The sequence below is a fragment of the Elgaria multicarinata genome, chromosome 13, assembly GCF_023053635.1.
Source record: "Elgaria multicarinata webbii isolate HBS135686 ecotype San Diego chromosome 13, rElgMul1.1.pri, whole genome shotgun sequence".
Lineage (NCBI taxonomy): Eukaryota > Metazoa > Chordata > Lepidosauria > Squamata > Anguidae > Elgaria > Elgaria multicarinata.
In genome coordinates, this window is record NC_086183.1 from 1,950,352 (window position 1) to 2,063,144 (window position 112,793).

At 46.7% G+C, this 112,793-nt stretch overlaps 2 protein-coding genes across 5 annotated transcripts; both read right to left on the bottom strand.

Annotated features, from left to right (window-relative positions):
* Positions 1-16,219: 16,219 nt before the first annotated feature.
* Positions 16,220-32,213, bottom strand: TMEM39B (transmembrane protein 39B). 2 transcript variants are annotated; one of them, XM_063140848.1, is made up of 9 exons: positions 32,079-32,213; positions 28,976-29,164; positions 26,407-26,626; positions 25,776-25,859; positions 24,732-24,886; positions 23,150-23,486; positions 22,086-22,273; positions 19,024-19,144; positions 16,220-16,751 (listed from the first exon to the last, which is right to left on the bottom strand). In XM_063140848.1, the coding sequence occupies exons 2-9, from the start codon at positions 29,101-29,103 to the stop codon at positions 16,515-16,517; spliced, it is 1,470 nt and encodes a 489-aa protein (XP_062996918.1). In that variant the 5' UTR covers positions 29,104-29,164; positions 32,079-32,213; the 3' UTR covers positions 16,220-16,514. The 2 variants fall into 2 exon arrangements, with proteins under 2 accessions (XP_062996918.1, XP_062996917.1); XM_063140847.1 differs by having other exon boundaries at positions 25,767-25,859.
* Positions 32,214-34,846: 2,633 nt separating this feature from the next.
* On the bottom strand, positions 34,847-78,774 carry KHDRBS1 (KH RNA binding domain containing, signal transduction associated 1). 3 transcript variants are annotated; one of them, XR_010026097.1, is made up of 12 exons: positions 78,266-78,773; positions 62,989-63,113; positions 59,090-59,206; positions 57,838-57,984; positions 54,991-55,124; positions 54,820-54,849; positions 53,569-53,782; positions 52,541-52,608; positions 51,987-52,045; positions 41,892-42,084; positions 38,994-39,044; positions 34,847-35,352 (listed from the first exon to the last, which is right to left on the bottom strand). XR_010026097.1 is itself a non-coding variant. In XM_063140682.1 (10 exons), the coding sequence occupies exons 1-10, from the start codon at positions 78,591-78,593 to the stop codon at positions 41,987-41,989; spliced, it is 1,320 nt and encodes a 439-aa protein (XP_062996752.1). In that variant the 5' UTR covers positions 78,594-78,773; the 3' UTR covers positions 40,689-41,986. The 3 variants fall into 3 exon arrangements, 2 of the variants coding, with proteins under 2 accessions (XP_062996752.1, XP_062996753.1); XM_063140682.1 differs by lacking the exons at positions 34,847-35,352; positions 38,994-39,044 and having other exon boundaries at positions 40,689-42,084; XM_063140683.1 differs by lacking the exons at positions 34,847-35,352; positions 38,994-39,044; positions 54,820-54,849 and having other exon boundaries at positions 40,689-42,084; positions 78,266-78,774.
* Between the last annotated feature and the right edge of the window lie 34,019 nt (positions 78,775-112,793).

Consider the following 112,793-nt stretch of genomic DNA (forward strand, 5'->3'; position numbering starts at 1 on the left):
TATCCCATTTTATCTGTAATCTTTTCCTCCCTGAAACTAAAAAGCCCCAAACGCGGTCCTTGTACAGAATGTGTCGCTATAAGTGCGTTATACATTACAACTCCAGGTCTAATGTGTTAAATGTTGTTACTGATTATTCTTCTAGGAGATGGAGGCCGGGAAGAGAAGAGCCCCGAGCCCCTGCCCCTCTTTTCCTTTCATTGGCAGCATTTCTGTCGGGGGATGTAATATTTCATAGTGCTTTTGTATCCAAGGGGCTTCATGTGCATCATGCCGTTAATCCCCCTTCTCTCGTGTCCTGTTGCATTTGGACAAAAGAAAATTAACTGGGAGAGGCAGAAACTGCTTGGATCAAGGGCTTTTCTGGAGCAGCAAAAGGAGGCAGAAGAGAAATACTGGCGCTGTGTGTGTACATGCGCGCTTGTCTGGCAGGAGAAGGGATGTGAAAAGCCTAAGGTGGGTGGATTCTTCAGTGTGAAGTGAAGACTAGGGAGGGAAACAGGGTTGTGAATTAAAGGCTTAAGGCCTGTTTGTTTAACCGACAAGAGCTTTATTCACACGGGATAATAAGTAGGGGTGTGCACGAACCCCCCCCCCCCCGCTCCGCTTCTCTTCCAGATCCGCGATTTGCGGATCGGGCCGCTTCACTCCGCCCCCGCTCCGCCTATGTCTGCTCCGCTCCGCTGCTCCAGATCCGGATCAGAGCTCCGTTTCCCCCCCCATAGGCTTGCATTAAGCTAAAAAAGTATACAACTTTTTTTCTGTTAAAGTTAGAAACCTCAAGTTTGGCACCATGACACCTCATGGATGTATACACATGCACGCCAAGACTCAAGGCAATCCCATCATCCCCTGATTTTGGGGGAATTTATGAAAATCGGGCACCCCATTCACACCCCTTTCGATAGCTCCGTCAATTTGCATGTTAGAAACCTCAAACTCGCCACCATGATAGCTTATCCAGGGATACACATGCATGCCAAGACTCAAGGCAGTCCCATCATCCCCTGATTTTTGGGGAATTTATGAAAATCGGGCACCCCATTCACACCCCTTTCGATAGCTCCATCAATTTGCATGTTAGAAACCTCAAACTCCGCACCATGACAGCTTATCCAGGGATACACATGCACGCCAAGACTCAAGGCAGTCCCATCATCCCCTGATTTTTGGGGAATTTATGAAAATTGGGCACCCCATTCACACCCCTTTCGATAGCTCCGTCAATTTGCATGTTAGAAACCTCAAACTCGCCACCATGATAGCTTATCCAGGGACACACAGGCACGCCAAGACTCAAGGCAGTCCCATCATCCCCTGATTTTGGGGGAATTTATGAAAATCGGGCACCCCATTCACACCCCTTTCGATAGCTCCGTCAATTTGCATGTTAGAAACCTCAAACTCGCCACCATGACAGCTTATCCAGGGATACACATGCACGCCAAGACTCAAGGCAGTCCCATCATCCCCTGATTTTGGGGGAATTTATGAAAATCGGGCACCCCATTCACACCCCTTTCGATAGCTCCGTCAATTTGCATGTTAGAAACCTCAAACTCGCCACCATGACAGCTTATCCAGGGATACACATGCACGCCAAGACTCAAGGCATTCCCATCATCCCCTGATTTTGGGGGAATTTATGAAAATCGGGCACCCCATTCACACCCCTTTCGATAGCTCCGTCAATTTGCATGTTAGAAACTTCAAACTCACCACCATGACAGCTTATCCAGGGATATACATACACGCCAAGACTCAAGGCAGTCCCATCATCCCCTGATTTTTGGGGAATTTATGAAAATCGGACACCCCATTTGCAGACATGGGCTGTTCTCCGACGGTTTGATAGATAAAAAAAATTGAAGCGGGCACCCTCCCAGATGCCACCATAATACTAATTATTATATTATGTATAAGAATATAATACTAATACTAATAATAATATGTATAAGAATATTACTAATACTATATGTAGGGAAATGGGACAAGAAGTGTGTATGCTTTGCCCAAACAGGATTTGAAATGCTCAATCTGTGGCTGTTGCACTTCACAAACAGTGCACACAGCACACTCACACAATAACACAGTCACACACACAGTCCAAGTAACAGAGAGAAGAAATAGAGAATAATATTTTTTTTTTTTGGTATTTTTTTGTATTTAGAAGAAAGAAGGAAGATGAAACACAGTCAGGCTTTAAGAGAGGGAAGGGGGGGGGAACCAAACAAACAAACACTCCAAAATTTAAAAATAAAGTTTACATTAAATCAAAGTAAGGGAAAAACACAGAGCAAACTAAGTAAAAAGTCAGAAAGAAGCAAACAAACACACACACACGCCAAGCTAAATCTAATCTATCTCCAAACACAGCAGCAGCACCTAACTAACTCCTGACAGCTCAAAGCTCTGAGGGTGCCTCTGCCTTAGTCCCCCCCTCCAACGCTGGGATTGGAGGATGCTTCATGAGATGATCAATTCTCATCAGGATTGGGAGTTGAATGTGCCTGTCATCGCTTCAAAAAAAACACCACCCCGCCGGTTTACCCGCTGTCCCTGTTTGTTTACCCGACTTTTCCAAAAATTCTAGCAAGCGAACCGCAGCACACAGAGAGCTGAGAGTAGGCTCAAAATGACCCCCATCCATGACTCTCTAAGCACAATAAGTTTCAGAAAGATAGCTTAAAAAACAACACAGTTATCCCCGATTCTTTTCCGCAATGCAATCCTATGGGCGAAATTTTTCAAAATGGCGATTGGATCGCTCCGCGTAAAGGGAAGCACTCCACCAATGGCCGCTTCTCTTCGCCTTGCTTCTACGGGTCCCCGGTCCGCTTCTACTCCGCCTCTGGGCAAGGCGGAGCAAGCCAATTCGCTTCTGATTCGCCGCTTCTAATCGGAGCGGAGCACATCCCTAATAATAAGCAGCACAGAGCTGGTTTCAGCACCAGCAAAGCATCACATGGATGAGATGAGCTGGGGAGGGTGTGTACCAGGACCAGAGGGCAGGATGTGGCTGGTCTTCTCCAATGGACGGGCTGGAGACTGAGCTAGACTCAAGAAAGCGGACCACACTGGACAGGCTCTTGGCCAAACTGCACCCTTCACAAAACATTGAATCGCTTTTCTAAATTGATTGTGCACAGTGAATCAGTCGTTTCCCCAAATTGTCTAATATAAGCTCAGAAAATCTTCATAAGGCCTTTTGCATCTTGGCTGGCTACACTGCTTAATTATTAATATTTTTTAAGTGTTGGGATTTAAGTTGCTGTACCCTCTGATCTGGAAGAGGCCCTGAATTTGAATGCCAGATGTGTGTGTGGCTCTTATGCTTATGCAAAAGACACGCTGCACATGCCCAGAGGAAAACGTGCTGTTATTATCTTTCCTGTCTCAGACCTGAGCTCTCTCACTGATAGAGGGTTTCAGGGTTTACATGGCCTGGCTCAAATTTCTCTCCTTTGAGCCTATCTCACACATTCCTGACTGAACAGTCAAGAGATGGCTCGGCGGTGTGAATGTGGGCCACTGGAGTTCCTCACAGCAAAGTCATCGTCCCAGACCCTGCCCTTCTTCCTGATTGAGTCAGTTCACACGTTGGTGGCCAGTCATCAAGTTGGTGTGTGAACTGGCCTCACAGTGAGGCCTCTCTGGCACAAACCATCTTTGCTATTGAGGTAGATGCTCGGGAGGACAGGAGGCCTGTGCCTTTAGTAGCTGAGTACCAGAGGGTACACAGAATAAAACTGCCAGGATCATACTGCTTTTACACAAATCTGTGCTGTGACCACACTTGGAATACTAAGTACAGTTCTGGGGGCTGTCTTCACAGTGCTGGGGTGCCACCACCTTTCTTTTCAACCCTGTGCTTTCCCTCCCCTGGGGCAGCATCAGCTAATCCTGACGCCGAGGAGGGAGTGCAAGTTTCTGGGAGGCCATCCAAGTCCTGGAGCCACCCCCAGCCGCTTCCTGGTGGAAGGCGGCCAGCTACTGGTCGCCTTCCACCAGGCTCCACCCCCGGATTAACCACAGATTCCTACTGGTCGCCTTCCACCAGGCTCCACCCCCAGATTAACCACAGATTCCTACTGGTTGCCTTCCACCAGGCTCCACCCCCGGATTAACCACAGATTCCTATTGGTTGCCTTCCACCAGGCTCCTCCCCCGGATTAACCACAGATTCCTACTGGTTGCCTTCCACCAGGCTCCACCCCTGGATTAACCACAGATTGGCCCCAGAGCAACATTTCATGGCAGAAGCGCTGTGTTAATGTTGCTCCCTTTGAAAAAGTCACGGTAAATCCCCAAAATTTTCAAAGTGCAGCATTGTGGGGAAGCCCCACGGTGGCTGCGAACCTACGCCTATGTCATCTAACCAACACGGTGCAGTTCCACCGCCACCGTTGGGCTTTCCCCACGTATAGACAGCCCCCTGGTCACCATGATAGAGGCAGGGAGAGATTTCATCTTGCCTAAGAATGTAATGTGCCAAGGGTTAAAGATGGCTTCTCTGCCAAAGGGTGGCTGCAGGTGGCTACATGCCAGATTTGCATTCCTTAATGGTGGACATCATGTGCTAGCAGACAAAGGGGAAAACTTTCAAACCAATGGAGCATCGAATGTAACCTATGACTCATTGAGATTGTGCACCTTAACTTGAAAATTGAATGTAACTTCACTTGCTAACCCCGTCCTGACCAATCAAGGGGTTAGAAAGAAACTAACACCCCCTGTGTAATCAGAGCACATATAGACTGCAAGATTCCTTTGTTCTGGGTGCCTCCATTTTGTAGAACCGGAGAGCACCCCCATACTGCAGTATTGGAAGTAAACGGATTAAGAGCATTCTCCAGCCTTGTGTGTTTGATTGGCTATTAACGCGCCTGGGTAGCGGGCCTTTAACCCGATTGAGCGGCAACAACCATACCCCAATATATATATATATATATATATATATAGTAGAGCTGGAAAAGGGGCAGCTAAAATGACCAAGGGGCTGGAACATTTTCCCTGTGGGAAAAGAGCACAACATATGGGATTGTTTAGCTTGGAAAAAAGGAGGCTCATGATAGAAGTATACAAAATTACGCATGGTGTGGAAAATGTGGACAGCGAAATATTTATCTTCCTCTTGCAAACTACTAGAAGCCAGGGTCATCCTATGAAGCTGATTGGTGGGAGATTCAGGACAGATAAAAGGAAGGACTTCTTCACACAGCGCAAAGTTAAACTCTGGAATTCAATACCACAAGATGTAGTGAAGGCTACCAATTTGGATGGCTTTAAAAATGGGTTGGATAAATTCCTGGAGGCTATCAGTGGCTAGTAGCCCTGATGGTTATGTGCTACCTCCAGTATCAGAGGCAGTAAGCCTGTATACACCAGTGGCTGGGGAACATGGGTGGGAGGGGGCTGTTGCACTTGCGCCTTGCTTGTGGGTTCCTGGTCAACAGCTGGCTGGCCCTGAAACCTCAAGTGTCACAGCGCCCTTTTCTTCTCTCCGCCTTACGGGGGAATCTTTTCCTTCCCTTCATCTCTGCCTCTCTCCAGCTGACAGCGTTCTCCCCCCACCCAGGCCATATTTGCATGAGGCAGGAAGAGGGGTGGGCTACGGCGGCCATGGTAGGGGGAGCCTGACGGCAGCGGTTCCCATGGGGACCCTGGTAACCTTTCCCTTTGGTTTCCACGGCAACCATTCAGGGGCTTAGAAAGCTTCCTCATCCCCTCCCCTCCTTCTCTCCCGTGCGGGACCTCCACGCCCTGGCGCAGAGACGGTGGCTGAGCTTGGCGCAATGGCTGGGCGTTGCCGAACAGCCACACTAGAGGCGCGCGATTGGGGCGGGATGAGAGGAAGGCCCGGGACAGCCTGGCGCACGACCGGAAAGGGGCAGTGCTGAAAGCCACGCACTTTCCGTCGGCTCACCTCTGGGCCGCCGCTCCCCTGAGCGCTGGAGGAACTTGGCCAGAGGCGCAGCGCGGGTGAAGCCAGACACTGCCGTTGTGATCCAGCCGGGAGAGATCCGCCAACTTGACAGTCTTTCTGAATTTTAAAAAGCTATAAAGACTGACCTCTTCCTGCAGGCCTACCCAGTCCAATTCTAAGATGTCTGGCTGTTATTTTAATAATGTATTAGTTTTATACGTTTTTAATCAGTTTTATGTATTTTATAGTATTTTTGTATTTAATGTTGTTCCCCACCTTGATCCAGAGGGAGAGGTGGGGAAGAAATATTATTATTATTATTATTATTATTATTATTATTATTATTATTATTATTATTGATCAGCAGGAACTGGTGGGGCCTAAAAGCACTCGACTTTGGATGGAAAGCCCCCCCTCCCTTCCCCAAATGTAGCATTAGGATGCCGTTGAGCACCAGGAATGGCAGGAAGAATGAGCCCGCGGTGCAGGGGTGGGCGATGCGGAAAGAGACAGGAGGGTCTCAGTCAAATAGGGGGGCGGGAAGGAGGGATGGGGGGGCTTCCCCAGCTTGGTGCCCTCCATATAGATGTGCTGGACTACAGTGATGATCATCCCCAGTGAACGACTATGCTGGCTGAGGATGTAGTCTGTCATATCTGCCCAGAGGGCACCAGGCTGGGGATTGCTCAGAAGAGGGATATGGAAGTGGGACGGAAGTGGCAGAGACGTGAGGGGGAATAGCAGTGAAGGGCTGGACAGAGTTGCCCCTTTACTCCCACCGTTTCCTAGGTGGGCGTATTATTAATCCTCCTCCTCCTCCTCCTCCTCGTTCCTTCCCTCTTTCCTCCTCCTGCTGCTTCGGGTCCCAGCCCAATGAGGTCACATGTTATGATTCAATTATCCAGGTTTTCTGATCTGAAAAGCATAACCTGTTTGTTTTCTGCAGAGGGTGTTTTGGTTCCTTGTCACAAGAGGAGACGCTCCTCGTTCTCCGACCAAGGAAAATGGAGAAAGATACGATAGGATATGAATGGTGGCAAAAGAGGCTGGCGTCATAGTTGGTTCATGAGTCACAGAGAGGCTCCTCAGAATATGGATCAGTTTAAAGAGAGCAGGCGAGCCAGGCACATGCCCAGCGGGCCCAGAGGGCCAGGATGCCTCCCTTAGAGACACACATTTCTCAGAAAGAGAGAGAGACACTCACAGGCATTTTAGCGGTTGGTTGGCTGGTTGATGTTCCCTGCATCCTGATCTCCACTGGCTGCCAAAGCATTGGAACACTCGCAAAGGGGGTGACCTGGTTCGCACGTAACGAGAAGCTACAGCGGGTGAATCTTCCTGCGGGGATTTTTGGTGCAGCAGTGACTGCCATTGAATATTCAAGACACGGCACGGGCACGCCACAGCTTGTCGTCATGGGCCAACCCAGGCCACAGCTAGACCTAAGGTTTATCCTGGGATCCTCCAGGGTTCGCCCCTGCCTGAGCACTGGATCCCCTGTGTGTCACCCAGATGAACAGGTTTGACCCCTGGACAATCCAGGGATAAACCTTACGTCTAGCTATGGCCCCAAAGAGGGAGGGTTGATGGGGTGATTGACAAGCCAGCCAGAGCCCATGGGGCTGTTTTAGGGTTGCAGGTGTCAACCAGCCCAACATCCCACCCTCGCTGGGTTCGTGTCTAATGAGAAGCTATGGCATGTTCCCATTGCGCTCTGAATTCTCAAAATGGTGGCTGCCGTTGCCACGACACACCCTGCAGGAAAATTCAACCCTGGTGGCTTCTTAATATGTGGGAACTGAGCCAGTGACAGAATTAAAAACAAAAAATAGTGAGTGAGGAGGGAAGTTTAAGTCGATTAAGGCAGTAAAGAGCCTTGCCAAAAGATCCCTAATTTCCTTGGCATGGGGACAGTACCATGCACCCAAACTCCCCAAAATAGCTTGTCGCACACAAGCTGAAGTTCACCTGACCTGGTCATTCGGAGGTCTCTGCAAAGACATCCCAGCAGCCTCTCTTTAAAACCCAAACAAAGTCTCCTCGTTTGCTCGCCTCTGCTCTGCTTCACCAGACCCGCCTAGTGGCAGCTTTGGCGTCCTTGCTTACCAAGTGGCAGGAAAGTGAAATTCATGTTGCACCTGAACCCCTCCTGTAATTGCTCCAGTGAGCTATATTTAGCCGGCTGGCTGGGAGGAAGGTGGGAGTGGAGGCCAGATGCCGGAGCTGCTGCGGCACAGTTATTCCACTCTCTGAAGCTGCACTGCCAAGGGGTGAAGAAAGCACCCACCCACACACACCTTGATCTTCCCTTCCCAGAGAAGATGGCAGTTAGGAGCCCAACACCTGTCCAGTTAGGAGGTAGTGGAAAGATGGTTGCCAACCAGCAGTGCAATTGTGCTTTTAACAACCGCTCAGTGCTGGGCAAAGCCTTGAGCTGGTGATCTCTGCACATTGAACTGATGATTTCTTTGTTTTGACAACCTGAGATGGAGACGCACTATTAGCTGGGTTTTTGCCAGGTTGTCTTTGCCATCAGAGGGTTATTCCACAAGGCAGAACATGAATTGAGCCGGGCAGGATTGGCTGCAGAGGGGAAGGGGAAGTAACCACAGGGAGAAAGGTGACATATTTGCCTCTAAATAGGTTGGCTCAGGCTGGTGCCCTCCAGAAGTGTTCAGCTACAACTCTTGGGCTAGTAGCTATCTGCCATCTGTAGCCAGCCTGACACCTTACACTTGTGATCCAAGCCTTAGCCATTGACTCATCGGCAGTGATAGCACGGGATGTTCACAAATATTCTAGTCAAACCTTTTCCAACCCTGGTGCCTTCCAGATGTTTTGGACTTCCAACTCTCATCAGCCATAGCGGGAATGCTGGGAGTTGTAGTCCCAACACATCTGGAGGGCCCCAAGTTGGGAAGGGCTGTCCAGCCACTTTAATAAATAATACTGCTTCTGTGATAGCAATGAAGGTGAGGTGGCAGAAATCACATGGGGGGCTGTGGGAAGGAAGTGAACTATCGAGGGAGGCTGGAAGATTGTGGCCGAGAAAGCCAAGGAAACCACAGGGCCAAAATGCTAGGATCAGCCCCAGAATCTTGAATTTCCCATGCCACCCACTGGGGGTTTCTGAGTTACTCCAGATGTGGGGGCTTAGCTAGAGAGGGATGTTGTCTTCCCTCATTGCAGCCAGCCTGAAACCTCTGGATTTTGAGGGGGCACATCAAAGCCTCCCCCTACTCTGCCCCACCAACGTATCTCTTGTTAAAAACAAATTTCTGCCAGCGCAGGGCCAGCCAGTTGGGAGTCTTGAATAGAAATGAAGTCTGCATTGGAAGGGACAAGGACGCCACCATAGATCTGCAGCCCTTCCAGGCAGGTTTTTTAAAAAATAAGGTACAGCATCTACCAAGGCAGCAGTTTTATGAATTAATTAATCGTCTGGCACAAGTCATGCTTGTTTCAGGAAAGAATCAGTGCAGCCCTGCATGGAAGGAGCGGAGAGTACAACAGGGTTTCCTCACAGCATCCAAATGCAGATGGTTCTGCTGCCCAGGTAACCTGATGCACAGAAAGAGAGGTCTCTTTGCTTTTTTGATAGTTGGGTCAGAAGATGGTTCCAGCATCTCGGCCCAGCCTCTGTGAAGGATCTCGAATCACCCCATAAGGATGCAGACTAGGATAGCCGAAGCCTGAGAAATTTCCAGCTCATGGTTCAGCACAGCTGATGTTACACCTTCTTCCCCCAAGCGGACTATAAATTAACTCTTTCCCCTCTGGGGTTTCCCACAGTCTGGCCCTCTGCTACAAATCCGAGCATGTGGGACCACGTTCAAGGAAAGATTCCACATATGGTGAGCAAGGAGTTGAAGAACCGGTCGGCTCAGTCCGACTTCAGAGGAGAGGCAAGTCCCTTCTTCCTCTCCTCCTGCAAAGCTTGGCCCGGCACCAGGGATTCCGATAAAGGCTTTACTTACAAAGTCAGAAGCTCTTGTCTGGGGAGGGGAGCCGGCAGCAAGAGGGGAAATCCTTGGACAGAAACTGGCAGCAGCAGCACCTCAGAGTGCCTGTGGGGCTTGCTGCCATCATGAGACTGACATGCCGTTTCAAGCGCAAGGTGGGCTGACAAGTCTGCCTGGGAACGAGGAGTGGTAGCAGCAAGCAGCCATCAAAAATGACGGCTTGCACTGTTGAACCACAGGAATACGCCATCCCCAGGGCAGGCCTCCAGGGGCTAGGGAATGGCTAGGGGCGGTGGGGCTGGCCTGGAGGCCCTTTCTCTAAGTGCTGCCGATGGCCACTTTGTGATGAAGAAAAGGCATTCTGTACGTACCTCAGAGGCACTTTTTCACAGGCCCATGAGTTGCACCCTGAGCATTGTAAATAAGTCATGGGAGGGAGCTCAGCTCTAATTAGCACAGTACCAACAAAGGCTCACTGTTTCATTTTTGTAAACCGCTCAGAGAGCTTTGGCTATGGGGCAGAATTATTATTATTATTATTATTATTATTATTATTATTATTATTATTATTATTATTATTTCCCTTTTCTGGTGGATTGTTTGATGATGGGGGAAAGCAGTAATATCACCTGTGGCCTATGAGTCACCTGCAAACCCAGCAGTAGCCACTGGCTGATCTTCACTGATGGCATGGAATGTCTACTGATATTCCACGTCTTCCTGCTTCTCCTTTCTCCAACCCAAACTCTTCAACACTACCGTTTTTCCACCACCTTCTCTGATCTTCATTGACTTTAGGGACACACTCATGAGTGTGTGTGTGTGTGTGTGTGTGTGTGTGTGTATTTCCCTTCCTGGGTCGATGAAGGATGGCAGAATGATGCAGCCAGCCTCCCTCCATCAGTGAGTCTCCTGCAGAGACAGACGCAGTGCTTTGGTGCCCACTAGTGCCAGCATTCAGGAGGGACCTCTGGCTGGCAGGAAGCTGTGGACAATTTTGGCATTGCTTTCACAACCTCGTAGGCATCTTCCCTGTATGTGAGCAGGAGGAGAATTTCCCAGGGGATCACATTTCTGTGTCAGAACTGAGGGCCAACAAGCCCAAAGGTTCCAACGATCCCTTTAACAAAGTATTTTAAAAAACAAACAAACTACCTTCCACATATGCCTAAATCATTTTGTAATCACGTCAGATTTTTCAGGTAGTCCTGAAAAGGGGGGCAAGAACAGGGCTCATGGGGTTGCAGACTCTGCTACATTGATCATTGGCAAACGTGGTATTTGGGGGCTCTGTTACCTAAACCTTTTGGTGTGTAAAAGCACATGAAAATTCATATTTTTAACAAATTGGCCAGATTGGTTGGCCTTCTGAGTATGCATCCTCCCCCAACCCATCCACTCACCCCTCACTCTCTGACACACAGAAGAACTGCTATGTTCAGACACAGTGTATCTGCAAGTCCTGGTGACAAATAACAGAAGAGTTCTATTAAAAGGTTCCTAATGTATCAAATGACTTATGATAAGAAACTCTGGGATGGGTTCAAAACCAACAAGGACTCTTTGGAACGATGCTAATGTTTCATACAGTAGTCGTAACTATGAAAATGTCACGTGGAAAGGATTAAACATAATACAAATAACTGAATGCAGATTAGGATAGGTGGATTATTTGTTAACCGCGTTAACTCTGCTGTATTGGTGTAGTTATATATTGCTCTATGACCTGGGGATGATTTATTATGTTTGAACGCTTTGACTTTTGACCTTGCCACTGCATGTATGAGTATGCCCGCACACAGAAGAGATCAGCTGTCCTCAACCTGGTGTCCTCCAGATGTTTGTACAACTCCAAGCAATCCTGCCCATTGGTCAAGCTATCTGGGGCTGATGTGAGCTCATGGGCCCTGCTTGGAGGTCTTGAGCATTGATCCTGGATCCTTCCATGTGCAACATAGGTGCGTCTACCACTGAGCTACGGCCACCTTTTTGGATCTTGGCTACAATTTCTTTGCTGTTCACTGTGGCCAGTCATGTATTCCATTGCAGAATCCTGCATCACTCACTGCAGATTTGGGATTAACCTGCCCCTCTGCTTTCAAAATAAGCAGACTTGGTTCACACGTGTTTGGATGTCCTTTGATTACATTATCCTTGACAACTGGTAGCTGAATGTGGGAATCGACTCCCGTGAAAATGATTGTTTGGGAGGCAATATAGAAGTTTTACCCGTGGTGTTAATTCTGCAATAATCTATTCATATCTGCAAGTCGCTACCAGTTGCTGCACTCAAGTGATTCTCATGCATACACGAATGAGCCCACGGTGTAATTATGTCTCAAGAAGAGTGTGTGGCCCATATTCCTTTTACAGAACAAACAGTCCCCTCCAAAAGGGATGCTTCCAAAATTATCATCTGAATTTTATTTCAGATTTTAGAGTTCCAATGTCCTGGATTTGTTGCCAAAGTGGAATTGAAGCATTAGGAATCCTCCATTCTAAATTTTGTAGAGAGTGGTGTGTGCTGTTTTGCCCAGCTGTTTTACATTCCTTCAGTTCATTTATCTCTAAACATTTTAAAAAAGCCATCAAGTTACTTGCATGTGGCATTCTATCAATATTTAGGAGCTCATGCCCATATGTACCAAACACAAGAATCTCAAAAAAATCTGATGCAATTATATATAAACAACTGCTATCAAGACCGCTTTCTTGCAGTGTTTTACCAATGTGTACATGAGTGTCGGTAACAGAGAGAGAGAGAGAGAGAGAGAGAGATGTCTGTGAATGGAAAGCAAAGGGAAATCCCACATCCTCCAATGCTTGAATTAAATTTGGAAATTTTCTTTGTTAAACCAGAGTGAAATGAAGTACAGAGCAAACTTCTGAACAATAAAGGAGTAAGGGGAACTTGTTCATCTTTCATTGACCCATATGTAGGATTAGGGCTTCCAAAGGGATGTGGGTGATTCCAAGCAGGTTTCAAATTAGGAATGCCTTGATCTAAAAATAAAGGTAATCCCACCCCCCACCCCCCAAAATCCCTATTCAGTATGGTGGTGGTGTTTTGCCAACAGAAAGGAAGCCCTCTCTCCTTGAGGTGCTTTAGTGTTGCCAAAAAGGGAGACAAAACTTTCTGAAAGCTCAAGGGATGGGCTTCTGCTTTTGCTATGCTATTAGCCAAAGGCTTCACCTCCCAGTTGGTAGTTGTGGTAAGGCAGTCTTACCTAGAAAACCATTAAATGGCTGAAGGGTTAGTGGAGGAACAGGACCCCAAAGTCTGGAGGGACACAGCCTCAGCAGGTTGGGCTCATGTTGATTATCATAGAAATATTTTGGCACTCCGTGGTTGCTATAAAAACAGCCAACGCCTTCTCTCTGCCAGCACCCATGAGCCGCTGGCTGCTACTTTCATCTCGAAGAACCTGCTGGATATTCCTAGCCGGGGCACCCGCAGAGAGCTCCCAAACCTTGACTCTCTCCTCTTTCCACAAGCCTAGATTCTCTCCTCCTTGCACACACAGGAATGCACAGGCATTTCTGTTACGCTTGACAATGGGTAGCAGTTGTGAACCAATCGCACTGGAAAGCATTGTGTGTTGAAAGACTTCTCTGTGGTGTTAGACCTGGGACAGACCATTCACATGTGCAAGCCATCCCTTGATGAGGCAGTCAGCAGCACGTGCATCTGCAAATTAAGCTCACACATCCTTTTCTTCCCGAAATAATGTTCTTCAAAAATCATACATAGGCCCCAAGGTTTTCTTCCACAGCCAAGGCTTGCCAGGGCTTAGCCCTGGAATTGGCATTTGATACCAGCGTTCAGGGCTGGCAGATAAAAACAGAAATGCATACTCTGGGCATATGCAGAACACATAACAGTCTGTCATTTCTTTTAGCAGTTTAGACCAAAGGACTTTTTCCCCAGGCAGTTTTCTAGGCAGGCTTGAGCTCAAGCACCTTTCTGGAAACAAAAATTAGCAGCCGACAAGGCGGCCAAAATTGGAACACGACCCCATCATTGGGCATCAAGTGTATTTGCCACAGGCCACTGAAGTGTAAAACAGCTGGCAGGGAAAAGGCTGCTAAGGGTATTTTCATTGCTCTTATGGCGTTATCAAACAGGAATGCTCCCTTGGGAACCTACTTACTCCTTGCCGTTACACCAACAATTTTTGAAATCCGCACAGTGACTGTGTTAGCAGGATAAGCGCACCTCCATGCACCCCCCTCCCCCAATTTGCAGCAAGGGCTCAGCCCTGGGAGTTTCTAGCACCAGGCCTCAGCTGTGCAACCAGTGTGGCTTCTGGGAATAGACCGCATCCCATGTCCTCACTGATGACGGTGATCTGCCCTCCCTTCTGGGGTTAGAGGGCAGAACTTGCAGGCAGCCTTGACCCCAGCACCTCTCACATCAGAAATGAAGAGCCGCTACCCGTGGTTTAGCAGAAGAACGGGGGCGGAGAGTGGGAGGCACCATTGCTGAGCATCCCTTTGAAGGAATGGCATACCAAGCATTTCACCTCACCATCTGGCTGGCTGGCAGGCAGGCAGGCAGGCAGGCAGGCACCTGCTTGAACAGCAAAGCAGCACCACAGGAAAGGCCCAGGCCGCAGGTGCCCTGAGCAGGTTTTCCGCCTGTCCTGCTGGGGTTAAGGCACGGTGGCACTGCAAAACCGTGTATGGCCGGCTCAAATCAGTGCTAAGGGCAACAGCCAACTCTCTCCTTGGAAGAACATTCCTCTCTGTGAAATAAACAGGTCTATTAAATATTTAATCTCTGGGTAAGGCTTTTCTTATTTCATTTGCAATAATCTTGCCAGGTCCAGATGGCACACTGGTGGCCCAGATAGCCATCAGTCGTCCTCTGAGCAGTAGGGAGAGCGCAAAGCTCTCGGATGCAAGAGGCGGGGGGCTGCAACTCAGCGGTGCCAGCCCCTCCACCCTCACCCCCACCCCCGTGACGAGCCCAGGATGAACCGCAGGCGGCCAAGGTGCGGCTGGAAAGAACACTTGCCCTGCACCATCGCCTACAAAGCGCCAGCAGGCAAAGACGGCTGAGCCAAGCAGCTGCGGCTTGGGGAGCATCAAAGTACCCAAAGGTGGCAGAAGACAAAATTGAGGAGACCAAAACCCACGTTCCTAGCTTCGGTGCCAAAAGCAGCAGCTCTCTGCTGCAATCTTCAGCCGCTGCCTCGCCTGTGCTCGATGCTGTGCCATGGAGCAGGATAGATGCAAGCTGGGGCACCCTGAAGCTTGGCCCCGGATTTTGTCAGCACCCCCTCTCCCAGAGGGCTGTCAGTTCATGGATATAACGTGGAACTGACTCCCTCCGTACCTCTGACCATGCAAAGACCGCCTCTGCATCCCTGTGGACAAACCGGCGTTAGATTCCATCCCACTTCCAGCTCTCGAGGAATCCACCGGCACTTTTGTTGAATGGACAAGAGGGCTGGTTGGCAAACAGCCGTTAGGCGCCCTCAGCCCCAAACTCTTTGTAGAAATCGGCATCAAGCAAGAGGTTTCTCTCTCCGTGTGTGTGTGTGTGTGTGTGGATCCCGGCAACACTGGCTTCTAGAATGAAAGAAGAGCGGGTGGGGTAGGGGCGTAGACTCGCCACAAGGCCAGGAGACCTTCCCCGTCACCCCACTCCCAGGTCGCTCAGTTCCAAGCAGTCTCCTGCACAGAAGGGCACATCCATGAACCGAGGCAGGATATGCACAACCCTTCTCTAAGGACTTGAGTTTTATAAACCTCCTGCAGTTCCTCTCCATAGTAATATTGTCTCAGCTCCCCCTCTGCAATTGTCCTCTTATTTCATAAAGCTCACCTACCACCACCACCCCCTCCTCGAGATTTTAGTTGCCCTTTTCTCTAATTTCTCAAGTCCCGTTAAGTTTGGAGGCTCTTCCGGGCAGATTAATACTGTGTTTGCCAAGATTACTCAGCAAAGTGCCACGCATGCTCAAGCCTCGCGCGGAAGAGTGGCAATGCGCACGTCGGAGCACATTTCGACGGTTAAAACAGCTTCACCTCCACTGACTCCTTACGAAAGCTATTGTCAGGCCAGCAGCACGATTACACTCGCCAGAGGGAGAAGTGGCTGGCCTCAGCCCGTGAGAGGGTTTGCAGCAGAGGCAAGAGCAGACATGCGCATGCCCCAGGGCCGCACTCTGCTGCCTCACTGCACCAGCAGTCAGGAGGCCTCCTGACTTCGAGGCAATGACCTTAAAACCTTAGGATTCAAGCCCAGCGCCCCGCTCAGCAGCCGGAAACGCTCTCCGCTCTTGCTGCTTGCTCCCACTATTCAACAAACCAGACTGAAAGCAGCTGGGAGTACAAAAATAAGATATTTTCCTTATCATAGCAATTATCAAAGAAAAACAAACAGAACAAGAACAAAAGCAGTGGTAAAAAAAGATATCCAAAGCTCAGGGCCGGCCTGGCTGCCCCGCTCCTCACGCGCTCTGCCCCAGCATCCTCCGGGACACCGCAAGGCCTCCTGGGAACACTACTCAGGCAGCACAGGGCGGGCGCCTGGGGTGTCAGAAATGTCTCCAGCAGCCCCCGCAATGCTTTGAGATGGTTGGCTTGCTTTCCCTGTGTGTGTCGTAAGTGCAGCTCCTTCAGTTTAGCTTCTGATCCGTCTCTCTGGTAGTGGAATACGAGTAAGCTTTCCCCAACACCAACCGGTCCCGCAGGAGCTTGAAGAAGGCGTAGTAGTTGCTGAAGAGGATCAGGGCCAGGGAGATGGTCTGGTGCCACTTCTCAGACACAATCAGGGAGTACAGCTGGTAGAAGATGACAGCCCCTTCAAGGAGAATCAGGATGTTCAAGATCCGCAGGGGTTTGCTGAAAAAGAACTGGAAGGCCGAGAGGGCACTCCACGTGAGATGTTTACGGTCTACAGGGAACAGCCCACACTTTGGCCCACAAGAGGACTAGAAACTTGCAATTCTATTTTTAAAAGATAAAAATGCTTTCTGAGGAACGTGCAGGCCTGCTTACGTAACCCTCAAGTGATATGCAGACGATGCACATGCTGCAGCACTTCAAAAACGAAACCAGTGACCACCACCATGTACCACTGTGGAATGGAGCCTCCAAAGGAGAAAGATTAAAGAGGCAATGTTTGCTTATCACAGCTAAAAGCTGATGTCAATATAAAGGCTGAGACAAAACAAGCCATGATGTTTATTAATGCAGCTTGATCAGCTGTTGAATAGAAGTATTGATTGTTAATCTTTGTCCCCGCCTTGAGGTTTGGCCTAGTCCTCATTGGTAGTAAGCGGAATTGCAGCATACTTATTTGTGACTGAAGCTGGTTTTTATACTGAAACATTTCAGATTTTAAAATCTGTTTATATGTGTGCGTGCTTAAAAAAATTTTAAAGCTATATTTAAAAAAATAATCTATAAAAGTTTGTAAACTGGGTGTGCTACTTGTGATCCTTGTTTCGTTACTTAACATTACCTTTTTATATCTGGAGAGTTAATGCAGTGATTTTCAAAAAGTTTCAACAACGGTAGACAAACATCTCTGACAGACCCCTTAACAACCCCCTGCTGATCTTCCTCTGCAACACGCCGCTGCAGAAAGCTCTCAGGTGTTTTCTAAGCAGTGTTCTTTGTTCATGTGAGGCAAACAGTGCTGGTATTAAACCTTTAAAGCCGTACATGGCCTGTGACCCCGCTGCTGTCCACACTGAACCCGCGGGAGCTTTAATATCAGTCCCAAGTGGATATTCAATTGGCAGTTAGCAAGGACACTGCCTTCTAGGGGGTAGCATCACACTTTTTGGAAATGTATTCATTTAAAGGCTTTTTTATTCCACTCTTCAGCCAAAACGGCTGCCAAAGCAGCTTACATACTGTCAGTTAATCAAGACTGATATTTGATCTCATTTGACATTCAATTTCTGCTGCTTTAACAGAGGAATAGCATAATACTGGCTGGAGTGCTGCTCTGTGTTTACACCTTGATATATTTTAGATTGTATTCTTAGTATGTTCTTCCTAATAAAATATCTTACTATCAAATTTTATTCTGGCTGGGGGGGGGGAGGGGAGTCGTACATGTATAAGCTATTTTGATTACCTGGATAAAAAAATAAAAGGAAATACATAATCATAGGCAGCAAGTGGCCCCAGATGTGCTCCAGATCACAGGCCCCAGATTCCTCTACGACACACATGGGTTCCATGGCAGACATTCAAGGGTTTGGTTCATGGACAAATTGATACGGAAAAGGTTCTCTGAGGGTACGAAGTTGGAAAGCCATTGCGCTTTGATACATTTGCACTCACAACAGCTCACTCTTCCATCCCGTTCTATGTATGGACAGTTGCAAAGACAAGATTTGAAGCCGAGTCCCTGAAAGAGACAAGCCAATCTCTTTCTCCACTGAGTACCCCCAGCTTTCAAACGACAAAGGCTTTTCCAAGCTGGTATATATTAAAGGCCCCATTTATGACAGGCACCAATCCAGCAAGCGGGCAGAGCGATGGAAATTAAGTAAACCCATGCACTTGGGCCTGCTCTCATTTGGTTGCAGAACAAGGCTCTTTTGAAGAGACTTCTAGGCAGACCACATCATGCACCAGGGAATGAATGTGGTATAGTGGTTAGAGCATTCGCCTCAGAATGGGGACGTGCAAGTTCCAATACTCACAGCCCACAAGGTGCTCTTGGAGCAGCTGTCCTGACACATGTCACAGGGGGTGTTGTGAGAATAAAATGGGCAGGAACCATGTATTTATCTATTTAATTAATTTTATTTATTATTACATTTATATTCTGCCTTTTTTTCCTCCAAGGAACCCAAGGTGGCGTACATAATCCTCCTCTCCATTTTATCCTCACAACAACCCTGTGAGGTAGGTTGGGCTGAGAGTCTGTGACTGGCCCAAAGTCCCCCAGTGGGTTTCCATGGCCAAGTGGGGCCTAGAACCCAGATCCCCCAACTCCCAGTCCAACACTTTAGCCACTCCACCACACTGGTTCTGCAAGCTCCTTGGACAAGGAAAGCTGGGCTAGAAATGGTGTCCATTCATTCATTCATTCATACACACACACACACACACACACACACACACACACGCCCTGTCAGTGTAACAAAAAGGGCAAAAACTTACATGAAACCGGAAGTGGGAGGAGTCAGAAGGCACAGCCACGTTGTAGTGGCCCACGGCTTTGTACACATTTTTGCTGTGCTTCACCAGCACCCCCTGTGGCCACATGCACTCCTCAGTCCACCTGCAAAATAAACAGAAAGGGACCAGACATGGGAGGGGAAGGGCAGGTTGAAGGTTCTGGTACTTGTGTACAAAGCCTTAAACAACTTGGGACCAGGATACCCGAAACCACACCTTCCCCCTTACCCACCTGCCCAGTCTCTGAGGGCATCAGCTCCTGGTCCTCCACATGGACCTATGGCCCGAATGAAGTCCAGCAGAAGAGCCTTCAGTGCGGTGGCCCCCTTTCTTTGGAACGCCCTGCCATTGGAAGTCAGGCTGGTGCCTCTTAAAAACACCTCTATTCCAGGAAGTATTCCTTAACTAACCTGCCATGGTTTTTATTGGCATTCTGTGTGCATGATTTTATTTTTTAAAAAAATATTGTGTTTTATTCCTTTTATCTTAGTACTATTTTATCTCTTACAGTTCAGTACTCTGTAATCTGTTTAGATATGGAGTGGGATATAAATGTTGTAAATAAATAAAAAACATAAGAGGGGAAAGTGGGATGGTGACGGCAGCAGCAGCAGCAGCAGCTGTTTAGAAGGCTGAAGACTTGAGCTCATCTCAAGGGTTGCTGATGGGCAATGGATGGGATTGCGGTGGACTGCGGTACAGCAACCTGCGTTATTTCAGAGGAATAGGCAGATCTGCCTCCTACAGTGGCCAGCTTTTTTTTATTGGCCTTGCTCCAGTGATGGGCTTCCAAGCAGCAACTGGCTAGCTTGACAAAAGCAGGAAAAGGTACCTTTACGCAGCTCATCGGTATCTTGTTAAAAGCACAGGATCCAGGCCAGGCCAAACACTGGCAACCTGATTTTGCCACCCCACTCTCCTCGGCTACTGCTTAACATGATCAGCAATCCCAGGTTGAAAGAGAGGTGGCTACTAGGGGTGTGCAAAGTGGGTCTTCTCTGCCTTGAAATTCGATCTGGAGCTCCGTAGGAGTGAGTCTCTGCCTTGATTTTGGAGGGGGGCCCTCCCCCTCTCTCCGCCTCGTGAAATTGGTATTAACATAAATGCTTACAGTTCCCTCATTTTTAAAGATACAGAGATAAAACTTGGCACAGTGATAGGTCTTGAGGGCTTTAGCCCCACCAAGTTTGAACCAAATTGGTTCATGCTTTGATTTTTTAGGAATTTTTAACAAAAATTAAAATTAACAAAAATGCTTGCATCTGCATAATTTTTATATAGACATGAAACATGGCAAAGTGATAGCTCCACCAAGTTTGAATTAGATTGGTTTATGCCTTGATTTTTTAGGAAGTGTTTTTTTTAATTCCCCACTCCAGCCTTCTCCAACCTGGTGCCCTCCAGATCTATTCGACAGATGTCCCCCCCGCCTCAGCCCAGCCACTGAAATAAAGAGCCTGCCAAGCTTTCTCACTCACCAGCCAGCCCAGCAACACTTTCACACTGTGGAAATGTGGATGATTGACTTCTACGAGTCCAAGCAGAAACGCGCTCCCTCCCTCCCTCCACCCCCAGAATCAGCAGCCACTTAGTGTTTCCCACTTCCCTGATGGGGGGAGAACTCTGCTGTGGCTATTCCTATTGGTTAGCCACAGAAGTCAATATCAAAGCTACCCCTCACCCCACTCAGCAGCTTCCAAATATGGAGATACACACACACATAGAGCAAGATAATTCCAGAGACTTTAGAAGCTCCGATTGGGCACGTCTCCGCTCTGATATTAATCAATGGGTTTGGAAGCGGCCCACCTCCGCTCTGGAAGACTGAATACTCTGCCGATGTTTGCGGTTACCAGATAATTCTGGGGCGGAGTGCACACCCCTAGTGGTTACTCATTTACTTTCACCAGGGCTTGCGTCCCTGTCTTCTAGTTTGGTTCCGCCTCACTGACTGGCACCTTCAACAAGGCAGATGCTGAACGAAGCTGGAAGGGGTGTTAGTCCCAGGATAACCGGTGGCATAGGCCAGTGGCTTTCAAACTGTGTACTGGGAACCCCCTGTGATCTCTGGATGCTCAGCAAGGGTTCCCAGTCAATGGGGAGAACAGTCATAGCAGGGAATCATCCATGAAAGGCAGCCTGCCTAGGACTCCCTGGCTGTTCTAGGACAACCTCCCACTTCACGCAGAGCGATGGGGAGACCAAACTCGGTTGGCTTTACGTAAAGGGATTCTGGAATACCCTCGAGCACTCCGCAGCAGACAGGCAGAAATCCCTGGGCAGAGAAATGGACCTAAAGAGGGAGGGCCATCAGCAGAAAGCCTTAAAATGATTGGAGCCAGCAATGCAAGGGGAACCTCCGTGCTGTGCGATACCAGAGACTATGCAGGCGCTGGGAGGAGGAGCTGCTCCACTCAGCAGTGCCAGCCGAGTCCACTCCTGAAGCGTGTGCCACCCCCAAGAGGATGATGCAGACGGCCACATGAAGACGCCTGCTCCCCACAGCCTGGCTGAGTTCCTTTCTCTGTGCATCTCTTAGCATGGAGAACAGAAAAACAGGGGAGGGGGCAAGGACGTCAGTGAAGGCCCTGATGGGCCATCCGGCCTCCTACATAAAACTGGTTCCCCACCCTCGGGGTAAGCAACAGCAAGAGGAAAAATTCCTGCAATGAAGCATATAAGTGACGGACTTTTCACACAACCATTCAGGGTTTCATAGCCCCTGTAAACGTCATTGAACCAGTTTTATAAAGAGGTGATGCTCAGGGTGGGAGTCATGAAAACATGAAGAGCCCTGATGCTGGATCAGACCGAGAGTCCATCTAGTCCAGCATGCTGTTCCCATAGTGGCCCACCTGCTGCCCACAAGAAACCCATACGCAGGGTAGGAGTTCAACAGTACCCTCCTGCCCATGTTCCCCAGCAACTAGTGCATACAGGCTTACTGCCTCTGCTACTGGGGGTGGCATAGAGGAATCAGGACTAGGAGTCACTGATTGCCGCCTCCTCCGTGATAAGGCTGCCGTGCCCAGAGGGCTGCTTACTGATGCTGCAGCACGTTGGAGCACAGTGCTGGGTCGACCTTCTGCCAGCAGCCCAGATGTGCTGCAGCTTTGTGGAGGAGGTCGCAGTAGCGGGCGGGAAGCAGGTGCTGCATGAGGATGACGGAGGTGCTGATGGAGACCAAGAGAAACAGCTCACAGGACCACCGCTTGTCATAATACTGAGTATTCTTTGGAAAGGAAAGGAGAGAGAGAGAGAGCGCTCAGGATGGAGGGCTGCACCTTTGGAGCTGGACTGTCCCATCCACCATGTGAGGCAATCCAAAGTTGCACCTGAACCTAGGTGCAAGGCAGCCAAAATGTTCTAGAGTCAACTTGAGCAACTTCAAAGGCTGTTCTGTTCCACAGACAGTGATATTGGGGGCTAGTATGTATCAAAAGGCAACGCATTTCATTTGAAATACATTTGATTCTATGATGATTTGGAGGGGGTCCTCAAAGCAGAACTGAACCAGGTCTCTGGATTGCCACATGCAAGCAGGTGAGCAGCTACTCATGGCTGTTCCAGGAAAGGGTGGACCAGCATCCTGTTTCCAGCAGCCAGCCTGACACCTTGGAGCATCACGAACACAGAATGACCGGGGGGGGGGGGGGCTTCACCTGTTGCCTGTCCCCACCCTCTGGGATGCAGCACATGGAGTTCCCATTGAGCGCTTTTAACTAATAGTTGCCGGAAGATCTATTCTTCATACCTTTCTCTGTTCCAAACAGAACCTCAGGCCTGGGGTGGGTGTTCAAATCCAATCCTTCAGGATTCCCCAGATGGCCACACCCACCTACCCCTGAACCGCTTGGCGGTTTCCTAGCTTCTGTGCAGCTTTCCCCTACCCCAATTCTAAAATGCCTCCTCCTAAGACATCGTTACTGGCAGGAAGAACTTTCAGCTAAAACATGCTGGTATTTCGGATATTTTGACCCCCTCGCTTTTGCCTTTGCCTCTCATTCGGCCCTTGGGCTACAGAGGCTCAACACCCTGCTCCAACTAACCAAGCAAAGGCCCCTCGGTTCTGCGTTGCAGAGGCACAACCCGCCGCTCACTCACATACCTTCACAAACCAGACGGGCACAAACGCCACGTAGTAGGCGCTGAGCATGGAGCTCACCAGCACCTCCTTCATGCGCCAGTTGAAGTCCATCTTCAGATACGCCACCTCATTGCGGATCAGATCCGGGGAGAGGCAGCAGGCGTGGGTGGGCATGGCCTCCATGCCGTACAGCTGCCGGGTGTGCTGCTTCCAGGTCTCCTTGAGAACCGACAGATAGTCCTTACCTCTTGAGCCGACGTCGGCAGTGTCACGAGGGCCGATGTTGGCCACTTGGGGGAAGAGGCCAGTCTTGCGGACGTCACAGTTCAGCTGCAGGAAGGGGACGTACATGCCGAACCTGGGAGGAGGCGAGGAGAGCAGTCCCCAAATTGCCTGTTTGTTTAGCACCATTCATGCCCGTGGCAGGTTACAAAGGACCCGAGGAGCTGACAGTCGAGGAAACGATGCAAGGGAGAGCACAGCCAGGGAAAGGCAGGGAAACAGGCGCAAGCCACACCGCCCTGAACACACCTGATCTCGTGAGCTAAGCAGGGTCGGGCCTGGCTGGTACTTGGGAGACCGCCTGGGAATTGCGTTTTTGATTCCTGCATTGAACAGGAGGAGGTTGGACTCAATGGCCTTATAGGCCCCTCCCAACTCTACTGTTCTATGGTTCTATGAAAGGGGGGGGAGAGAAAACACAGTGAACGGTTATGCCTACAGAGGCTGAGTTGCAGCGGGACAGAGGCAGGCACCTGTGGCATTCTGGACGGTGTGGCCTTCAACTCTCATCATCCCTCCGCATGGGTTCCATTGATGGGAGCTGCAGACCCTCCAGGTGTTTTGGCCTACAGGCTCCCTACCCCCAGCCCAAAAAGGGAATGGGGATCAGGGGGTTGAGCCCATGGCTTCAGAGAAGGAGGACGTTGATGATAGTTCTTTTTTTAAACTCTGGATGTTTTTTCTGTGGAATGCTCAAGGTGATGTGCAGCAACCCTATTCGTAGGCAGCGACCACCTGTGCAAGGTCCAATGGTGACCTGGCAGGGCCTGTGGAGAAGCAGGGCCTCCCCTGCCGGACTCTTCCCCAGAACAAGGGGACGCCCCACGGAACAGAAAGTGGCCCTTACGAGGGGAGGTGCTCGAGAGCCATCCTTTTGAAGGTAGAGAGGCTACTGGAGAGCAGTACAGGCCCTTCATGGGAGGAGGTAAGAAGGGGACACTTGGAGGGGGCAAAGCACTTCACTCAGCCACAGTGTCAAGGACCAACAGCTTGCAGGCCATGCAGGCAGCTTTTGCTCAAGCAACTCCAAGAAAAGGTACTCCTACCATAGCTAAGGAGGTGGAAGTGGGCTCTTATTTATAGAGAGCCAACGCACAGACTTGGTGGTTTTCATAAAAATGGAAGCCAAAGAAAAGGCCCTGTCTCCAAAGAGGTTACTATCTAAATTTTGACTGAGTGTAGGGGAGGAAAGGGAGCCAAAGGGAATAGGAGAAGGATAGGCAAACATGCTTTGCAATCTAGCCACGGGACCATTTTGTTTTGAGGCTTCAAAGTTTGCCTCCCCTGAGACAAGAAACTGAAATGCAAATAAGATACTCACGGATAACATAAGAACAAGAGGTTGAGGAGTGAATACGTCCTGAAGAGGTGAATTATGGATCGGCACAAGCTCCAAGCTGCCCCAGTAAGGACGGCAAAGCGAGTGACCACCAGGAAAATGGACCGCGGCAGGGAGACTTTGCCAGTATGAGAAGCCTGGGAGGGCAAAGAGCAGGAGCAAGAGAGGGAAATCAATGCCCCCGCCCCCTCCAGGGAAAAATCAGCACTGCCCCCCCCCCCCCCGATTCCCAGGTGTTGGTTTCACCTCCAGAGTCCTGGGGCTGTGATTCGGGGGTGAAGTCCCACTGGATTCAAAGGGCCTCAGTTCTGAATAAACATGTTTAGGGTTGCACTGCAGTGGCTTAAGCCAGACATTCTCTAGAGAGTGCCCCCCTCCACCCAAAGCCTCCCCATACCCATTAAGAGAGAGGTATTCACTCCTGACCCCAGATGATACTTTACACCAGTGTGCATAACTATATATATAGATGGGGTGGGGGCAGGGGGCAGGCAGCCCTCCATGGGTTGCATGATGCCAGTGGATGCAGTCACGTCACTGGCCTGCTCAGTTCAGCCTTTCTCCATGCCTGTCTCTGCATGCAGAGGCTCTGCCAACACTGGGAGCAGCAGATCCACCCCCTGGCACCACCCAAGTCCCTGGCGGCAGCTTAGTCCGCTGCCACTTGCATCCCTGCTGTGATGCCTGACTTGAGGTCACAGTGGGGATTCCTCCAGGGCTTGGAGGCCTGGCGGAAGCCATGGCTTTGTGGGTGCCCTTGCTTTACATGACGGGGTGGAGAGGGACTTTTGAAACTCCAGCCCTCCAAAAGCTCACCAGTGCCTGTCCCTGCTTGCTCATGAGGAGCAGGTAATGGACACAATCCCCCTGTGAAAGCCCCACTGCAATGAAGGGCAGCTGCAAAGGAGCACCGTTGTGCTTGACCTGTCAAACAAAAGCCCAGCCAGCACAGGCCGAAATGCAGGACGCGAGTTCCCCACCCCCATGCTGGTGGGGTGAGGGGCTCCAGGCCTCTACCTCCTTCACCTCCTTCACGATCGCACCAATCAACCTCCTTGCCAGCACAATGGTCGTCACTGCCAGGACATTGAAGTCAATGAGATGAAAATTCTGCAGGAAGGGGGGAAAAATCTGGTTGGCCCATAAGTAGTGAACTTGCAAGAAAACCATTAAAAAAATCAGTAGGATGGGGCTTCCAGGACCTACTGGAACACATTTGAAAACAAATTCCAGGAGATGGAGCCCACAAGCGGACCAAAGCCTTGCAGTTTCTTAAAGATGAAGAAATTACTCATTCTAAGTCTTGTGCTAGTCTGCTTCTCTCAGCTGTATATTCCACCTGGTCTTTTGCTTGAATTAAAACTCAGCTCTTACCCACAGATATTAAATTAAGAAGCAATTGTCTCATGTTTCTGTTCCCTTTATGGACAGATCTCTTGGCAAATGAGTTGTAATGCTGTGTTCAGGCAACAGCTGGCACTACAGAGCCCTCATATATAAGCTGTTCTAGGAAGCACAAGGAATTCCTTATTAGGAAAGCACAGAGAATTTTTGATAGCGTTTTAATGTTATTTTGTGTATGTCTTAATACTTTACTGGCTTTATGATTGTGCTTTTGTGAGCTTGCAAACGGGCAGCAAGATATAAAGATACCCACCAATGAGGTATGGGAGGGAGGATGAGACGGTGGGTACCACCACACCGTTTTGTAGATGTTGATATAGTGGACAAAGAGAGCAATAAGGTGGCAGAAGAAGAGCTGGAGTTCAAACAAGATGCTCCTCTCGATGGGCAGCTCTGGGATCTTGCAGTGCTGAAGGGGAACCACTGTCTGAGTCGCCAGAGGAGGGCTGGAAAGACCTGTCCCTGAACCACTCCTGCACCAGGGGTGTGGGGAGAAAGGAAGAGTCAACTTAGGAAGAGTCACAAACATTCAGGTGCAACAGCCCCAGAAATTAACTTCAAATTGCTAACATGAACCGCCTACAGGTCACCCCATTCCTCTGGTCCATAAGCATTCTCTGCTTCCATTTTCCCTCTGCCCCCACAATGCCCTTTTCTGGGACAAGAGGGTGCTTTGAAGCAATCGTCCTGCTTGCATAAACAACAATAATAATGGTAACAGTTAATCACTTGACTCATTTGCGTGGTGCCTTTCCAAAATGCAAGGCAGCTCCCAAAACCATTCTAACCAAGAAAGTCACGTTCAGCAACACAGCAGCATATGGCCCTTCATTAGACTAGAAAAACATCCTGCTCTTTGCTTAGAGCTGCCTTTTAAGACACCCTGGAAACATCAACAGCTCAGAATACCTGTGTAAATTAAGGAGTTTGACATCACACCAACTTGTATCAGTGGCACTGGTTACCCATTCATTTCTAAGCTCAATTTAAAGCGCTAGTACTAACCCTGAAAGCCCTGAACACTCTGGGACCAGGTTACGTAAAGGAGCAGCTTCACCCATATGACCCTGAGTAAGCCCCATTTTCAACCTCAGAAGCCCCGCTCTTGGGCTTGCCACTATGGTCAATCAGGTAGGCAGGTACCAGAAACAGGAACTTTTCAGTGGTGGCTCCACATCCACAGACTCTCCTCCCCCAAGAATTTGACACCTTTAAATGGACCCTAAAGACTTTTTACACCTTTACTATACGTCACCTTGTGAGGACCTTCCTTAAAAGACTGGAAATGAATAAATAAAATAATTAACAATAAGCCAAACATTTTCTAAAATAGGTGTGTTTTGCTTTATAGGTAAGGGAAGAACAAGTCCTAACCTCAAAAAAGGCAATTTCACAGCCCCAGGGCAATCACCGTAAAGACCCTAGAGGGTGATGTGAGGTGAAACGTTTTTCAAAACAGCAAAATCTCCAGCGCTTTCTTTTTTCACAGAAAATTTTCCATTTCAAACTATCTTTAGTTACAATGAATGGATGCCAATTACAAATGCAATATTAGGCAAGATTGGGAGCTTCAAAGTTGTAATAAATGTTTTTCAGCTGATTATTCCTGGCAAATATGTGAGAGAATATATCTGTCATTGTTTTGTAAGTGTGTGTGTGTATGTGGGGGGAAATAAAGCAATAAACTGTTTTTTCAGGACCGATTATGGATTTTAATGACTGTACAGGCTGTACAAGTTGAAAGATGAGTGTTTGTCAGCATGTCATGCAGAGCTTTTGGGTCACTAAAATGTATTAGTATATCAACAAATTTTCAGCACTCTGGAATCTGTGTTAGATAATTGAGTGGTATATAAATATTGTTAATAATAATAATAATAAGAAGAAGAAGCAGCAGCAGCAGCAGCAGCAGCATAGGAACATTTTCTAGGAAAAAAATAAATTCAAAAGTTTTACCAGAAAACCCACATCACTACTCCATACTGTTAATATTCCCACTTTGCAGTAAACAGGATTTGGGACCAGCTCGAAGAGGGCAGTGCGAGGGCAGACTCTCGTGGGGAGCGCCTGTCTTTCATAAACACTGAGCATTCATAGTCTTTTTGAAACCTGAAAGCATTTCATACAGATTATCTGGAGAAGCGAACACCTTTGTAGGTCAGGTCATTATTCCGTAACCCAGATGGAGGAGAAGGTTGAGTGACCGTGGCTCGCCCAAGACCACCCACTGCAGGGCTGGGAAAGCACTGGCCCAGTGGCGAAATCCAGTCGTGTGTGTAAATCTGGCTCTCCAGTGTTCCCAGATGGCCAAGCGCCCTTCCACTGGGCCAAACACATTTCCAATGGGCCCACCCTTGGACCTCCTTTCCCTCAACCACCAATCATTTGCTTTTGTGCAGTTCTTTCTACATTCTAAAAACTTGAAATGCCTCTGCTAAGACTTATTGATAGTAAGAGCCTTAAGCATTTTGGGCCTTTCGCCTCCAGCCCTGAACACCACTGGAATGAGGCTGCTAAAGGCTTCTCCAAAATTGGATCTGGTCCTCAGGCTGAGGTTCCCCACCCGTGACCTAGCGGGTTTGCTGCTGGGGTGGGATTTGAACCAAGGACTTCATTTGACTCTCTGAGCCACTGTGTCACTCCACTTTTCAAGAGCTGTATGGTAGAATCTACTGCTTAACAAAATATTGGAGATACAAACTAGCGAATGGATGTGTTTTACTAGGTCAACTTTGGCTTATGTAGGAGTAGGAAAGGTTTTATATTTGACAGAACTCTTGATCAAATAGAGTGCCCTAATAGCCCCTGGGGTTTGTGCCCACCTGGTTCGTGAACGCACGCTGGTGACTGAAGAACTGGTGGAATGGCCGGTTCCCCCTGTGGCTCCAGTCTCGCAGAGAGGATTGCGGCAGTAGGACGTCCGGTTAGGTCCCCTTCTTCCCCCTGCCATAACCACCGACAGTCAAAGAACGTCGGTGTCTCTCCTCAAATTATTCTTTTGGTTCTAAGCACTGGAAATGAAAGCTTGGTTAGGTCTGGATCATCTGAGCAATTCCCAAGTTATCTCAAAACACCATGCAGCCTGAGTTCCTGTTCAGGGAAATAGGCAGGAGCAGGATGTACGCTTTAAAAATATATAAATAAAATTCCTAGAGAGCAAGCCGCTCATTTGAAATTTGGTCATACACAGACACTGGACTTTGGTATGTACAAAGTGCTCCACAAACACCATCTCTGTCACCTTCGTAAGAATCCTGAACGGTGGGCTGATGTGCTTTTCCTATATTGTAGATGCAGGGCTGAGAGCCAAAGGCTGCTTAGAGGCCTTATGGCAAAGGAAAGTGCGGGATGAGGCGCTTTCTAGCTCATTGTTCAGTCTCTTTGAGCGCAATCCTATGGGATCCACCCTGGGTGCTTGTAAGCCTACAAACTCGGAGGCTTACGCAGAGGATACTCTAGCATTTTTTGCCCGTCTAGGGGAGGCTTTGAGGAGGGGGAAGGAAGGAGGCAGGGGCAGCCACGTCGTATGGCTTGTCACTCTGGTCTCCTCCCCTCTCTGGCCCCAGGAATGTCCCTTTCCCCCCTTTCTGTTTTCCAAGGGCGGAGAGGTGGCCTGTGTGGTTCTCTCTGCACCAACTATGAGGGGGAGGGGAGCGTGGTTTCTGGGCTCAAAGCTCAAAGCCCTGTCTCCAAGCCCGGAAAGCAAAACATCCTATGTCCCCAGATGCTATCTAGGGGACACAGGATTGCTCCCTCTGCCACTATGTTACATGAGCGCCTTCACACATCCATCATGCCCATAGCAAAGAGAGATGCACATGACACAGGGACTAACAGGTGAACCTCTTTGGTGTCCCCCTTTCTCACAGATGTGTGCGCCGGACTTTTGAAATATAAATGTTAAAATTTCTAGCATATGCCTAGGAACACTTGTTTGTGTTGCCTACAAGTGTTGTGTTGGTGCCTTGAGGTCAAAGCTCTGTCTGACAATTCCACTTTGGCTCCCAGGAACCTCACTTTCTCCCCCTAAGCCCTAGTTCTTGCAGGGCAAGTTATGTGTCGGGTTGAACAAGAAGCAGTGATGTAACAGGTAAATATTGAGTTGGTGTTCAAACTTTACTGAGAAAGAATGCAACCGTGTTTGAAATGTGTAGACACCTGGCACTTTAATAAACCTTTTACTAATAATATTATTGTAGAAGATTACTTGGTTCCGCCCTTGCCTTTGGCTATTTTTTACTCCCCTATGGGTTTTTCCTTATTTTCGCACTCAATCTTTACTCAGCCATAAAGTAAACTGAGTGACTGACTAACCTACTTCTCAAGAGTTCTTGTGAGAAAACAATGGGAGAAATGCTGTTGGTGGAAAATGAAGAAAGATCTATATGTACATTACCTTGAGCTTTTTTGGAGGAAAGGTGCCAAATAATTAATATTTATTCTTATTCATTTCCAAACACTTTTATCCCACTTGACAATTTACAAGAAAATACCCCGAAGCAGCTTAAAATGCACAATGCAATACAAAAATCTCAACGGCAGTAACATTTTTGTACAAAAATGCTTAGTAGCAACACAACAAGATGCCCTCTTAAAAGGGTCTCCTCAAAGCACGATGGCAGAAAAGGTGTTTTGAGCGGAAGGAGCCAGGCAAGGAGGGACTTCCATGATTGTGCACCGCAGACCTGCCTGCCTGCCCCTGCGGAGGAAGAACCCGGCGCAGTTCCTCCAACGGTAGGGTGACTATATGAAGAGGACAGGGCTCTTGTACCTTTAACAGTTGCATTGAAAAGGGAATTTCAGCAGGTGTCATTTGTATATATGGAGAACCTGGTGAAATTTCCTCTTCATCACAACACTTAAAGCTGCAGGTGCCCTGCCCATTTTTAAATCTGGTCACAGTATAGCTCCTGCAGCTTTAACTGTTGTGATGAAGAGGAAATTTCACCAGGTGCAACATGCATACAAATGACACCTGCTGAAATTCCTTTTTCTATGCAACTGTTAAAGATCCAGGAGCCCTGTCCTCCTTTTCATATGGTCACCCTATCCAACGGGGACCTCAGCAAAACACTTGCCCTTATCATCCGAGGGCGCTTTGTAAGCCCCGCTGGATCCCTTTTCGTGAGTGCCAGATTTTGACCTTGTGCCTCGGGGCGTCCCCAAGTGGAGCCCCTCCCGGCCGTGGAGGAAGGGAAGCAGCAGCGCCAGCTGCGCCTGGGGACACCCACTCCGGGTGCAGGAGTCGCCCCCCTCTCTCTCTCTCTCTCGCCCGGCGGCTTCGGCGTCTCGCCCTTCCCTCTGGGCACAGTCCCGTCCCTTGGCCCCGCGTGGGCTCTTCGCCTCCGCACACTCCAGGGGAAGGCGAAGGGCCGCAGCGCAGAGCCAGAGCGCCGGATGCAAAAGGCCCCGCGCTCAGCCCAGGCAGGCAGCGCTGGGGAGGAGGCCCCCCCGCACGCACGCACGCACGCACGCGCCCCGCCGGCCTTAGGAGAGCCGCCGCCCCTCGGGGGAGCCCCGTCTCCCCCCCCCTGCTGCCCCTCCAGGTATCCTGGGCTGCAACTCCCAGCATCCCCGGCCACTGGCCACAGGGGCTGAGGATGATGGGAACGGAAGCCCAAAACGTCTGGAGAGCAGCAGGTGGGGGCGGGGCGCACCAGCGGTCCTCCGAGCAACCGTAAAGAAAGAAGGCGCGAGGCCGGGGCGGACGGGTGGCGGGGGAAGGGGGCGCCCCGGGCCGCCAACAGAAGCGGAAGACGGGCCGGAGCGAGGCCCGGGGTGGGGGGGAGGGGGGAGCGAAGGCCGCGGGCGGTGGGGGGGTTCGCGGGCGGATCTCCGAGGGCTAGGCGGGGGGTGGAAGGTCCACGGAGAGGGAGGGGGCACACGCGGAAGCCCCGGGCCCGGCCCGGCCCTCGTTCTCCTCACCCATCTCCGGCAGGCAGAGCTCGGCGTCAGGCGGCGGCGGCGGCGGCGGCTCCGTAAGCCGCGGGGAACAAGATGGCGGGCGGGGCCTCGCGCTCGGGGGAGGCGGCCACGGCGGCCGCTCGAGGACAAAAGGCCTGGCGGCGCGCAGCGCCTTCGCGCGGGGCGGGGCGGGCTGCACGTGGGAACGCTCTGGGCCCGCCTGGCCTCCAGGCGGAGGCAGGCGCCGTCTTCCCGCCCATGGGGGCCCCGAGAGGATGGGGCCGGGAAGCCGCCTCGCCCTGAGCCGGAGCCCCGCGTGGCCCTCGCTGCCCAGCATCGTCGGCACAGCAATGCGGCCGGAACGCGAGCCGCCCAGAGAGCTTCGGCTGCGGGGCGGCCTAGGAATGGAACAAGCCAACCAACCTGCCGCCTTCTGCAGGCTCCCGGGCCCTTCCCCAGCAGTCGGGGACTGCGCTGCCCGCTAGGCCCCGCCGCCCGTGGCAAAACCTCCGGAGTCGCCAGGCTGTGAGGAAGGGGCCGAAGGGGAGGGGGCGCTCCGTGGCAGAGCAGCCGCTTGGCCCGCAGAAGGGGCGGGGGCGGGCTTGGGCTTGAGGCCGGGCAGCCTCTCCCAACGGGCTGCGAGAACTGCCTGGAGCCCTGCAAAGCCACCGCTGCCAGTCCGTGTGGACAAGCTTGGGTTTGATGCACCAGGAGTCAGCCGCTTCCTATGAAGCCCGCAAGCAGCCAGAGGAAGGGGGGTCAGTTTCCCCCTCCGAAGTCGGTGTGCTTCTAAGATACACTGCCTCCAGAACGTGCAGGATCCATTCCGTGGTCAGGAGTAACAGCCCTCGATGGCGTGTGAAGCTGTGTCCCTTAGGAGTCCTTCGTACTTTGAAAGGCCTTTTTAATATTAACATCCCCAGATTGTTAGGGCTTGGGAGAGCGCAGGGGGGCAACAGCAAAGGGGAATGGTGCATTTCCCCTACTGGCCTGCCCACCCCTCTGTTGTCGGCCTCCATAGTGAACATCCACCACTTCACTCTTAACACTGACACTTGTATAGACGTTTTCACAACTCACTTCCAATAATGGCTATCCCAATGAAGATATTTTACATACTCCACAACTTTTCACCCCTTGAATAATTTCTCACCCCATTTTACGCCCTGCCACTTTTCCAGTCTATTTTATACACTGCAGGTGGGAATCCTATGCCTGCAGAGACAGAAAAAAGTCCCATAACTCTCAGACTACTAAGGAGGGCCCTTTCAGTGATGGCACCTCTGTTGTGGAATGCCATCCTCAGAGGAGTTGGCTTGCCGTTTACACAACTGTATTTTTCATTTATTCATTATATTTATATCCTGCGTTTTCTCCAAGGCAGACATGAGCCTCCTCTTTATTTTGTTATCCTCAGAGCCCTGTGAGGTAGTTTACAGTCAGTAATTGGCTCAAAGTCATCCAGTGAGCTCCATGGCCAAGTGGAGACTAGAAACAAGGCCCAGTCCAGCACTGTAATCACTAGACCATACTGCCACCTGTAAAGACTTTATTTTCCCAAGTCTTTCTGTTTATTTAAAAATGTATTTTAGTGCTTTTAGACCTTGGACACTATGATTTATTTTGATGCTTTTTAAACTGTTTAATATTTTTAAAATATATTTTATGATTTAAATGTTCTCTGTACACCACCCAGATAACTTGCTAATGGGTAGTATAAAATGTTTAATAAAAAATAGAGGGTAGCAGGCTCCTTAGGCTCAGTACTTCATTTCTAAAATGAGACCTTGAGGCTCAGGACTGGAAGCCATCATGCCTTCAACAGCAGGAGCCCTGAGGCCAAATTTATGCTTAGAAAATAAATTCTGCATGTAGTTAGAAGCATTGCATTGCATTTTCCAGAGCTGAACATTGCTATTCAAAATGTTTTAGGCTGATCCATGGCACAAAATAAACCATCTTCACCTATCTTTTAGGAACTTGTTTTGAGGACTGCTCTCTTGCCAGATCATTTGGATTTACTTTGGCCAAGAATTTCAAGCCAAAGTTTATCTGATAATTAGGACTCAGTGAACCAGTCAGGATGCAACTTCTGTTGTTTCCCCACAAACTTATCCTTGAAGACAGCCAAAAGGTTCAAGGAGATAACACTTTCAAAGCTGTAACTACATTTTCAAGAGCACATCACAGGAATTTTTAAATACGTAACACCAAACACACACAAAACCACCACCACTAAACCACACCTGCATTAAAACCACATGTTTAAAGTGTGGCTATTACTATAACTCAAAATAGTGTTTTCTTTTTAGTAGTGGGAAGGGAAGAGAAATTATGATGCTCAGTTTCTATGCTCCCTGTGTAACTTTCCACTTCCTTTGTTGTTTAAGAAGCTGTGGTTTTAGACCTTCAGGTTGTAAAGAAAAGAGAGCAAATGGAAGCAGTGAGCACTAAAGGCTTAATGAAGAAAAGCTTTGGGCAGAGGATTCTGCCCCTATCTCATCACTTCCAGGATAGCTTGTATGAAAATAATGACATTAATTTTGGACAATAAGGCAGTTGTTATAATTAAGCCTACACATCATATATAGCAACTTCTACAAACCCAAGAGATTCAAGTGTTCATATTATTTCTTAGATCTTCCAACATTAGGATGGTTTTGGTCTCTCTTCTGATCCATTCAAAGTTGAATTATGAAGTTCAGATGAAGTTCTTAAATATGCTCAAACTCATTAAATGAGCAACATGAATTCATTTTTTTTTAAAAAAAGGAGTACCTTTATTAAAATGTACTCAAAAATACAGCACACTAAATTATAATGGTCCATTCTCTGTTTACAAACAAGACTTCCAGAAAACCAGTGTGATCACTTAAAGTGAGAAGTGCACATAGTAATCATGTTACTTTTGAGCCTCATATACACTAGCATATTTGCTGGCAACGTAGCTTATGCAAACTTGTGTCATAGAATCATAGAATAGAGAGTTGGAAGAGGCCTATAAAGCCATCGAGTCCAACCCCCTGCTCAATGCAGGAATCACGTGTCACGTGCTCTGGATTCACTAGCACTTCTAGTTTTCTGTTTAGTCCAAGAACTGTTTTAAGCAGGCTGAATTGAAAGAACACTGGACACAGAACCAAACCTGGGTTAAAAAAAAAAAGAACCTTTGAAGACCCTGTCTGTACAAATGTAGTTCACAGAGATTGGCAGTTCTCCAGAGAGCACTTCTTGGTAAGAATATGCCCCTCATAAAGTTGCCTCCAAGTCATCTTCTTGGATTTGAAGATTCCACCTATTGGAAGAAAAGAGAAAGTTATTGAAAGATAGGAAGTAATCAGCAATTATGCTGGAAAAGTTGTATGCCCATGGTTCTTAGATGACTCTAGGTGCCCCCCTCCTAGATGAAAATAGTGGGCAATGCCGTTCCTTAGCTGAAAAAGTAAGAGATTTTCAAAGGAGCCTGCTTCCATGCATGAATGTGATGTTCTCTTGAGGCTGCAGACCTACATCAAAAGCAGAGTTATTTTGGAAGTCTTTCACTACGCAAGAACTGTTTGCTTGGTTTATCCTAATGGTATACTTAACAGTTTTCTGGATACAGTAATTCCCCCCACCCTTGTAATAGAAACCTTGGTCTAGCTGATTTGGGCCAGCATTCTAGCAGTTCAGGCTACTCTGAAATGTGCTGACTAACCCACTGCTGCTCTCCTTTAAACATTTTAACCTAGTAGATGTAACTCGTACCTTCCAAGCTTGTAGTGCTGCCACAATCACACTGCTTTACTTTGGGGTCTGAGGGAAGCAGCAAGCAAGTCCTAACTAGATACAACAGGAGTCTCTAACCATTTTGGACAAAATATACCCATTTTGGTATATTTTGGAATTTGAGATACTGCTGTGGCCACCACCACAAAATGTCTTAACCATTTTGTGTCTATGGATCTTAGGCTACGACTTAGTAAAAGCATTTGATTCATGTCTATTGGACACTGCAATGTTGTCTAATTCAGCTAATTGCTAGCAGGTAATGCTTCTTTTAAACATTTATTTTGGCAATGTCCAGTAGTTCCTTCTTTTTGTGGTGAAGTTATTACACAGTATTTTTTTTTGTACTGGAATGGTTTTTAATATTCATTGATGCACATACTCTTTTAAATTATTTACCTGCTTGAAAGAAATTAAGAAAGGATCAGCATAAATGGATTCTCTGCACCCTTTTGACAGCCGAAAGACTAATATTACAACTAGGGCAGTGCTCCGCTTCGGACCGTAGAAGCAATAGCAAGGTAGCCTGATTCGCCTCCGACAAAGGCAGAGATGAAGCAGGTCAGGGGGGCTGCAGATCGAGGTGAAGAGGATCCTTCGCCTCGATCAAGCTCCGAAAAAAAGGTAAGTGGGGGCTTACCTGGCGCTGCTGCAGTCCATGTGGCGACAGCGGCAGAGCCAGGTAAGGGGGCAGGGGGGCAGGGTCTTACCTGAGTCCGTCGCATTCCGGCAGCGGCTTCACCTGAGCCCGAGGACTCAAACCGGGAGACCAGGCCGGCCCGGTCTTCCGATTTGAGTCCTCGGGCTCAGATGAAGCCGCTGCTGGAACGTGACAGATGCAGGTAAGGGGGGAGGGCCTTACCTGGTGATGGAGCCACCACCGCAGTCTATGCAGTGACGGTGGTGGAGCCAGGTAAGGGGGCAGGGGGGCAGGGTCTTGGTCCGTCGTGTTCTGGCAGCGTGGCCTGGTCTTCCGGTTTGAGTCCTCTGGCTCAGTTGAAGCAGCCGCCGGACCACAACGGACACAGGTAAGGGGGGATGAGGGAGGGGGGCCTTACCTGCTGCTGCGGAGCTCCGATTCGGATCCGGAGCTCCGCAGTGGAGTGGAGCGGACCATAGGTGGATCGACGCGGGGTGGAGCGGACCCGATCCGGAATTTGCGGATCGGATCAGGGAGGTGTGTCCGTGCACAGCTCTAATTACAACAGTGGAAGGATGAACACTCACCTCCTATAATGCAATGGATTGCGTTACAACACTTCCAATATTTGAAAGGGGGGCATATATATATATCACCTTCAAATGGATACTTGAGGTTCACTTTTGCTGCAGCCATGTATAACTGCTAGAAAGTTGTACGCTTCACACTAATCCGTGTATGCACGTTAAAATAATTAAAACATTTTGGATGACTACAGGCACCAGTTGAGGACCCGAGATGATTATTCTAAAGCCACTAGAGGGAGCTCTTCCATTACACATTGACAGTTCAAACTTAACAGCCAATTCCTTGGTAGTTTAACCCAGGAATTGCCCAGGGGTGGGTGGGTGGAGTGTTTATTCCCAGTCACTTGCCACTTCTGCTTTCTATTAGCAACCCAGGAACACACCATTTCAGGGTTGTTCTGTGACATGAATCCCGAAACTGGGTTGTTTAGGAGTTAAACTCAAGTCGTGGCTTGTTTTTAGGTAAATTCTGGGTTGTTTTAACCCCTAAGCCATCTAGAGTTTCTAAGTTCAGGCATCACCAAACAACGTAGGAGTGGGGTGTTCCTGACTTGTTATTAGAAAAGAAACTAACTGTGTGCTCACAAACAACCCGTAGTTAACAAAACATGAGTAGTTTGCGAAAACTGAGTCTTACTATTATTATTATTATTATTATTATTTATTTATATAGCACCATCAATGTACATGGTGCTGTACAGATAACACAGTAAATAGCAAGACCCTGCCGCATAGGCTTACAATCTAATAAGTTGTAGTAAACAATAAAGAGGGAAGGAGAATGCAAACAGGCACAGGGAAGTGTAAACAGGCACCGGGTAGGGAGAAGCTAACAGTATAGAGTCAGTATACGGTAATAGGTTATGGAAGGGACCACCTAGATAACCCATATGGCAGCCTTTATTTCATTGTATCTTCAATTAGCCTTTTCCGGCAGGCCTATCCAGATCAATGTTAAATCATGATTTATTTTTATTTTTTAAAGATGTATTTGATTCCTGTTCTAATGTTGTTCCCCGCCTCGATCCAAAGGGAGAGGCGGGTAATAAATAAATAAATATTATTATTATTATTATTGGAATCATTTATAGACTGGAGGCTCAGTTGTTGCCAGCAACATTCACATGAACCAACAGTTCCAGAGTAGCTGAAGCAAAGGCTTTCTGTATGCTGGGGTGGGAAACTAGCCACCCTCCAGATGCTGGATTCACACCTCTCACCAGCCCCAGCCAGTATGGCCAATGCTAAGAAATATGGGAGTTGTACTTTAACCTTTGAACAGGTTTCCCACCCTGCTGTATTCCATAACAAAGGGGTGGGCAACATGCAGCCCCTCCTGCCCCCCATTCCCACCCCCAAAACGTTTTAAAACAAAGAAAAGGAATGGCATCCATAGTGGCTAGAGAGACCTAAAGGGCCAAAGCTAGGTAATTTTAACCTTTGTAATACTCTGTAGTGATATGGTGGGTGTTTGTTCCCAAATTTTGGTGGCAAACTGGCAATTTCCCTTTTTACAAATCTTTTTTGGGCGGGTAGCCCATGGAGTGTGTCCAGGGGGTTGTCTAGGGGCAAAAAATGCCCCCAAAATCTCCTGCCACTGACCACCACTGCCACAAGCGCATGGAAAGTATGTGGCATAGAATTTAGCTTCCTGAACATTTGTGGTGTATTTTAAAGCATAAAGTTATAAAGATTCACATAATTCCACTTTTCCTAATGCAGGAACTGAACTTAGATTGTTTTTTTTTATTTTTTTAAAGCACTGCCTTGTTCATCCTCCTCCATCTGCACTGAACAAAACAGTCAAAATAGGCCAGAAATCAAAGAAAGGCAGTAAGGGCTTATTGAACTGAAGTGACTGTCCATGCAAATATACTCTATGCGAATTACAAGTGACCTTTGTTCCAAAAGCAGACAAGTAGGAACAGCTGAAGAGCGTACCAAATTTATTCTCAACAAAAGCCATTTCCATCCCGAACAGCAGAGCACCTCCTGCAAACAGAGAACAAGAGTAAGTATCCTCAGAATCACACATAACTTGAGACAAAGTTTGACAGAACTCTTGCATGCAATTTAAACACTCCAGGAAAAGAAAACATGCAACATAATACCTAAATACTAGCAAGTTTAATATAGTGAACAGCAATATTGGGTCAATAAGGGCTGAGGTTTTTACTTGAATAACTGAGCAGATTTTGTTGGCAAACAGAGGACTAGCTACATCCATTTTTGATATTTAAGGTTTGACTCTTTTTGCTTTTTTTTGCCCAAGGTTACGGTCCATTGACAAAAGGGCACAAGTATTAAAACATTATTACTAATTTATGCAGAAGCAAGTGGATGTATTTTAAGTATCTATTTTTAAAACATCTTTTTTGAACAAAATTTTGCATTAAAATTAACATTTGAAGAACTTCTTCAGTAATAAAAAAAAGGTTTATGCAAGTTGCCGTCACAGTTTTATGTAAAAGAAATGTGCTATTAAAATCAGACATTTAGGTTACCTTTTGAGTTTTTCGGTGCATGTTAGCTTTAAGACATCCTGAATTCTCCTGCGATAATTTTCCTTTAAAAGGGGGGTTTGGGCGATCTTTTCATCAAGCAAGACATTAAGCCCTGAAAGCTGACTCCAAACCGTTGCGGAAAATTCAGTTATTTACATTTTTTTAAAATAACAATCTACAAATACAACTCTCTCTTTTTTGGCTTTTAAAAGTTTCCCTCAATCATGCATTGCTATGAGCAATTTGACAGTAACTGTGGACTTTTTTTTCACCCCCAAGCAGTTCTTTCCCAGTGAATATCTGATTTTACAATTTTGTCAAGGAGGGAGAATACAAACAAGCCACCAACTCTACACAGCAGTCTGTTCGTCTATTATGCCAGGTTTGTAAACAGCCACTCATGCCGTGTTTATTTAGACTTTCCTTCAGACAGGGAATCCGGTTCTCTTTCTCCTTTGAGACAAGCCATCACTAGCATGGGGCTACGTGGGCAGGCTTGGCTGTTTCCAAAGCTGCGTTATGTGCCTTTCCTAATGGGCTATTGCGAACAATCTGCCTGCACCCTACGTAAGTCACCACTCGTGCTTTGGAACCCAAGGGAATGCCACCTTGAAAAGCAGTCAGTCAGAGGAGAAGGACATCTGTGGCTACGTCACAAGGAAGAAGCTTCTTTTTCTACTGGTAAAAAAGGCTTTTGGAGTTTTTAAAACATTACACTAATTTGACCAAGTATTACTTTTGGATCAACGGTTCAGCCTCTGCAGAGGGTGCAATCCACTGGGAACATTCCTTGCGCAAGCATCACCAAAATGAATGGGGCTTGTGAAAGAATGCTGCTGTGCCCTTTTGAAACCAATAGCAGCTACAAAGAGGCTGGTGTTGAAGCACCTGTCCACAGGCTAGAGTTCAAAAGCCGGGAGATGTCTCAAATGTTCAGCAAAACAGAACATTGATGCTGCCACTTGAAACTCAGTTTCTGGCACAACAACTCAACTTCCAGGGGGTGAAAAACAATTTTGTTTTAAAATTAAGCTCACTCAGCTTGGTAAAGTTTTTAAGTTTCGGAACACACCATTTTAAAAACGTCTTTGGATTTTAGGTGTCTTTTTTAAAAAATAAACAGACCATGTACTTTAGCATTAATTTAAATTTATTGAAAGAGGAAGATCTGTTTTACTGCTTGACCAAAATTAAAAAAATGACAATTCATCACATTTACTTTGATTAAAAAAGGACTAAACTTTATTGACAAACTGCTGCAGACATCTTGACAAATTTTAGCTACCTATTTAGGCAGGCTTACACATGTAGTAGCATTTAATCTTCCAAGAACAAAATGGGAGGACAGCGTACAAATCTATGTACAAAATAAGCTTTCTCCTTGGTTTTTCAGCTGCAATGTCCCTTTTTAACATAATGCTAGTGTTGAGACATACAAACATGTCATTGGAAAGGCTAAAAGCTTGCCAGTTTTGCCAGTTTTAAGCCTGAGCTGTATTATGTGCTGCAAACACTCAAGTGTTCAGCTCTTCCTTTAAGAAAAAAGAGACACACAATGCACAGCTATTCATTTAACACTTCCTAATATCAAAACACTGGGCAGTTAGGGCAATATAAAAAAAGTCACAGAGCAGCTAGATGTCCACTTCTCTTAAAAGTTCTTCATGCAGAATTAAGCTAAGAACACCTTTTGCTGGAAAACCTCCGCCACGAGCATCTCCACACTGGGGCTAGATTTCAAAACCCACATGGTGAGAGTCAATGTTACAAACTTTTTTTTTTTTTTTTTAGTTAATTGATTGAAGAAAAAACACCACTGTTTAATTTGTTAAAGAGGATCCTTTCTATTAACATTTAAACTTAGGATTAATCAAGCAATCTGCTTTTAAGGGCAAAGTTTTGACATTTGAGCTTACTTTTAAATTGCGGCAGTCACTACCATTTACCTTATGATTTTAATTCATAAAAAAACAATCCTGAATTTTGAAATGTAGCCTACTTTGGGATTCTGCAACTACAACTTTTATGGGTTGCCTAAGAAACAAAAAATACTGAAAGATTAACAAACTTTAATTTCATAACTGTTAAGCAAGCATGTCACTTTGGAAACTAACATTTTATCTCAACGTTTTCTTTTTAAAGGTACAGTTGTTTTTATATATCTAAACAGAAAGAAAAGCAGTCTACACACTTAAAAATTGAATTCAGTTTTCTAAATCTAACTTATTTTAAAAATACTACATACAGAAGCCAGAATGCAGGGTCAGTGGTGGGGGAGGATAGAGGTGGGGGGGGGGGGGGAAAGGAGTCAGAGAAAAATCAGGGAGACAATTACTTGTCTGTTGTGGTTAAAGCAACAGGACTCCTGGGAGATACAAGAATCAGAAACAACTGTTTGCTCAAAAGTGATATTTCCCCCTCAGGAATGCTTTAATAGCGTCCGTATGGGTGCTCTCTGTACGCTCCCTTCACTGGCCTAGCTGGAGGGGCCTTGAGGGAGGGCCTGGTTCCATTCCAATCGTCTTGACCTGCAGAAAGGAAAACACACATTTGCACACTGAGCCAAGAGAAAAAAGGATAGCAAAGCTGGTTTCCTTGAATTATTATGTTTGCAAATATCCTCAAGAAGGCAGGGATTTCAGAAAGCTACCAAATGGTGCATCCGAGGTACTGGTAGATAACTGTAGTACTATTTAGCACTGGCAAGCCACCAAGGGACTGCACCAACTTTCAAGGGTACCGAAAGGCAGATGAAATGGTCACTTCAGCTGGCACAATCCAAACACAGAATTGAGCAGAATTTCCTGCATATACCCTCTACTGAGCAGCAGTTTCTTAAAGGAATGTTTCCTTTAAAGAAGTGTGCTTCTCTACAACAAGCAGAGTGCTTCAACAGCAAGGTAAAGCTGTCTGTTTTCATGCTTATCACCCAAACCATTTATGTTTCCCTGATAAACTACTTTTTTATTTAATACATTTTATACCCTGCCTTTCGTCCATCACAAAACTCCCAAGTGACATACACTGGGCTTCTGGGCGATCTCCCACTCAGGCACTGACCAGGCCCAGACCCGCTGAGCTTTAGCAAAGCGGATGCATCATGTACCCTCAGACCATGCCCTTCTTGCAAATGTCCAAGCAGAGGTTCTCCAGAGGAGGAAGCGATTATTCCTTTTTATTCTCTCATCATTTAAACAGTCTATAAACTTAATTTTACCTTGCTGCTTTAAATTTGTGTTTTAAATTTTATTTCTGCACGGCTGATTTTATCCTGGTTGTGCTTTTATATTGTATTTTATATCATGCTTTTATACTGTTTGTTTTATACTTTGAATGGTTTTAATTTTTGTGAACTGCCCAGAGAGCTTCAGCTATTGGGCAATATAAAAATGCAGTAAATAAATATATAAATAAAATAAAACACAGTAAATGCAGGTTGCTTACCTGTAACTGTAGTTTTTCAAGTGGTCATCTATGCATTCACACATATGGGCTTTGCGCCTGCGCAGAGACCAGACCGGAACCTACTATAGCTGAGTGGAACGTTTTTGGCGGGAACCCCTCCCCCACGCTACCGCGCACGTCCATGGGGTTCCCGCCCTTACCTCAGTTTACAGGAGTCCGACATTGTGCCCCCATAAACATGAGTGTAATTTCAATAAAGTATATTCCACGTATAACTGTGTCATTTGTAAGTCTCACACCACCAAGTGGGGATGGTGGGTGGGTTGTGTGAATGCATAGATGACCACTCGAAGAACTACAGTTACACGTAAGCAACCTGCATTTCTTCTTCGTGGTCTCTATGCATCACACATATGGGCGAGTAGCAAGCTGACATATCTTTGGAGGTGGGTTGGTGCATCATCTGAAGATCTCCGAGAGCACTGTCCTTCCAAACGAGCAGTCCTGCCTCGCACGGGTGTCCAAACTGTAGTGCCTAACAAACGTGGATGGAGTGGACCACGTTGCAGCTCTACAGACTTCTGTCAAGGGAACACCTCTGCTGAAGGCAACAGATGTTGCGACAGCTCTGGTAGAATGAGCTGTCACAGGTTTCACAAGCTCTAGTTTAGAGATAGAGTAAGCAAGTTCAATTGTCTCTACAATCCAGCGTGACAGTTGCTGGCATGAAACAGGGAGTCCCTTATAAGGCTCACCATAACAAATAAACAATTGCTTTGTTTTCCTAAAACTCTCTGTCCTAGCCTTGTAAAAGGCAAGAGCTCTCCTTACATCAAGTGTATGTAAAGAAAACTCAACAGGTGTTGTTGGATTCGGAAAGAAAGCTGGTAGAGTGATATATTGGGACAGATGAAAGGTTGACACTACCTTAGGCAAGAAGGCAGGGTCTGTGCGTAACACAACCTTATCTTTGTGAAAGATAGTGTAAGGAGCATCTATCCTGAGAGCTCTAAGCTGACTTGCATGTCTAGCAGAAGTGATGGCTACTAAAAAGACAGTCTTGAATGTTAGAAGCCTAAGGTCAGATAAGGCCATGGGCTCGAAGGGCTTCTTTGTCAATGCCTGTAACACCACTGTTAGGCTCCATGGTGGAACGATACTCTTTACTGTCGGTATCATATTTTTAAGCCCCTTTAAAAATTTCCTCGATGTTGGATGTACAAAGGGTGTAAAACCAACCATGCCTCGATGAAAAGACGTAATAGCCGCTAAGTGAACTCTGATGGAAGTGAGTTCGAGTCCCTGCTGATAAAGTGCCAATAGGTATTTGAGAATCAATGACAAAGGGCAAGATTCAGGTGCTTGATCGTTTTCCAAGGCAAAAGTTTGAAATCTCTGCCACTTTGCCGCGTAAGATTTTCTCGTTGAAGGCTTTAGTGATGCCAACAATATATGGTCTACAGTTAAATCCTTGGTACGAGAGGAGGAATGGATGATATTCTCCATGCCGTCATCTTGAGGGTCGACAGGTTTGTGTGTTGAACCCTGCCCTGGTGTCGAGACAACAGTGTCGGTATCGGCGGGAGTCTGATGTAATTCCCGTCCGACAGTCGAAGGGTGTGGGAGAACCACGTCTGTCGAGGCCACCACGGTGTGATAAGGATGCAGTCCGACCTGTTCGACTGGATTTTGGCCAGCACCTTCGTCAACAGTGGAAACAGAGGAAAGATGTAAAGAAGATTTCCTTTCCAGGTTCTGGTGAAAGCATCTCCTAGCGAGTGCTTTCCTCTTCCTGCTCTGCTGCAGAACCTGGAACAAGCTGCGTTTTCTTCGGTAGCGAAGACATCGACAGCAGGGAGGCTCCAGTACCGAAAGAGAACGTCTCTTACTTCAGTATCGAGCTCTCATTCGTGGTCGACGTGGAAAGACCTGCTGAGGGCGTCCGCGATGATGTTTTCCTTGCCCGCTACATGGATCACCGTCAGGTGAGTATTTCTCTTTATGCACCAGTTCCAAATCCTGAGTGCCGATCGATTCAGAGGATGAGACCTTGTCCCACCTTGTCTGTTGATGTACGCCACTACCGTGGTGTTGTCCGTCGCGATCAGGACGTTTCGGCCCTCGATCATTTGTGAAAAAGTTTTTATTGCATTCTCCACCGCTAGCAGTTCTAGGTGGTTGATATGATGTTCCCTCTGGGAAGGAGGCCAACGGCCCTGAGCTGTGAGGGAGTCGCAGTGTGCTCCCCATTCGATCAACGATGCATCCGTCGTGATCGTTACCGAAGGAGTTTCTTGCTGGAAGGGAACTCCTTCTAGGAGCGTCGACATCGAAAACCACCATTTCAGAGATGCCCTTACTTGCGTCGGGATCGACAGGTAAGTTCGCCGGGCATCGTGTCGAAGATCGAAAGTTCTTAAAAACCAGACCTGCAATATTCTCATTCTGAGTCTTGCAAACCTGATGACTGCAGTTGTAGCTGCCATCAAGCCTAATAGCCTCTGAATTGTCCATGCCGAGACCTTTTGGCGGCTCTCGGTAGCGATGGCTAACTCTTGAAGGGTGCTTGCTCTGGTCGAGGGCAGGTATGCTCTCCCGTCCCGAGACGATAGGGTTACCCCTATGAAGTCCAGCTTCTGCTGTGGGGTCAAGATGGATTTCTCCTCGTTGACCCACAGACCCAACGAGACCAACAGGTTGAGGGTGGTTGAAATGTCCGCTACCAGATCTTTTTTCGGGACCGTGAAGTATCGGGAGAAAAAACCCTGGTTGAGTTCCTCTGCGGGTACTGGAGAGATGGCTCCTTTCGCTAGGAGGGTCTGTACCTCGAGAAGCAGAGGAGGGGATGGCGCCGTTACTTTCACCCCCGAAGAAGGAGGAAGGACATCGAGCTCGATGGCATACCCCGAGTTGATGATAGTGAGCACCCAGGAGTCCGATGTTATTGACTCCCATTGATGGTAATGTGGTGCTAGGCGGTTCGCAAAGGGAGGTGGATCTGGGATAAAGAAGTCAAACCCGCTGCTTCTTAGAGAAGTCGGGCTGACGTTTGCTTTGGAGCTGTTGTTGCTGCTGCCTCTGCTGACCTTTCGCTGTCGACAATTGTTGCCTGGCTATGGCTGAAGCTTCACTCTGGAAAACTCGTGCCAGCTCTTTTTTGTCCTCTGGGAGATGTTCACATAGTGATCCTATTTTCTCCCAGAGGAAGAGCTGGTATCATGCCATGGTAGCCTCGTAGGCTGATGCCCTGATGCCCAAAGAGGCAGAGGAGTAAATCCTCCTGCCCATATGGTCCAACTTTCTGCCTTCTCTGTCCACGGGTGCAGAATGTGCCTTCTGTGAGTGGCCTTGAGCCGACTCCACTACGATCGAATTAGGTTTGGGATGTTGGACCAGAAACTGTACATCTTCCTCTTGGACTCGATAGAGGGTCTCTAGCCTTTTCGATGTGGCTTGAGTCATAGCCACTGTTTTCCAAGATAATTGAGCCGTTTGCTTTAAAGCATGTGGAATAGGGATGGCAAGTCGTTGGTTGGTTGTGGACTGGAAAACGTCGTAGATTGGATCGACGACCGATTCATCCATTTGCTGGATCTCGTCCTAATGCCTGAGCCATTCTAAGCATATGGTCAAAAAATCTGACCATATCTTCGGAAGGGGAAGAAGGGTCTTTGTCATGAACCTCATCTTCTGGTGAAGGCATCAATGGAGTAGCCGACAACCCCGACTCAGAATCCAATGGGTAATTATCCTCAGGCAAGGATACTGTAACCACCTGGAGGTCTACATGCTCCGTCGGTACCGTGGTAACCGCGGCAGTCGATGCCGATGGCTGCGTACGGTGTCGAGGCGTCGACACCGTGGACGTTTGGTGGGCGGGCGGTGGAGGCAGCGGTAGATGACACATCCTCGTAGGCGGAGGGTGCGCATAATATTCTTCTTGAGGGTACTGGTGGTCACCCTGGAAGTATCGTTGTGGGCGATATCGATCCCATACATAGTCGCCACATACTGATTGGGGATAAGAGTATTGAAAAGCTCCTTCCCATTGACGCCTTAGAGTGTGCCTTGGCGAAGGCGGTAGAGGGATTAGTCCCTGAACTTCTTGCAGCCTGGCAGGCTCTCGGAAAGAGGCCGCTGAAGCCGAATCCCGCAACTCGCCCTCCGATAGACTGGGAGGATGTGTCGGTACCGTAGCCATCGGTACCGACTGGGATCTTGATACCGAGGGAGGCCTCGGTATCGAAGCGGTCGGTATGGCAGGAGGAGTAGAGTGACTCCTAGCCAGTTCCGCCATGCGGGATGACCCTAACGAGGGTTTTTCCGCATCTCGCTTCTTCTTCTTCTTTTTCTTTTTCTCCATTTCAGAAGATGATTTGGGAGTCCGGGCCTTTTTGGAGATTTTCCTGGCTGCGGAACTCGCCAGTGACCGTCCAGGCGTTAGGGGTATCTGAGCCCTATTAGCCGCTCTGGAATGTTCAGGCACCTCAGTGCAACGGTCATCAACGGACTTACTGGCTGCCGTTTGTCCAGGCGTTAGGGGTATCTGAGCCCTATTAGCCGCTCTGGAATGTTCAGGCACCTCAGTGCAACGGTCATCAACGGACTTACTGGCTGCCGTTTTGTGCATCCTCGAAGATTCAGCCAAGACTCAACTTTATGGCCTTCATCTAGGCACAGGACGCACAGGGAGTGCCCGTCAGTTGGAGGGAGCTTAGCTCCACATTTCACACACTTGCGAAATGGGGCCTTAACTGCCATACGGCTAAGCGCCGCGATCGAAATCGCTGAGGAAAATCTAACTACTAAAAAAAAATTATTTTTTTTTTTTTATTTTTTAGATAGAATAGAAGAAAAGATGTTAAGAAGTGAGAAATAAGCGAAAAGAGGAAAGATTTGAAGTAAAAAAGGATTTTAAAGAGAAAACGCTAAGCGGTTTGGTTTTATGGTCTAAGCACAATGGCGGACGACGAAGAACTGAGGTAAGGGCGGGAACCCCATGGACGTGCGTGGGGGAAGCGTCTGTGGTTAATATCTTTGTTGGTTGTTCCTGGCTGAAAGGAATTCCCCGCGTCAAGTGATCGGCTATTGTCCACCATATAAGGGAGTCCTTTACTGATGCTGGTGGGTACAACAAGAGATTTTTCGAGGGTTGAAGTGCTTCAGCAGCCAGGATTGAAGCGGTCGCATTTTTAGACGGGCATATTGAACCACTGCAGTGGTAGAGGCCATAAGGCCTAATAACTGTTGCACCTTGAACGCCGATATATGGGATCGACACCGAAAAGTCTGAGCGAGATGGATGATGCGTGCGCATCGTGTGGCCGGTAAGAAGGCTCGGGCGGCTACGGCATCGAGGATTCCCCCAATAAACTCGATGACCTGTGAGGGGTTTAATTGGGATTTTTCATAGTTGATATAAAGGCCTAATTTACATAATAAACTGCAAGTAATTTGAATCGAATTTTGTAGTTGTTGTTTTGTTGGTGCTACCAAAAGCCAATCATCAAGGTAAGAATAGACTTCTACTCCCTTGAGACGAAGGTGGGCACAGACTGTAGACATACATTTTGAAAAAATTCTTGGGGCCGTGGATAGGCCAAAAGGGAGAGTTCTGTATTGGTAGATGTTATGGCCAATTATAAAACGTAAATATCTTCGGTATGTGCCCTCCATTGCGATGTGGAAATAGGCATCGCGAAGGTCAATAGAAGCGAACCATTGTCCCTTCAATAATAATGGGATAATAGAAGCCAAGGAAACCATTCTAAACTTTCTGGTTGCAATATGTAAATTTAACAAACATAAATCCAAAATAGGGCGAAGTCCTCCATCTCTTTTTGGTACAGTAAAGTACCTTGAGTAGAAACCCCTATTAAGTTGACTCCATGGAACAGATTCGATGGCACCTTTACCAAGGAGCATATGGACTTCCTGGAGTAAGGGTGTTGTAGGTGGTGTAACCTTTACGTTACCGAGAAGAGGGAGGGTTTTAAATTCTATACGGTATCCTCTCTGTATTATAGAGAGGACCCAGGTGTCGGTAGTGATAGTCTCCCATTGATGGAAATAGTGGGAGAGCCTATCATCAAAGAAAATGGGGAAATCATTTACTGGTGCGGGTAAAAAATCAAAGACGCCGTTTAAAACCTGCGTCGTTCCTCCGAGAGGTGATTCTGCCTCTGTAATTTGAGAATTGCTTACGTGGCTGGGACGCTTGTTGTTGTTGTTGTGGTTGCTGGCGAGGTTGGAATTGTTGGTATTGTTGCCTATTGGCATAATATGAGGAACGCGGGCGGACCCATCGACGTTGGAATTGTTGTTGTTGGGGTTGGTTGAACCCCATACGGCGGGCTGTAGTTCTCGCCTTTTGCACGGTATCGAGCAAGTTGTCGGTGTCGGCATTGAAAAGCCCGATACCGTCGAATGGTAAGTCCTCTATTCTAGAGCGAGCTTCTTGAGAAAGGCCGGCCGAGCGGAGCCAAGCATGTCGACGGAGCGCTATGGTTCCCGTGAGAGTTTTTGCTATGCAGTCAACTTGGTGTTTTGAAGTATGTATTTGTTGAGGAGACAGCTGTGATGCTTCGGAATGGAAGAGTCTGGCCAAATGCTTTTTATCTTCAGGTAAGTGTTCCATTAATTTTCCCATCTTGTCCCAGAGTAGTAATTGGTAACCCGACATTGCTGCTTGGTAATTTGTGATCTTTAACCCCAAGGAGGAGGAGGTGTATAACCTGCGAGCAAGAAGGTCTAGACGACGTCCCTCTTTGTCTACAGGTGAGGAATGCTGGTGCCTACTTTTGCCCTGGGCTGCCTCGACGACGATGGAGTTCGGAGGTGGGTGCTCAAAGAGGAACTGTACATCTGCGTTTTGGATCTTGTACATCCCCACCAATCTTTTTGAAGTCGGTGGAGCAGTTGAAGGTGACTTTCAAGACTGTTTAATAGTTTCCAGCAAGGCTGGTAACATTGGAATGGCCACTGGTTTAGAGGTGTCGGACGTGATGGAATCAAAGACCGGGTCCTGTACAGTGGACGCGGCTTGTTCGACTTGGAGACCCAATGCCTGAGCCATTCTAATAATTTGGTCAGAGAAATGGCCCAAATCCTCTGATGGAGAGATGCCCCCTTGGGGAGCAACCTCTATGTCTGGGGAGGCAATAGATGGTCGTGCTGATGACGAAGAAGAAGAATCAGATTCATAATCGTCATGGGGGGACGACGGAGAATTCACTCTAGGAATTGGCACGTGAATGAGTGGGTCTGGTTGCTGTGGTTGGGATGCCTGTAGACTGAGAGGTAGCGATGAAGGCGGTTGCATTGGTTGTGTGCTGGCATCGATAAGACTGGATTGAGGGTTAGGCATTGTAGCTGAAGGTCTAGCTACAGGCTCAGCCTGTGGGTGTCCCGTAGAATATGGCAGTCGGGTGTAATAGGTTTGGGGAGAATATCCCCATTGTCCTTCATAAGGTCTTTGGTAATACATATCACGACCATAATATTGGTCTCTGTAAGAATGCCGTTCCCATCTCTCATGGTGTGGTGAACGGGACCTGTCTCTCGGCAGTGGTGGTCTATCATAGTAGTAGTAGTCTCTCCCTGAGCGACCCGAAAACATGGAGTCTGGGGAGTCATGTCTATAACGTCTGTCCTCAGTTCGCGCCTTTCCAGGCGGTATGGGGGCTGGAGATACATCTCTTATCTCCCCTTCAGACGTTGACGTCAGCCTCGGGCCCCGTGCCGACTGTGGCCTTAGTGCTGGTATAGGCGACAGCAATAGCGGCGGCGGCGGTGGTAAAGGCTGTGCCGGTGTCGGCATCGATGCCGAAGGCTCGGCTGCCGAAGTCTGCGGCAAAGGATCATTCCTCGATGCCCAGGAAGATTGTACGGTATCGACCGTCAGCATTGGTATATTAGTCATCGGAGGAGGAGAAGACGGCCGAGTAGGGTTCAGCACACTCTTTTTAAGAGATTTTTTATTTCTCTTTTTCCTGCGCTCCTCCGGATTTGAGGCAGTATGCTTTGCCTTCTTTGCTTTCTTTGCTAATCGTTTGGCAATAGAAAGCGTAACACTTCTCCCAGGCGTCACAGGTATCTCTGGCTGTTGCTCTTCCTGAGCCAATAAAGGAGATTTTGGGGAGGTTTCAACAGGCTCCATAGTGCTGGAAGTCGATGTCGAGGGTTTTTCGACTGATTGTAAGGCTTTGCTCCAAAGGAGGGCTTTTAGCCTATCTGACCTGTGTCGTCGTGTTTGCTTGGAAGAGGCTTGGCAAAAACGACAGGTCTCGACAATATGTGCTTCACCCAAACACAAAAGGCACAATGAGTGTCCGTCTGAGGGGGGAAGTTTACTTCCACACTTGGTACACTTCCTGAACGGGGCCTTGAGGGCCATGCGCCCTTTCAGGCGTTGTCGCGAAAATTAGGAAAAGAAAAAATTGTAAAATAACAATAATAATAATAATAATAATAAAGAAGAAATATGAGAAGAATAGAAAGAAGAAGAAGAAGAATAAAACGCCTCTTACAATTTATTTCCTACAGAGAATTTCCCAACGAGGTCACCACAATGGCGGGAACCCCTCAGCTTGCGCATGCGCACTCAGTGCATGGGGGAGGGGTTCCCGCCAAAAACGCCTCAGCTATAGAAGTTTTTCACGATCGAGACTCCGCGCAGGCGCAGAGCCCATTTTGTGTGATGCACAGAGACCACGAAGAAGAATGACAATTCCACTGGCACTTGAGAGCTCTGGTACAGAAAGAAGCCTAAAACCCTCTTTGTACTGCACTTCTCTAGTCTTAAGGTGGCCTCTAAAAGCATCAGACAGTATCAGCTAAAGGCAAGATCTCGATCCGAGTAGATTTGTAAATAGTTGAAAAGACAGATTACACCCAATGTCATTTCTCTTGAAAATGTACTTGCATTCAAGATAGAAAATAACGGGAAGCAAATACTTCAGACCAAGCAGTTTCCAAGTGAACGATCACCTGGCCTCTGCCATAGCAACAGAAGATGCAGACGTACCATATGCTTCGTAAGATTCTTGAGCCTCACCATGTCCGTAATCATAATATTCTGTTTCCCTGGAAGAGCAAGACGGGACACAATTATTCCTTGAGGTGGTGATTATTTGGGATAAACCAATTTGGCCTCCTACGTGCTGAGAGGCCGTCATGTCCACCTGCTGCTTGCAATGGGTAGACATTCCCTAGTCCTGGACACCACACTTGCTTGCAATACTGTCCATGTGCCATATTACAAGGAAAGTGGCAGCACAAGCCCACCTGCCAGCAGAAGCAGTAAAGGAAGAGACTGTGCCAATGGCAACAGGAGAGGAAGACAAAGGCTCAGTGGGCATGGGGGAGCCACTTCCTGCCTTTTGAGGAATACGGCCCCTTGCTGAGTCACCAAGAACTAATGGCTAAGCCCTGTCCCGGCCCAAGGAAGGTTGGATACTGCTGCTCCTTGTGGCCTATATGCTGCTGGTACAGAGGGAAGTAGCCCACCCATGCCCAAGGCAATGATCAATTAGGAATGAAGCATGCCAATGGGTCCAGAGACCGAAGGGGAGCACTTACTGTTGGCCCTGGCTGTAGTAGCCTTCATATCCTTCGTAACTTTGATCTGCGTAAGCATCGTCATAGCCCTGAAATGGACAAAGCGATAAGGAGGGAGTCAGCAACCAGAGAAGGATAACAGCAAAGCAGGGTATCATCTGAAAGGGAACCTTCTCTAGGCAAGTCCAAATCATGAAAGGTTGTACAGACGCAAGGATGACACAACGGTTTTACCATGCAGTTTAGTGGCTATCTGAGAGAGATCCTTAGGAATATTTCACACATTAAAAAGTATACTCTTTGTCTAATAAACAGGACCATGGTTTATTACACTGAGAACTAGAGGTTTGCTCACGGCTTCCATCTTGCACTTCCCTCCTCTCGCACACAGTAATGAAACACATTTGGGGTGCTTAAAAACATAGTTTCCCATTACAGGAAATGGTGATTTAATCTGCTACTACAAGCCAGGATCCTAGTATGAAGTCTGAGGTTAAGCCACAGTTTCCCAGCTAACAAACCTTGGAGGCCTTTCACAACGGTGAGAGGAAGAAAGAGAAGGAAGGAGCACACCAGAAGATAATTATGTATCAGACCATAATCCCAAGAGTGAATTCAACAAAACCAATGTCTCCTACAGGTACACCCCTCAGAGTAGTAAAAATTAATGCAGGAAAATGAAGACACTGGTTGGGTTGTGTTTTTTGGGTGTGTGTTTTTCCACACAAGTTCAATAGATACTTGGTTTTCCTGCACCTGTAGATTCTTCCCCCTCATTTGTGAGGTGTGCCTCTGTTTCAGAAGGCTGGGTCTGACTGGAGCTCTGCTGCAGAGCTCATGACAACACAGACTGATAATGATCGGCCTATGTTACCCTGCGTCAAACCAAGCATATGTGAAACACATCTTTCTCCAGTACCTCTCAATCAAATGTCATCCATTAATATTCTTCTACCATTGTGTGTATGTCTCACCCTGGCCCTTTGGATAAGTAAGGCCTGCATGCAATAGACCTCTGCCCTCAGGGTGCAAAGTTAAAAGTTCCTTACATAATCTTCATAGGTCTCTGGTGCAGGAGGAGGAGGGAGAGGTATTCTTTGAATGCCTGCTGCACGAGCTCTTGGGGCAGGGGCACCTCTCACTGCTGGAAGAGGGGGAACGCCACGGGCCACAGCCGCTCCTCTTGCAATGGCACCCCTCACTGGGGCCCCCCGTACAAGGGCTCCACGCGGAGGAGGTGGAGGAGGTCCCACGCCACGGCCCCTATGAAGAAAGGGAGAAGAATCAGGCCCAGGCTTTCTTCACGCCAGGTCACTCAGAACACCCACCAAGCCTGATCGGAGGGCTGTCACCTACAGTGAAGCTCAACTTGCAGAGGCCAAGCAGCAGAAATCAATTGCAAAATTAACTCTGCTACAACATGCCCTAGGACGTGCTGAAGCAGAGCCAGAAACGCTCGAATATGAAACTCAGGTTGAATAAGCATCAAAGACTAGGTACCTACCAGAATCACTTCAAAGGTAAGCCAAACTGGAGCGTCAGCTGCCAGCACAAAACGCAGCTCTAGACTTCTCAAAACTTATGTGGGCCTTTGTAGCTTTTTGACTGAATTGCAAAATATTGGGGGGGGGGGGAGCAAACAGTGCCACCCAGTGCCAAAATGCACACCAGATTCTACCTCTATAATGTGCATGTATGCACCTTAAACAATGGAGCCCGATTCAGCTTTTTGAATAATATTATTTTAATGTTTAGAGCCAAAGTTGCTAAAGAGGAACTAGAGAAAGCAAAGCATGAATAAGGGATGGATTCACAGAAGTAGTAAGGAGATTAGAAATTTTATGGAGCAGCAGCATCTAGGCCCAGAAGGGCTGAAGAAAAGTAGCCACGGAAGAGCAGAAGGCAGCTGCACAGGGAGCTTAAAACTAACCCCCAACCCCTGGAAGTAACGCCCAACCACATCTGGTTTGAGAGATTCTGAAACTGTATTAACTTGTATCCAAGCTTCTCTCTAAAACCACCACAGCTAGAAACGTTCTTGAATGAAAATTGACATTTGGAATGTCAAATCCTACTTTTTCTTGGCAGGGCCAGGGGGTGGATGTAATTGCAGACCAGGTTTAGTTGATGAAACAAAATTGCCAGCACCCTGCCGGACAATCCACATCCCTCCCCCCATGTATCTGGCTTTCAGTTACATGCTGAACAAGACATAGCTTATGACTGCAGGAGTAAACCAAGACTCAAAACCCGCCACCTAAAAGAAACAGAATTAAGTGCCTTTTTCTATTGCCTCTCACCTTGTCATCAAGGCTGCCCCACTCCACACACTAAAAAAAAAATTGAAATATCCATTAAGTCCATATTGCTTCCCCACCTTCCCAAACTATCAGAAGTCCAACCTTAGTGCTTAAATATGTGGCTGCAATAATCAACAAGAGCTCATCTCTAGCAAGGTTTCCATTTGTTACCTAGGAACAGGTGGAGGTGGAGGCACAGCTCCCCTTCCCCGCACAGGAATCCCACGACCACGTGTAGGTTCTGGCACCCCATTGAGATAGGACAGCTCCAAAAACTGTTCCTGGCAGATGTCATCCATCATGTCCTAAGCAAAAACAAAGAGAGAATTAACTTCCTGGCCATGAAAAAATCTCTGCTCTTTTGGGGGGCGGGGAGACAGTGTTTTGCCCTGTTAACTACAGGCACTGGTTGATGCTCCACTTGGAAAACAGGTAAGTGAGCTGCCCAAGTCACAGCAGCTGTTGCAAAACATTCTCTGCACCCTTCAGAGCAGCTGGGATCCCTGCCAGTATCATTCCGACTCACAGGAAGGAGGAAATGATTTCAGCTGCAGAGCATATGCCCACCAGTAAACCTAAGTTGTCTCTTTTGCTTCTGTCTCTGCTCCATGCACTTTGCTCTTCCCAGGGGGCACAACTTTAGGCAATTTGCAGAGGTATTAGCAGCTGAGGAGAAAGTATTTCATTCCCCTCGCCTCCACTATCCAGTAGGGAATCCAGTTACCGATGATGAAAGTCTGTCCAAGGGGACTCCTCAGAATTGTAGGAGCAAGAAAATAAAAAGGAAGAAATAGCTTGCAAACAAGGGCCTCAAGGCGTGACCACTTTTGTGGGCATGGCTACACAAATTTAAATGTATATCCTTTTAAACAAGACACAAGGAAGACCACAAAAGTTCAGAAACTTTACATGAACTATTCAGACACTTCAACCTTTGAGGCCTTTGTGCAGCATACCTGAAGGTGGAGTGTAATGCTAGTCATGTTATTTGTAGGCTGCTTTTCTGTATAAAAGTACAACAAAAATATAAATACATCAACAATATATTATCTATAACAGGTAGGCATTGAACTCCTGTTTTGTTTCAGCAATGCCTATTCCCAAGAGCACCTGTATGGTTCAGCCAACCACAGGTAATGAAGACAACCCTCCTGACATTTTTTCTGTGCACACCCACTACACACACAGTTTCCATTGTTGGAGCTTTGCAGATTTCTATTGAGAAATCATAGCTAGCCATTTTGGAATATTTCTGTTTGGCTTTACAAGAGAGATACTAAACCTGAGGTGGAAAAATCCAGCTAGAGTGACTTGTCTACACTAGAGATATAAATCCCTTCTCTAGTTGAATTGGAATTTCAAAGGCAGGTGTTTCAGTACCAGACAGCAAGATGTAACAGATGTAACAAAATGCAAGACGGGCTACGAGAGCAATGTTAAAATATTCCAACGCAAGCCTTAGTTAGGAAACTGATCCAGAGGATATTAGAGCTTTTGATATTAGAAGATGATCAACAGGCCAGGTTTAGTGAATAAAACTCGGATTCTGATGACTAAGCTTGGATATCTCCCCCAAAGTCCAAAACACTTCCACAGTGTAAATAAATGTGCCTATCAAATCTGCTGAAACAGATTTGAGAAGTTAAGTTCTCTTCAGTCTTTCTTTCCTGATTTCAAGGGATAATATATATTAGGTAGTAATATTCTGAATAGTTATCTTTGCTTAGATAAGTCAGGGTGGGCAATCTGTGGCCCTCTAGATGTTGTTGAACTGCAACTCTGTTTTTATTTTCATTTTACCTTGTACACCGCTCCGAAATTTTTCAATGGGGAGCGGTATATAAATATTCTAAATAAATAAATAAATAAATAAACTCCCATCATCCCTCACTAGTGGCTGTGATATTTAGAACTAAAGGGAGCTGCAGTCCAACATCTGAAGGGCCACAAGTTGCCCTAGATAAGATTAGGATACCAGATAAAATATATCTCAAATCCAATATTCTTCCAAATATTTCATGTCCATGGTTGCTCAAAAGCCATTTTCCAGAAAAAAGACCAACCACGTAGCCAAGTCGGCTCCAATGAAGTTTGAGGCTGAACAACATCCATTCAGCACTGGTTTCTAAACTATAACTCTTAGTGCATCTACTGGCCAGCAAAGTTGCCCTCCTCTGAACATGTTCCAGGGTACTGGTTCCCCTCTACTCAGCACTGGTTAGGCCTCATCTTGAGTATTGCGTCCAGTTCTGGGCTCCACACTTCAAGGACACAGACAAGCTGGAGCATGTTCAGAGGAGGGCAATGAGGATAATCAGGCTCTGGAAACAAAGCCCTATGAGGAGAGACTGAAAGAACTGGGCATGTTTAGCCTTGAGAAGAGAAGATTGAGGGGAGACGTGATAGCACTCTTCAAATACTTGAAAGACTGTCACACAGATGATGGCCAGGATCTCTTCTCGATCCTCCCAGAGTGCAGGACACGAAATAATGGGCTCAAGTTACAGGAAGCCAGATTCCGGCTGGACATCAGGAAAAACTTCCTGACTGCTAAGAGCAGTATGACAATGGAACCAATGACCTAGGGAGGTTGTGGGCTCTCCCACACTAGAGGCATTCAAGAGGGATCTGGACAGCCATCTGTCAGGGATGCTTTAAGGTAAATTCCTGCAATGAGCAGAGGGTTGGACTCAATGGCCTTGTAGGCCCCTTCCAACTCTACTATTCTATGATTCTATGGATAATCTGACCAAGTTAGTAATTACGAGACTGAAACTGGTCCAAGATTTTACTGGCGGCCATAGTCTAAGAACTTCTGGGCAAAGCCGGTGAACACTACAAGCCAATTATAATCATTTCAAATCCTTCTCAGCAGCAGATTTTGCAAAAATGAATCCACATGTATCTTGTATTTGTTTCTGACCAAGTTTATTTCTTGGAAGACATTTTACCACAGTCTGCTTTTGTAAAACACCTTACCTAGAGCAAACATGTATTTGGAAAAAAATGGTTATGTACCGGAACAAGGAACTTCTTGACTTCTTCCATGGCATGAGCCATAAGAGCATAAGCCTCACAGGGTGGCCCAAATACTTCAATGAAGACATGCAGGTCCATATTTAAGTGAGCATACTTTGGATCACCACCTTTGCGCAGTTCCTCCTCCTGAAAACACATGTTACAGAAGATGGCCAGATATTTCAAAATAGAAGACAAACCATCCAGGTTTACATACATTATTGTTACTTGCTGCTCAAAGGTCACATATTTGTTCCTTTGCCAGGTGTGAAAATGGATGCCAACTGCCTTTCAGAACCTTAACCCATCAAGCAGAGACAAATTCTTGTACCATTTACAAGGAATTAAGGATTGGGATCACATTTCTGTAAACTGCCCAAAGAGGTTCAGCTATGGGGCGGTATATAAATGTAATAAATAATAATAATATTTCATGTCTAACATTCAAGGAAAAGTTTGGTCATCATTACTTTTTGCAATGCAATTCTTTTACACAGGGTACTATCTGGTTAATTCTGGGTGTATACATCCATAGAACACAGAGGTTCAGAGCTTGACAACAAAACCAGCAATGTCATAAAACTAGAAGTGGGAGAAAGGGTACTCTCCAAAGCAATCTTCCCCAACCTGGTGCCCTCCAAATGTTTTGGACCACATTCCTGAACTTTAGCCATGCTGTCCAGGCTGACAGGAGTTGAAGTTGAAATCCAAAACAACTGTAGGGCATCAGTTTGGGGGAGGCTGATCTAGTGGCTTAATCCTAGCCTTTATAATTGTAATAATGGCTAATGTAGCCCAACCAAGCTTTCAGTTAGGATGCCCTGTTTAAAACTCACATGGAGATCCAAGGAGCAGGAACACAACTCAGTACATCACCTACTGTACATACATAAAATCCTGGACACTTGGTTGTATTAGAAAAACAGAACTAATTTCTGAAAATCAACTCCTGCTCATGCTCTGTTTAACAGCAACAACTAAATACACACTATTGTGGATTTTACAGTTCTTTACAGTCTGAAGTTCTAGTAAGACTTTACTAGCTGTTTTCTCCGAGAATAAACAAAGCATTTTAAAAACCTACAATAACGAACAAAAAGGCAATGGCATAATATACCTCAAGGTAATGTACTGTCAACAAAGGGCTGCAATAGCCAACCCAATCATCCACTGGGCAGGGGCGAGGGGAGGAATCCATACGAGTCCTGCAACATGTCATAGTAGTCATAATTCAAGCCCAGTGTCCCCTTACCTTTGCCTTGTCTCTCATTGACCCCTTCCCCAGAACAGAGATCTTTGCTCCAGTTTCTTCTTGCAGTCGCTTGATGGTGTTGCCTTGGGGTCCTAATATCTTCCCAACAAAGTTAAACTAAGAAAGAAGAAACAGTTTTTTCTTCTTTAAGTTGCAATGACAGAGGAAAGGAATTGTAACATTACTTAAATTTTAAACAGTGCTCACTTCAGACTTCCAGGAAAAACAAAGGCTCAAAAGTTCTAAGTTTTGATATAGACACGTTAGCAGACAGACAAATAGTTTGAAAACATTACTCCCTTATTTCATTATTACACTATAGTGCAATTTAGCCTCAGTCCTGAACCCATGGTTAGCCAACCAAATTAATTCTGGACTCCTCTCCTCCAACCAATTACCTGCTTTGCTGCTAACTTCTTCCTCCTCCTCTCCAACTTCCCAGCCAACACCTGGGTTAAGACCAGAGGAGGGGGGGAGGGCAAAATTCAGCCTCCATTTCAACACAGTTGATGTAGGTGGCTGCCCTGGGCAAAAACCATTTGGGAGCAGCCAATTTCTCCTGATAAACTGCGCATTTTGCCCCCTGCCTATTTGTCCAACTCCTTTTGCTTTTCCTCAGCTTTCCAGTACTTTCTTCTATCATCATGACACCCACCTGCCTCTCTCTCCACAGATTTTATCCCCATTGTTGCTTGATGCCCTTCTCCCGTTACTTCTGGATCTACTGCAATCACATCCATAATCTCTAGCTCTCTCAATTCATCCAGCTACTTGCCCTCACTAAAAACTGGCTCCCCCTCTCCCAATACTGCCATAATATCACCCTCTCCTTTTGGCATCTCACCTTCGCAGTGGCGGTGTCAGCTACTTCCTTCCCAGATCCTGCCACTTCCATCTCCTCTCCCTAACCTCTTCCTTGAGTCTTCATCGTTGGACTGCCTTCCACACACTGCCTTGCATATTCTCTGGATTTTGTATTTGCCAAGAACTGCTCTGCCCACTCCCGCTGCAGTAGAATTCCCTGTCTGATCATCATTTATTTCCTTCAACTTGTCACACAGTCCCCTCTTCTGTTACCCTTCAATGACCTCTAGTCCACTCATCCAGTGGCTTTCTTAGAAGCTTTGTTGTCCTTTCCCTCCTGCTGCTTTCGCCTGCTGCGCAATTTTAGCAGTTCCCACCTTTCAGTGCATCCCTATCAACTCCACATCTCTGCCCTGCTCTCCCAAAGTGATTCTCATTCTCAGCCCTGGCTATCTCCCTCAATTCAGTATCTTTGTACATGCAGCTGAATGCACCTGGAGAAGAAAAGCGTTGGCTGATTTCATACACCACAAATTCATTATCCTCCTCACCTGCTATGTATCTGGTCCAACCACTCCTCTGATACATACAAGGATACTAGGAATCCTCAGAAATTTTAATGCCCTGCTAACACCTGCCCCACTGCTCTTTTTTCAATTCTAAAATTGAAACCTTCCACTCCGAGCAACATCTCTCACCACCCCACATCCTTCCTGTTGTCCGTTACAACTTTTTCTAACTTCCTTGATGAGTTGATTACCATGCCGTCCTTGTCTAACCCCTCTACACACCTGGCAAATCCCATCCTCCTCTGCCTACCAGTCGCCATCTCTCCTACCATTATCCCTCCTCTCCCGCTATTGCTTCCAAACATGCTCCTGTCTCCCCTATTTTCAAAGGGTCCCTTGATCCATCCTCCCTCTCCAACCAGTGCCCTATCACCCTTCTACTCTGCCTCCAAACTCCTGATAAGACATCCTCCAAGTGTCTCAACTTTCTGACCTCCAACTCTGCTAGATTCTGCTGCCTGCACTCACTGAAGTTGCCTTCACTAAAATCACTTCCTCGTTGCCAAATCTAAAAATACTTTTTTCTTGGGCTCTCTGCTGCCTTCACTACAGTTGATCATTCTTCTATTTGACTCCCTCTATGCCCTAGGTCTCCACAAGTTTATCCTCAGAAGGATTTCTTCCTACCTGGACAATCATTTCTTCAATATCTCCAAAGTAAACTCTCTGCTCTTTCTACATTGGTGTCCCACAGGGCTGTATTCTTAGCATGCTGCTCAGCTCACTATAGACACTGTCTCTGGATGATCTCAAATCCCCATGGCTTTCAGTATCACCTATACACTGACATCCAGCTCAACATATCCCCTTGCCTCAATTCTGCATCTTTTGCCTGGATGTTTCATCATCTCAAGCTCAGTACGTCCAAGACTGAACTTCTCACCTTTCTTCCAAGCTCTCCTCTCTTCATATTTATTGACAACACTATTGTTCATCTGATAGCAGTACGTCCCTTAATACAATTTTCTGGGGAATACAAGTAGAAGGTTGCTATTGCATTTACGTCTTGCTTGTGGGCTTCCTATAGAGATCTGTTTGGCCACCATGTAAGCACAATACTCTTCTTATGTTCTTACCCTATTGAATGGGCATTTACCCTTACCTTCATCTGACCCTTCTCTCTCCTTTGTTCCTCACAGTCAGTCTGTCACTAAGTTGTGTCACTTCTTCCCTTTACAAACAGTGCAAAAATACTGCCCTTCCTCTCTGTTCCATCAGCAAAAATTGTGGTCCATGTCATCTCTTGGTTAGACTACTGCAATCATCTCCTTTCTAGTCTTCCGGTCTTACCTTGATCTCTTTCCCTCTATTCAAAACCATTCACCCTTTTCATCGCTAACTATGTGACATCCCTTAATCCCCACACAGTCTATGCACCTGCACTCCTGGATTAAGCACAAACTTTTCATCCTTCCTTCGAAGCCATCCATGTCCTTGCCCCAGCTTATTTTTCTCATTAGGGATTTACGAGAATTTTGTTCCTGTTCACAAATCATGCGAACGTGGCCTGTCTGGAAACATGAACCTGAGCAAGCGAGAGTGTAACCATTGAGGCATTTTTGCAATTTCCCAACATTGCATTCGAAAGTGCCACTCCCCCACCCCAAACCTGCATTTTTATTCTTTAGCCTAAGGGGAAAATGTGTGCATTTGGGGTACATGCTTAGAAAAGTGTACTTTTTTCTTGCTTGGGGCAAAGGTGGGGGCTCATATTCAGAAGCAAGTAAAACGAGGTGAGACAAGCAAAGGTGAAAAATGGAAAACCTTGACAAGCTTGAATATTGCTTGTTCTCCCATCCCTACCTTTATTAAACCCAATACACCTTGCCCATAAACTCTGTTCCTCAAGCTCCAACACTCCCTGCCCTCTGAAGGTAGTCAGTTCTCTAAAAATACTCTCTCCTTTCTCCCTTGCAGCCCAATGTGCTTAAAACTACCTTCCCGACCACCTGCATAATGCCACCTCTCTCTTCCTTCACATTTCTCCTCAAAACCCATCTTTTCTGTGAAGCCTTTGTCACAGCTGCCTGGTCCTCATGCCATACTGTCACTAAGCCTATGCAACTGAAATAATTGCGTCTTCCCCTGTCTATCGCTACCTCCCCTTTCCCTGTTTTCCCAGTAGCAAATCTGAGACCGTAATTTCCTGAGGCAGGAATCTGTTCTCTTATACCATGCACATTGACGGTGCTAAATTAATAATTAAAAAAAGTTAGAGGATGCAAGAAGAACTAAAGAAAATAAGTATATGTCAATAATGAAAGCTCTTATGAACACAATGACTGTTTAAACTACACACTAAGTCATGGTGGTTAAACATTATGGCTTAGCGTGTTCTGTGAACCACAGCTTAGCATGTCGTGTGGAACGATTCCTAACCACAGTTTAAACATGCTCACTAACCATTTGCTGCAAAAGGGTTAGTGGCCTAACCATGGCTTAGCGTCTTGTCTGAACAGGGTCAATACGTTTCATAAACCTATGTTCAGGTATTTGATAAGGTTTTAGGTATTTGCCAGCCTTCACCTTGGGGTACTGCTTGACGGGGATCAGAACTCGTTCCTTCAGCTTCATATTCTTATGGGAAAACAAGTCCAGATAGGTTTCTTCTTCATCCTTCTTGGATTCACCCTTCTGAACTTTGTCAATTTCTAAAGATGAAAAAACATATTTCAGTTAAAACACTAAATTTTGTTTTACCCTAACAAAGTACATGACATGTGCACAAGCCGAAGCAGCAATGGATTGTGCCAAGCAGCAGCTGGACTGGACCCCTTCCACATTATGCTGGTCTCATGTCCTGTGAAAATGACCCCCTAATTCAGGCTAAGCAAGGGAATTATGGATTACAACTCCCATGTAACATGGCCAATGTTAAAGGATTTGTGTGAGTAGTCGTCTGAAACATCTGGAGGGCACCAGATTGCCTACCCTTGCCCTAATTCATTATTTTTTATTTTTTTTATTTTTTCAGCCAAAAGGCTCTCACGGCGGCTTACAAAAGTATTTCTTGACAGTCCCTGCCCACAGGCTTACAATCTAAAAAACATGACACAAGAGGAAATGGGATTGGGAGGGGGGAGGAGGGGGAAAAGCAAAGTAAATTCAGTCACTACATTCTTAGTTACAAAGTTCAGCATTTGGCATTTGGCAGCAGGAGGGAGGGGGCTCTCAGTTGGAGCTGTACCCAGGCACGGTGGAGAGGTGCCTGGCTGCTGCTTCCTCCCCCACTGGTGGCCTCTGCAGTGACAGTTGGTAGCAGGAGGGAGGGGGCTCTCAGTTGGAGCTGGACCCAGGCACGGTGGAGAGGTGCCTGGCTGCTGCTTCCTCCCCCACTGGTGGCCTCTGCAGTGACAGTTGGTAGCAGGAGGGAGGGGGCTCTCAGCTGGAGCTGGACCCAGGCACGGTGGAGAGGTGCCTGGCTGCTGCTTCCTTCCCCACTGGTGGCCTCTGCAGTGACAGTTGGTAGCAGGAGGGAGGGGGCTCTCAGCTGGAGCTGGACTCAGGCACGGTGGAGAGGTGCCTGGCTGCTGCTTCCTCCCCCACTGGTGGCCTCTGCAGTGACAGTTGGTAGCAGGAGGGAGGGGGCTCTCAGCTGGAGCTGGACTCAGACACGGTGGAGAGGTGCCTGGCTGCTGCTTCCTCCCCCACTGGTGGCCTCTGCAGTGACAGTTGGTAGCAGGAGGGAGGGGGCTCTCAGCTGGAGCTGGACCCAGGCACGGTGGAGAGGTGCCTGGCTGCTGCTTCCTTCCCCACTGGTGGCCTCTGCAGTGACAGTTGGTAGCAGGAGGGAGGGGGCTCTGAGCTGGAGCTGGACTCAGGCACGGTGGAGAGGTGCCTGGCTGCTGCTTCCTCCCTCACTGGTGGCCTCTGCAGTGACAGTTGGTAGCAGGAGGGAGGGGGCTCTGAGCTGGAGCTGGACCCAGGCACGGTGGAGAGGTGCCTGGCTGCTGCTTCCTCCCCCACTGGTGGCCTCCGCAGTGACAGTTGGTAGCAGGAGGGAGGGGGCTCTCAGCTGGAGCTGGACTCAGGCACGGTGGAGAGGTGCCTGGCTGCTGCTTCCTCCCCCACTGGTGGCCTCCGCAGTGACAGTTGGTAGCAGGAGGGAGGGGGCTCTCAGCTGGAGCTGGACCCAGGCACGGTGGAGAGGTGCCTGGCTGCTGCTTCCTTCCCCACTGGTGGCCTCTGCAGTGACAGTTGGTAGCAGGAGGGAGGGGGCTCTCAGCTGGAGCTGGACTCAGGCACGGTGGAGAGGTGCCTGGCTGCTGCTTCCTCCCCCACTGGTGGCCTCTGCAGTGACAGTTGGTAGCAGGAGGGAGGGGGCTCTCAGCTGGAGCTGGACTCAGACACGGTGGAGAGGTGCCTGGCTGCTGCTTCCTCCCCCACTGGTGGCCTCTGCAGTGACAGTTGGTAGCAGGAGGGAGGGGGCTCTCAGCTGGAGCTGGACTCAGACACGGTGGAGAGGTGCCTGGCTGCTGCTTCCTCCCCCACTGGTGGCCTCTGCAGTGACAGTTGGTAGCAGGAGGGAGGGGGCTCTCAGCTGGAGCTGGACCCAGGCACGGTGGAGAGGTGCCTGGCTGCTGCTTCCTTCCCCACTGGTGGCCTCTGCAGTGACAGTTGGTAGCAGGAGGGAGGGGGCTCTGAGCTGGAGCTGGACTCAGGCACGGTGGAGAGGTGCCTGGCTGCTGCTTCCTCCCTCACTGGTGGCCTCTGCAGTGACAGTTGGTAGCAGGAGGGAGGGGGCTCTGAGCTGGAGCTGGACCCAGGCACGGTGGAGAGGTGCCTGGCTGCTGCTTCCTCCCCCACTGGTGGCCTCCGCAGTGACAGTTGGTAGCAGGAGGGAGGGGGCTCTCAGCTGGAGCTGGACTCAGGCACGGTGGAGAGGTGCCTGGCTGCTGCTTCCTCCCCCACTGGTGGCCTCCGCAGTGACAGTTGGTAGCAGGAGGGAGGGGGCTCTCAGCTGGAGCTGGACCCAGGCACGGTGGAGAGGTGCCTGGCTGCTGCTTCCTTCCCCACTGGTGGCCTCTGCAGTGACAGTTGGTAGCAGGAGGGAGGGGGCTCTCAGCTGGAGCTGGACTCAGGCACGGTGGAGAGGTGCCTGGCTGCTGCTTCCTCCCCCACTGGTGGCCTCTGCAGAGACAGTTGGTAGCAGGAGGGAGGGGGCTCTCAGCTGGAGCTGGACCCAGGCACGGTGGAGAGGTGCCTGGCTGCTGCTTCCTTCCCCACTGGTGGCCTCTGCAGTGACAGTTGGTAGCAGGAGGGAGGGGGCTCTCAGCTGGAGCTGGACTCAGGCACGGTGGAGAGGTGCCTGGCTGCTGCTTCCTCCCCCACTGGTGGCCTCTGCAGTGACAGTTGGTAGCAGGAGGGAGGGGGCTCTCAGCTGGAGCTGGACTCAGGCACGGTGGAGAGGTGCCTGGCTGCTGCTTCCTCCCCCACTGGTGGCCTCCGCAGTGACAGTTGGTAGCAGGAGGGAGGGGGCTCTCAGCTGGAGCCAGGCACGGTGGAGAGGTGCCTGGCTGCTGCTTCCTCCCTCACTGGTGGCCTCTGCAGAGACAGTAGGTAGCAGGAGGGAGGGGGCTCTGAGCTGGAGCTGGACTCAGGCACGGTGGAGAGGTGCCTGGCTGCTGCTTCCTTCCCCACTGGTGGCCTCTGCAGTGACAGTTGGTAGCAGGAGGGAGGGGGCTCTCAGCTGGAGCCAGGCACGGTGGAGAGGTGCCTGGCTGCTGCTTCCTCCCCCACTGGTGGCCTCCGCAGTGACAGTTGGTAGCAGTAGGGAGGGGGCTCTCAGCTGGAGCTGGACCCAGGCACGGTGGAGAGGTGCCTGGCTGCTGCTTCCTCCCTCACTGGTGGCATCTGCAGAGACAGTTGGTAGCAGGAGGGAGGGGGCTCTCAGCTGGAGCTGGACTCAGGCACGGTGGAGAGGTGCCTGGCTGCTGCTTCCTCCCCCACTGGTGGCCTCTGCAGTGACAGTTGGTAGCAGGAGGGAGGGGGCTCTGAGCTGGAGCTGGACCCAGGCACGGTGGAGAGGTGCCTGGCTGCTGCTTCCTCCCTCACTGGTGGCTTCTGCAGAGACAGTTGGTAGCAGGAGGGAGGGGGCTCTCAGCTGGAGCTGGACTCAGGCACGGTGGAGAGGTGCCTGGCTGCTGCTTCCTTCCCCACTGGTGGCCTCTGCAGTGACAGTTGGTAGCAGGAGGGAGGGGGCTCTCAGCTGGAGCTGGACTCAGGCACGGTGGAGAGGTGCCTGGCTGCTGCTTCCTCCCCCACTGGTGGCCTCCGCAGTGACAGTTGGTAGCAGGAGGGAGGGGGCTCTCAGCTGGAGCTGGACCCAGGCACGGTGGAGAGGTGCCTGGCTGCTGCTTCCTTCCCCACTGGTGGCCTCTGCAGTGACAGTTGGTAGCAGGAGGGAGGGGTCTCTCAGCTGGAGCTGGACCCAGGCACGGTGGAGAGGTGCCTGGCTGCTGCTTCCTCCCCCACTGGTGGCCTCCGCAGTGACAGTTGGTAGCAGGAGGGAGGGGGCTCTCAGCTGGAGCTGGACCCAGGCACGGTGGAGAGGTGCCTGGCTGCTGCTTCCTCCCTCACTGGTGGCATCTGCAGAGACAGTTGGTAGCAGGAGGGAGGGGGCTCTCAGCTGGAGCTGGACCCAGGCACGGTGGAGACGTGCCTGGCTGCTGCTTCCTCCCTCACTGGTGGCCTCTCCAGAGACAGTTGGTAGCAGGAGGGAGGGGGCTCTGAGCTGGAGCTGGACCCAGGCACGGTGGAGAGGTGCCTGGCTGCTGCTTCCTCCCTCACTGGTGGCCTCTCCAGAGACAGTTGGTAGCAGGAGGGAGGGGGCTCTGAGCTGGAGCTGGACCCAGGCACGGTGGAGAGGTGCCTGGCTGCTGCTTCCTCCCTCACTGGTGGCCTCTCCAGAGACAGTAAGTAGCAGGAGGGAGGGGGCTCTGAGCTGGAGCTGGACCCAGGCATGGTGGAGAGGTGCCTGGCTGCTGCTTCCTCCCTCACTGGTGGCCTCTCCAGAGACAGTAAGTAGCAGGAGGGAGGGGGCTCTCAGTTGGAGCTGGACCCAGGCACGGTGGAGAGGTGCCTGGCTGCTGCTTCCTCCCTCACTGGTGGCCTCTCCAGAGACAGTAAGTAGCAGGAGGGAGGGGGCTCTGAGCTGGAGCTGGACCCAGGCACGGTGGAGAGGTGCCTGGCTGCTGCTTCCTCCCTCACTGGTGGCCTCTCCAGAGACAGTTGGTAGCAGGAGGGAGGGGGCTCTCAGCTGGAGCTGGACCCAGGCATGGTGGAGAGGTGCCTGGCTGCTGCTTCCTCCCTCACTGGTGGCCTCTGCAGAGACAGTTGACAGCAGGAGGGAGGGGGCTCTGAGCTGGAGCTGGACCCAGGCACGGTGGAGAGGTGCCTGGCTGCTGCTTCCTCCCTCACTGGTGGCCTCTGCAGAGACAGTTGGTAGCAGGAGGGAGGGGGCTCTCAGCTGGAGCTGGACCCAGGCACGGTGGAGAGGTGCCTGGCTGCTGCTTCCTCCCCCACTGGTGGCCTCTATTACTTTGCATAGCAATCTACTGTATTTCTTCGATTCTAAGACGCACTTTTTTCCCCATATAAACATCTCTAAAAACGGGGTGCGTCTTAGAATCGCAGGTCATTTATTATTTCTTAGAATCAAAGCTTTTTTTATGTTGGTGGTACTGAAATTAGTGTGCGTCTTACAATTGTTGGCGTCTTGGAATCGAAGAAATACGGTAACTAACAGGTCCACAAAAACAAACCCCAACTATTAGCCTACATGTATTTATGTTAGCTATTTGTGCCTACACTAAATGAGGAAAAAGAATCAACCCTTGATAGTTGCCACCATCAAATATTTACAAAACTGCTTAATAGCACCCTATTTCATTTCATCAAGGCAGCAGGCATTTTGAAACCAGTGAAGTTTTTATCTCAAGTTTAATCTACATTTAAAGATTCCCATTTCTAGGATCTGGTATTTGTTCAATGTTATAATTTGCCAATCAGGACTATCATTTATAGCTCACATGATTTGTCATAAAAGCCCAAGCATTTCTAAGAAAACTGTAGGGAAGATCAGGTCACCAAACCCTCCAAATTGGGAGTCCTTCCATCTGCTGTAATTAATACTACAAAGAAATGTCTGGTGTGAGACCCTCAGGAACTTGATCTTGCTTGCTGGGTTTTTTTTTATGAAGTACTTTTTTTTAAAGGCTGATCCAGCTCTGGTTGTGGCATCAAGTATTTGGAGTTGTGTGCACTGACACTAAAAGTGATCCCAAGAATATAACTGGCAAGCTCGCAATTTGCAACTGACAAGACTGGGCTGTTTTCCAAGCTCCAAAGCCTTCTCTGTGCAGGGATGGATGAAACAGAAGAATTGCAAGATTGCAGTGCTACATGTTTAGATAGGACTTGAGAAGTGGCATTTCTCAGGATGAAAAAGGGAGCGCACTCAAGTCACATAAGTAGAGCACAAACAAAGGTGGGCCCAATAGTAAAAATATCAGGACCAATACCAACATTTGAGTTGAAGGCAAGGTGCCCAAACGAAGTCAAAACTAACTTTGAGCACCATTAAAATAGAGAAGTTGTACTGTGTGTCTTACTTTTCTTTTCTTTAAATAAAAGTGACCTTGAACAGCCCTTTTACCCCCATTTTCAGGCACACTGTTTTAACTGCTATTTATTTATTTATTTATTTATTTATTTATTACATTTCTATACCGCCCAATAGCCAAAGCTCTCTGGGCGGTTCACAAAAATTAAAATCATAGTAAAACTATCAACAGGTTAAAAGCACAAATACACAATACAATATAAAAAGCACAACCAGAATAAAAACCATGCAGCAAAATTGATATAAAATTAAAATAAAGAGTTAAAACAGTAAAATTTAAATTTAAGTTAAAATTAAGTGTTAAAATACTGGGAGAATAAAAAGGTCTTCAGCTGGCGACGAAAGGAGTACAGTGTAGGCGCCAGACAGACCTCTTTGGGGAGCTCATTCCACAACCGGGGTGCCACAGCGGAGAAAGCCCTCCTCCTAGTAGCCACCTGCCTCACTTCCTTTGGCAGGGGCTCATGGAGAAGGCCCGTGCTTTTAACTGCTTTTACTGATTTTAAATTATATATATTTTTAACTTGTATCATGGTTTAATTTGTTTTTAACTGTGCATATTTATTGTTTTATACTGTATGTTTTTATCTGTATGCCGCTCTGAGTTCTTAATGCTATAGGGTGGGATATAAATGTTTTAAATAAATAAATAAATAAATAAAATACTGATTTCCATAGAACTCCCTGAAGCATACTGAAATTTTCCTGATTTAATCTCCCCCCCCTTTTTTTTTGCACACAGAATAAAGGTTTCTAAACCACAAGCTGTTAAACATAGCTAAGGAATTACTCAAGCATAGAAACCAATTTCTTCTGTTAAGAGCTACAGTTTAGAAAAAAGATGCCTCGTCCAGGAGGGGATGAATGTACATGGCAGACACACACAGTAAAATAAATTCTATTTTAAGGGGTTACCAATCTTGCTGTAGCACTCTGACATCAAAATCTCCAAAATAGGGTTGTTCTACTTTCTGCCAAAGGGGCGTTAACTGATCTTGTTAACAGCCTCTAGAACTGAGGTGGGGCAAAAAGGCTGGTAGATGACACACTACAATCTTACTCCCTCACAGACATGCATATGCAAGCAAAGAATTTGGAAAAATTCAAGGATAAACTTCCACAGCTTCCAGCTATGGACATTCTCCAATTCTGCTTCTATTTTTCTAGGCCAAGAGGCTACTGCATTACTCTTTCATTGCTCCAATGAAATGGGGGCAGGGGACGACGACTAGTTCCACATGCCAAAGGGACAATAGTGTTACTTGAAATTGCAGCTGGCATGCACTTCAAACATGATACATTTCTACATGCTTTTGTACAAGAAAGAGCACACACACTATTTTGGATTATCACACTAGAGATGTGAAGGCCGTGAAAAATCACGGTAAAATTGAACAATTTTAGATTATGGAATATTATATTTTAGAATGATGAACACTCATACTGCCACAGTCTCTACTCCCCCACCCAAAAAATCCCCTTTGAGATATAAAATCTGTGCAAATTTTGAAGCCATGAGGGAATTTTTCTTTTTAAACTTCTGTAAGATTTCCAGCAGTTATGTCTTCCATGCCTTAGTGAAAAAGGTGCATTCTTGACAGGTTGGGTTTTGTGCTATAGAATCCTGCGTTTGTGGGCTTGTTCTGATTAGATGCTGTAGCAGTTAATCAATGCTATTATTATTATTATTATTATTATTATTTCCATTTGTATACCGCCCCATAGCCGAAGCTCTCCGGGCAGTTCACATAAGATAAAAACATTTAAAACTGTATACAAGAATTAAAAACCACAAAAACATGTAAAATTCACATACATTTAAAACTACTATAACAACTTTACAAACGGTGAGCCAAAAAACCAGACCCAGTACATATTGCTAATATGGGAGAAGAGAAAAGTCTTGACCTAGCGCCAAAAAGATGACAATGTTGGCGCCAGGCAGGCCTCATCAGGGAGATTGTTCCACAATTGGGAGGCCACCAAAGAGAAGGCCCTCTCTCTTCTTGCCACCCTCCAAAATTACCTCAGAGTAGGCACCCGGAGGAGGACCATAGACTTTGAACGCCGGGTTCAGGTAGGTTCATGTCATCACGGCGTTCTGACAGGTATTGTGGTCCCAAGCCGTGTAAGGCTTTATAGGTTAAAACCAGCACCTTGAATCGGGCTCGGAAACATACAGGCAGCCAATGCAAGTGGACCACAGTGGGTCTTATATGCTCGAACATTCTGGTTCCGGTTATCAATGTGGCCACTGCATTTTGCGCAAGCTGCAGCTTCCTAACCATCTTCAAAGGCAGCCCCACATAGAGTGCATTGCAGTAATCTAATTTGGAGGTTACCAGAGTGTAGACTACTGAACCCAGGTTATCCCTGTCCAGATAGGGGCGTAGCTGGGCCACCAACCGAAGCTGGTAAAAAGCACACCGTGCCACTGAGGCCACCTGGGCCTCAAGTGCCAGAGATGGTTCTAGGGCAGCAGTTCTCAACCTGTGGGTCGGGACCCCTTTGGGGGTCAAATGACCCTTTCACAAGGGTCACCTAAGACCATCAGAAAACACATATTTCCAATGGTCTTAGGAAACTGTATTGACTGAACTATGTCATGTATCATCTTTTGTATTAATAAAGCTATTGTTATGTATTATTTTCATTAGCAAACCATCCCATGACAATGGATCGTGTAGAGAAGAACGAAAATAATTTTATGGTTGGGGGTCACCACAACATGAGGAACTGTATTAAAGGGTCACGGCATTAGGAAGGTTGAGAACCACTGTTCTAGGGGAACCCCGAAGCTACGAACTGCTCCTTCAGGGGGAGTGCAACCCCACCCAGAAGAGGTTGAACCCCCACATCCAGCATTTCTTAATCCCATATGTGAGAAAAACACAGTAAGTTACCCTGCCACTACCACCACATAAAATGGAACATGTGGGTTATCCCACCTATCTTTCGTAAAAATAATAATAATAATACAATAACCTGTTGAGGTTTGGATCTATGGAATTCATTGTTGCTGTTTTTAATAAGGTTCCCAAGTAGACCTCAATGTTACGGAATGCTTCCTCAGCTATAAAAAAACCTTGAATCGCTGCCACCGAAACAAACCCTCTCTGCCTAAAAGAAACTCAGTACCCTGTTCTTGAGATTGACAGCAATACTAGAGAGGTTTCAAAATGAGCAAGATGTTTATTAAGGGGGATTTTTTTTCAAAAGGGAATAAAATGTCGCTCTTCAAATAATAGGCTGAGATTGTGTTTGATATCCAAAACTATAATTTATTCAGACAATAATTACAGATTCACAAACTGCCTCTAGGATCTCAATGGGGTGCCTACAGCCACCTCCAAACTCTCTGTCCCTCATAATTTTTAGAAGAAATGTCTTAAGGAGATTATTATTATTATATTATTTTATTATTATTCAAGGAGGCTGATTGCTAAGTGGACCACAGAGGCATTCTTAGAAAATTACAATGGTGTGCAGCTGGAGCCCAGCACTTCAATTTGATGTGTGCCCAGCCAGAAAAATAAGAAGGTAGACTGAAGGTGATGGGAGAATACTGAAGGGCTACTGCAGTGTAGGGACAACATCTTGGGGGGCTAGAGTGGATGGCAGGGAGTGAGAGAGTCATTCTGCCTGTGCTTTGCCTGGCCTTGTTCATTTTGGTATGGTTTGTTTACATGGTGTGGCGTGTGTTTTGCCTAGCGTTGTGTGTCTCTCTGAGTATCACCAGTCAGCCTTCTCTGAAATTGGGTGTTGAAGCAGAACTCTGTAGGTGCAGAAGAGAGATTCTGTGATTTGGAGAGGACGGCCACACTCCTGCCTTGTATGTACTTGGGCACATTGTTTTTCTTTTAGCTTCACAAGTTTGCCTTTGGGAAATGGGTGTTTTGTGACTGGCTATACACACCATGTCAAGCCATTTTGTGAAGAGGCAGCCCCCCAAGGAAGCCATTTTGTGAGAGCACCCACATAGCTCTAGGTGTGCCCACCAGCCCAAAAATGTTGGAGACCCCAGAACTGAATCTGTTTTAAAATGCTTTTAATTTTCATGATATTTTTGTACAAACCAAGTTCTACATAATACATGTTAAATTTCTATCCTAACGTAACAAAGTGACTTTTGACGTCTAAAGAATGCTATTTTTTTTTCAATTTTCCCCAAAATGTCCAAACTTTTTTCCAGAAAAAAGTTTTCCATGGCTTCAAAATTTCCTAACATTTAACATCTACATCACACATACATCTGCCCCTTTGTAGGTGCTGGAAGGTTATGAGCAATCACTTTTTCTTAGTATGTACACAGTTAGAGAGACATGTGTGAGCATTACACACATTCTATATACAGTTTGCAAACTTTTTCCTATATGGAAGTAATTTCTACATAGCATACTTGCCAGGTTTGACTCAATAGTTATTAACTGTTAACCATTAATAGAAAACTTTCAAACCTGTTAGTTTAAGAGAGCTTAAAGCATCCATAAAGTACTGGGTGAAGAATGCTTGCCTCTTAAGGAAAATCCAAATGTTAAGGAAACCATGGAACTTCCATTAGTTTCTAATAACTAGTCTAATCTTCACATTTTATGGACAAAACAACATAAACACTAGCAATACATGCAACACAAGCAAATGGATTTTACTCTTAAAGAGTTTTTAAAAAGCAAAATATCCTGACAGTAGGTTGTTTGGCAGAAGTAATACAATACTCACTATTACATTTCACCTCCCACTCATATACCCAGCACTTCACTAAATGGGGATAGAACATTGTTCTCTGTGTATGAATTAGCAAGTTCATGCTTCACTTAGATGGCTCCACAAACATGAGTCAGAAAAGGCCTGAAAAAGGCTACTGGAAAAGAGAAACTGCCAGAGGACAATGCTAGTAAAAGACTTAATGCTAGTCTGGACAAACTCTACAAGCTATTAATTAATAATTTTAGGGAAATACAAATGTTTATATAAAATTAAAGTCTTATGGCAGACCTCTTGATCTCTAACTTTTATTTGTATTTTTATAAATATTTTATGATTTATTATGAATTTATGGTAACCTGCTTTGTGAGCCTTTGTGAATGAAATGCAACCTTAAAAAATAAACCTAAATATTAAATAATAAAATTAAGTGTCAAACCTAACTGTTGAAAGATGAGTTACTTACTACATGGAGATAACTATATTGTATTGTATTTGCACTGATCGGCTAAACTAGTGTGATGACATAGAATGTTCAGTCACTCAGGGGAACTTAAAGAACTGAAGTCCAACTTCTGTGAGGGAAGAGAAAGCTAGGAGGTCTATTTGGCCAGGGTTAGAATTTACACAGGAAGGAAGAGGACTGGGAAAAGGCCCCAGAATTATATGTATTTATTTATAGAGAGCTTTAAATCCCCTTCTATTCTGGCTTACATCTAAAATCATAGCTTCATAACAAAACACATATAACAGCAATATAAAAATAAAATATAGAGGCTGTGCAGATAAAACAAAATCATGGGTCAAAAATGTTATTTACCTGGTTAGGCAAAGGCCTCCCATAATAATAAAAAGACTTCACCATCCAGTGAAAAACAGCAAAAGAGGGGGCAACCAAGTTTCCGTGGGCAAGAAATTCCACAATTTGGGTGTGCCTCACTCTTGTCCATAGGAAACACATGGAGAAAAACCTCACCACCAGATTTTAAGAAGCAGGTAGACTGGTACGGAAGTTGAAATAAAAGTACAATGAACTGGAAGAGTGGAATCCAATGGAAAGGTATTTGAAAACATTCTGAAAATGGCAGAGGAGACAGAACTGAGGATGCTCCACATTACATACTGAAGGGACCATGTGCTAATGGGAGTGGAAGAGAAGAGGCTGGCCAAGAAACACAATGGCAGCAACAGCCTGAAAAGCAGGAAACTGAATGGGTGGTGCCCATTCTGTGTGGTTGAAAAAGGGAGGAGCTAGGGATAAAGCAGGATGGGGCAAAAATATACATGTGTTTGACAGACAGCGCAGGCTGTACAATATTTAACAATATTTATGAATCACTTATATTTAAGAATTTTCTATGCGAGTACAAATACAGGTCCTCATAAGAGTACAAAATTACTTTCCTGGAATGCCTGTTGGAAAAGTATATTTTCAGTTGGAGCTGAAAACCTACCGAATTTGCCTGCCGAATTTGTAGTGGTAGGGAGCTCCAGAGAATGGAGGGAACCACGAGTTACAGATCTAAAGCAGTCTTCCCCAAATCAATGCCCGCCAGATTTGGACTACAGTTTCCTTCAGCCCCAGCCAGCATGGCAATGGTTAGGAGTGCTGGGTGTGGTTGTCCAAAACATCTGGAGAGTACCAGATATCTGAAGGAGGCTGATCATAATAGTGTGATCTGGCAACCCAAGGAGTTAACAAGGGTCAAACAGCTATGTACCTACAGTCTAGGTCTTGTGGCAGAGCCTGGAGTCTGGCTATTCTACAAATCTGTGGTGGTAGTTGGACTATTTTTGCAGATGAAATTTATTGTTATTGGAATTTAATGTTTTGGAGCATCTGGAGCGATCCTAGATGAAGATTCTCTACTAACAGGATCCAAACTCTTGTAAAACAATACAAAATGAAACTTCTCAATTACAGAAAATAAAACAGAGGAACAGGCCTTTCATCCTGCAAGATTCAATCAGAGCACCTTTGAACTGGTTTGAAAAACAAAGGCATTTGCTTTAACTGCATGGTCTCTGCTTTCCAAGGCCTTGAATCAAGAACCCTCCCCACCTCATTCACCAGTCAAAAATCTACCATTTCCCCTTTGTTCTAAATTCTGACTAGTTCTTTCCATGCAGTTGGGCTCACTTGATATAGGAAGAGCCAGAAAGCACAGCAGCTGCACTGTGGTGATTAGACACTGTCAGGATGGGGAAGGAGGGTGCTAGTGAGACAAAGACGGCCATTTCCACTCCCTCTAATTCCAGTGAAAGCATGACACTAGGACTAATGCAGATATGCATAGTAATGAACAAGAGGTAGATTGCAAAGCCCTCTGTCTCCACAGGGAGGGGAAGAGCAGAGATACACAGAAAGCTTTGCTTTGAAAGCTCTTCTCTTGGAATAAAACATAAAGGAAAAATCAGAACACTTAGGGAAAATTCCTGGGCCTAATTCTTTAAGTTCACCTCTGACCACCGATTATGATGAAAATTTCAACTGAAAATTCTTCAGAATAGTTACACTACTGCTGCTATTACAGACTTTCCTGGACAGAAAGCTGGTGTGAAAGCTCCAGCTCACCCAGAACAAGAGATGACCAAATGCCTCACGGCACTTTCTCCCCAATACAAACTAACTGGTCTGAAACCTCAAAGGAAAGCCCTCACAGCCTTGGGCCCTTTACAGCAAATTGAACAAAGCTTACAACTCCACAAGAGAACACAGGCCAGCATCTACCTGCTCAGAGGTCACCCACCTTCCAAACAAAAAATATACCAGTATATTGTATAGGTTAAATAACTGTTAGTTACTGCCAGTAACTAAGCCTTAGGAGAGGCATTTCAATATTTTAGCATCGAGACGGGGGAACTACACAAAAGCCGTGAAAGCACCAAACAATTGGTGTTTCATGGAAGGGGTTGTGCTCACCTGAAGACCCCGGAAGGCCAGATTGGGACCCCAGGAAGTATGGATTTGGACCCCAATCTTGAGGTTTCTCACACCCAGCCTACAACATAATCTAAGGAACCAACAATGCCCTTCCTCTACACGAGGGGTAGGCAACCCGGTGATCTCCGGATGTTTTGGACTACAACACCCACAATCCCCAATCAATGGCCATGTCTGGGGCTGTTAGGAGTTGTAGTGTAAGAAATCCAGATAGCATCTGGATTCTTACCCCTGCTCTGCACCAATCCCTCTTCAATATTTACAGAAGCACCAGGGCAGCCCCCACCCCCCATTCTTCAGTTGCACCCTCCTATTTTTCCCACCTCACCAATAATGCATTTTGAAGAAAATTAAAGTGCAGTATCATCACTATCATATATTAAAGAGGTATATAAGAAAGACTTTAACAAGGTAAAGCTTGAGCTTGTACTGGACGAAACAGACATTAGGCAAAACTCTCTTCTACATCATAATTAAAGGTACAAGAGCTCTGAGTTCTATTTGCACGTGATCACTTTATTCAACTACCTGGCGAATGACCAATACTTTCCAATCAAACCTGGGTCTCAGGTGCCCAACATCAAGTAGAGAGGAAATCAAATGATACACTTGGGAACCAGCCTGCAGTGGGCTGCAGTTCCCAACTCAGCACATCCTTAGTAACAAACCTGCCTTTGCGAACATTCCTTGCAACAGCTAGATCTCTATTACGCATCATTTGCACTCATACCTATGGCGAAGTTAGTGAGATTACTCTGAAATCTGTGGGGTGAAACTTCAGTAATTCCAGACTCTGTACCAGAAGGGGAATTTGTCAATTTGGCTGAGATTTAGCCCTTAGACTCTAAACCACAGCAGCAAGAACCCGTTTGACGGTGCTCCACCTTACTCTGAACAGCGTAGCGAGGTGGAGCGTCCTTTTGTAAGAGGCGCAGCAGCAGCTACTTTTAGGCGGTTACGAGGGGCGGGGCACGATTTGGTTAGAATTGGGGAAGAGGCTTATGGATTTCATTTAAGTTCCTTCCCCCGCCCGCCAGTCGAGCTCGGGACTCCCAGGGCCAAATCCACACCACGGCTGAGTTTGGACGACACGCTACTCGAGCGGGGATAGGAGCAGAATGGGAGACAGCCGTTGATTAGCGTGTCGTCCGAACTCAGCCAACGTGTCATGTCATGTATACTGATAGCCGTATGTGCCCTAAGAGTGATCAGCGCCCTTCCGTATCAAGTCTAGATCAAGCTGTGACGTGTTTCAAATGAGAAGTGGCACCGGAACATTGTTAGGGCGCGATCCCGGGCTTGTTTAGACGGAGGGGAAAGACCTACAGCTGCCAGCGTTGGGCTGGGGCGTGCTGGGAGCGGCGGGGCTTTCTTGCTCGCCTCGCGCCCGCCCACCCCCCCCCCGGCCCCGCGCGCGTCCTTCCATCAATCCACGCATCCGGACGGAGGAAAGCATCCGGCACACGCCCACCCCGCCGCGCCGGCCCGGAGGCATGGCTTGGCGGCCCTCCCGCCCGCGCCGGGGCCCTTACCCGCTTGCAGCAGCTGCATGGCGTGGGTGAAGGAGGGGTCCAGGCTGTCCTTCTCGGCCATGAGCTCCGGCAGGTACTTGCTCTCGGGCTCGGCCTTGGCCGCGGGCCCCGCGCCGGGCATCAGCGGGGTGGGCGCGACGCTGGGCGGCGGCGGCCCGGCCGAGCCGGTGGCCGAGGGCGGCAGCAGGGGCGGCGGCTGGGCCCCGCGCACGCCCCCACCCCGCGGCGGCCTCCGCGGGGAGCCCGCGGCCTGAGGCGACTGGAGCCGGGCGGCGGGGCCTGGGGCCCTGCCCAGGCGGGCGGCGGCGAGGTCCTCGCGGCGCTGCATCCGCGGCCGAAGGAGCGGTAAAGGCGCGCGAGGGAACAGGGTTGCCACGCCGACGGAGCGCCGGGGCCACCGGGGCAGGAAGCGGAGCGGGCCCGGAGCGGAAACGCCTCGCGCTGGTCTCGCCTTTCGCTCGCTCGCTCGCTCGGCCCGCCTCGCGCCCGACCACGACCGCCGCCAACCGTTCTTCGACTCAACTCGCGAGTGCGCCTGCGCGAACGTCGCGAAGCCGCTCAGTGCGCCTGCGCCAGCTGGAAACCGCCTCGCTGCGAACAACAACGGGGAGGGGGAAAAGGACGCGCCGAGCGAAGCTGCGCAGGCGCGGCATTCTCTCGACGGCGACGCCGCTCTCATCCCTGCCGCTCGCCATGCGGTAACGCGGTGCGCATGCGTGTAGGCCAACTAGAACTACGTATATGGCCGGGCCCATCTTGAGGAGCACATAGAGATAGGAAAAAGGAGACCTATACAGTGTTGTGGTACTTTGAAGACATACAAAAGTTCACTGCCGTAATAACGTTCGCTAGTCTTTAAGATGCCACAAGACTGTTTCTTTGTTCTCGTTGCAGCAGCCTAGCACTACCCGCCCCAAAGAAAGGCTTTCCTAGGATGGGGATGATGGGAATTGTAGTACAACACGTCTGAGGGCACCGGGTTGGGGAAGGAACTAAGCAGAGGACAACGGAGAAATCCAAGAACTAAGCGAGGAGGAAAAAGGGGGTGCGAAGGCGGCCGCACTCCTGGATTTCCCTTCTGCCCCCTGCGAGGAAGACTCCGCTTCCCCCCTCCCGGGGGAGAACAAAGGCGGTCTGGAGGAGCCCGGATGCTCGGCTCCATGCATTTTCTACCCTCCGTTTCCTTCTATGCACTGAGGCCTGCCTTACTCACGCCGTTAAGTCAAGTTTCATTTCGTGTGAAAAATGTGATTTAGGTCGGAATTTTTAAAACGCTTTTTAAAAGTGGTCCATCAGTAGCGATGCTGAAACATCCCGTTTTCCTCACTTTGCAGCCCTGCAGTGGAGTCCACTGTAAAACTGCAGGCTTGAGTTTGCAGTGCAAAGACCTCTCAGACAAGCCCCCTCCGAGCCCAAACCCAGGACTCAGCTGCGTGCGGAAGCCTTGTATTCCACTGATTTCCCCGTAGAAGAGTCCTGGTTTTATCCCATGCATGTTCATTGAGGCTTACTCCCAGGTGAGCATGCATGGGATTGCAGTCTTGCCATTGGAAAAGTCACATCTCCCCCCCCCACACACACACACAAAATAAGCCCTAAGTTAAAAGAAAAGGGAAAAAAAGACTAAGTTAGAACCATCTTTCTCGCTATATTTTGTTTGGTAGGGTGACCATATTTTGGAAACCAAAGGACAACATGCTAAGCCCCCAAGGGGGCGTGCCCACCCAAACATGGCCTTGGTCTCAGGTCTGATTTCACAGCTCACAAGTAAGACAAACCTGTTCTACATAACATCTTGTTAGAAATGCGATTTGAAATAAAGATTCAAGGACAATGGTGAAAGCACTCTGTTACCTTTATTGATACAGAATTGCAAGTCTGGGTGTCCAGCAAAGTAGGCACACCCTCCAAGCACATGTCAAGACATCTTATACCCTACACCCGGCCGAAGAGGTCCCTCCCCGTCTCGTGATTGGTCAGAGACTTGTGGGGTTACAGCCTATCCCGGCACGCAGCTTTGTCCCGCCTTTGATTACTTGCTTTTTCATTTCATTTAATATTCCACCCATCTCTATTTACTTATGCCCAAATATAGGTTTGATTTATCTGGGCCTACCCACTTTATTGCTCTTGATCATCCCTCCACCCATCAGGTAACCACAAAAGTCATAAGTTCAAAAACAACAAATGTATGTTTCAGTTTTGTCACTTCTTCTGACCACTAGTCTAACCACAAGTTCCGTATTATTCTCTTTTACTTCAACTGAATAGTCTAACGGCGCTTTGCACCTGTTTGGGCCCTTCCCTGTCCATTAATTATGCCTCAGCAAAGATCAGTGTTTCCAGGCTGAAGCTATTTTCAACCATATATTCTCAGTAGCAAGACCCTGCCCCATTGGCCCACACTCTAACAAAATCATAATATACATTTTGGCATTAGCTTTATTGAATATATATTGGCATTAACTTTATTGAATATATATTGGCATTAACTTTATTGAAAAAGTAACATATCTCTTTATTTCTCACAAATCCCTCCTCTTTATTCACCCTGTGTTATCTTTTTCACCACAGTATATAAAGATGTATTCTTGACTGGACCACATGTTCTTAGACCATTTCTTATCTCTATGCACACACTCTCACTGTTAAAGAATGCCATGGCGTTGTCCTAAGTCGTTTTACTTTTCGTTGCGAGGATTATTATGCCTCGTTATCTCAGGAATATCTCTGATCTGAGTTTACAAAGACAGCCATGCTGATTGACCAGATGTCGTTCCATGGAGGGGGCTCTTCAGCAATCTCCTTCCACTGGACACCTGTCTTTAGTGCTCACAGGGGGCTTTCCAACTTCCTCCTGGCAGCTTGCTTCGTCTTTTAACCTCTCAATCAGATTTGGACAACTCTCAGTCTCTGGTACAGATGGGTCATCTGGATCACTTCCATGGCATCCAAGGTTCAGCTTTTCACATATGTTGCTTGGACTTTTTAGATTTGGGCTATCAGTCTGTGTAGGCTTAGAACACAACAGATTATTTCTTCCTTGATAGAGACAGTCTTACAGCTATAGATTCTCCAAACATTTCTATATGTGTTGGACAGTCAAATACTTGCCAGTTGTTCAAGTGCTTTGAACAATTACAGTGGTCAGTCAGGAACAAGGGTCCAAACTCTCTTGCTTCCAGCTCATAACTTCTGTTGTTTTAATTTGGTATCAGGCAGCAGACCTGTGGCTTCTAGGTCTGGTGCTGTGAAAACCTGTGAAGAAATCTTCTTGCACACTCATTAGTTTGGGATTTCTCATCAAACAATCTTATGGTTCTAATTATAAATCACTCTGTCTTCTATTCAGTCTATTTTAAGACAGGAAAGAATTAAAACTAGTTTCTTAGATTCAAGGTGGTACTAAAAAAATCACTTTATACAAAGGTCTCTCTCCCCCCTTGGCAATGTAAGGGAAAAGATTCAGAACAGTGCTTGTTTAGATTGTCACAACTGATCCTTCTTCCCTGCCCTCCCAACATGCCCAGATGGGTGAGTGAACCCATCAACCTTGCAAACTTCACCATTACATGATTCTCCTAGCAATGAATCTTGAGACTTTCTTGTCACATACTCCACCATCCTCAACCAATACCTGTTAACCACTCCCTCCCCGGTTTCCCTTTTTGGCGCTTGACATTCTTTCCAATGGGCAAGCTTCCTACCTCTTATTTCTCTTCCCGGTTTCCCACTGAGCTGTGGGGAAGGAGAAACAAGAGGTATGTGTGTGTGTCAAGCGCCTGGTTTTTTTAACCAGCAGCTAGGGCCTGTCCCCAACCCTGAGCAACCGACCCCACCCAAATAGGCAAATGGGACCCCTCTCTCCCACCTGGGAGCAGGGGGTCTATTTTATTCAATTTAAATCATTTAGAAATCACCCAAGGGTGGCATTTTGGGAAAGGAAAATGAGGAATCTTGGAAGAAGGACGGGAGAGAAGAGATTGGGCGAAGGGGTAAGGGGAAATCAGTTATTTTACCATAACAAAAGTAGTTAAGGTAACTGAACATTCAAGTCTCTCTACAGCATTAGTAAATTCAATTACTTTTAAAAACTCTATACATGTTACATAATTCTTAATTAAGTCTCAGGATGCAATTGGCTTAACACCATAAGATATCCACACACTATTTTTCTTTCTTTGACAACTATATTTTTGAAATTAAGATTCTTTCAAGCAATTTCTCAATGAGAGGGCCATTTGGCTATTGGGCCTCCCACAGCTGTCTTGAAATTCTTAGGTTTACAAATTAGTCCAGCTATGTAGCAAATTGAACATTGAACATTAGTGTGGATATTTATAGATAAGCCCTTTGCTTTATCAAAAATAATCTATTTTATGCTTCATACCTGGGACAGAACAAACACAACTTCTATTAGGGAGGTTGTGGGCTCTCCCACACTAGAGGCCTTCAAGAGGCAGCTGGACAACCATCCGTCAGGGATGCTTTAGGGTGGATTCCTGCATTGAGCAGGGGGTTGGACTCGATGGCCTTGTAGGCCCCTTCCAACTCTGCTATTCTATGATTCTCTATTACAAGTATCTACTTCCTCTTTTCTGTCAGCTTGACGAAACTACAACATTTCCTGTTTGCAATCTGGTGTTATCAAGGCAACCTCACTCTTGCCTGGGAGTGGTTTTTAAATTTCAACTTTTCAATCATGTGGATCTCAGATATGTTGCTCTCAACAAAGAAAACAAGATACCTGGATTCAAGGTAATAGATTTATCTGGATTCTCCATGCAATATCTATTCATATCAAGTCAATCTCTGATTTGATAAAAAAACTTTCTACACACAAAGCAGATGCAGCACCTGCTCCCAGACAAGGCGGAAACTTGCCACTGGCTGTTGCTGAACAATCACACCGCAGCCATTTCAATAAATCATTCTCTACAAGTTGGTAAGCTCATTGTAGGGGTTTGGGTTGTTTTATTTCAACTTCAATTTCACTTTAACCCCGTTAAATGCTAACACTCCAAACTGGAGGGTGTAGTTTTTGGGGTTCGGGATTACTCATCTCTAGGCTCTGGGGCTTGTGTCTCAGGACAGTATTTACTTTGACCCCACTTCTCTGCCCCAGCCACCACTGGTTTTGGAAATGGCTTTTCTTTTTATACTATTAACATTTAGGTCCATCTCCTTGGCTTCTTTGAGGCCCCTCTTTCCTCGCATATCTTCCCAGCACCTGGGCAGGATCTACACCACTGCTCTAAAGCGCCCTAAGGTGCCCCCCCCTTAACAGTTCTGACAACTGCTGGGGCCCAGAACACGCTGCATATACAGTTTTCAAATTAACGTTTTTAAAGCGCTTCAAAATGCCTTAAAAGCAGCAGTGCAGATTTCTCTAAAATTCCACTGAAAGGCTCATTCAGGAGCAAATCAGTTATTTGTTTGATAGCACATTTCATCCAGATCTGTTCTTAGATGTACTTTCATCTTTAAACTGTTTTGTATCTAGTCAGGGCTGGTGCCAGACTAATTTGCGCCTTAGGCAAAGAGAGCTACTGGCACACACCCCCCAATTGGTAATTTTGATTTTTTAAGAACAGATGTTTTATAGAAAAAAAAATAAAAAGCACAAAATTTAAAACATAAGAACATAAGAAGAGCCATGCTAGATCAGACCAAGGGTCCATCCAGCAGCACTTCTGTTCACACAGTGGCCAACCAGCCATCAGCCAGGGATGAACAAGCAAGACACAGTGCAACAGCACCCTCCTACCCATGTTCCCCAGCAACTGGTGCACACAGGCTTATTGTCTTTAATACTAGAGATAACACACAACCATCAGGGCTAGTAGCTATTGATATATTATTATTATTATTATTATTATTATTATTATTATTATTATTTACTTCCAGGAATTTATTCAACCTGCTTTTTTTTTGAAGCTATCCAAATTGGTGGCTATCAATACATCTTGTGGTAGTGAGTTCTATCTTGGATCTCCCACCACTCAGCTTCATGGGATGACTCCACTGGGTTCTAATATTTTTAGAGAGAGAGAAATGTCTCTCTATCCATATTTTCTATACCATGCGTCATTTTATACACCTCTATCCTATCTCTCCTCAGCCTCCCCCTTTCCCTTTTCTAAACTAAACAATCCCAGTTGATGCAACCTTCCCTCGTAAGGGAGACGCCCCAGGCCCCCCAACCACTCCAGTTGCTCTTTTCTCTGCACCTTTGGCAGGAAACATACCAGGGAAACAGGCATTTCCTTAGTGGTGTCTGCTTCTCCTTGAACACTTCAGAAGAGAAAAAGGGGTGGCTCTGCATTTTCCTCTTACTCCATTTCCCTCCTTAACAACAGAAAGAGTCACGGTGACTTTCCCTCACTTCCAAGAAAAGAATTTAACTCCTCAAAGTCTTGCTCTTAGGGAGACCGACAAGGGCAGGGGGTGTCGGGTAACGCCAGTCCCTTCGCCTTCGATCTGCGAAGGGGGATGTCTCCTCGGGAGCTAGTCCCCCAGACCTAGACAACCCCTGTTCTTAAGGAGACCAGCCCAGGCATAGAGGGCAAGCGTCCCCCGCCATCCTGCTTCTTGTACGCGCACACGCGGTGTTTTACGTGTGTTTCTCCTCTTCCTCTTTTTCTCCTCAGATCGGGTCTAGTGAGCTCCCCTCCCCTCCCAAGGAGGCAGAGCCATGCAGCCAGCCAGCCAGCCAGCGTCTGTCTCGAGAGCCCCCCCCCCGCTGCATGAGAAGGGGGGCCAGGCTAGCGAGATCTGCCGCTCCAGGTGGCTGCTTTAGATCATTCTATCCTTCAACTTTCTGTATTTTCTTAGCCACGTCTTGTCAATTCTTGGTGACAAAATTAATTTTAAAAAGACCTTGTGTTACCGGATCATCTGGAGACAATCTAGAATATTGTCTCATTCTTTCTCTCGAATGCTGGAGAAATTTTGGGTTTTAGGTGTGGCTTTTTTATTCCTCTTTTCACAAATCTGACAACTGGAGGTCTGCTTCTGTTAAAACAAGTTCTCCAGTGGGGAAGGGTTTTCTAGCTAGACCATAAGGCCTAAGTAATCTCTGTTCAAAATTCTAATTATCAGCTGAATTCTAAAGCTGGTAAGCTCTGACTGGAGCTTGATTTGGGGCAGCAAAATTTTGACACAGGAAACAATTAACAGGGAGCCTTTTTCTCACTTTTTCTATCATGACTCTTTGGATCTTGGCCAAGGACTCCTAAAGGACAAGTCCAAATAGAAAGCTTGCATTTGCTTTTCAAAGTCTTTTCAAGCTCACTGTTCAAGTAGCCCATCACATTTGGTTGGGCCACCTGTCTAGACAAATAAAGTTTTCTATGTTCTGTATCTGCTCTACTCAAATCGGGTATGCTTAACCTTCGAATTCTTATGGACGAAGGCATAGCAAATAACCTAGCACTTTTATTTCTGGGAGTTGGCATGTTGGCTTGAAGTCTTTTTACCTCTGGCCGTCTAACCACAACTGCTGCTAGTACAGGAAAAGGAGAGGGTTTCCCCCCACTCCTTCTAAATAATGTTTCAAGTGCGTGAGCCTGTCTGTTTCAAATAAACCTTCGGCAGGCCACGGTAATGTAGGTTACTCTGGTGAAGAGTGGCCAATCTTCTTGACTCAAAGTCACTAATCTTTTTAACTTTAACTTAGATGGCATCTTATAAATTTTACATGTTTTCTTTATAAGTAATGTTAATAGTAATGTTTTTACTATTTCTGGGCAGTCTGATTTTAACTTGGTGAATCTAACTGCAATGCTACATACAGGGCTCTTGCATATGGCAATTTCCAGGTTTTGACACAGACACACACCTGGAGTTTCTATTTCTTTCTCTTCTATTTTTTTTTTCCCCTCCTCTTCTGCCCCCCCTTTGTTCATGGTGCATTTGACACCATGTTACTAGCTTGGTTAGGCAGAAATACATAAGGAGGAGGCAGGCAATTTAACGGTTCCTATTTTAAATTCAGGATTTTAAATTCAGGAGTCTTTGGTATTTTGACTTGCTTCTTCTTCTTGTGGATTTTTAGGGGTATCAACTGCTCCTTATTATCCTTAGTCATCCAACAAGAGGCATACGTTTTCTTGTGATCCTGGAGTTTTATTGTTAACATAGAAGTTTAAAGTCTGACACCCAGGCTTCATCAGACCCATATTTTGGCCAGAAAACACTAGGGGGTTCTATGGTTTTCTTTGGCCATTCCAAACAACAATATTTAATCATCTTCTTCCTATCTTTTCCTTTTGTACAAGATAAATATTCCCATGACATCAGCATCCTCCCCACCGGACTATTGAGAGGAATGTCATGACCCTGGAGAGACTCATATGGTCCTTTCTCCTTTTTAGGCACTTTATTTCCCATTGTGGAACTGGGGCTAAGTGAGAGCCGCAAAACGTCTACCCAGGAACTACCTGGGGCTAAGCGAGAACCACAAAACGTCTACCCAGTCTGTGGATATTTCTTGGGGCTAAGTGAGAACTGCAAAACGTCCACCCAATACTTGGGGCTAAGCACGAACCACAAAACGTCTACCCAAGATGTGGAAGTGTCACACAACAGTCAAATTTTCAATCGCTTCGTCTCTCTCCGGCCATACTTCTCGCGAAGAAATGGAACCGCGGATCCGAGACTCCGAACTCGCTTCGTGCCTCATGGGCACGTCTCAGACATCAGTCACACTCCACTTCACAATCCACCCACCATCCCGACCACCAAGGTAATACTTAATAGTCAATTTTCTTACCTTGGTTCGTGCACGAAGTTGCCTGGTCGATCCAGTGCCTACACTTGAATCCCTAAGTGGTTTCACCAGTCCAAATGTTCCAGGATTTTGCCAGTCAGGCCACTGACCCTCGGTGTTGGCCAGAGGGGCTGCCAAAACTTCAGCAGGACGCGTCTTCCCTGTGTCTGGCACCGATGGCCAGCAGCCACGATGGCTTGATCCCGGACGAGCCCCCAAATTGTTAGAAATGCGATTTGAAATAAAGATTCAAGGACAATGGTGAAAGCACTCTGTTACCTTTATTGATACAGAATTGCAAGTCTGGGTGTCCAGCAAAGTAGGCACACCCTCCAAGCACATGTCAAGACATCTTATACCCTACACCCGGCCGAAGAGGTCCCTCCCCGTCTCGTGATTGGTCAGAGACTTGTGGGGTTACAGCCTATCCCGGCACGCAGCTTTGTCCCGCCTTTGATTACTTGCTTTTTCATTTCATTTAATATTCCACCCATCTCTATTTACTTATGCCCAAATATAGGTTTGATTTATCTGGGCCTACCCACTTTATTGCTCTTGATCATCCCTCCACCCATCAGGTAACCACAAAAGTCATAAGTTCAAAAACAACAAATGTATGTTTCAGTTTTGTCACTTCTTCTGACCACTAGTCTAACCACAAGTTCCGTATTATTCTCTTTTACTTCAACTGAATAGTCTAACGGCGCTTTGCACCTGTTTGGGCCCTTCCCTGTCCATTAATTATGCCTCAGCAAAGATCAGTGTTTCCAGGCTGAAGCTATTTTCAACCATATATTCTCAGTAGCAAGACCCTGCCCCATTGGCCCACACTCTAACAAAATCATAATATACATTTTGGCATTAGCTTTATTGAATATATATTGGCATTAACTTTATTGAATATATATTGGCATTAACTTTATTGAAAAAGTAACATATCTCTTTATTTCTCACACATCTTAATGTTAAAATCACTAGGATAAAGAAGTGAGACATTCAATGTATCTGAAATTAACTTCACTCATTCCTGCTTTTGTAGCTTTTGCTGTACTTTGGAGCTCTTGCTATACTCTGTGTGATACAGTCTCCCCTTCCCTCAAATGTCTTTTCTGACTGCAAGTCCTTCACTGGATGACCATAGTCTGACCTTTCCTAACATTTAACACTCTTTCCCCATCACCTTTCTCATATCCATACTCACAGTTTCAGCATACTGCAACCACCGAACCTATTTATTTATTTATTTAGAATATTTATATACCACTCCCCATAGAAAAATTTCAGAGCAGTGTACAAGGTAAAATGAAAATAAAAACAAAATAAATCAGTTAAAACAAAATTTAAAAGAAGCAAAAACAGAAATCCAAGGCTGCATGTTAAAGAAAGGCTTCTTGGAATAAAGATGTTTTCAGGAGGCGCCGAAAGGAGTACAAGGTTGGTGCCTGCCTGACCTCCAGAGGCAGGGAATTCCACAGGAGGGGCGCCACCACGCTGAAGGCTCTTCCCCTGGTGGATTCTAATCAGAGGATGGATCTGTAAGGATGGGGTTAAATCATACAAAGAATGGCTGTTTTAAAATGTTTAAATGTTTTATTGTTATGATTTTTAGGAGCGGAACAGATAAGCGCCAGCTGCATGTGGGTGTTCTGGCACATCCTGGAACCGCTTGGGGCAAGGCCGATCGGCCTTGAGCGAAAATTAACATCTCAGGGAAGGTGTGAAAGATCTTCGCAAGGGAGGGGGGAAGGAGCAGGGGAAACTATCTATAAAGAGTATGCTTTTGAAAGGGGCTTTTTGTTCTGAGCTGAATGACCACATGGCTGGGTGAAGTATAGTTTGCGACTTAGTATTTAGTTTGCTTAGACTGGGTTCTTATTCTTTATCTGCATGTTTTATCCGTTGAATGCTAATCTTGTATTTCCTACCCTTATCCTCAATAAATTTGGGCCTAACCCTCCAGTTTGGTGCTGTGTGCGTGTGTTCTTGGGATCTGTGCAAAATCCAGTGGAAAAGCCAGCTTTGCTGGAGCGTGCTTCCTTTACAGGATCTTTGTGGAACCACCAGGAGCAGGCCCTCCGATGACCTCAGTGACCGAGCAGGTTGGTAGGGGTCCCAAGTTGTTTAGGGCTTTGTACACAAGTACAAGAATCTTAAACCTGGCCCGGTAGTGAATAGGCAGCCAGTGCAGTTCCCTCAGCAAAGGAGTTACATGCTGGAAAGGGGCAGCTCCAGACAACAGCTGAGCTGCAGCATTCTGCACTAGCTTCAGCTTCTGGAGCAGCTTCAAGGGCAGCCCCACATAGAGCGCGTTGCAGTAATCCAATCTTGAGGTTACCAATGCCTGTACCAACTACTACAAATGAAGTAGTTGACAAGTACAGAAAAATCTAGTACAACAAACAAGCATTCAGAAAGAGTATAAACTACTATTACCCTGCAAACATTAGCCATGGAACAAAATGGACTGAACACTAGCACCTCTTGGCTTGTTTCAACTTCAACCAGACATAACAGTCAAAAACAACAAAGAAAAACACACCTATCTCATAAACATAGCAATACCTAATGACAAAAATGTTGCAGAAAAGGAAGAGGAAAAGAGAGAAAAATATACACCATTGGCTATGAAAGTTAAAGAACTATGGCAACAGGAAAAAGTTACAATTATTCCATTAGTCACATCAGTCACCAGCATCACATCAATTTTTTTTTTTTTACAGAAAACCTTCAGAAATTAGGCCTACCAAAATACATGCATGCCAACATCCAGAAAGCAATCTTACTTAAAACATGCTCAATAGTCAGGAAATTTCTGAATCAGTAAAAGACAGCATGACTTGGCAAAGCCCATCATGTTCATCTAGAAAAACCACTACAAGCAAGAAAAGAGAGATAAATGATGATGACGATGATAATAATAATACATTGTTACAAAACATACATCATGCCAATTATATCAAACAAATTGGAGAGGAAGGTCTATGGGTCAAAATGCATTATTTAATAGGAATATCACCTCCAAATCATCCCCCCAACTCACACACACAAAACTACAGCCCCCCCTCACTGAAAACATGCACACGCATCCATTCATAGACATCAATACACTCATACACTGCCACAACGCACACGTGCACGTACACACACTAACACACACACACATCCATTCACTCAAACAACCCATACACTCTCTCACACACCCCAGTCACACACACACACACCCTCAGTCTTACCTCCTACTCGCTGCTGCTGCTTCTCCTCCTCCTCCTCGTGCTGCTGCTGGCTTCTAATTCTTCTTCGGTGCTGGGGGAGGGATGGAGGACGCATTCCCGGACTTCCAGGAATGCGTCTTCCAGTCCCCTCCAGGGCCAATTTTGGCCTTCTTCTGGGCTGGCACAATTGTGCCAGCCCAGGAGAAGGCTAGATCAGCACTGGGGAAAGGCTGGAAGATGTGTTCCCAGAAGTCCGGGAACACCACCACCCCCGGGCTGATCTAGGCCTTGTCCTCGGCCTTCTGCTGGGCTGGCATGATCATGTCGACCCAGCAGAAGGCTAGATCGGCCCTGGGAGGGCTGGCGGACGTGTTCGCGGAAGTCCAGGAATGCATCGTTCTGAGCCCTCCCAGCGCCAATCTCGGCCTTCTCCTTGGAAAAGGCCAGATTGGCACTGGGTGCAGGGGCTGGAGGACGCGTTCCCAGAAGTCTGGGAACACATCCTCCGGGCCTTTTCCCTGGTGAATTGGGGCCTAGTTCCGGTTGCCCTGGAGACCTTCATTTTTCCGGATGTGTCCGGGGTTTCCTGGTGCATCTGGTCACCCTATTTTTGGCTGCCTATGGCTAGAATCCTGGATTTTGCTGTTGTTTTCTACAGGCAGCTGTCATTTCTGACCTGGGGAACCCCTAAAATGGATTTCTAGGTGAACAATGCTGTATTCTGTAGGGGGTGGGCGTCTAGTATAGCTCTACACATGTCTACTCAGACCTTAGCTCCACTGAGTTCAATGGGACTTACTGTGAGGTGACTGTGCAATCCTTTTCCCACTTTACTTAGGAGTAAGCCCCATTGAACACAATGAGACTTACAACTGAATAGACAAGTATAGGCTTTCAGTGTGAGTCTATCAACATATATAGTTGCTTCACCAAGGACAAAGCTAAGAGGCCCAATGTACTACTGCACATAGTAGAACTGTCTGTGCATACTTTGTGGGCTTGGCACCACATCTACTATTACTGTTTTTTCCCCGATTAACATTTTTATGTTAATGCTGGTTAATACAAAGATTATTAATAACTCATAACTTCTGACTCTGCCCCTCACCTCAGCGAAGCAAACTTTAAAAACAAGCAAATTAAAATGGAAATTGTACATAAATCATGTTTTTATTAAGTTACATTATATTTTTAATCTTTTAGCTGAAGAGGAAGAGACACATCTCCTCTACCCTTGCTAAAATAGCTAGAACATAAGAGGAGCCCCGATGCTGGATCAGACCAAGGGCACATCTAGTCCAGCATTCCGTTCACGCAGTGGCCAACCAGGTACCCACAAGTAGGACATGAATGCAACTGCACCCTCTTACCCATGTTCCCCAGCAAAAGGTGTAGGGACATGGCCTCTGATACTGGAGATAGCATGTAGCCATCAGGTTCTTTACCTCAGCCTTGTGGATACTAATGCAGCCTTCCCCAAACTAGGGGCCGTTAAGATGTTTTAGACTACAACTCCCAGCATTCCTGACTCCAGAATCCCAGGGAGCTTCAGCTATTGGGCTGTATAAAAATGCAATAAATAAATAAACTACTATTCTGTTTTTCCAAAAATGAACTTTTTGTTTCTTTCTAGATCTGCCAACTTCACAAATCTATAATTAATGATGTGTCTATAAGTCTATAAGTAATGGTGCAATCTTATGCATGGTTACTTGAAGTAAGCCCCACTTTGTTTAATGGAGCTTACTCTCATGTAAGTGTGCGCAGGATTGCAGCCTTTGAACAGTGTTCACAAAGACACCTGAGATCCACACTATTGGTACATGATCATTTTCTTAACAATATTTGGAGAGTTGGCTTTCCCTACAGTGGAAATGCAGTTTTTGACTGCTCTCTAGTGGCGGAAACAGAAACATGGTGCTTCTGAAATGGAAAAGCAGCAATTCAAGCCAACCTAAAGCAGGTCCATGGCCATTTTTTTCTTGGAGGAAGTATGGGATAAAAAGTAATGTAGGGTGACCATATGAAAAGGAGGACAGGGCTCCTGTGTCTTTAACAGTTGCATAGACAAGGGAATTTCAGCAGGTGTCATTTGTCTGCATGTCACACCTGGTGAAATTTCCTCTTCATCACAACATTTAAAGCTGCAGGAGCTATATTGCAGCTATACTGTGACCAGATTTAAAAGAGGGCAGGGCACCTGCAGCTTTAACTGTTGTGATGAAGAGGAAATTTCACCAGGTTCTCCATATATACAAATAACACTTCCTGAAATTCCCTATTCAATACAACTGTTAAAGATACAGGAGCCCTGTCCTCCTTTTCATATGGTCACCCTAAAGTAATGGTAGTTCAAAGATTGCTATCTCACCTTCTCCTCTTTCTCCAAAGCCTTTCCTGGAATACTGTAGCATACTAAGTAAGGTGTCCACTGGCTTAGGGTGCAATCCTATGAACTTATGTAGGAGTAAACCCCACTGAGCCAGGCTAGCTCCATGCTTGCATCATGCTCCTTGACGTCATGCTCCTGATGGGCCTGCACCCGTACGGTGCCAGGAACAGGTGGCCCTCTGGCAGGTTAACTGCGAGTGTCTAGCAACAGCAGTCTGTCAAGCCACCATTTAAACTTCTCCCAGTATAGCATGGCACACCCCCACACCCCGCAGTAGGCCCTGGAAATAGCCCTGTTGATTTCCCACAATACCCTGGGGCAATGCTCCATTGGGGGCATTGAAGGAAGTCAGCATGGCAGCTCCCTGCCCCACTGCTGATTGGAGGAACCAGGGCTGTTGCTGAGGTGGGCCTGACAGTGGGACTTCTAAGGAAAGATGCGTAGCATTTCATTGCTGCATTATTAAAAAAAGTTATTAGACAAGTCTATGGAGGGCAGGAAGGGAGAAACTTTCTTTCAGCCCAAAGGCAGAATTCCAGTCCATCTGTGAATGGGGCAAAAGGCAGAGTGGGTGGCCCAAAACATTTTTCTTTCCACTTAAAACCTTCTCAGAAGCAAGCAGGACTAAACCGCTCACTAGTGCTTTCAAATAGCATGGCAAATACCATGCCTACACAGAAGTAAATATGAGTAGCAGGTCTACTCACAAGTAAGCAGGGCAAGACTGCGTAGCTACCTGGATGTGGCAATGTAATATTTCTGGAAATTCTGAAGCCATGGGAGAAAGATGGTTTCCCCCTTTCTTTCTGGAGGGTGGGGGATAACATTTTGGGAACAATTGCAAAATATGCAGTATTTTTAAAGCACTCTTTACAGATCTAACAGCACTTTAGGTGTTTACTTTAGGAACATAAAATGTACTATGTATAACTTAGTTTGTTCATAAAATTATTAACATTTAAAATATTAAAAGCAAACGCAGTACACTTGTACCATGTCTTCATAAACTACCCTTTTAATATACTATACATGATAATTATATGAGCAAACCCAAGTTATACATTATATATTTTAGATTCTTATTTTATGTCTGACCAGAGGAAACTTCAGCACGTATTCCCTGAATAATACTAAAAGACAGCAGAAGCAGGAAGACCAATGTACAACGTCTGTTCCTGTTTGTGAGAAATTGGTTGAGATGGAATTTAAAGAAATCTGGTCTAAAGGAAAAGCTATTGGGGGCTTATTTAGCTGGGAAAGTTCTCTTTATTGGGAATGGTAACCAAGCATATTTAATTTAAGAAATTTTAAGCAATCGCACCCTACAGGACTCCTGTTACGTTTATTATCATTATATTTTTACTTGTCTTTCCTGCAGGTTGCTCAGACTGGTGTACGTGTCCTCTCACAACTCCCTCAATTTTAGCCTAGGGTGGGCTGAGAAGTTAGCTTAGCACTGTTCCAGGTAAACTGGTGGAAAGCATTATTAAAGATAAAATCAATCAATTTATAGCTTATTGACCAATCAGGCCATTCGCATACAAAGACAAAATAGAATACCCCTCTTATACAAGAATGATAGCAATGTAAACATTGTTAATGAACTATTACAAGCACTAGTTAGAACTGAAGCATTATTTCATAGAATCTAAGCAATATATATTAATACATTATATTAGCAAGCTTAGTTTCCTAAACCAATCGATAGTTTACATTTCTCCAGAGCCCATTTAACAAACTTGGTAGTCCTATGAGAAGTTTAGTAGTCTGCACCAGCCACTAATAATAGAGTTATACTTAGGGACGAATTATCACAGAGCTCAAAATATTGCTTCCTCAACATGCAGGAGAGGAACATACAGGAGACATTCCATTAGACATTCCTCAACATACAGGAGACATTCCATTAGAAAGTATCTCCTCCGCCTTGGGGCAGCCAACTGGGCAGTATCTTTTCATACCATCACCTGAGGGTAATTCAATCTGTATTTAGTCAAAAGCCAGTTGAACTTAGATGAGCCAAAAAAGGACAAGTAAGGGGCACCTTTCCCAGAGAAATAATAATAGTTTTGTAAATAGTATAAAATAAAGATAAAATTGCCAAGCTTATGGATTGTGGTTCTGGAAGCCAAATTTAAGTTGCAAGGTAGGAGCTTGATATCCAAGAGCTCCAGCCTAGCTCTCTCTGATATGTCACATGTTCCACATGCAGGACCAGATAGTTAGGCGAGGGGGTTGGATCAGGAATTGTTCTGACCAAAACAGGCTCCAAAACAGATAATAGAATCATAGCAGTAGATTTGGAAGGGGCCTACAAGGACACCAAGTCCAACCCCCTGCTTATTGCAGGAATCCACCCTAAAGCATCTCTGACAGATGGTTGTCCAGATGTTTCATGAATGCCTCTAGTGTGGGAGAGCCCACGATCTCCCTAGGCAATTGGTCCCATTGCCATACTGCTCTAACAGTCAGGACGTTTTTCCTGATGTCTAGCCAGAATCTGGCTTCCTTTAACTTGAGCCCGTTATTCTGTATCCTGCACTCTGGGAGGATCGAGAAGAGATCCTGGCCCTCCTCTATGTGACAACCTTTTAAGTATTTGAAGAGTGCTATCATGTCTCCCCTCAATCTTCTCTTCTCCAGGCTAAACATGCCCAGTTCTTTCAGTCTCTCCTCAGAGGGCTTTGTTTCCAGACCCCTGATCATCCTCGTTGCTTGTCTGCATCCTTCTTGAAGTGTGGTGCCCAGAACTGGACACAGTACTCAGGATGAGGCCTAACCACTGCTGAATAGAGGGGAAACAGTAGCTCATGTGATTTGGGTTTTTTTGCAGCCACATCACACTGTTAGCTCATATTCAGCTTGTGATCTACAATAATTTCAAGATCCTTCTTGCTTGTAGTATTGCTGAGCCAAGTATCCCCCATCTTGTACTCTTCTTTTGTGGCCTGGCCTTCCTTCCATTTTCTATATGTATCCTCTTTTGTTTTCAGGTCATTTCTAAGCTTTTTGTGAAGCCACATTGGTTTCTTCTGTTGTCTTCTATCTTTTTTCCTTGTTGGAATTGTTTGTAATTGTGCCTTTAAAATTTCCTTTTTTAAAAACTCCCACCCATCTTGCACTCCTCATTAGGCTCACTTGCCATGGGACCTTACTTATCATAGTTCTGAGTTTATTAAAAGCAGCTTTCCTAAAATCCAGAGTACGTGTGTGGCTACACTCAGCTTTTGCTTCCTTTAAAATCAAGAATTCAAGAGAAATCCCTCCCCAATGGACTGCAGTTGCAACCTTGACCAAGCACATATAATGGAACGTATCGCAACAGTGAACTGGAGCGACGTGATCAGTGACCGCTGGATGGCAACGAAGGAGAGGCAAAGAAGGGCTGTGCCTCTAGGGCTGAGAGGGGTGCTGGGATGGGAGCCCGGTTGAAGCAGCCACAAGGGGTTGCCAGTGGTGACTGAGGTGGAAATGGGCAACCACACGAGCAGCAGGCACGTCCAACACTGGGACAGGACCATGGGCAGGGTAGCTCTTGAGTCACAGACTCCCTTGCCAGACTTGGGGTGGGCCGTAGCTCTGTGGTTGAGCCCTTGCTTTGCATGCAGAAGATCCCAAGTTCAATTCCTGGCATCTCCAAGTAGGGCTGTAAAAAGTCCTGCCTGAAACCCTGGAGAGCTGCTGCTACCAGTCAGGGTCAACAGTACTGGGCTAGATGGACCCATGGTATGACTCAGTATAAGGCCATAGCTAGACCTAAGGTTTATCCCTGGATCATCCAGGGGTCAAACCTATTCATCTAGGTGACACACAGGGCTCAGGGCTCAGGCAGGGGCAAACTCTGGATGATCCCAGGATAAACCTTAGGTCTAGCTGTGGCCTAAGGCAGCTTCCTATGTTCCTGGTCCATCAGGGCTCCACAGCAGACAAGACGGAGGGTCATGGGGATCGGATGGCTGGCAGGGGAAGGAAGTGGCTTCTGTCTGAGCCATTGAGGCCCCATTTAGACATGGCCTTGGGGTGGGTCAAGCCCTGCTGAGTTCACTGACTCTACTGCCCAGTGGAATGACTGGAGCTTTGAAGTTCTCCAGCCTGAGACCGGTCTCAATGCCATCACTTCCTTCCTGCCCCCCCATGACCACTTCCGGCCACTAGATGCAGAGTCCTGCAGAACCTTGAAGCCCTCTGGAAGGATGTCTCATGTTCAGCCCATTTTGATCTTGATGTGGTGAGATTCTGAGGGGATGATGGAAAAAGAGAGAGAAAGAGATTGTGAAGAGAGAGAAGGACACAGAGATTGTACAGCAGGGCTGGGCGACTTGTGGCCCTCCAAATGTTTTGACCTATAATTCCCAACTAGACACAAACCCAAGACTGAACAGATTGAGGCAGGTTTTAAGAAATCACCGACGTGTGTGGACTGTATAATCATCGGATTCTCTTCCATTATATTGTTTCAGAGACCTACTTTAAATCATTTATTCATCTGAGCGTTTTGCTTCCTCCTCCCCCTCCCCCTTTCTTTTTCCTCATTAAATCATTCCTAGTTCTTGTTTGAGAAGTTGTTCACTGGTTCCCTCACCCCCACTCTTTCAGGGAACAGGGGCTGTGGCAGGCTAGTCTGGGGTCAGCATCTCTCTCTTTCACCCACCCCTGTACATATAAACCCAGGTCCCAATAGTTTCCACCACCTTGTAAAGTTGCTGGTAGAGAAAGTGGGGTTACATGTGGATAGGGGTGATCCAGACAGCATTGTTTATGTTGACTTTCAAAAGTCTTTTGACTAGTCATGATGGCTATATATTACCTCCCGTATCAGTGCCTTTGAATACGTTACTCAGGAAGATGAGTGACAGAGTGCTGTTGCACCCATGTCCTGCTTGTGGGTTTCCCATAGGTATCCAGGTGGCCACTGTAGGAACAGAGTGTTATTGTGCTGCTTTTCCCGCAAAGAGCCAGAAGTGGAGCACATTTTGCTGTAGGAGAAAAAAACAAACAGATTTTCTGGGTCTTTTTTTTTTAAATGGGAAAACAAGCAGAAGGAGCGGGAGGCGCATGCATGGTGTCATGAAAAGGACCCACGAAAATCCGTGAATGCACAGTGACGGCTGTGCTATAAAGTGCTTGTCTGATGATGCGGACTGTGCAGGTGTTCCATGTTTTCCTGCTTAACAGATGTTTTTGTGGAAAGAAAAAAAGATGGAAGAAGTGGTGGGGGAAAATGGGAGGATTACAAATGGGTGATGTCATCATTTGGACCCCTGTAAAATGTGAGAGAAAGAGACACAGTGATTCCACAGTTGTCTTGAAGCAAAATGAATTGATGGATCAACTAAAAGGAGATGCCCTGGGACAGCAGACCAGAAGGAAAGCACACTCTGTCCCAGCCTTCCCCAACCTAGTACTTTCCAGATGTGTTGGGCTGCAACTCCTAGCATCCTCCAGCCAGGGTGGCCATTGGCCCTGCCAGCTGGGAATGATGGGAGTTGCAGTCTGACACATCTGGAGGGCACCAGGTTGGGAAAAGCTGCTCTGGCATCAATTATTGGACAGGAGGCCACTGGGAGGCTGCTCCCCACCCTCCGCCTCCTTGGTAGGACATCACGGCAAAGGGGAGAGCAGCCTGGTCTCATCCACCTGCTAGGGAAGGCCCAGCTGCAGGGAATGGGCTTCCCTCCTCCCTGCCAGGCTGGGCACTCGGCTGCAACTGCCTGTTACTCTGGTACTGCCAAGGTGAGGGGAAGCACATACTGTCCTCTGACATCAGCCAGAGGATTAAGGGCTGCTGTGTTGCTTGGCGGGCATGTATATTATTTAGATGCATTTAAGATTTATATCCCACCTTTCAATCAAATGATTCTCAAGGCAGCTCACAATATATTCTGCATCTGATGAAGTGGACTATAGTCCTCAAAGCTTAGGCCAGAATAAATATGTTAATGCTTACGGTACCACAAGACTCTTTGTTGTTTTCAAGCAGGATCATTTAGGGGGATATTAATCTTATAAATAAATAACTCACATGAGTAATAGATAACATGACAGCTCTACAACGTATGTTGACTTATGGGTTATTCATTGCCAAGCATCAGGGGAAAGAGGTCCTTTTTCTGCAAGGGAATAAGAAAAGAGGAAGAGAAGACTGAGGCTGCAATATTATACAGACTTACTTGGGAGAAAGCTCCAGTAAAGTCAATGGGACTTCCCTCTGAGTAAACGTGCATAAGATCAAACTATGCCATCGATTGTACAAGGAAAACTCTTTGTTATCTATCATTATCTGTCATTATTGACATGAATTTATTTTATTCATAAACTCTAATTTATGTAGCACTTAAAAATCCTTTGCATTTGTACATTGCTTTTCCAAATAAAAATGCCCTTGCTGTATTAGACAACAGGTGCCTCTGAGAAGCTCACAAACTGGGCATGAAGGCAATACACCTCACTGTTACTCCCCCAGCCACTGGTATTCAGAGGAATATTGGTAATTCCATACATTAATGAGGCCTTTCGATTTAACCCAGTTGTTATTTATTTATTTATTTATTTATTTCATTTCATTTCTATACCGTTCCATAGCCTAAGCTCTCTGGGTGGTTCACAAATTTTTTTAAAAAAAATTCTGGTTCCAGGGACCAATGGTGATCCTTGGTGCACTTGCAAGTAGTCCTTTGGTTATCACAATGAATTTAATACAGGAAAACACAGAAGAGGTAGCTGTTTCTTTGAAGTTCCAACCACATGTCAAACGGGCAATCCACTATTCAGATTAAATTTAAGTTTAAACTGAAAAGAAGCTTGCCTCTTCAGCAGTGTAAATAGGTGCTGTGGAAAGTTCAAAGAATTACTCAACTAGATTATGTGCTCAATATATATGATCTCGTTAACCATGATGGATTACAAACACGAAGGATAAATTCACCTAAAGCTCTTAAACATCCATCTATTTATTATTCAAAGCATGTTTACTCTGCTCTTCAGCCAAAAAGGGCTCCCAGAACGGCTTTCAAATATCAATCATGAGATGGGGAGTATGTACGTATAATCTAAAAGGCGCAGGGAAAGGGATTGGGAAGGAGGAGGGAGGGAAGAAAGTTGGGGGCTGGGGTGATGGTTCAGTGATCCAGATGGATGGCATCTAATTGGGCTCAGGTTTCCACTGCAGCTGTTTGCCTTCTCAGCTGGCCTGTTCTTTGTTGGCCTTAACAGTCTACTAGCAAGAAAGCTATAAAGACTGATCTCTTCTGGCAGGCCTATCCAGTGGAATTTTAAGATGTTTTTAAAATGTTTTTAGGATGTTTTTTAGGATGTTTTTAACAATTGAATATTATGGATTTTATCAATCAAAATGGAGAGGCAGGCAAGAAATAAATTTATTATTATTATTATTTCTTCTCTTCCACTGTTTCTCTTCTTTTTTTACTTTCTGTACATGAGTTCAATCTTCACCTATTTCTCCCATCTCCTCAGGGCAATAGTTCCTCAGAACTAGCATTTTAAACAAGCAAGACTGGATTCTCAGTGCATAAGCTACATTTTGTAACTTGATATGCTAACTGCATTTTTCTCAGTTAGCAGAGAAAACTGAGTAACATCAAGTTACAAAGATGTTTTATTCTGCATTTTAGTGTTTAAGGCTTATTTTAATTATTATCTCATATTCTAAAATTGTATTTTACTTGTTATTTTTTAAGACACCCAAAGAACATGTGTTGTTGAGAAGCAATATAAAGATAATAATAATAATAATAATAATAATAATAATAATAATAATAACGATGATTTAATTTGAAATGCTGTCATGTGACATGGTGGGACTACACTGCTGTCAGGGTAGGAAAATATGTTTTGCCACAAAGAAGAATAAAACAAGAATAGTGTTCCGTAATACATTAAAGTTTAAGGACTTTGATCTACCATGTTTTCAAACTAGCTCCAAGAAACCATACAAAAGAAACTTCCTCTACTTCCAGTCTATATTACAGATATAATTATAGGTATGATGGCAATGCCTCAACAAGAGCAATGCCACTACAGGGGGGGTGGGGAGAATTTAGCTCCCACCTTAACCATATCACCATATATACACTTTTATTACTCTCATGGAAATTAATAGCAACCGTTTCGTTATGACTGTCAGACAACATAGAATCATAGAATAGTAGAGTTGGAAGGGACCTATAAGGCAATCGAGTCCAACCCCCTGCTCAATGCAGGAATCCACCTTAAAGCATCCCTGACAGATGGTTCTCCAGCTGCCTCTTGAAGGCCTCTAGGGTGGGAGAGCCCACAACCTCCCTAGGTAACTGGTTCCATTGTTGTACTGCACTAACAGTCAGAAAGTTTTTCCTGATGTCCAGCCGGAATCTGGCTTCCTGTAACTTGAACCCGTTATTCCGTGTCCTGCACTCTGGGAGGTTCGAGAAGAGATCCTGGCCCTCCTCTGTGTGACAACCTTTCTCTGCTGAGGCACCCCGGTTGTGGAATGAGCTCCCCAGAGAGGTCTGCCTGGCGCCTACACTGTTCTGCTTTCGTCGCCAGCTGAAGGCCTTTTTATTCTCTCAGTATTTTAACACTTAATTTTAACTTAAATTTAAATTTTACTGTTCTAACTCTGTGTTTTAATCTTATATCAACTTTGCTGCATGGTTTTATCCTGGTTGTGCTTTTTATACTGTATTTTGTAATTGTGCTTTTAACCTGTTGGTTGTTTTATTATGGTTTTAATTTTTGTGAACTGCCCAGAGAGCTTCAGCTATTGGGCGGTATAAAAATGTAATAAATAAATAAATAATAAACCTTTCAAGTATTTGAAGAGTGCTATCATGTCTCCCCTCAATCTTCTCTTCTCCAGGCTAAACGTGCCCAGTTCTTTCAGTCTCTCCTCATAGGACTTTGTTTCCAGACCCCTGATCATCTTGGTTGCCCTCCTCTGAATACGCTCCAGCTTGTCTGCATCGTTCTTGAATTGTGGAGCCCAGAACTGGACACAATAGACTTTATGATCTAGAGGCAGGTAGGTTCGCAGCTGACATCAGTGGAAAATTATTACTAGAGGCCAGCCTGTGTCAATAAGTAGAAAACAGGTTTGTTTTAAGAGGGGGGGGGGGGGAGATAGCCTTTCCCATTCCCAAGCAAAGCTGGTATATAATAGGGGAGGGCACACATAAGTACAGGTGGAACAAATATTTTTCAAGGTATCCCCCCTCCCCAAAGTTTCTAAATGCATTTGTAACATTTCATTTATTTTATAAACATTTAAAACACTTGTCTATATAAATGTTTACAGGGTGGTTCACAAAAGTCAGTGTTAGAAATATGGCAGGTTCTTGACCCTGACCTTAGGTACGAAAGACAAGCGTAGAAAAACACTGCAGAGGACCACGTATCAGTATACTGAGGTGCGACTCGAACAGGGTCGGACCCTGATCGGAGCTTGCACACCACTTTTATTCACATAGGGTCAGCTGACAATGAAAAAAGGAGTGGAATGAAGGGGGTGGGATACACAAAGAAAAAGAGGAGTGGAATACATTTACACAACCTGTGTGAGAGGAGTGGGATACATTTCTAAACACGATACCTTTACCTAGTCCCATCCCCCTTCCCTGCCATTCCACATCTCTCTGGAATATGTGAGTCAGCTACTTCCTCTTGCAGGGTCTACAGAAAGCACAAAGGGCAGCTTAGAGTTCAATTAACCCCTTCATTCCTTACAATCCCCCCTTTGAGACTCACTTCCTCTTTAAAATGATGTGAAGTCTCATTTATCTGTTTTACTTTCACGAGGTATGCGACGTGTTTTTCTCTCAAGTCTCGATTTTGCTGGCTTAGGGCCATGTAAGTAACTCTCATTTGCTTTTGAGTGACTGACTCAGACACGTTACGAATCAAAGCAGTAAGGCAGGGAATACAGCATGGCAATAAAAGAAACAATAATGACACCATAAGCACTATGGGAACCAGACTGCGAAGCCATCCAATATCAGGCAACCATGACCATAGCCAAGAAAAGATAGAGTCACTTCCCTCGTTTTTCCAAGGACCTTCTTGAATCAGCGTTTCCATATGATGGATAGTGCGGTTAATATTAGGTGCATAATCAGAAATATACATACAACAATGGGACTTGATCAAAACACACACACCTCCTTTTGCGGCTAAAATAAAATCGAGGGCTTGGCGATTTTGTAAGGCCACATTCCTAATTTCACTTTGTATTATTATTATTATTTATTTATATAGCACCAACATTTTAACACTAGAAATTGTATCATTGAACAAACTCTCCGTCCAATTGGATAATAGGTGTAAATCTCTATAATTAAAGGCAACTCCCACCCCTGGAACTATTCCCCTAGCAACCTGTGTTCTTCGATTAAATCCCAGAGGAGAGCTAACTCTCCTCCGATTGCGAAGCCTTCCTTTGGGGAGGGATGTGGATATCATAACAGATGGGGCCAAAAATCCTATAGTGCAGGTACCTTGCCACCTGCTAGGGATGTGGTGGAAAGCTTTTAGTCCACACAACATCCATGCTCCTCCTCCTATAGGTTGGGTATGGTTTTCAGGTTCCCAGGCGGCTCTTACCATTTTTTCTACAAGGTTGCACAGCCACAATCCCTTCGGTACTCTTTGCCCTTCAATAGTTTCTTGATCTACTTTCCCTGCAATTTGCAAGGTACAGTCATATGAGGAGTATCTTCTTATGTCTGTTAAATCAAATGTATGATTACAATGGGGGTATGCACCTAAATCTTGATTGGAAGCGTTTGTGTACTTCCAGCAGTAAGTCGCCCTTTCAGCTATTCGGGGGCCTACAAACCTGATTTTTCCTTTTGATTCCACAGCTGTTGTAGCTCCAATGCCTCCTTTGACTGACCCACGATGAATAATTAAAGGGGATAGCATGCACTACCAATCCTTTACCCTCCCCTCCCGGTGGAACATGCAGACACATCTAACAATCAGATACATTTAGGGTTTTTGACAATTGCTTAATATCCTGAAAATATGCATTTTTCTCCTATAGATGTTTTTCTTCATATTCAAGAGCATATACCTGGGAAAGAATGGTAAGGAACAACACAATTTTTGCCCACACTCTCATGATTCTACAATTGCGAACTCCCCAAATACAGCTGTGAGAAGCACCAATAATATAAGAAGTATGAATGCAAATACTCTTTTGTGTATTATTGTCCATAAGCACAGATTTTAAGCTTAGCCCTCCCAAGGTGCTTTGAAGTATATGTCTTTTCTTTGCTGGCTTCTTGTGTGGGACCCGTCGGCTTCCGGTACTGCGGCAGGGGGACCTACATTGGTGTCCTCAGGGATGTATGGTTTTAATCTACAACAATGTGTCCATTTAGCCGATCCCAGCAATTTTACACAGGCATGCGTCACCAGTCCAACTACATATGGCCCTTCCCAAGACTCCCCCAAAGTCACTTTATTCCACTTCTTCAGCCACACTCGGTCTCCTGGCTTGTATTGATGCAAGGGGGCGTCCAAGGGAAGTGTCTGGGTCGTCACTGCATATTCTCGAAGCTGTGAAAGACAGGACTGCAAGCCAGTTAAGTGTTCTCTCAACTGCTGATCTCCCACTTCTCATGTAATTGATGACATGCTGGGTTTGGTGATCCGGGGAGGAAATCCAAAAAAGCATCTCAAAGAGAGACACTCCAATTCCTCTTCGTGGCATAACCCATGCTTTGGTGAGGGCTATAGGTAATGCATCTACCTAAGACATCTGAAGTTCTATTTGTAATTTTTGCAACGTGCTCTTCAGGGTCCTATTCATTCTCTCAACCTGCCCTGAGGCCTGAGGCCTCCAGGGTGCATGCAACTTCCACTCAATTTGCAAAGCTTGTGCAAAAGCCTGTGTTACTTTTGAAGTAAAATGAGACCTTAAGTCACTCTCTAAACATTCAGATACTCCATACCTGGGGACAATCTCTTGTAACAGTTTAACAACCACAATGCGAGCTGTACAGTTTCTACAAGGAAATGCTTCTACCCACCCTGTAAGCTGGCAAACAATAACCAAAAGATATTTATATCCCTTGGAGGGCGGGAGCTCAGCAAAATCAATTTGCACTCGTTGGAAAGGGTAATGTGCAAGCGGCCGACTACCTGGTGGCACTTCTTTTGCAGAAGGTCCAGCCTTCTGACATACTTGACAACTCTGGGTGACCCGCTTCGCTGCCATGGTGATCCCTGGGCAAAACATTTGCCTTTTAACATATTCAATCAGGGCTGTCATTCCCGGGTGCCCCAACTGGGCATGAATCATTACAGCAAGGGGGTGTACTAAGGCTTCTGGGATATAAATTCTTCTATCTGGGAGCCCCTTCCATCTTTCTGGGAGGTCCGTCACAGCTCTTTTTCTAGCAGCCTCCTGCGCTGCCTCATCTGCTAGCTGGTTTCCTTTTCGAAGGTATGGATCAGTGCTCTTCTCGTGTGCCCGCACATGCACTATGGAGACTTTTTCTGGAAGCTTGACAGCCAAAAGCAGTTGTTCTAGCAAACTCTGGTGTTGTGCAGGCTGTCCATTTGAAGACACAAACCCCCTAGTGGACCAAAGTCTAGCATGGGCGTGGCAAACCCCAAATGCATACAAACTGTCTGTATAAATGTTAACTTCTTGCCCCTCTCCAAGTTCAAGGGCTCTCATTAATGCCACTAACTCAGCTGCTTGAGCTGAATATTTACTGGGCAATTTCTCCAGGTACTTTCGAGCGGGTTTAATTATGATTACAGCACATCCGGTATATCTCTGTCCATCTTTAACAAAGCTGGATCCATCCACAAACATCTCAAGGTCTGGCTTCACAATTCACCTGGTCCCTTCTTCTGCCCCTCTCCTTCCTTCTAAAATGCTGCTATCATCTTCACAGTTCTCTTTTCTTTCGCCCTTTCTTCTTCTTCATCTCTTCTCTCAAACACCCCCCTTGCTATCTGTAGTAAGGCCAGCAGGGGCAATCTCAGAGCTCCTGGAGTCTTTTGGAGCTTTCTCCGAATATCTGGGGCAGCCTGCCCGATAAATTGCATAGTCATTAAATGCAAATTCTCTGGTAGGCTCATATCAAGGTCCATATTCTTCTTCGAACCCTGTCTTCAGCCTTTCCAAAAAGGCAGCTGGAGTCTCATTCTTCTCCTGCCTGATATCAAGGGCCTTACTGAGATTCGGGGCTTTCCTGGCTGACTTTCGCATTCCTTCTAGTAGCAGAGAAAAATATCTCTGGTGCCTTTCTCTTCCTGCATCACTATTCACGTCCCAACCAGGGTCTTGTGTAGGAAGGGCAGCTGTAATTTCATTTTCAGTGGCCCCAGACTTCTCGGACAGAAACTGCACTCTTGCTCTTGCCAATATCGTGGACCTAATCTCCAGCAGGCAAGAATTAAGGAGCATTTGGGAGTCATGCCATGTGGGGCAGTGGGTACTAGCGAGAGATTCACTCTCCTGACGCGGATGCCATGGGGGCTGTGGGCATAGTATATGGAGTAGGCACAAGATCATCATCTTCTCCTTGCTGAAACACTTCCTTTTTTCACAGAATGTTTCAATGATTCTTCTTGAGGTTTTATTCTACGGATCACCATGACAGGGTTGCAGGCAAACACCCATTTGGGTGGTGGCTTAGAGGTGACCATAGTCTGCCAAGGAAACTGATCTAATCTCCCTGTGTCTGTCACTATAACATGAACAGCGCTAACAAGTGCCGGGGAGAAAGAACCCCCTTTTGGCCAAGAAGGACACAATACTGGCCATTCTCTAGTACACAGTTGTTCTAACTTATCTTTTTTCATCTTTACTCTATAATCACCACACAAGTGCTTTAAAATTCTTCAAACAACACTGTAAGGACGTGGGTCCCCCTCCTTGATGGGACTGTGAACCACCCATCCTTTTATAGGGGTCCTAGAACTCACACAAACACTCACACAAACACTTCAATCACTTCGTTCTTCGCCGGCCTCAATCCGCCTTTCAGCTTGTAATTGAGGAACCGCGGCTCGGAACTCCAACTTCAGGCGGACCGTGGGACTTTCTCTAAGTCCTCCTTTTGTCCTTCATACACACACCACACAAGTGAGTTCCTCCCCCCCTCTAGGTGCTCTGGTGTTTCTAACAAAACACACTCACTGGGCATATTGTTCACTCCATCCGTCTGGGACCTACCCTTAAGGTGCGTCTGCAGTGGCTCGAGCCTAGCCCGTCTCCGACCAGCGGGTTCTACGGAGCTCCGAAGCGCGGTCCCACGTTGGAGAGACAGCTGAACTCAGCCGGTCGCGACTTCTCTTCCACCGTGCCTTCGCAGCTTTGGACTACCGCAGCCCGCTCAGGGACGGATCCGAGTCACGGCACCAGAAATTGTTAGAAATATGGCAGGTTCTTGTCCCTGACCTTAGGTACGAAAGACGAGCATAGAAAAACACTGCAGAGGACACCACGTATCAGTATACTGAGGTGCGACTCGAACAGGGTCGGACCCTGATCGGAGCTTGCACACCACTTTTATTCACATAGGGTCAGCTGACAATGAAAAAAGGGGAGTGGAATGAAGGGGGTGGGATACACAAAGAAAAAGGGGAGTGGAATACATTTACACAACCTGTGTGAGAGGAGTGGGATACATTTCTAAACAGGATACCTTTACCTAGTCCCATCCCCCTTCCCTGCCATTCCACATCTCTCTGGAATGTGTGAGTCAGCTACTTCCTCTTGCAGGGTCTACAGAAAGCACAAAGGGCAGCTTAGAGTTCAATTAACCCCTTCATTCCTTACATCAGCTAACAACAGAGTAATAAAACCAAAACCAAAATCATAACATGGTGTCATGCTTGACCTTGCTCCCTGTCTCTTAGTGAAAGCTAAGTCAAAGTACACTCCGGGACTGGTCAGGCCAGGGCCTTGGGGTCAAAAGCAGCCTGAGAGCAAACCTAGAAAGGCCATGCTCCAAAAGCAGGACTGCTTTGCAAAACCAAGGTTGAATACAGTAGAGAAAGGCAAGGAGCACATGCAGTCTCAGGAACATGAAAAAGCCAGGAAGTCAGAAGAATGGCAGATTTATCAGACAGATGAGATACATAAAAGCTGTATTCCAGCAGTGGGTAGAATGGAAGGCTTAACCTGGGTTTGAGAGCCTCACACATAGCCAGCTGCAAATAGCACAGCCCTTAGGAGAAAGGCCCTCTTACTCTTGAGGAACCTAGTTTCTCTGGGCTCTTAGGCGTGGACTTCATTGAAGGGAGGCGACCTGCCCCTGTATCTTCTGGTGCTGGCACTCTCAAGGGCTGGATGGTCGCTCGGCCTCCTCCTCTGACTCCACAGGAGCAAAGGAGGAGAGCCTGTCTGTGGGTCCCTCAAGGCCTACTGTTGCCAAAGTGTCTAGTATAGTCTCTCTGGGGGTGTGAGGGGTGGTTACGGAAGTGCTGGGGTTGGGGCGTGCGTGTCTCGTGGGGTTTTGTCTTGGAATCTTCATCTGAGGAAGAAACCTCCTAGGCCAGCCTTCCTCAACCTGGGGCGCTCCAGATGTGTTGGACTGCATCTCCCAGAATGCCCCAGCGAGTCGCCCTCTCCCACCCGCGTCGCCCCCTCGCTCGGGCTGTCCTCCGTCACCCGCTATATGACTGAATAAAGAAATAAAATGCAATGATATTTAATTAATAACCTTTAAGATATGCTAGAACGGCTACTAATCAGTAACTTAAAAACATTTTGTTTCCTTACTCCCTCCTCTTAAACCCTGAATCACTCTTTTATAGACCATGTTTTCTTTCACCCTAATTGGGAACAGGACCTCATTTCCTTAGACCTATGTTCTCCATAGCTCTGTATATGCCAATAGAGGCATTTCCCATGTTCTACTTCATTTACAAAATCAGTGAATTTCCTCCATACCCCTTCAAATTTGTCTTCATTTAATTGTTCTTGTGCTGCCCTTAACTTTTGAGTAAGTTTTTCCAAAAGAGCGATCTGCCATACCAGTTTTCAATGTAGAGCCCTTTACCATCTTTCCAATGCTTGGCTATCAACCATCTTGCTACTAACAGTAGATGGCTTACTAATTCCTTACTTAGCAGGTTGATATCCAATCATAGCAAGGCTGGATGTGGAGATGGGTGAACCCATTGTCCAGTTATTGAATTAGGCCATTGCTAGACGAGGAGTTAGCCCGGTGTGAGGCCCGGGCTCCCTGCTGTGCATCCAGATGACGCACAGAAGATCCCGGGGTCAGGCCGGGCTAAGTCCTCCCTTGACCCAGGATAACCGGATCCACTTATGGCCCGGCTTTTCCGCAGCCCCGGTCTAGCTACTTCTGTGGCTTTTCCCGGCTGCTCGCTTACTTGCGAGTAGTCAGGAGAAGACGCGCACTGGGCACAGCATTCCATAGGAGCGCTGTGCCCATTGGGCAGGGGGGGAATCACGGGGGGGGAGATGGGGGCCGGGGGAAAGAGCGGACCCGGCAGGAGAGATGGGAGGGGGGAAGAGCGGAGCCAGGGTGGGGAGATCATGGATGGGGGCGCGCGGAGGGGGCATCGGACATGGCAGGCGGGTGATCTGGTGGGCATGGCGAGTGGGCTGGCGAGTGGGCGGGGGGGCATCAGACATGGCAGACGGGGGGGGGAGAAGAATGGGGCCAGGGCATGGCGAGTGGGGGATGGGCATGGTGAGCGGGGGGAGGACGGGCGAGTGAGTGGGCAGGGGGGGCATCAGGCATTGTGGGGGGGAAATCAGGGGCAGGGGGAGCGGGGAACCCTTTTTTTTTAAAAAAAAACACTTTTCCGTTGGTACGCTCCTGCGCACATGGCCCTTTAAGTAAAAAAAAAAAAAAAAGGAGGATGCGACAGGGTTTTCCCTTACTCCGTTGCGTGTTACGTGTGGAAAAGGGCGACGGACCACGCTAGCTGTAGCGCGGCGTCACCCCTACTCCCCACCGGATTATCAGATAGGTCTAGCAAGGCCCTGAGTCTCTTGGAACACTGATTTCCAGAAATTATTTACTTTAGGGTGACCACCACATCCTGCACCCGAACATCCCTTCCAACATTCTGGGGATGTCCCTGGGCTCATTGTTGGTAATTTCCTAGGTGTGAGATACCATCTGTGGGTCAATTTAAACATTAATTCCCTATTTTAATTGATATTGTTTTAAATGGACACTTGTCCCACAATGCCTTCCATTTCCCCCTCTCTCTTGTTGCCACCCTCTGAGCTTTCCTTGGAGTAGGCACCCGGAGGAGGACCCTAGATGTTGAATGTAGTGTTCTGGTAGGTTCATGTTGGGAAAGGTGTTCTGTCAGGTATTGTGGTCTCAAGCCGTGTAAAGCTTTATAGGTTAAAACCAGCACCTTGAATTGGGCTTGGAAACATACAGGCAGCCAATGCAAGGAGGCCAGAGTGGGTCTTATATGCTCGAACATTCTGGTTCCAGTTATCAATCTGGCCGCTGCATTTTGCACAAGCTGCAGCTTCCAAACCATCTTCAAAGGCAGCCCCACGTAGAATGCGTTGCAGTAATCTAATTTGGAGGTAACCAGAACATAAACAACTGAAGCCAGGTTATCCCTGTCCAGATAGGGGTGTAGCTGGGCCACCAACCGAAGCTGGTAAAAGGCACTCTGTGCCGAGGCCACCTGGGCCTCAAGTGACAAGAGATGGTTCTAGGAGAACCCCCAAGCTACGAACCTGCTTCTTCAGGGGGAGTGCAACCCCATCCAGAACAGGTTGAACAGAACAGAACAGGTCCTCCATCCGGTCAGCAGGACCACCCACTAACAGCATCTCAGTCTTGTCTGGATTGAATTTCAGTTTATTAGGTCTCATTCAGTCCATTGTCGCAGCCAAGCACTGTTTCAGCACATCCACAGCCTCAACTGATGAAGATGAGAAGTAGAGCTGCGTGTCATTAGTTTACTGATGACAATGTGCTCCAAAACTCTGGATGAGCGCACTCAACGGTTTCATGTAGATGTTGACCATCATGGGGGACAAGACTGACCCCTGTGGAACCCCATACTGGAGAATCCACGGAGCCGAGCAGTGTTCCCCAAGCACCACCTTCTGGAGCCAACCAGCCAAGTAGGAGCGGAACCACCGCAATGCAGTACCTCCCACTCCCAACTCAGCTAGTTGTTCCAGAAGGATACCATGGTTGATGGTACCGAAAGCCGCTGAGAGATCAAGGAGAATCAACACAGTTCCTGACTGATCAATTGTCCATTTTTAAAGAAATCCAAAAGGCGATAAAATCCTTTGGATTTCCACTGCATTTAATCTACCTTCAAATCTTGGGTGGTGAGCCATCGGAATGAACGGTGAGAGCCCTGGAGTTAATGGCTGAGTTCGGACGACATGCTAATCAACTGGGTGTGGGGGTGGAGTAATAGGAACAGAATGGGAAACAACTGTTGATTAGAATGTTATCCGAACTCAGCCGATATTTCCATCCTCGATTTCCACACTTTCAATGTAGTCAATGTAAATGGATTCTGTATCCGCTCTACTAATCGAAAATTATGTTTCCAGAATCGCCAGATGATAATCGAAACACCCTCACACCTTATCCCTTCCATTTTCACCCACTGTTTAGAGACATCTCCTCCCATCAAAGGAATTATGCATTTACATTGATTAGCCTCATAATGACATGTCAGGTTTGGGATTCCCCACCTGTTCTTCTTGTCTTGCTTGTATAAGAGTGATGTGCATATCCTGGGTCATGGTTTTTTTGTGTGTGTGCCAAATATGAACGAATTTAATTGTCTCTGCCAATGTTGTAGTTGGCTTTTTGGGATCCAGACTGGTAATGTTTGAAATAAAAATAAAAGTTTTGGAACCGACCTCATTTTAATGGCGACTAAGCTATCTGTAATGCCTAAGTGCTGCTTCTTCCACTACCTTATCCCTAAACTAGTAGTGTTCCATCCTTTTTTTTTAATAATTTGCTTCATATAATTTATTTAGATTCCTAGGAATCCTAAGCATATTTAGACAGAAAGTCCTACAACTCCCAGCATGCCCCCAATAGTCCTACAATTGGGTAATCTTATTCAATCTCATGGCCTCCAATATCATCTGTATGCTGATGATACACAATTATATCTTTCATCTCCAGATCTTTCTCCTGATGTTCACGATCGTATCTCGGCTTGTCTTTCAGATATCTCAGCTTGGTTGCTTCATCGTCATTTGAAACTTAATATGGCAAAGACTGAATTGCTTGTTTTTCCTCCTAAACCTTCTCCTCATCTCTCATTCTCTCTTACTGTCAATAATGTTACACTTACTCCAGTCAAGGAAGCTCGTAGTCTTGGCTTTATATTTGATTCCTCGTTCTCCTTTATTCCTCATATTGAGACAGTAGCTAAATCCTGTCGTTTTTTCCTGTATAATATTGCCAGGATTCGATCATTTTTGTCTGTCTTTTCTGCCAAGACTCTTGTTCATGCTTTGGTTATTTCTCGGTTGGACTACTGCAACCTTCTTCTCACTGGCTTTCCTTCTTCTCACATCAGTTCGTTGGTTTCTGTTCACCACTCTGCCGCTAAGATCATCTTCTTGGCTTGCTGCTCTGACTATGTTACTCCACTTCTGAAATCTCTTCATTCCAATTCACTTCAGAATCCAATATAAACTTCTCCTGTTAACCTTCAAAGCTTTTCATGGTCTAGCTCCTTCCTTTCTCTCATCTCACACTATTACCCCGCTCGTGCCCTCCGCTCCTCTGATGCCATGTTTCTCGCCTGCCCAAGGGTCTCTACTTCCCTTGCTCGGCTTCGTCCATTTTCTTCTGCTGCCCCTTACGCCTGGAACGCTCTTCCAGAACATTTGAGAACTACAAGTTCAATCGCAGCTTTTAAAGCTCAGCTAAAAACTTTTCTTTTTCCTAAAGCTTTTAAAACTTGACTTTGTTCTGACTTTTATATTGTTAGTTTTACTCTACCCTGTGCCTGCTTGGTGCATTCTCTTCCCCTCCTTATTGTTTTATTATGATTTTATTAGAATGTAAGCCTATGCGGCAGGGTCTTGCTATTTATTGTTTTACTCTGTACAGCACCATGTACATTGATGGTGCTATATAAATAAATAATAATAAAATAATAATACAACTCCCAGCATGCCCCCCAATAGTCCTACAACTC

Excerpts from the sequence above, each read along its gene's own strand:
- TMEM39B (XM_063140847.1), bottom strand. The coding sequence starts at position 29,103 with ATGGCAGGGGGAAGAAGGGGACCTAACCGGACGTCCTACTGCCGCAAT. Across the intron at positions 19,145-22,085 it reads TCCAACGTGCTGCAGCATCA|GTGGACTGAGGAGTGCATGT; the intron begins GTAAGCAGCCCT and ends TTTATTTTGCAG. Across the intron at positions 16,752-19,023 it reads CCTCCCACTTCCGGTTTCAT|TTCTTTTTCAGCAAACCCCT; the intron begins GTAAGTTTTTGC and ends TCGGCCTTCCAG.
- KHDRBS1 (XM_063140682.1), bottom strand. The coding sequence starts at position 78,593 with ATGCAGCGCCGCGAGGACCTCGCCGCCGCCCGCCTGGGCAGGGCCCCA. Across the intron at positions 57,985-59,089 it reads CAATGAGAGACAAGGCAAAG|GAGGAGGAACTGCGCAAAGG; the intron begins GTAAGGGGACAC and ends ATGTGTTTTCAG. Across the intron at positions 52,046-52,540 it reads TACTACAGCCAGGGCCAACA|GGAAACAGAATATTATGATT; the intron begins GTAAGTGCTCCC and ends TTGCTCTTCCAG.